Source organism: Pteronotus mesoamericanus, unplaced genomic scaffold (assembly GCF_021234165.1).
Source record: "Pteronotus mesoamericanus isolate MK-2021 breed Mesoamerican mustached bat unplaced genomic scaffold, CSHL_Meso_final contig_73, whole genome shotgun sequence".
NCBI classification, from domain to species: Eukaryota; Metazoa; Chordata; class Mammalia; order Chiroptera; family Mormoopidae; genus Pteronotus; species Pteronotus mesoamericanus.
The window spans coordinates 29,622,316-29,762,397 of record NW_026555245.1 but is presented as its reverse complement, the minus strand read 5'-3'; the positions used below and the strand labels follow the sequence as shown (position 1 = coordinate 29,762,397).

The following is a 140,082-nucleotide window of genomic DNA, read 5'->3' as shown; positions in this document are numbered from 1 at the left end:
AAGGCAGCCAATTAATGTTTCTCTCTCACACTGAGGTTTCTCTCCCTCTCTTTCTCTCTCCCTTTCCCTCTCTCTTTCCCTTTCTCTAAAAATAAAAAATAAAGAATCCAGGCACGTGCGGGTGCTAGGTAATATTCATCATGACTTTCATTTCTTTCACAAGATCGGGCTTCTCTAGGAAGGGGATCGGGAAGAAGCAAATGATTGTCATGGTTTTCTCTACCTTGATTGGTCACTGTCACCGTTCAGGTTCTGGCTGGAGCGAGAAGGAAGGGAACAGAGTAATGAGAGGATGGTAATAGAGATAACAGAGAGGAAAGGGGAGAGAGGAGAGGAGGGCTGAATAGGAAGAGGTGGTGACTGACGGGAGGTAACGAGAAAAGGACCAGAGGAAGCACCTGAAGCTGCCCAGCTCTTCTCCCCACGCTTGAATACCAGCTCAGGAAAGGACCCGCTTCATCCAGAGGCGTCACCCCAGCACAACTGTGTGTAGCTTTTCAGAATCTTGGGATATTTGATCTCTAACAAAAACCTCCATGTACACAGCATATATTTGCTAAACATAAACTTGTAAAGCATACAATAATTATTTTGTCTCTTTTGAGGAGCGGTGAAAATGAACCGGGTGACATTTATTTACATTTCTCTTTTTTTCATTTTTAATACAGCCAAGAAGAATATGCACATTTTCATTAACAGTACAGTTCTGTATAATTTAAACCATGAATTGGTGCTGATTAATTTTTGCAACAAAGGAGCATATTCAATGTACTGTATCTAGTGTTACATCAAAATTAATAAAATAAACATTTCTGAACCACTGTTCCTTTAGTTTTTAACATTTCATATTTATCCTATCACTGTAACAAGGGATGGAGAAGAAAATTCAACATGTCTTTCTTATTCTGACTTTTAGATTAGCCTTTAGTCATATGGCTTCCATCCATTCACCTAGCCACCCATCCATTTACCCACTATTCCTTCAACAAATACTGGATATGCAGTGCCAACCCTGCGTAGCTAACATATGCAAATTTCTAATAGCTTTTTTAAAAAAAGATTTTATTTATTTTTTAGAGAGAGAAGAATGGAGGGGAAAGAGAGGGAGAGAAACAGTGGTGGGAGAGAGAAACATTGATCAGCTGCCCCCTGCACATGCACCCCAGCGAGGGACCAGGCCCACCACCCAGGCACGTACCCTGACCAGGAATGGAACTGGCTACCCTTTGCCTTGCAGGGTGATGCCCAACCAGCTGAGCCACATCAGTCAGGCCTCTAATAGCTGCTGCTGCTGCTGCTTTTTTTTTCTTTTTTTCTTTTTTTTTAAGTGTGGAGCTTTTTATCAGGGAGGATGTCACAGAGGAAATCACTGATTACATTACCCCTTTTCAGAAGCAGAGAGAAACACACACTGTTACAAACAGCTCAGGCTGTCTTTTGTTATATTTCTCTCCTGATTAGGACACTGGTGTTAACATCTTGAGTTTATAATCAACTCAAAGTGTTATTGTCTGCAGCTATCCAAAATTTCCTATCTCCAGATCAAGTAAGGGCCTAAAGTTTCCAAATGTAGCTCACTGTTTTTGCAACAATTATTTTTTCCCAAAAGGCAACAGTATGTCTCTCTGTGCCTTTTGAGATTCCTGGAGTAACAGAAATAGAGAACTTTGATACTGTTTCACCTGATATCCACCTTGTACAACAGAGGAGACTAAAGCCCTCAGAAGCTGAAGTGGAAAGAAATTACCTCTAGAACGAGAGTCTTCTAATTATTCCTCCTATCTATTACCACTTTGAGCAAGTGGTTTTACTGTTGTAAAGTAAAATATCTTAGAATGATGACTATGATAAAATTCACCATATACTTGAAAACACTGTAAGTAAAAAAAGTTGAACATAAAAGGCATGTGGCCAGAATAAGCAAATCTATAGACAAAGATTAGTGGTTGCCAGGGGGTTGGGGAGAAAAGGAAACTGAAACTGCTAGTAAGTGCAGAATTTCTTTTTGGGAGGATGGAAATGTCCTAAAATTAGATAGTGGTGATGGTTGCACAACATGGTGAATATACTGCAAACTACTGAACTATGCACTTCAAAGTTGTGAATTTTATGTTATAGGAAGTATATCACAGTAAGAATGATATTCAAAATCACCATATAAATATTTATTTTAGAAAGCTATAAATGGGTTGTGTTTGACTCATCCAAGATACTTTTTCCAGTAATTGCCCCATATCTCACCCAGGTTTCTGTTTATCCTTTTACAAAGTTGGTTAAGGGGAAAAGAATGCTTTTTTGACATATTTTTAAATTTACAGTACTGCTTTATTGATTTTCCTTCTCCTTCTCCCCCATTAGTCATGAGAGAACTATTGCTGATGGCAGAGTGTGTCTGGGTGTCTGTAATATCCAGAATGCCATGATTTTCTTAAAATTAGTTTTACAAGTCTTTAGAACAGGATCATGCAGGAAATGAATATACTGTCCTCATAACTTACACATGTAACTTAATTTTTGAACATTTTTATAGGTCTTATATTCTACTAGGCAATAAAGTTTAGTTTATCTTGAGATGGAAAAGAACAAAAATAAGCCAACACTTCCATTAAAGGCCTTATGGTAACTTGCAATACTTTTTCCAAGCAATAAAGTATGAATTTACCTTTTGCTTCCATCCCTATCTGTATTTTTGCTTCCTAAAAGCAATCAATCCTATAGAAGAAAATGAAAAAAGATATACTACCCTAAAACTAATCAAAATAAAGCTGGAGTGGCTCTATTAATATCAGAGTAGATTTCTTTTTAATCATCACCTGATGATATGCTTTTTCCTTGATTTTAGAGAGAGAGGAAGAGAGTGAGAGAGAACCATGGATGGGTTGCCTTCTGCATGTGTCCCCGTGGGGATTGAAACCACAGTCTTTTGGTGTATGGAACAGCACTCCTACTAACTGAACCACCTGGCCAGGGCTAGCAGAGTAGATTTGAAAGTAGAGACTATTACCAAGGATAAAGAAGGTTATTATATAATCTATAGGGGCCAGTACCTCAAGAGGACCCAATAATCCTAAACACGTATGCATTTAGTAACTGTATAAAAATACATAAAACAAAACTAATCAAATTGTAAGGAGAAATAGATAACTCTATAATTATGGTCAGAAACATTAATACTCCTCTCTCAATAATGAACAGAACGAGCAGGCAGAAAATCAGTAAGGATATAGCAGTATGGGCACTGTTAATCAAATTAATTTTATAGAACACTCCGCCCAACAAGGGCAGAATATACATTTTCTGTATATTCAAATAAAGTGCACACAGTCCATTCATCTGGCCAGACTGTCTTCTGTGACAGAAAATGAGTCTTGATAAATTTAAAATGATTCAAGTCACACAAAATATGTTCTCTGACAGCAGTGGAATTGAATTAGAAATTAATAACAGAAACATCTTTGGAAAATCCCCAAGTGTTTGGACACTAAATTATAGACCTCTGTAATTCATAGGTTAAAGTAGAAGTCAAAGGGGAAATTAAAAAGTATGGTGAACTGAATAAAAATGAAAAAACAACATCAAAGTTTGTGGCATGCCATTAAAGTCATACTTAGGGGGAACTTTATAGCACTAGATGCCTATAATAGAAGAGAAGAAAGGTCTTAACCTCAGTTTCCACCTTAAGAAACTGGAAAAAAAGGGAAATAAAACTATTAAGTAGAAATCAATAAAATAGAAAACAGAAAAAACAATAGAGAAAATTAACGAAACCAAAAGATGGTTCTTTGAGAATATCAATAACGTTGGTAAATCTCCAACCAGACTAATCAGGAAAAAAAGAGAGAGGATACAAGTCAATAATATCAGGAATGAGAAGTTAGTTACATCAGGCGACATCACTATAGACTCTACAGCTACTAAAAGAACAACGAGGGAATATCGTAAACAGTGTGGGCCAATATACAAGTTAAATAAAAGGGACAGATTCCTTGAAGAGCACCAACTACATTCTCATATTGAAATCCCTTGGCTCAGGTAACTTCATTATTGAATTCTACAAATATTTAAAGAAGAAATAGTATCAATTCTACAAAACTCATCCATGAAAAGGCAGAGAAAAGACTATTTTCTAACCATTCTACAAGGCCAGTATCACTCTGATATGAAACCATACAAAATATTATAACCAAAGAAAACCACGGGCCAATATCCCTTATGAATGTAGATAGACAAATTCTAAACAAAATTTAACCAATTCAAAACTATCAATATTTACAAGAGGATAATATATCATGACCAAGGCACCGCTAAGAGAATGACAAGCCACTGACTGGGAGAAAATATTTACTACACGTATATTGATAAAGGATTTGTATCCAGATTTTATATATATATATATACATATATATGTATATATATACACACACACACATTCAAAATTAATATAAGACATTTTTAAATGGCAGAAGGTTTGAACAGATACTTTACCAAAGGAGATATATCAATGGCAGATAAATATATTAAAATATGTCAACACAGTCATTAGGGAACTATAAATTGTAGCCACATCTATTAGAATGGCTAAAATTAAAAAGAGTGACCCTACAAAGTATTGGTAAGAACATAAAGGAACTATGAGTCTCATATACTGATGAAGGAAATATAAAATCGTTCAACCACTTTGGAAAACAATTTAGTGGTTTCTTAAAAAATGATAAGCGTATACCTGCCATATGATCCAGCCATCCCACTCCTAGGAACTCACCCAAGAGGAAACAGTGCATATTTCCATTCAAAGACTGATACATGAATGTTCATAGCAGCTTTATTTGTAACAACCAAAACCATAAGCAACCAAATGCTCATTACCATGTGAATAGATAAAAAAATTATATCCCTATATCCTTTCAAAGAAGTACTATTCAGGAATAAAATCAAATGAGGTATTGCTACAACAACCTGGATCATTCTCAAAATAATTAATCTGAGTGAGAGAAACCTGACAAAAAGAATGCACGGTGTATATGTATTCCATTTATAGAAAATTCTAGAAAGTGCAAACTAGTGTATAGTGACAGAGAGGAAATCAGGTGTTTTCTGTGAATGGGAGAGGAGTACAGGGAAGGGCCGAGGAAGGGATTGCAAAGGGACACAAGAAAACTTTTGAGAGTGATGGATTTGCTCACTATGTTAATTGTAGTAACAGCGTCACAGATTTACATACATGCATACATATGGCCAAATCTATCAAACAGTATACTTTAAATACATGTTTACTATATGTTAATTTTATACTTCAATAAAGCTGTTTAAGGAAAAGGAAACAAAATAATTTCTACAAAAGAAAATGAAAGCTATATGTATGAAGGTATCTTTATTTCAGGTTGCTAAAAAATTGGAGCAAAATTATATTATTTAAATGCCAAATGAAAGAAGAATGCTTAATGAAATATTATTTTGCCGCTATTAAAATAATAATGCTATCACATAATGTTAATGTAAAATAGCAGAATATAAAATAATGTACTCACCATTTTAACAGCTATGGTGCAATAAGCAGACTAATAAGGAAGAACAAAAGGTAGGTTTATATCTCAATTCTACCACTTACTGCCTATATATCCCAAATTTCCTAAACTTAGGTTTCTCATTTATAAAATATGGATACCAATAATTTCCTGGAAATAGTATAAAAATTAAATGTGAAACTATAAAGAATATGTCTTGGACATAGTAGGCACTCAACAAAAATACCTTTTTAAAAGCTATAATCTGCATGCATAAGAGAGAGAAAGAGACAGAGAGAGAGAAATGCAAATTACTTGAAAGAGCGTGACAACTTCAAACAGTGCTTGTCCTCACTAGGAAACAGGGAAGGAGTAGCTGGTAGTGGGTGAGTTGGGTTTTAAGTTCCATGTTACAAGTGAGAACTTTCCCACATGTTAGAATATTTGTGTTGAACATGGAAATGTTCTCCAGTTTTTGGAGAACTCTCGGTGACTGAGGAAACCTTTTAAAGCTCCAGTACGCCTTGTTTTCAGTTGCGATCAGTGATACATCTAATGAACTGTGGCAGATATGACAAAGTTTATATCTATGACCTCATTATAAAGAGAGAAAAGTTAGGAGATAGTTTTTTCACAGCACAGAAAGGATTATTTTCTTTGCTAAAGGATTGTTTGCTGCTAAGAACATGGGGATATTTTCTAAGAATGGTTTCTCCAAGGAGCCATATTTTTATAATTTCCTTTTGCATTCAGTTTGTGAGGAACACACTTGCTGCATATACTGAGCATTCACCATGCCCCCAAGTGAGACTTCAATGAGGCTAAGAGGAGAGAAAGGCTAAGAGGAGAGAAAGGTTCAGGGTATATGGGCATGAGGAAGGATTTAGGCTAGAAGCCAGAGAACAGAAACGACCAGCAGAGACTGGCTCCCGGTAAATCACCTTCTTTCCTACAGGTTTCCTACTCGTTAGAATCCTGGGTTCCTTTTAGTGCCGAGCCACAAATAATAGGCTGCTTAGAGTTTCAGATTTGAAGCAAGAGTTGAACTTTTGCAAGTATGACTAAGACCAGCAGAGCTTTTTGAAAATCTTGGGCACGAGGTCAGGTACACAAGAGAAGGCAAGCCTTACTGGAAAGTTCTGCTTTGCTTTTGCATTTTATTGTCATGATTTTCACAGTTTGTCTCCTGCCACCTTGTTACTTAATCCCCACACCTCAGAGGGGAAAATGTGTAATATTTTAATATTTATGTTACAGATACTTAACATTATGTTTCTGCATAGGTGTTGCCAAGATAGTCAAGCCAACCTTTATTTATAGAAGGTAGAAAATATAAATCTGTCTAAAATCTTTCACGAAATGGTCTTAATATTTCCAGAGTTGATTTTGGTACCTACTCTTGGAGAGCTTTAGAAGGGCTGTCAATACAAGGTGTCATTGTTTTAGGTTTCCGATCCACGACTTGCTTTTCTCCCCAGCTTCCCTGTCTTCTGGCAACTGTTCCTCGCATTCTGTCCTACATTTGGCCTCGAGTCAGTTGTAAGCTTTGCAAGTTGATTTTCCATTCCCATCTGAATTTTAGCTTAGCTGTGGAACTGTTTTCCATGTGTTTTTAATCATTCGTTCATGTGTTATGAGCTTATAGGGACAATATGGTTCCCCCAGCTGCCTGCATTGTATAAGCAGAAACCGGCCAGGTGGCCAGTGGGGAAACGGATTTCAGACAAATGCCCCCTACACTCATTTCTGTTGGCGATACACCACCCCCGTCTTCTAACAGAAGGAAAACAATTTACAACCTGCATGAAGTTAATTAACACTCTTAGAGTCCTCTGGCATAACTTACCTTTACTAGGAGTGTAATTCTCCTTCAGGAGAGACTTGCTGGGAATGGTGGCTGGTGCGACAATGTTCAAAGGCCTTGTCTAAGACTGTGGCCAAGCTGGGAAATAAAGGTGCATTCTGAGTCTTCCCAGGTTCAATGGAAATTTGATTTTGAAATAGGGCCTATTCACAGCAAATTAAGGATCTGTTCTCCAGGATAAAGAGATACCTTTCAGAGAGTAAAATATACCCACAAACTGTGTCAGAAGTTTCTGTTCACATTTTTACTGGATTTGGTATGTTAAAACAAACATTCCCTAACCTTCTAAGTGTGGAGTGAGAGGCCAGGAATGGGAAATAAACAGAAAAACTTATTCAACAAAATCCTTTTTCTCAAAGTTGCTGACAATGCAGTCTCCAGCAAACACAGGCCTTGCCTCTGAGGAGCCTTTTCTTCTTGGCTAGGAAGGCACACGTGCACCCACAGTAGGCCAGCTCTGGGGGATCTCTGACTAAACAGCAGCACAGATAAGGAACTTTCTTCGTTGGCAGGCCAGATAAACCCGGTGTCATGGGTAAAACCCTCTATTACCCAGGGAGCTGGCTGGATGGCAGGTCTGCTTTTCTGGCTTAAGACTTCCGGATTCTCAGAGTTCTTTTGCCCATTCTGACCTTGTTTTCTTTCTCTATTTTATTTAGGATCAAATTCATGATAAATGAGTTAAATGTTGCAGCGAGTTCCAACAGCTACAAGAAGGTGTGGGTGATGATACTGGGGTGAAAGATTTGAAGGTGTTCTGGAGCAAAAAGCTAGACTCAGTGGGTTGCTATGTCAGTGGATGAGGTTTGGACAATTGTTTCCAAAATTTGACAACATGGAAGCACAGAACGGTGAAAACTTTTATGAAATCAAAAGGCATTTTTAAAAGTTTCAAAATAAGCAAACATTGTATCAATGCTGATGGAGACAGCCAGCGAGTGAAGGGGTTTGACAATAAAGGGGGAGACTGTTCTACAAAGTAGGCTGGACAGGACAGAATTCCAGGAGCAGAGTGAAAAGGAGAAATTAATTGGTACGTTTTGTTGGTCAAATAGGAGGGAACTGTCCCATCCGATGGCCTCTGTCTTTCTATGTGGAAGAAGGGCTGAAGTGGGACAACTGTAATAGAATACAATAAAAAAAGATTAAAAATAATAAAAAATAAAATCCTTGTACAGTAATTCAAAAAAAATTATGAAAGAGGCAGAGCAGTCAGTTTTGAGATAAAGAAATTTTAACATAATCCATATGGAAAATAAAGAGAGTTGACTAGAGCAATAAGAAAGATTTCTAGGCAGAACTAAAGGTTCAGTTAAGACTGGAGATCATTAATTTATGTAGAATCAATTTTTGTAATTTTGTCATCATCTGCCAGCATCCCCTATCCCAGGTGTGGCCCAGAAAAAGTGGACAGCTGGGCGTTTCCAGGGTTGAAATTTTACTAAATGGGTGCAGGAGAAGGAAAGGGGGGAGACAGAGTTAGAAAGATTACAAAAGTTTGAAATGAAGGACCATGAATGCAACCTGGATAGGAAGGAAGTGAGGTAGCGAACTTATATTTTTCATTCATTCATTCATTCATTCATTCATTCATTTTTAAACTAATATTATAGAGCATCTACTACATGAAAAGAACTGTTCTAGAGCCTGAAATGATGAATAAGAAAGACATGGTCCCTGTCCTGACCAGTGTGGCTCAGTTGGTTGGGTGTACTCCCACAAAGCAAAAGGTTGCCGGTTCGATTCCCAGTCATGGCACATGCCTGGGTTATGGGTTCTGTCCTCAGTGGGGGCACCTCCAAGAGGCAACCAATCAATGTTTCTCTCTCACATCAGTGTTTCTCTCCCTCTCTCCCTTCCTCTCTCTAAAAAATGAATAAAATCTTAAAAAAAAAAAAGATGTAGCCCCTACATTCATGAACTTTGCATCCAAACTGGAGACAGATGTTAAACAAATGTTCACACCAATAATGATTTAACAACAAATGCGGTAATGCTACTATAAGGATAGAGCAGAAAACAGATGCTTTGGGGACCATTGTGTGAGAACACTGGAACAACAGAATATTGTCTTGAGAGAGCGGACTGTGAAAGTCTCAGTTTAGAGGTAGAGTAGTTCCTGGTAAAAAACAGGGTCAAAATGTAATGGGAATGGAGAGGCCAGCTGAAGTGAGAGTCATCAAATTTCAGCCAGGGCACTGAATGTAACACATAATACTGATGACATGTTATCAATCAGACCCATCCATGTGGACACTGAAGTCATCCAGGGCGGTAGCTAGATTAGGGTCAAAAAGAAAAGCAATGAGCCGGATGAGGAAGATGGGGCAGGTGGTATTGTCCCCGGCAAGGTTTAGGGACATGAAATTAAGTACCTGAGATCATGTCACTTATAAACTGAAAGGCAGAGTCAGGAATTGGATAAAGTTTTTCTGGCTTCAAGTTCAGAGTTACTTCAGCTCACAGTACTCTCTCTCTCTCTCTCTGAGAGCAGCTTTCTGCAGAATGAAGCATGATCAAGGTAAGTGTTAAAGACGGGGAAGAGGGAACACGACAGGGGTTAAGCACCAGTGAGAGCATCCTGGACGGGGCGGCGGGGGGAGCAATGGGGGAGAGATGGGCAGTGGGATGGTGGGGCACAAGGTAAAGTCTTCTCAGCTGCCGTGGCCTACTTTTCAGATTTGGAGGAGCCCCCTTGCAATCTTGGTAAAGAGCTGATTAGTCACACATAGGTATAGCCCATGCATTGTGTGCATAACAGAGAGTGTTTTGGACAGAGAACAATAAGATGACTGAAACTGCAAACAGGATAACCAGATGCTAACAGGTAACTCAGACATCAGTGCCCAAAAATAGACATGGGAAAATTTTTTGGCATGCCATACCATTTGATATTTGTCCTTTTTTAATTGGCTATTCATTTTGTTCTCTTAGTGTGTAATTAGTTTGCTATCGTTGCCATAACAAAGTACCACAGACTGGGTGGCTTAAACCACAGAAATTCGCTTTCACTCAATCCTGGAGGATGGAAGTTCAAGATCAAGGTGTTGGTAAAGTAATTTCTTTCTGGGGGCTCTCTCAGCTTAGAGACAACCATCTTCTCCTTTTTCTTCTTATACCTTCACATGGTCTTTCTTCTGTGTGTCTTCGTCTTAATCTCCTTTTCTTATGAGGACACCATTTTTATTGGAATAGGCCCATCCTAATGACCTCATTTTAACTTAATTACTGCTTTCAATGCCCTGTCAAGTATGGTCGCATTCTGAGGTACTGGGGGTTAAGATTTCAACATGAATTTGGGAAGGCATAATTCAGCCCATAATAAGTGAAAATCTTGTAATATTGTACATAAAGAACTTGATAACAGTGATTGGCTCCATAACAGAAGAGGAAGCCTGGGAAGTCACAGGAAAACTTACCTTTCATTGGACAATTTTTTTTTGTATTATTTGAATTTTGTTACTACAGATATTTAATACCCAATCAAAGATAAAAGAAAATCTCTTGCACTTAAACATTTAGTGAATACAATGAACAGAAACACAGCGTCACAGTTCACTTTGGAATTTGGACCTGAACGTCCCTGATTAGTACAGGAATGGTGGCTGCCTAGCCTATGTAACTCCTTTTGAATAAACCAGCCTCTCCCCCAGTGGAAGGCAACCCCCCAGCCTGGACAAGGGCACTCTCACCATTTCATCCGCAGGTCCTGGCCCAGAGTTGGTACTCAAATACTTGCTGTAGGATTGGGCGCACCAGTAAATCCAAGGGGTGGAGCAGCTTTGGGAAACGAGCCCTTTCTGATGTGTTCTTTCCATAGTTAGTGGCAGGAAAGGCAGTTCAGGGCGGGGAGTTCTATGTTTTGAATACCTTGGTAAACTAAGTTATAACAAAAGTTTCAAGGGGAAACCACTTACTCTAGTTTGCTTTCTTCTTTGTCATTCGGAAAAGAAAAGAGTCTGCCTTCTTTTGGGCTCTTTTAAAATAATCTAAAGTCTCTTGACACCAATGCTACTTTGTACAGCTTCCGGCAGAAGTAACACCTGCCTGAGTGTGGTTGGTAGGGTAATAATATGGGTGTAATAATTTATAGTTTTAATTTGAACATTTCACCTAAAATGTCATATAGTATGCTTGAGTGCGATATTGTTATGTTACAGAATTACATGCTTATGATTTTGTAATAAAAGATTTTATTTAAAAAAAGGAACGTTATTTGTGCCACACCCTGTATTTTGAAAAGAGAGGTGGTTATGAGGCAATGGTATGCACCCCAAACAGATTTCTTTCACAACTCCATCAACCCAAATCCCCTTCCTATCTCTCAGTTTGACTCCAATGCCCACCTTCTTCCCTAATGCTGCCTCTAACCTTTTGTTGATTTAGGTCTGGGGTTTTCAGGAAAACACTTAGCCTCTCTGGTTGTCCTTAGAGAGCATGAGACTGCCCTTCAGCTCCCTTCTGAGAGCCTGTAAAAGGGCCCGACTAGGTAGTTCTGTACTGTCCTCTCATAGGCAGGCTGGGAGCTCAACCTGGTCCTGAAGACATCTAGTGCTTAGGAAAACTGGATCAGGTTGAAATCAGAGAGTTCAGATCATGCTGAGCATGAGGTGTAAATTTGAATGGATGGATGGATGGATGGATGATGAGATGGGTCCCTCTGGCTCTTTCGCAGGCATGAGGTTGTCCCGCAAAGAGGACTGAGCAGGCTTGGGCACAGGCTTACGTTCCGGCTTGCCTTCCTCTGCGGTGTCTGGTACTAAAGTATACCAGCAATTTGTGGAGCTCTCTCTTCACAACAGCTTCCTGCTGTGTCTGGAGGCCACCCCCCACCCCCACCCCACAGACCTACCTCCATTTGGCTTCTTCCAAACTGGGGGGCAGGGGAGGCGATTAGGTGCCTGTATCACTGAAGATGGTTGGAAGCGGAGTATTTTTGCTGAAAGCTGCAAAATGTTTATGCTCTTAAGAGTAAGCTATAATGTATCACATTCTTGGCTTTCAAGTTGATGAAAGGTGGTGAGAGGTGAACGTCACCTGCCTTGGCTGTGAGCGACAAGGGCTGAAGACAGACTTAGGCACCACAGTTCCCACCACAGAGGCTTGGCTTTGCTAGATCAACCGGTCAGGATATTTGCACATTTTCTCAACAGGAATGATAGAAGAGCAAAAGGAAATTCCCCTCAAGTCCTTTTAAAATGGCATTTATAAACACCAAAGTTAGGATCAGAAGAAGGGGAGTTTAGGACTAAAGAAAGTTAAAAGTGGATAACTGACATCCCCACAGCTAATACAATAAAGTTACAAAATGTATGGAACCATCAGACTATACAAGTTTTTTGAGGGCAAGGACTAAGTTTTTATCATTTTGTATCACCTTCTAGTACCTGACATGATGTCTGACCCACAAACCGAGTCTCCCACAAATTTTAATTCAACAGAATTGTTTTAATTGTATCCTGTGTTCAGAGCTGAGTGACCTGAGGCCCTGAGTGGAATCTCTGGGATAGTCTTCAGTTTGGGGAAGTGCTAGATACTGTGACTGATGGCAATGAAACGTCAGGCATTAAAGTAAAGTTTAAAAGGAATCAAAATGTGTCCTAGTTGGCTTCCATAGCACATTTACAATTAGGGAAGACGGGCCAGCTCTGAAAATTCTATTGCATTGGCTAGCTGAAGGGAATTAAGAAATTAGATAGCAGGCAACTAGACAAATACTTGAAAAGAAATGGCAAATACTAATGCTCCTTTAGCATGGATCAACTGTGCCTTAATTAACACTAGCACAGTTCCTATGGTATTTGGTACAAGTAAAATATATTTCTTCTGATAGAATTCTGAAAAAAATGATGGCCCATTTAAAAACAGTTCATCATTGTAGGTAAAGGGACATATCCGAGGCTGTATCTCACAGAATCAGGCATGACTATTTTAAAAAAATGTATCTAAGAAAGAGTCCAGTGGGATTAAGTCTTCTTAAAAGAAAACTTAATCACTAGTCAAAACTGGGGGTTAGGGGGAAGGATGATCCAGGATGAAGTGTGTTACTAAAAGCAAGGAATATGGTGATTAAACCAAAAGGGCAGAAATATAAGCAAGTATTGGATCAATTCCTAATGGAAATGCTGTTGAAATGGTGTGGAGGGTCGATTGGCTTCAGGTCTGGGGTTTCAGTTTTGTGGATATGTTCTTTCTCATGTTCTGGCCTGCTCTGCAATGTTTTTGAATGATAGTCACCTAACGGATTTTCCTTTATTTATCCGGGCCATCAATTACTGTAGAATAAGGAGGAGGATGTGGATTCTGTGAAGTAAAGAACTGACCAGCCAGCTTCATGCCTGAGGCTATCCAACCTGGTTCTTAGAATCCACGTTCTCAAGTCTAGCTCTTTGTTTAGACAAAGGACAAAAAAGTCAGTAGGGAGGCTTGTGAGAGACATTTCCTCTTCCCCAGTGAGGACCGAGGAGCTGTCAGTCTATTAGTATCTTGTTGAGAAATTTGTGAACAATTGAAAGAGTTTATCTGATGACTGACCAGGTGTGAATTTAACACCAAGTATTTGATTCTTAAAGCCCGGGGATTAACTTGGAAATTCTTGAATTTCCTTTTACTCTGCTTCCGTACAAAATCAACAATCCCAGCCACATGTCAGTGGGAAGGGAGTTATCTGCTGAACAAAGCTAACGTCTTTCTAGTTCTTCCTTTCCCTCCCATACAGTTTTGATATTCTTCTTCAGCAGCTTGCATGTGTGTGTGTGCGCGCGTGTGCCTTTAGAGCCTAAAGGACTGGATTTTTTCCCAAAAGTATGCCTTTAATTTTTATCTCGTATACTTCTCTCATAAAAACAGGTTTTGTCCATTTTTATCCCAGCACAAAGCAGATGCGCTACAAATGTTAGCTGACTCTGGTCCTTCTAACAATAGTGATGGGAAATCCGGGCAAAGAATGTGTTGTTTTTGCTAATACTGCCCTTCAAATCTCAGGCGATAAAAGAGTCAGCTAATGACCCCCTGGGTCCCGGGCTTTCACTGGGATCTTCTAAAATACACAAAACCAAAGTGAAGGCAGCATACCATTAACACTACATAATTCAAGCAAACAAATGTGTTTACCCTGCCTGACTGCTGACCACCTGCCTTCCCATCCCACAAGACGGGCATCTATATATGGGATCAGAGCTCCTTGTTCACAGTCCCGTGGGGAAAGAGCCTCTCCTCTGGGACTCAGCATCTGGGAATCTGAAAGAAGCTGGGCCCCGGCAACATGCCTGTCCTCTTAGTTCAGCTGCTGGTGCTCTTGCCTCTGGGGAAGGCTGTGGGGCACCCGGGCGGCTTCCAGGGACAGAGTTCTGTTTCCCTTGGGCTCCTGCAAAGGAATCGCAGAGAGCTTCCCACAGGCAACCCCGAGGAGGCTGAGGAGAAGCCAGACCTGTTTGTTGCAGTGCCACACCTGATAGGTGCCAGTCCTGCGGCAGAAGACCAGAGACACAGAGAGAAGATGCTGTTCAGGTTTGGCAGGTTCTGGAAGAAGCCTGAGAGAGAACTACACCCAACCCAGGACCCGGTCAGTGGGCACTTCCCACCTGGGTCCCAGGCCCTCACTCAGTCCAAGGATGGGATGCAGATAAAGACGTCTCCTCTTCAGGAAGAAGCCAAGAAATTCTGGCACCACTTCATGTTCAGAATGAGTCCATCTTCTCAGGGGGTCATCTTGCCTATCAAAAGCCATGAGGTGCATCAGGAGACCTGTAGGACAGTGCCTTTCAGCCAGGTATCTGATTGGGGTGGAGAGGGGATCAGGGTTAGCAGGAAGGGGTGGACAGCTGGGACACGTGGTGAGCAGGGGAAGAGGCTGCCAGGGGCCCACGTCTTGGCTCCCAGACTTGGTCTTTGGGCGTTGATCACAGGGTTTGACAATGCCTGATCATTCCTCCTAAATTTCCCTCTGAACTTCCCGTTATTCCTTGGTATTCTGGAAATGCTGCAGGAAGAGTACGATTGAACTGCCCATATTTGTAATCATTCATACTGATGGCACCAGCTTTGTTTTATGTGATTTTACTTATTTTTACAAGAAGGAGGGTAGTCTATCCAGAGAAATAGACTAATCCTCAGTTAGGACACTGGTAATTTAGGCCCATCACCAGAAATCTCTCTAGCTGTATCTTTATGTTCTATTAGGCTGTGGATGAGCAAGTCCACTCCATTTGTAGCTAAGATGGGATACATTGGACTCCCCCTAATTGTTCTTATGCCCATGTATGATGGTCTTAATCCCTATGTTTCACATGTAAATACTTCATAGGTCTATAAAATATGTTGAGGTTATCAGGTATAAGTTACCATATTTTTAGTATTACCATAGCAAAACTGATTTAACTTATTTTTTCATAAGGTTTTAAAAAATAATCTTGATGTAAAATCACATTTTCTTCCCTCAGTAACAACTATCTCCTGATTCATACTGTGTTGGTTGATTTGTGGTTTATCACGATTGAATCCACCCTATTAAGACAAAAGGGCATTCTACTCTCTACTTCCTCCAGTCAGGCCTGGCAACACCCATTCTCCAAATGTTAAATTAAAATTGAGAATTGCATCAGGTCCTTAAACCTAAAGATACTGAAACAAAAGCAATGCAGGGTAATGTAAAATTTTACAGTCCAATAACGCTACCCAATTAGGCAGGCAGTATTATAAGGTAATTGGATATGCAAGGCCGTTAAGTATTCTGCCTAAAAAGGCAAGGATATGTAGCAATAGCAAGTAAACTATCAAATACTAATGACTGCTTTGTTGGCCATGTGCAATTAGAAAATTGCTTCTAAGAATTGTGTAATCAAATTTCCTTTGAAACTTTTATTTTGAATTCTATTGCTAATTGAATTAAAAGTAAGATGTGTGGCTCTTGCATGTTTTGAAGGCCACATAAAGCTAGGGATATGGGATTATGGGAGAGGCAAAGGTAGTGTCAGATATGGTGTGTTGCAACTTTGCTCCAAGCAGCCTCAGAGGTTTAAATGTAATACAGGCCCCGCAAAATAGAGGAGAATTAAACTCACTGTATTCTGATCTAGTCTCTGAGAAACTGAAAAAACATATATTGAGAACCTATTATGCACAGTGCTCTGTGAGGAATAGAAAGGCGAGGCGCACTACATAAGAAGCCAGCCCTTCAATTTTTTTGACTGGTAACATCCCACTATACAGAATTTCTTAAAGTTTGGCATTTAAAAAATAAAAAATAGAGTAAAATATTTTCATATTAACTTAGGGATTTCTTAGAGGCTAATTTATTAATTTACTCAAAAAAGAACTATTTAGTTGAGGTGATATTTTGCCCTTACAGGTACCATTACTTGGAAATTGCAAAACATTCAAAATTGGAAAGGTTTTGAAATTTTAGTCTAAATTATCCTCAGACTTACAGCCTATAGCTTCCGCATCATGTGTGTTAATGAAATGAAACAAGATAACTTAATAGAGATATGTTTGCCTTTTAGACTATCACCCATGAAGACTGTGAGGAAGCAGTTGTACAGAACAACCTTTGCTTTGGGAAATGTGGGCCTGCTCGTGTTCCTGGAGTTGCACAGCACCCACACCTCTGCTTCCATTGCTCGCCCGCCAAGTTCACCACAGTGCACTTGCAGCTGAACTGCTCGGGCCTTGTCCCCGTGGCCAAGGTGGTGATGTTGGTAGAGGAGTGCCAGTGCAAGGGGAAGACGGAGCATCACGAGCATGGACACCTCCTCCAGGCAGGCTCCCAGGCAGAATTTCATGCCCATGATCCCTTTATCCCAGGATTTTCAACTTAAAAAGTTATCCCACTATTACCTTGACAAGCAAAACTGCAATAGCAAATTTGCTGATTATTCAGTATGGTAATGTTCAGTGGATACATAATACATTAAGGGAAAGGTGGTTTAAAAAGTAGTAAGATAGGATAATTTAGAGGAAATGGCGTTCATCTAGTTATCAGTACACATTTGGTATCCGGTTTTGACTCTGCTGCTTGCTGGCCATCGAATGCTAACAAATTGTGGAAGCTTCCTCCACCTCAAGCTGTTCATCTGTAAATGAAGGACTTGAACAAGACGATTGCTAAAGTCCTTTCCACTACTGATATTGCATGATTCATTGTCTCCAAGTTTTGGGAAAAGCCTTCCATCTGAAGGAGGACAAGAAATAAATGAGACCATAAAAATAGGTTTTTTTAAAATAACTTGCCAAAGCACCAGCAAATGTATATATTCATAAAAATGGTAAAAGGATTCCTTATATTCATAGCTGCCTTTGCATCTCAGGCAGTATTTTATTTGAGTTCTATCAGATGATTAAGCAGTTCCATAGATGTAAGTAGTAACTTGTTTGGTTGCCTCCTTATTGTTCATACTCCCCATATAAAGTTCTCTGGCTTTGAAGAGGAACATTGATGTTAGTTTTAGTGCTTTACAAAGTCATGAGAAGCAATCATTGGTAGCCAAACAAGTATCTATTTTATGGGAAAGGAAAAATAGGTCAATCCAGAGATGCTAATGAAAGTAACCAAAGAATTCCAGTAGATGTCAAATTAAATAGCAAATGAATGAAAACTGAAATAATTTACTAGTGAAATCCTTTATCCACATGCATTTTGGATTAGGTAGTAAGGGTTCTGTGTTTGGATGACTTTTTGTTGTTGTTGTTATTTGTTTTGCTACTGTATAAAAACTTTGAATTACAAATTTTTTTTTCTACAAATGCCACAATTGCAAGTCCTGAAAATATTCAGAATATTTTAATGTATTAAATTTTAACATTTGAAGCATTCTGGGAAATGTCATGACATTCAATTGTCTTATATTTTATTTTTATTTGTTTTGTCTGTTCATAGTTTAAACACACTATCTGGAGATTACCTAGCTAGAAATATTTTGGAAATGGCTTCAGAGTCTAATGACAATAGCCCAAGTGCATTTTCTGACCCTTCAAACACCTATCTGTGAAAGTCCTTTAATCACTCTTTTCTGTGATTGTATTTGTCCTTCTGTATTTATTTATATGCACATATTATGCAGAAATGGCTTTCTATAGCCATATTTTTTTCTATAATCATTCTTTAAAAATCTACCTTAGAAATTATTTTAATTATTTGGATCCCTTTGTTTTCAGTATACACATAAAACATGTTTCCTAATGATTGTTTTCTAAAAAAAAAAATCATTGCATATTTAAATTCTATTCTTTAATCACACTGTCCTGGTGATCTGAAGAAGTGAATGCATTTATATTTAGTGTATATTCCATAACACATCAATATAATAGAATATGTGCTACACAGATACACATGTGGCATTTACATCAGAATACATTATACCCTTCGGTGGTCAAAGACAACTTAATTGACCAAGATATTGTCATAAGGATAGAACTGTTAAGCATTAATGATATCCCAGCTGGTCAATATATTTTGGTGCCAAAAGCTATTGAGCAGCTGTCTAGTTTGCAATTGCCTAACCCTGATTATGTAAACCTATCTCTGCCAATTGGACTACCCTTCTCTGTCTTACACACTTGCAGATCCCTTTGATCTGTTGATGCAAACAGACTCTCAAGCCCCAAACAGTTATCAGTTTTATTTAAACTCTGGTCTGCCTTTCCCTCACATGTGAATTCAAGATGAGATAGCTGATAGTGGTATCAGAGCTTACATTCATAGAGTAATAGCAGTGAAAGCATGAAACTCATGAAATTGCCCATATTCAGCCATCTTACAAAAAAGACATTTTCCAATGGTTCCACATAATACCTGGGAACATAAGAAAACTAGAAGAGACAGACAAATATTGAACATCTATTAAATGCCAGACACCGTGTTGTTGTTCTGTAAAATTAATTAATTAATTAATTTTAGAGAGAGGGGGGAAGGGAGGAAGAAAGAGAGGGAGAGAAACATCAATGTGAGAAACATTGGTCCATTGCTTCTCATATGTGCACCGATCAAGGACCAAACCAGCAACCCGGGCTCATGCCCTGACTGGAAATCTAACTGGTCACGTTTTGCCCTATGGGTTGATGCCCAACCAACTGTGCTGGGTCATTTAAATAAATTATACAATTTATGTAATACATAAATACATAAATGATATGTTCTTCCCAAAATCTTATGAGTTGGGTAAATACCCTATTTGATAGGTGAGGAAAATATGCTTTAAACTTTTTAAAGCAACCGTGGCCTTGTGGCTCAGTTGGTTGCAACCCTATCCCATATACCGAAAAGGTTGCAAATTCAGTTCCTGGTCAGGGCACATACCTTGGTTGCGGGTTTGATTCCAAGTTGGCAACCAATCGATGTCTCTGTGTCTGTCTCTGTCTCTCTCGTTCTTTCTCCCTCTCTCTATGTTTTCTCTCTCTTTCTCCCTTCCTCTCTCTAAAATCAGTGGACATAGCCTCAGGTGAGGAATCAAAAGAAAGTTTAAGTAGCTTGCTTGAGGTCATTTGGAGTGTATTTTCTATCTATGTTAAACTATTTGCTTATTAATTGTCCATCAGTTTAGATTTAACTCTTCTAGGTCTTATGACTATAAGCCTCAAAGCTACTTTCTTATTATCTGTCTAGCTCTCATATTTGAAGGGCATTGATGTTATCTCCTGAAAGAGAAAGTATGCTTGGGTCTGGTCCTTAGCATGGTCCTGACTCAAGAGGTGGTCCCTGCAAGCCCTCTCATCCATCTCTCTCTCAGTTTTCTCTTGATTAAAATAAGGTTGCTAATGATCACTTCAAAATAATTGGGTGGCCATGTATGACTACCGTCATGTCAGAGAGGTTTAAATCTTGTAAAATTATAAGGGGTTAATTCACTCCATTCAGACTTCTAAAAAAATGTTTTAAGATATTTAAAAGACAGGAAAATGCAAAGAATAACATAATGCTCAAATTCTTACCACCAGAATATTTAATATTTTCTCCTCTTGTGTATCTTTTGCATTTTGTAAAAGAAAGAAACAGTTTCACATATAAGTAAAGTCCCCTACAATCACCATGCTGAGTTCCCATCCCCAGACCTCTCACTCCTCAACACCCCCAACCAAAAGATTCCTGTTTATAATCCCAATGTCCTTTTATCTTTTGGCAAAGGTGCATACACATCCATAAATAATATACAGTATGATTTTCTTGTTTATGTTCCTTTATTCAGCAGGTATTTATTTGTTCATCAGCTATGAGTATGATACAACTCTAGGGGCTAGAATATAGCAAGGAAACAACTCAGAAAAGATCCTGCTTTTAATGGCGGGGAGACAAGCAATTTGAAAACCAGTCAAGACTTCTGGCCAAGACGAAGGCGTAAATAGATACATTTGCCTCTTTCACAACGAAAAGGGCAGCAACAAATTTAAAAACAAAAAAACACCCCAGAAATGCCAGAAAATTGAACCGTATGGAGTCTGACAATCAAAGAGTTAAAGAAGAAACATTCATCCAAACTGGTAAGAGGGCAGAGACGGGCAGCGGGGCAGCAAGGACGCGTAGCAGGATGGTGGCTGGCAGACCGGGCGGTCCAGCATTCGTGTGAGGATAAGTGGGGAGGTACAACCGGGGACTGAGACAGACAGCACCGCACAGGGTTCCAATGTGGGAAAAGAAGGCCTCAAAACCTCTGGCTGTCAAAATCGGTGGGGTTTGCGGCAGCAGGAGAAACTCCCGGCCTCACAGGAGAGTTTGTTGGAGAGACCTATGCATGGGGTCCCAGAATGTACACAAACACACCCACCCTGGAATCAGCCCCAGATGGGCCCAATTTGTTTGTGGGTAGCGGGGGAAGTGACTGAAAGCAGGGTGAGAGCTGAGCAAGTGGTATCGTTCCTCTCTGACCCCTCCCCCACAGACAGCACCACAATTCAGTGATCTGGGTTGCTCCATCCTGAAGAATACCTTTGTAAGGCTCTACCCCTTACAAAGTAACAGGAACACCAAGACAAAGAAATATGGCCCAAATGAAAGAACAGATCAAGAATCCAGAAACGATTAAAACTAAGTGATGAAGAGATAGCCAACCTATCAAATGCACAGTTCAAAATGCTGGTAATCAGGATTCTCACAGAAATGGTGGAGTATGGTAGCAAAATAGAGGAAAAAGTGAAGGCTATGCAAAGTGAAATAAAGAAAAATATACAAGGAACCAACAGTGAAGGGAAAGAAACCGGGACTCAAATCAACGACTTGGAGCAGAAGGAAGAAATAAACATTCAACCAAAACAGAATGAAGAAACAAGAATTCAAAAAAATGAGGAGAGGCTTACAAACCTCTGGGACAACTTTAAATGTCCCAACATCCGAATCATAGGGGTGCCAGAAGGAGAAGAGGAGGATTAAGAAAGTGAAAACTTATTTTAAAAAAATAATGAAGGAGGACTTCCCCAATCTGGCCAAGGAAATAGACTTCCAGGAGATCCAGGAAGCTCAGAGAGTCCCAAAGAAGTTGGACCCAAGGAAGCACACACCAAGGCACATCATAATTAAGTTACCCAGGATTAAAGATAAGGAAAGAATCTTAAAACCAACAAGAGAAAAGGAGACAGTTACCTACAAAGGAGTTCCCGTAAGACTATCAGCTGATTTCTCCAAAGAAACCTTGTAGGCAAGAAGGGGCTCAAAAGAAGTACTCAAAGTGATGAAAGGCAAGGTCCTACAACCCAGATTACTCTATCCAGCAAAACTATAATTTAGAATGGAAGGGCAGATAAGGTGCTACTATGACAAGGAAAAATTAAAGGAGTTCATCATCATCAAGCCCTTATTATATGAAATGTTAAAGGGACTTATCCGAGAAAAAGAAGAAGATGAAAACTATCAACAGTAAAATGACAACAAACTCACAACCATCAACAACTGAACTTAAGACAAAAATAAAAACAAAGTAAGCAAACAACTAGAACAAGAACGGAATCACAGAAATGGAGAGCTCATGGACGGTTATGAGCTGGGTGGGAGAAGTGGGGAAAAGGTACAGGGAATAAGAAGCATAAATGGTAGGTACAAAATAGAAAGGGGGAGGTTAAGAATAGTGTAGGAAATACAGAAACCAAAGAACTTGTAGGTGTGACCCATGGACTAAGTCGAGGAGGAATGCTGGTAGGACGGAGGGTGCAGGGCAGAGGAGAATAAGGGGAGAAAAATAGATGGGACAACAGAAATAGCATAATCAATAAAATATACTATAAAAATAAATTCCAATGAGCAAATAACTGAAGAGGAAAAATATCAGATGGCTACAAATGCAATAAGTTTTTAATTACATGCATGATACTCTATTTGAATTTTCTGCAGTTATTTTTCTAACCACACAGAATTTGAGCTTGTTTTTATGTTTTTGGTTTTTTAATGCATTTTTAATCTCTATTCTACCGATTTGGCATTAAGTATTTCCTACAGAGAATGATTAAATTAGCTTTGAAATGTGTGTTGTTGTTTTTTTTTTTAACATAACATAGTCTCTTTAACCTCAATTCTTAATTAAGAATGTTCTGTATCATCTGAATTTTTACAGAGAATTTCTCCTGTACAAGACACTGTGCTGAGAACTCTGGGATAATCAAAAATAAGGACACATTCCCCACCATTCCAAAGCTTACATTGTAGTAGCTGAGATGATATGGAAGTTATAAATCAATAATGATAGTAATAATAGTCACAGCTACTAATTATTGAGCCCTTACTATGTGTTCAAGTGCTTTATATTTCTCATCTCATAAAAATAGACATTTTAAACCCATTTTTTTTTTGGACAAAGCGGGTGAGACTAGGAGAACCTCATTATTCTGTTGCCAAATATTTGATTTTGATGAGCCTGGTGGTTATGCTGGATACAAAGAATACTATTAAATGAATATATGATTATCTGAATGTAATTACTGATTTTAAGAATTTACAGTCCAAGAACAAGTAACTAAATATATTTGTCTCTATAAAGCTAGGATGATGATTCCCCAACCTGAGCCTCAAAAGTCACTTTCCCAGTGAAGCCTTCCTTAACCCCCAGAAAAGGTCAGATTCACCTATTACATGATTTCATGGTGCCATATCCCTTCACTTCACAGCACTCATCTCAGGTTATAATCATACCTTTATTTGGTTCATTATTGGTCAAACTGTAACCTGCGTAAGAGCAGGAATTATATTGGGTTTCTTTCACCATTGTAGCCAATGCCTAGGAAAGCGTCCAGCACATCGTAGGCATTCAAGAAGTACTTTTTTGTCTACATAAAAGAAACAATATCAACAGATGTCATATACTGAATGTATACATGTTTTAGGCACTGTGCTAAGAACTTTATATAGATCATTCCATTTAACCCTCGTGAAATCCTATGAGGTAAGGAATACTGTGTTATTTTATAGAGGAGGATGCTGAGGATCATATAAATTAAATAACCTACCCAAAGTATTACTCCTAGGGAGTAGCAGAAGCTGAATGACTCCAGAGTCAAATATCTTTACTCCTATGCTGCAGTGCCTTAAGATAGAAAAAATAAAATATATATAAATAAATGTATTTACATATACACCTATACGTGTGTGTGTGTGTGTGTGTGTGTGTAACTTCATACACATACATAGGTATTCATGTATAACCAGGGTTAATCACTTGGTTCCTTCACTAGTCAGTTCCTTCTGTGATTCCTACAGCCCATTATCCATGCCTGTCTTAAGGCACTTATGTCAGTGAGGATACTTTCAACTCAAGTACCGGCAAACACAACTCAGAATATATTATGTTATAAAGGGATTTTATTATTTCACTGACTGACAAGAAGTCTGGAAGGTAGTTAGATTACTTGATGGTCAAGTCAAAAATTCTACCATTTCATCCATGACTTGGGTTTCTTCCATCTTTCTTCTCTGTCCTGCTGTGTGTCCTCCACCTGCTAAAACTCCCCTCAGTCACAATATGGCTGCCGTAGTTCCAGGCATCACATTTCACCATTCACACATCAATGTCCTTGGAAGAAAGAATGGATTCTCTCCTACTTGTGTCTCTTCTAAAGAGCTGAATAAAGTCAGTTATATTAAGGGAAATTAAACAATGGAACAAAATCTTTGCCAGCAAGGAAAAAAGAGAACACAGGTATTGAGTAGGCAAGCAGAGTGTCTATCACTGCATTTGCCACATTTTAACTTATGTTATCATTACTTCTTTACCTATTTTACTTTTGTTGCTAGATTATAAACTCCTTAACAGCAAGTCTTGTATATTAAACATTTTTGTTATCCCTTTGCTTCTAATTTAATGTTTTATGTATAATATAGTGTATTATTTTAATATTATTAAATATTTTACATAGTATAAATATATAATATATTTGTATTTTAATATGTATGTGTTTGCAGATATACATAGACATGGAAATAATGCATAAGCAGTATAATTTTTATATTTTATAAGAAATAAATGTTCAATATATATAAACTAAATCAATGAATTTTGGGAGTGGTTCTTGGAAGGAAGGTAGTGTATATAGTGTGGAGAGTTTTGAATGGCAGCCAAGAGGTTTTAAGAATGTATTTGGGCCCTGGCCAGGTAGCTCAGTTGGATAGAGCATTGTCCCAATATGCTGAGGTTGCAGGTTCGATCCCTGGTCAGAGCACATGCAAGAGTCAATAAATAAGTGGAACAACAAATCGATGCTTCTCTCTCTCTCTCAAATCAATAATAAACAAAGAATGTGTTTGAAGGTTTTTGAACAGATTAGGATGCTATAGGTTTCTACTGGTTGCTTCAGAGGGGCTCATGAACCCCCTGAAATTTGCACAAATATTTGTGTATTTGGACATACTTCAGGGGAGAGGGTCCAGAATTTTCATGAACTTCTCACAGATTTCTATGAGTCAAACATAACAATATCAGTATGATAAATGAGACTGGAGAGAAAGCATGGATGCCAGTAGAACTGGAAGAAATCTTGGAAATCATGTGCACACACCTCTTCTGACTGGAACTCAGGAAAGTCAGGTTTCCATTTTAGGAACAAGGATGGATTTAAAATACTCATCAGTGAGTGAGTCTGCTTCACCGTGTGTAATCTAATGTTCACATTCAGGAGCTTGCAGTGGTGAAATGGGTGAGTAATAATACCCTCAGCAAAGGAATAGACTTTCCTGTAATACTAGTTTTCCAATGCCAGGTCCTACTTATCCACCCACATTTCTGGGAGGGAGCTCAAATTTCCATTTTATTGCCTGCCTCCCTCTTATTACGTTTTGTTCCTCCTCCTTTTCTCCAAAAGAAGCAATCACCAGTTACCCACCTGTGGGTGGGGACTTGGGTTAATATTTTTCAAAGAAATTATCACAACTTCCTCTTGCCTACCAGCTAAGGGAAACACCTATTTTTGTCCAATATCCAGAGAACAAGAGTTTCCAGTAAGCACTTTTTTTGTAAGTCATAATTCTGTCACTAAAAGGAAATCTGCATCCTGTCTAAACCTCAGACAAGAAATAAGTGAAAACATAAATGGATAGACAGATTCCACATCTTATACCAGCTCAACTAAGACACTAAAAGAATGTCCCTTTTCAGGGGCCCTGGGATCCACGGGGTTTTGCAGTGCCTTTGAACATAAGAAAAAAAATATCCTGGCGCTCTTCAGAACCCTGAGAACTCAGTGTGAACCCATAACTGAAGGGGCTCCCAAACATGAGACTATGCCCCCATTTTCCCTCTTGTCTGTAAAAGGAGATTATGAATCTAGGCAGAGCTCTAAGAAAAATTGCAAAGCAGGTGGAATTTCCTTTGGCCTCTACTTTTCCTCCTTTCTGCCTGTGATCTTTCCCTTGAGCTCCTTTTCCCTCTCTCACCTTCGTTTCAGGAAATTCAATTATCTACAGTTGCCCAGAGCTTCTATTCCCTGTCCACTCACCTATTTGGGTCATCAATGTATTCATTCAATTGACATCTATTTAGAACTTATTAAGTGTCAGGCACTATGCTGACCGGCTGGGGTTCCAAGGTGGTTGTGACAGTTTCCTGCCCTTGAGCAGACATAATTTGGCTGGCTGGAGAGTTTGGGTTTCATTGTACAGATGACTGCTTCTTAACCTAAAATGACCTATGAGCCCTTAAAATATAGAAATTCTGTTCCAAACGGTGGAGGTAGGGATGGGGACGGTAGGCAATAGTCAATATATTTTTAAAGCTTCACAGATGATTTTGCCACCAGGCCAGATAATGAGGAGATGGAAGTCACTGAAGAATTCTGGTCACAGGAATTCTGAACATTTGCTCAGATTTCTTCTAGGAGGAAAACATGGTGCTGTTCTCCCAATCCCTGTTGATCTTCCCGCTGTCCTCCACCAAAACTCCCTTCTAAATTCTTCAAATTTCACTTCCGCGTGATTTCTAAGTAACATTACTCTTGCCCAGCTAATAAAATTGCATCTTTCCCCCAGAGGAAATACATGTGTTTAATTGAGTTGATTTTTCTCCCCCAGAATAGTTGCTGTTTTTGTCACAAACCTATTGCACTTATTCCTCCATTAGCATTTAGTACTATAGTTCAATAACTCTCAAATATTAGTGGGCTTAAAACGTACTTGGGGATGCTCACAGCAATGCTTTCTTGATTCCACAACCCGGATTACTGATTTATTGGTATGCTTAGCTATTTGCATTTTTCTACTTTTTTCATCGTGAAGATTTTTAAAAGCACAAAAAGCTTGTAAAATAGTACCATGAATACTTCTATAGTTGTCACCTTAATTCAACAATTGTTGACATTTTGCCATATTTTCTTCATTTCTCAGTTTTATGAATGTGTGTATGTGTACCCACTACATATTTTTGTATTGTTGAACCATTTGAAAGTAAATTATGGATATGATGAGCCTTCTCCCTTAATACTTCAACATGCATCTCCTAAGAATGAGGATACTCTTCTACATAGTAAGGATAATGATATCACTATTACTGCTATGAAAATTAGCAATATTTCTAAAATATCATCTAGTCATTTGCATTTTAACAGGTATCTTCTCAATCTAGTTCTTTCTCTTAAGTTCAGGGGTGGAAGTTTCAGACATTAGGATGGACTAATGAATAGGATCTTTCAGGAGCAAGCAAGACTCATGGGACAACACAAATAAGTCTTCAGTTAGCTAAGCGTAGAATTTACAAATCAGGGCAGGCAGATCTTGCAGGATGTCCATTCCACAGAGTCTAAGGAAGACAGACTGGTCATGCAGCTCCTAGGATCTACTCCTACACACAGGTTTTAACTATAGGAAAGGTGAAATGTACTTTCTGCCCCAGGAAACTTCAAAGAAAATCCTTCTGTCTTCACTTTTACAGCAGAAAGTTGATTGGTGAGTCAACATTCTACAGAGTTAACTACAGACTTGGTTTAAAGGATATGATGTGGTGCTTTGGTTGAAATAATCAGTTGAATGCTTCCCTGCTGTGATTAAAGAGTTAAAATGGAGGCCTGGCGTCACGCTTCTGGGGAGCTGTAAGAAATGGGGATCATGGGAGTTGTAGTGTGACATTTCTGCCCACTCTTTAATATCGTCTCCATAAAACAGCATCAGCTGCTGCTGCACATGGTGTAATTTTAACATGCTCTTTTAATATTTACAGTGTGCCCATAAAAGACTTCATGATGATGTTTGGTAATTCCTGTGGCATTTGGTGCACGACAGCATAACCATGATCAAATTGCTTCCAAAAAGAGTCTCTCAGAATACTAATTTTCACAAATCTGGGCGTGGGGATGATTCCTGGGTGTAGGACTTTCGAAACCTAATAGAGACCCTATTTTATTGTCTGAATAGTTCAGTAAGGTCATATGTCCCCATTCTTTCCACAAGGCAAAAGTTGACTAGGAAAAGGGAGTGAATAAGGAGATCACTCAATAAAACAGGTATGAGCTTGGGAGTGATTTTTAGTTTTTGTAATGCAGTTCCAGTGACAGTTACTCTTTGACTGAGAGAGCAAAGGACAAAGATATTAACTGAAATTGTGTGTGTGTGTGTGTGTGTGTGTGTGTGTGTGTTATATGCATGTCTGTGAGTTTGGCTGCTATCCAAAGCAGCCACAGGTATTTATTAAACCCCAAATGTGGTCAGTGCATTCTAAGTGGTTGGTCAGCTTTTCACTATTGCTTCCACTGAATTCCTCAAATATGTGTTTTCTTGCCCCATGCCGTTCTGTATCATGATACTCTGAGCCTACATTGCCCATGGAATTTTCTCAGATAACTCTTTATTGTTGCACCCATGTGAACCAACCACATTTTTACCAGCTAAGGCTAAGGCTTCCTGCTGTGGCACTTCAGAGTGTCAAAAAAGAAAATGTCCAGTGACCTAGATTTTTCATCTATTAGACATAGATACCATGAGCCCAAAACAGGTCTGTTGAATCAGTATATTTGGAAACCTACAAAAGGTAATTCTCCAAAGTGTTTTAGAGCCATATGTTATAGCAGAAAATACTGTTTTTTATTATCTTTGACACCTGGCTTTTCCTTGAAGGGCTCAGATTATTTTATTCCCCAGTCAACATTATCTCCGTGGAGCCGTGTGAGCTTTTTCAGCTTCTTTATCTCCTTTCCTGGTGCTGAACACTCCCCTCTTTCCTCTTCCTTTCTGAGAGCTGAGCACCTCCTGTTATTTTTGTCTACATGGAGATGGAAGCCATTGAATTTTAAATCTCAGCTTCCCTCCTCACCCTTTCAAAATCTCCTACTTAGTCACCTGGCTCTTTTATTGCTTGTTTCTTCTCTCCCCTCCCCTCCCCTCCCCTTCCCTCCCCTTCCCCCTCCCTTTCCCCTCCCCTTCCCCCTCCCTTTCCCCTCCCCTTCCCCCTCCCCTTCCCCCTCCCCTTCCCCCTCCCCTTCCTCCTCCCCTTCCCCTCCCCTTCCCCCTCCCCTTCCCCTTCCCTTCCCTTTTCTCTTTCTTTCTTTCTCTCTTTCTTTCTCTTTCTTTCTTTCTTTCTTTCTTTCTTTCTTTCTTTCTTTCTTTCTTTCTTTCTTTCTTTCTTTCTTTCTTTCTTTCTTTCTTTCTTTCTTTCTTTCTTTCTTTCTTTCTTTCTTTCTTTCTTTCTTTCTTTCTTTCTTTCTTTCTTTCTTTCTTTTCTTTCTTTCCTTTCCTTTCCTTCCATCCTTTCTTCCTTCCTTTTTTATTGTTGTTTAATTAGAGTTGTTCCAATTTTTCCCCTGTTGCTCTCCCCTGTCCCACTCCCACCCTGCTCCCTCAGTCAATTCCCACCCTGTTGTCCATTACCATGCGTCCTTTATACATGTTCCTTGACTAGATTCTCCCCCCTCTTTCCCCTGTTTCCTCTCTCCCTCTCCTCTGATCACTATCAGTTTGTCTGTTATTTCCATTTTTCTGGTTCTATCTTGCTAGTTTGTTTGTTTTGTTCATTAGGTTCCACTTACAGGTGAGATCATACAGTATTTGTCTTTCATGATTGGCTTATTTCACTTAGCACAATACTCTCCAGTTCTATCTATACTGTCTTCGGGAGTAGGAACTCCTTCTTTTCTTCTGCTGTGTAGTATTCCATTGTGTATATGTACCACAGTTTTTGATCCACAGGACTGATGGGCACTCAGGCTGTATCCAGTACTTGGCTACTGTAAATAATGCTGCTATGAACATTGGGGTACATAGGTTCTTTTGAATGGGTGTTTCAGGATTCTTAGTGTATAATCTCAGCAGTGGGATTGCTGGATCAAAAGGCAGTTCCATCTTTAGTTTTTTGAGGAAATTCCATATCGTTTTCCAAAGTGGCTACACCAGTCTGCATTCCAGCCAACAGTGTACTAGGGTTCCTTTTACCCAACATTCTTGCCAGCACTTGTTAGTTGACTTGTTAATGATGGCTATTCTGACCTGTGTGAATGGGTATTTCATTGTGGCTTTAACTTGAATTTCTCTGATGGTTAAGGATGTTGAGCATTGTTTCATATGTCTATGTGCCCTCTGTATGTCCTCCTTGGAGAAGTGTCTGTTCAGATCCTTTACCCATTTTTTAATTGGATTGCTTGTCTTCCTGGTGTTGAGTTGTATGAATTCTTTATATATTTTGGAGATCAAACCCTTGTCTGAGATATTATTAGCAAATATGGTTTCCTACACAGTCGGTTCCTTTTTCATTTTGCTGATTTTTTTTTTAGCTGTGCAGAAGCCTTTTAATTTAATGCAGTCCTGTTTGTTTATTCTTTCCTTTGCATCCCTTGCCCTAGGAGAGATATTGACAAAGATATTGCTGCATGGGATATCTGACAAGTTCCTGCTTATGTTTTCCTCTAGGACTTTTATGGTGTCATGACTTATATTTAAGTCTTTTCTATATCTTGAGTTTATTTTGATGTCTTTCTTTCCTCTTCTTTATAGCAAAGATAACCTTCCTATTTGGACTCTTGAATCTACTAGTACTTTGCTCCTTACCTTAAGGTCCCAATTTTAATTTGTCTTCCCTTTCTCTGTTTTTATGGTCTTGTCTTGGCAAAAACCCAGGTATCCCACATTTCTTTTTGCTATTTTCATTACAATAAAATATTTCAATGAAAATCTCACTCATCAAAACAGTTTGCAAACATGAAAATTGTCCAATTTTTAATGCATTATTTACAGTGTACCAGGGCAGGACTTGTCCTGGTTTTAGGCCCATTTTACTTTTTTCTTGGAACTCTGTTAATTCCACTTACTTAAAATTGTTTTCTAAAATTGCTACTCACAAAAATAGTTTTTTAAAGTCCAGATACATATTTATTTTAAAAATTAAAGATCTTTTTATTGCTAAAAATCTTATGTACTTTTCACAAATGGATTGTTAGCCATTCAGGAATACAAATGTGAGTCCTGACAATTGTACTGATCTGCTCATGGGCAGTTTCTACAAGACATTTTGATATTATAACTGGAAATTTCTGTTTCATGGAAGAATTTTACTTCACATTTAGTAATACGTTTTAAATGTAAATATCATCACAGTATTTAAGTGGTGAGAAACCATTATGATAAATTTATACATGTATGATTTTTGAACTTTAATAGGTCAGTGAGTTCTGAATAGAACATAAAAGAATTATACTTTTCTCTCAAAGGGTCAAATATTGCTCTTTAAGTTATATGTCTTTGGTTATATAGTTTTTTTTGAAAGATATTTATGCCATAAAGTTGCTACAAAAATAGTTTTTAAAAACACTCTCTTATAATTTGATCCAAATTTCTCCAAAAGATGAGGGAGTAGGGTGACCTCCCCAAAGCATCACTTCCTCCCATTTTGGAAGAGTGAAGCTGCCGAGTCTCATGGCTGAGAATGGCAGCTACTTCACTGTGCCATTGACACAGAAAGGGAGACCTCTTTCCCGAAGAGCCTTGGCCGGGAATCCTGACTATGGGTGGCTTTCATTATCAGATGAGTTGTTAAAACTTAACAACCAGGCTACAGGTGTGTTCCCGGTAAAGAAACAAGATCCTTCTGTCAAGGAATACCAGGAACAAGCCTGTAGCCTGACAACATAAAATTTATTGCCTTGCAAACAGGGAAGCCTCTTTGAAGGCGAGCCACTAGCAAAGTAGGAGGAAAAGGCATCTTTTGTAATTTGGGGTCCCATTGAAGGATTTTGAAGATAATCTAAGGGAAGGAGAGATCAGGTTTGGATTAGCTGTTTGGGGGTGGGATTTAAGAAGAGGTAATTAACTAGGAATTGGGTGCTGTCATGAGGTGAAGGCTGAGAAATTGAGATTCCCTAGGAATACATGAAAATAGCAAGTGGTCTAGGCCATCATTGGTCAGTAATCAGCCAAAGAGAGGGACATTATGTTAATGTCTTATGTAACTACTGCATGACCTTGGCAGAAAACAGTGTTTCCTATTAACTTTGCAGCTGGCTCTATCTGTGCTCATTCTCCCAGCCCCAAATTAATGGCAGGGCTTCTTTTCTCTTTTTAATCCAAGCTGATTGTCATTCTTCCCACTCCAAACAGATTCTAACTCTTTAGGATCCTGGACTCTAAACTCACCTGATCATTTACCAGACTTCATTTTACCACTGGTACTTAACCAACTGTAAGAATCTCAGGCTCATTTTTATTTAAGTTAATAGAAATCTCTAGAGCCCTGACTGGCATGGCTCAGTTGGTTGAACGTCCTCCCACAAAGCAGAATGGTACCAGTTTGACTCCCAGTCAGGGCATGTGCCTGGATGGTGGGCCCAGTCCCCGAGCTGGGGCACTTGCGAGAGGCAACCGATCGATATTCTTTCACACATTAATGTTTCTTTCACTCTCCTCCTCTATCCCTTCCCCTCCCTCTAAAAATGAATTTTTTTAAATCTCTAGAGCAAATATCAAGCAACCTTAAAAAGCTGAGGTAAAGCCCTGTGGCTTCACTAACAGGTTCCAATTAGGATATTAATTACTTTTCCAAAGGCCCGCCACTGTGCTTTTTAATGGTGCCACTGCCCTCGCTCATAGTCTTTTCAGATTAGATTACCCTCCTCCAAAAACTTAATGGCTCCTCATTGAAAATAGCATTGTGTTTGAACCTCATCATGGTTTGTTTCTGTTTTACCTTCTCATTCCCCTCTCTACTTTTCCATATAATTTGCATTTGAACCACACTAGATGGACCTTTGTACTTTCCTGTCTCCAGGCCTTTGTTTACACTTTCCCTCATCCAGGAGGGATCCTTTGACCTTATCAGAATCCCATTATCACTTGCCTGACGTAGAACTTTTCTGCAAGAACTTTTCTGCAGAGAGCCGCTCCTGAATCACCCTGCTTCTTTGGACTCCCACAGCACTTTGTAACTCTGTTTATCATTGCTTTTGTTCTCTCTCCCAAGCACACAGTTTTGTTTTGTTTTTGAAAGAGTTATCCTTGATGTTTGAAAAAAAAGTTTATCTACTCTCTCTGTCCTAGGGCAGGTTCTTAAGCTGCCATTCATGACTTCATTGTGGTCCTCTGGAGATGTGTGAAGATGGAGCACTTTGTGAAACTTCATCTATAAATATGTATGTACAAATTTACATAATCGTGTGTGTATATACTCTGTTAAGAAGAGGGCCCACACTTTCCTCAGATGCTAAAAGAAGTGTAATCCAAAAGAGGTTAAAAACAACTATTAGAATATTAGACTATTGTGGAATGGGCACTCTGCCACTCAAACAGATGAGGGAGACGACTATAAGCAACCAAGATATCATGGATGTGCATCAAATGTGGGTGCTTAGGGCATGATACCCAGATGGGCAGGTGGAGAACACCATCCACCCAAAGCTGCCAAGGGCTATTAGCCAGTACTGATTAAACTCTGGACTGCACTTGCACTCACTTTTGGAAATTGCAGTAAAATCCAGTCCTTCCCAGTCATGGCACAAAAGCACAGGAGTTGGCTGAGTTTGTCCACATAAATGCCCTGCCTGTGCCTTTGTTGACAAGCCAAGTTGGCTGTGGTAGCCATGTACTTGTCTTTGTCTATTTTTTTCAGTTCTCAGATAAGTATTAGTTTGATTAATAATCATGCTTCCATCAGTCACAGGCACCATGAAGTAGACATTTGTAGAGGGGAAAAATAGTGCATGACATATATCTTCTCTCCTTCCTTATAGTAAATAGAAAAACTCCCCAAAAGATTACATGACACCCTTTCTCCCTAAGTATATGGGTTGCAGTACAAATAGTCATGTTTATCGTGAATGATAGAACTTGATGACTTGACCTTTAGTATAAAGAATAGATATAGATAGGTCCTTGATAATACTTCTTAACTTCCCATGCTAAAAAGGCTCATGATTTTCAGAATGTTTTTCCTGCTACTTCTCTCTTTCCATGCCTTTTGAAGAAAATTCTCTGTGGTATTGATTTGGCTGAAAAGAAACAAATTAACATATGGAAAAAAAGCATGAAAAATATGTGCACTTTCACTTGTTATGTGTGTTCATGTGCCTGCCCACTAATTCTTTTGGCATCTGTTGAGATTATTTGCCACAAAATTACTATGTACAACAAGGATATGTTAAGAGAGCAACATTTTGTAACTCAGTTACCTGACTATGGTAGGTAAAATTCAACATATTTCCTCTTCCCCTAAAGTGGCTAGTTGTTTGTATTATTTCTTTCTTTTCAAACAAACTAAGTTACAAACGTCCTACTACATAAAATGCATTATGAAAAGCCAAGATAGTTCTCTCAAAAGTAATTGTCACAGCCTTCCAACTAGCTATGCATGAATTGAGCAGTTTATTTCTTAATCTGAAAGGCAATAAAACTTGTATATAGACAAACCGATGCCAACCATTGAGTTCTTTTGGAGGTAGAGACGATATACTAGGTTAGTAATTCTACAACTTGAGTGTACATTAGAATCTCTTGGAAGCTTTGTTAAAACATAGATAGTTGGGATTCACCCCTCAGGTTTCTAATACAGTAGATCCAGGGTGGAGCTGGAGAATAAGAAACTTCTCACATGTTACCAGGTGATGTTTATGTTGGTAGGGTGGGACAACACTTTGATAACCACTGACTAGATCTCTAAGGTCCTAAAGTGTTTTTAATCAATTCAGAAACTAGGACATAACACATTGAACAATACTTAACAATACAACATAACATAAGGGCCCAAATTAAGCTACAATGTAATGTGTATTAAGTGCAGGGATGCGAATGAACTCTGGGGCTGGCAGGATTTCAGGTAACTCTCAAGTTTAGACAGAATTAAGATCATCCGAGCAGAAGATGGACGGCATTCTGGATGGGAAAATGAACCAAGTTAGTAGTTAGAGCTAAAACTGGAGAGGGAGGTAGGGACCACTTGGTGAAGGGCTTTCAATAATATCCTTTAAGGAGTTCAGATTTTTATGCAGCAGACAATATCTCTTCCATCCACACATTACCTCCTGTGGCATGCAGGCACAAAGATTTACCTCCAGATTATTGCAAACAGTTTAACCTTCCCTAAGTACTATTCAGTTGAGGTGAGGGAGGAGATAGGAGGTGTTAGTGTCACACTGGTGTTTGATAAGATATCGATTTAGACTGGGAGATTGGGTCCATTTATATTTTCCTTGGTTGCAGGATGGGAAAGATGGCAACTTCTTTGGATGTCTCCTGAAATTTCCAAGTAAAACTTGTTGGGGTGTGAGTTTAGGTTGCTGAGAATAGGAACAATCTGGCTGGCTGGGGCAACATTGGCTTTTGTCACACAGAGGGTCTGAAGCGGGCAAGACCATTAGCTAGAGTCCAGTGCTTTTCAATCGTTAAGGTGCACAGGTAGTAATGACCTGGAGACAGCGTTAAATGCTGATACTGATTCGGCAGGCCTAAGACGGCACTACTAACAAGTTCCCACAGGATGCCGAGGCTGCGGACTGCACTTTGATGTAAGATACCACAGGACATTCGGAACGAAAGAGGCCGGTTGAGCATCTTCCCTTAAAGAGGGTAAGTGCAATCCTTAAAGTAAGGCTCCTATCCTGTCTCGCGGGAGAGGGAGACGGTCAGGGTGTGGGGACAAAGAGAAGGTCGGCCCGGGCAGAGCTGGGAGGGCGGCATGGGAGGGGGTGGGCAGAGGCGCCCAGGTGCTTCAGGTACGAGTGTTCAGGTGATAAGAGGTCCGGCCGGCCTCGGGCCAGCTTAGGTCTGGGCGCGTCTCCTCCCGCCAGCGCCGCGACTTCTGGTCTTTCGGCCCTCGGCGGCTCCCATCGTGGCTGTAGGGCGCGAAGCGGGACGGCGCCGGCGGCAGCCGGTCACTCCGCGACCCGGCGGCTGCTCACCGTGCGGGTCTGGCGCTCGGGTTCCCGGAAGCGGAAAAGGAGCGCGGCACTGCCTTGGCGGCGGAGGTACTGGAGGAGGAGGAGGAGGAGGAGAGGGAGGAGGAGCCGAAGGAGTCGCTGGCGGCCGCGAGCGCGACGGCGGCGAGAAGGGAGCCAGCCGGCGCTGGTGAGTGTGTACAGGCGCGGGGACGACGCGGCCCCCCCCCCCCCCCCTTCCTTGGTCCCTGCCCGCAGCCCCTCAGCGCCCCGCCACCCTCACCTGGCCGCGCTCCCGCCCCGCGCCCTGCCCCCTCCCTGCACCTGCCTCCCACACCCACGCAGAGCCCCTTCTCGCCTCTGGGTGCCCTGCTCGCCTCTGGCCTGGCCTTCCTCAGAGCATCATCAGCCAGAGCTCCTGCGGCCCGCCAACTGCTCCTCCCATTAACTGGTGGTGAGTGGGTTTCTGCTCTCGTCGATGCGTTTTTCGTAGGGTTTCTTTCTTCTTCTTCTTTTTTTTAAATTTATTAAGCCTGTGCCCTGAGTTTCTCGCTTGTGAACTAGTGTTTATCCCTCTTGCACCTCGAATCCGAGACCTGCGCGCAGTGAAATCGGATTTATGCTACCACAGCCTTTCATTCATTTCCAGATCGCTGGTGTGAGGCCGCAGAGGAACAGCAGGAGGAGATAGTTTACTCCTTTATTGACCTCCTGCCTCCGTCCCTTAGATCCTAGAGTGGTTTTGAGAAACTGGCTTATAAATGGCAGCAGTTTGCACTTGTTACCATTCGCTATAACAGGTCGCTGAATTTAACTGGAGAGACCATTCAAAGTTGTGGTCTTTCTCAAGCTATATTTGGGTCACGTTTTATGATCCCGTGTGAGTCAGTGGACGATGTCTGTATCTCTAGGGCTGAGAGAACCTGACTAGTTATTACTTGAAAATATTGCAATATAGTAGTCTATAAAAGTACAACAGGGAAAAAAATCAAGGTCATTGTGGGTGGGTAATAAATCATAGTGTAAAGTTACAGTCTAAAGTAAAGAGGACTCAGGATAATTAAGCGTAAGTTAAAAACGGGTCATATGGGTCCTCAGTCTCGCGTGCTAATATGTGTACTTAACAAATTCACTACCTTCCTTGTGGTGGTGATGATGATGATGAAGAAAAGGTAGTATGTGCCATCCCTGGACTAAAATGCTTTTTATGTACTATATTATTAAATACTTCCAACTTTTTAGATTTGACTTATTTTAAAGATAATATCCGGGGGGGGGGGGTGCTTTATTTTGCTTAGTTATGTCTAAATGTCAAAAAGGTTTTTGAAGACAAAATGAGATGAGAAACCAACCAGAAAGAAGGCACCAAATGAGATTTGGTTTTGTGGATTTTTGTCCCATTGCTGTCACAGTCTAGCTGTGGGGTCATGGGTAGGTCAGTGACCCAAGCTGTTTTTCATCTATATAGCTACAGAGTCAGGCTGAATTCTTTGAGTAATCTTATTTGCTTTTCCATGCTTAGCTGGCATATATAATGTTTGTAAATAATTTGAGACTGTTTAACTTGTTAAAGGAGAATTTAAAACATTTACTTGAAGAAATATTAATAAAATTATATCAAAATATAAGTAAAAAATGTATCATTCCATATTTTTGGAATAGTGTTTGGCATAATATTGCACTATTCCAGAACTCCCCATTTTGGATGTAAAGCAATAGGATCATAATAGGTCCCTTCAAACTGTTGTGATTTCTGTTAAGCTTAACATGCTTTAGAAGCTGTAGTTGGAGTATGTGAAATAGACCAAAAGGTGATAATTGTGTTACATTCCCTATCTCTGGGTTGTTTTATTTAATAAAAGTAACTGGAGCATTTTAAAATGCATATGCATAACCATTAGCTTAACAGGTAGGTTATAAAACAAGATAACCTGTGAATCATAAAATTTTTACTTATTTGCCCACTGCCTCATTTCTTTAATTCATAGGGATTGATTCAGAACTTTTGACATGAGCATGGGGAAAATTGTGCCATGTATTAGTGAAGAAATGAATTGAAAAGTCTAATGTCTCCATGGAGCTTTTCTCTGGCATTGTAATTGAGTGAGAGTCAAAATCTTTCTCCTCTTAGAAGGCCACGTAGTGGTGGTGTCAGTACTACCAGGCATAATAGGGAAGCCAGAGGAAAAGCTATTTTAATTACTAGAAAGTTGTTCCATTAGCTCAGTTTTACTTTTATACTAAAGAATAAAAACTTTTTATTTAGTAAACTATTAGGGCTCAGATTCGACTTTTAAAATGCACTAAATATAAATGGCATTTTAACATTTAGTAGAATAAGCAGTGCATTAATACTGGTTAGGTTGAAAATGTTTGAACTTTTGAATCAGTAAAAAATACAGGTGAAAAACAAGCATGAAAAATCACCATTCTTATTGTCAGAATAGTGACTTTTTGGTTACTATTGAGTTAGTCTACTTTAAAAAGCCCATCTTCATAGACATGAAGTAGCTTTTTCATTGGTAAATTGAAAAAGCTACTGGTAAATTGAGTTAGTCTAGTTTAAAAAGCCCATTGGTAAATTGAGTTAGTCTAGTTTAAAAAGCCCATCTTCATAGACATGAAGTAGCACTGCTCACATTTTCACAAAATTTTCCTGGAGAACTCAACAATTGAATCAGAATTCCTTACTTCAATTATCCATTCTTCATTAGCTCCTAAAATCAGGTCATGATTTTCTCCCATGCTTCATTCCGTAACTCACCAGTTCTCTGTTTTTACCTGAAAGAGATTTAGTTGACAGGCTTTAGTTCAGTTCTGTTTTAGATTACCACTCTATTTTTGGGTTTCTGCTTGAAGAGACCTCACATCAACTTCCCTACATGCTTACAGTATGATAGTAGCTGAAAAGACGTACAATCTGTGATTTCTCATCTCTGACAAGTAGTTTTCAGACTTTAGTGTTAGAGAAGGTAGGTAACTGGGGTATGATTAAATTGTGTCACCACTTTAATAATGGGGGCCCAGAATCATTTTTTTATTCTGGACTTTGTAAGACTAGAGGCAGAACTCACCTTTGAGTTGCCCTTCCTCTCTCCTCTTGCACTTCCCTTTAAAGTTGTAATTTTTTGAGGTGTTTATCATTTGCCAGGCATTTTATTGTTTAAGCACAACAACCCAATGAATTAATATTTTTTATCAACATTTTACAGATGGTTAAGCTGAAGCTTGAAAAGAAACTGAAGAGGCTGTGTCATAATTTGAATGTGGCTCTCTTTTTGCTATCTGTGCAAAATTGATTTCCTACTCTATTGAAATAAACTGAATAGTGATGTGATAGTCAAAAAGTTAAATACCTCATTGGCTAATTATTAAGGATATTTTAGGTAGAATTATTAAACTTGACCAATTTTCAGGGTAGATAAAATCAGAAGTTAAATAGCTGTATAAGTATATATTTAAAGATACACAGTTGTAACTTTGTTCTTAGGACTTACTTTGAGGTGCAATTATAGGTTTATATTTTATATATTCAAATATATTTTAACCATTTTCTTTTGATCCTGTTGGGGAAAATGTTTTTCTTTTTTGTATGCTGTGTAAATTGTTGATTGCATTCTTTTAGACATGGCAATATTAAAAGTATTTAGTTAACATTTTATAGTTATGAAAGTTTGGGATATTCTTTGTTACCCTAAAATTTCCCAGATTTTTAAGGCTAACTTTGCTTTTATACTACATAGAGGAGATTTGGTTCCACAGTGGTTGTGATGTTGTTGAACTAGATGAACTGTTCATCTCATTTTGTATATTATTGCTGCAGTGTATCTGTAATAACTGTAAGCGTAAAGTAGAATTTCTTTCTTGTTTTTAAGCCAGTGAGTGACTGGGGTTTGACTCATGGATGGTTGACCTGTGCTATTACCTAATAATGTAACTGACAGAAACTGCTGTGCTGAAACATTGGAAAGCCACTGTAGAGTCATAGTCTTCACAGCATAATCGACCTTGGCCATGTTTCAGAATATTTTGATGTACCACATTTAATTCTGCGTGAGAATTTTTCTAGAAGAAGATGAATTCATTCCTTTCCCATTAGAGCAATGGCTCCTTTACTTGGTCATTCCATATTTTGTCTTTAAGAAACAAAGGTACAGCCAAGGAGACCACTTTAAATTAGCTTAGAAAGTTAGGGTAGAAATAAATTACGTTCGACAATCTGGACCGTAGAAAAATTGACCCTGAGAGATAATAGTTTAAAAAAAAAAATCTCTAAGGGGAATGGAAATGTAATGATAATTATTTTGATGTATTTTTTTACATCCTCAACATGTAATGTTTTTTCATTGCTATGGTAAGCAGTATATTTAACAAGCTCATAACGTGTCCATTATTTCTTGTTTTGGAGAATGGTACCACCCTTCACCTAGTTCCTAAGCCAAAACTTGGGAACCATCCTCGCATGTGCTCTTTGCTTCCAGTTCAACAATTCCTATACATTTTACTCATTAAATTCTTAATTTTCCTTTTCCAGTGTGCCTCCTATCTAAAATGTTCCATCCTCACTCCTTCCCCTCCCTATTACCCTTATAAGTTACCACTTTGGGGGTGCTCTCATGTCTCTTGTGGGAAACCACAGTAAGCCTCTCTAATTTCCTTTAGTCAGTCTTGGAGCCTTATGCATCCACCTCAGTCCAATCTTCAAAATGTTGCTCTTTTTTCCAGAATGGAAGTTTCATCATGGCATTTTATGTCCAGAATCCTTTAGCGTTTCCCACTGTGTTCTGGGTGAAATACAAACTCAGGGGCATGGTTTAACAGTGTTTTTCACTTTTAGATCATTTTCTGATTGTGAGTCAGGAAGTAATATCAATGTATTGCCTATAGTAAGGATAAATATTTCATTAAAACAGTTATATATTTCATACATGCAATATATACTTATATATTTCATATTTGTGTATACTAGTAACATTATTAAATATATTTTTTAGAGTTGATTGTGGTCAAAAGGATAGACATGCTTTATCTCATCCTTCCATATGCAATGACTCTTGTCATTTCAGCTTAATTGGATTTTTGGCCTGCTTTTATTTATAGCTTTGCTTATTTGCTCCTTGTTCAGATGTACCTCCATTCTTCATTTAGCTGATTCACAGATTTCACTCTCTCCAGAAATCTTTTCCTGATGGCAGTTTTACCATCGGAAATACATTTTGTGTTGCAATCTACTACACACATAAATTTTCACATAAGTGAAAAAAGTCCATGACACAATATCCTTCCTATATGAGATGCTTTCTTTCCCCCTTGCCCTCTATCTTACTTTGTTTTATGTGATATTGATCTTATGTGTTTACTAGTCTTTCTCCACTGAGAATAGGGCCCTTCTCTGGTATTATATCCAGCACCAAAGCACATATATAGAGTTAATAGATGTTGATTAGGTTAATGGAATATTGACTCTGTATACTATCTAGAACTCTTCCCAGTATTTACCATTTAAGCTTGAACTGTAGAAACTAACTTTTATGATTGTTTTTCTTAATGGTTTTATTATCGAAAGATAACCTTTTTCCTTACATTTTAAACTAAAACTTGCTTCTATTTTAAACTCTTCATTTTATGTTTATCAAATATGATTAGATAGTTCTAGCCTTACATTATGATAGACATTACATTGCATTTTGTCCCATCAGTGGTCTCAGAATTGATTGTCATTTTGTGATTTATAGTCTGGAAGTTTGATGAAGTCCAAATGCTAGACTCATAATGCTGATTTGTTTTTTTATGGAAACTGAGTGATTTCAAAAAAGAGAACTTTGCATGTATAATGGTAATGAAATGCACATTTTTTAGGAACGGTGTAGGATATGAAAGCACAGAACCGGGTGGAATTCAGTCATCTTATTTCTGAAGTTATAATTTCATAATTGACATTTTTATGGTTATATTATTTAGCTGCTTACAATTTTTATCTTTGTGAGAGATAATTATTTGTTAAACTGTTAATAGATTCTTATGGAAAACTGTTTTTGAAGAGAAATCTATTTGTTGGAATGCAATAAAAAAAGAATGAATCAAGATAAAACCTCTAAGTGCAAGTACCAGAAAAATTACAACACATCACAGTGAATTTGCAAGTGGTAAGTCTGTATTTAATTTTACCTGGCAAAAGTTTTTTAATTATGTGGCATAGAGTGTTAATTCCTATGTTAGATGTATTTAATAATTGTTCATTTGCAAAAAAAATTTACTTTGTTTATTTAAAATTTATAATGTTAAATTTTAACTAAACATTTTCTTAAATAAGGCTTTTTTTAATAGAGAAATATAATCTGTAAGAAATACAAGTTTCAGAAATATCCTTCTGGATTACAGATATTACATGGATTTATAGCTGATGCTTCTGCATTGCATTTTTAAAATATTAATTTTAAATTAAATTTAAAAATTAAAAATTTAATTTTAAATTAAATTTAAAAATTAAAAATTTAATTTTAAATTAAATTTAAAAATTAAAAATTTAATTTTAAATTTAAAATAAGGATAACATATAGCAATAAACAGAGACTTAAACATTTTGTTTGTAAGGTTGTAGTGCCTAATCAGACCATCTAGGCTATCTTTATTTTTCAGTTGGCTAAAAAGAATTTAGAACTACATGTTTACTAATAAACTTAGAATAGTACATTAATACGTACATAAAATGTGAAAGCCTTCTTTCTCATTGCTCTTTTCTTTCTCAGCCTAGTGCTCAGCCTAGGGATAACCACTGTTAACAGTTTTGTAGGTGTGTTCTCTTTCACACTTTTTTCCTATTTACATACAGAAACTCCAAATACTTTTCTTCTAACAGAAACAGAATCATGTCATACACATTTTTTAATAACTTGCTTTCCCCTCCAACATTTAATTATAAAAAATTTTTAACAGGAGAGTTGAAAGAATTATGAGTATGTAGTGTAACATCTAAGTACCCATCCCCTACATTTACAACTAATACTTTACTGAACCTCATCACATACTCATCCATCCCTCTGTCCTATCAGCCCACTTTATTTTATTTATTTAATTTTATTTTTTTGGATCCTGTTCAAAGTAAATTGCATACATCAGTACACTTCCTCCCTGCTTTCCCCAGTACTTTCAGCATGAATATTATTAACTAGAGTTCAATATTGGTTTACAGGGTTTTTTAAAATGTAAATTTACATACCATGAAATGTAACAATCTTAAGTGTATGTTGACAGAATTTTGACAGTTTATAACCCTTGTACCTCAAACTCATGCCAAGATAGAGATCTTTACTAGCACCACGGAAGTTCTCTTCTGCCCTTTCCTAGTTTATCTTTTTCTGCCTCCCCTTTCAGGAAACCACTGTTAAAGCCCCCACCCCCATTCCCCGGCAGATTTTGCCTATGTAACTTTTTTTCCCCTCAATACTATATGTGGGTAGCTATATGGAGATCTAGATCTACTTCTTCTTCCTATTTTTTTCTTTTAAAATTGCAGTGGCTTAGAAATAGTTTACACTATGGATATTGTAATTTATTTAATTGTTCCTCTTCTCTCCCTGTGCATGGACATTTAGATTTTGCTGTATTTTTGTGATTACGAAAGTGGTGTTTGCCCTGGCCAGCATGGCTCAACTGGTTGGAATATCATAACCAAAAGGCTGCGGGATCGATTCCCAATGAGAACATATACCTAAGTTGCGAGTTCAGTCCACCATCTGAGCATGTGCAATCCCTGGTCTGGGCTCATACAGGAGGTGACCAATCAATGCTTCTATCTTGCATCGTTTCTCTTTCTCCCTTCCTGTCTCTCCCTAAAAGCAATGAAAAAATGTCCTTGGGTGAGGGAAAACAAAGTGATGTATAGAACATCCTTGTGTATATATCTATCTGTGCACTCTAATGAGTATTTTTTAGGTATTACTAGAAATAAAACTGCTGGGTCAATAAATGATATTTTAATAGATACTGTCAAATGGCCCTCCAAATGATTGTATCAGTTTATATGCATACCAGCGTGTCCTTTTCTCTCTGTTCTCTCAACATTGGATATTATCTGTCTTTCCAAAATTTTGTCAATACAAAGGATGAAAAATAGATCTAGTTATTTCACATTTTCTTAATCACTAGCGATGGCCATTGGATTTTTTTCCTTCTGTGAATTGCCTAAGTATTTACTTTGTGTGCTTGTTATTAGTCATATGTTATTATTTTCCAGGGATGCTTTGTCTTTTAACTTTATTTTTGGTGTGTCTTGGGTTTCAGAACTTTTCCTTTTAAGTGGTCAAACTTGGCTTATGGGTCCCATTTGTGAAGGCCCGCCTCATTCCAAGATTATAAAACCACTTGCTATTTTCTTTTACTAGTTTTGCTTTTTATTTGGAATTTAGAGGAGAAAGAGAAATCATTGTGAACTGAGGTGCCAGGAAAATTTTTATATGGAGAGTGAGATTCAAATTGACCTTGAAATATGAATTGAATTTAGAGTAAGAAAAATGGTAAGAACATTTCAGAAAGGAGAAATGGGAGCTGGCACATATTTTTCATGTTCATGGAACAGTAGTAAGACCACGGGCTTAGGTGGAGAGTCAGATAAAACTGTAAGTTTAGAGATACATGTTGTACTAGCTTTCTTGTAAATTATTTTGGCTAACTTCTATCATTTTCTAAAATCTGCACTCTGATACTATAGTTTATGTCACTTTCTTTTTATAGTGACTTGAGTATTTCTCCTGAGGAAAATGTGAGGTGAAATTTAGCAGCCTGAAAGGGCAAAAAGGAAAGGTAATTTCCTACCAGAATAATTTGAACATTGTAAATATTTATGTAGTCTAGTTTATTAGAGTTGAATTATAATTTCTTTAAAAAAAAATCTTTGTGCTGTAGTAATTACATCGTTAATGAAGTTAGTCACAGCACTCAAGTATAGTTACCAGATATCAACCTTGAAAAATGTCGAAATACCAGTATGTCCACTAGTTACATCAAAGTTTGAGTTATGAGTTTGAGATTCCAAATTAATATGTTGGAATCTCTGCCTAAGGAAAGTGTTTTACAAATGCCTCCCTTAAGACGGAGTAACAGCATTGTGTTCCATTCAGATGTTGCTCAGGATGTGTAATAGTTTCTGTTCAGCCATAAGCCACGCCTGGTAGATACTAACTGAGCGGAGTGATCCTGCAGCTCAGGTTTCTGGTGGTAATCTGATTTGGAGCTCTTGGAAGACTACTGTTTTCTTCTCTGCAATCTAATTGTAAGGGTTATGTGGCACTAATTTTCACTAATCAGGTATTTTTAAAAAAAATATTCAACATCTTATTTGCTTACTGTTTTATTTTTCTATCCTTTGCTCACTTTTCCTTAATATACTTGTTCTTTTAGTTTGTTGTCTATATATGTTTATATCCAGGAAAAATAGATACATTTTAACCTTATTTTTCATTATCTAATATTTTCTGTTGTGAGGAATCTCATTTAGTGATAAGAAAAATTTATTCTCTGATAGTGGAGAATAAAAATAAAGTTCAAAATATGAATGAGTTATTGATAATTTTACAACTTGTTTTGCTGACTTGTTTGCTTTTCTGTTTCTAATATTAACAAATTTAGAAATAAGTAATGAAATTACTCTGTTCTGTATAATTATTATAATTTATAATCTGTTGTTTAGTCCTGAATGAAACTGAATCATTGAAAGAAAGTACATGAAGTTAATAATATTGAATATATTGAGAGACAGAGCCTTCTGTCATTTCTTTTAGCATTTGATGGTTGGCAAGACTATAAACTTAAACATTCTTTTTAATGTTTCTCTTTTTAGCTATGTAGATAGCTTATGATTTTTTTTTGAGGTCCTTTAGATTTTAAAATAATCCCTAGCAAGTTAAATAGCATACTTTATCCTCTGTGACTTTTCTTGCTTAAATGATACTGATAGGTATTTTAATTTTCTAATTAAAAGGTAATAAAGTTCAACTTTTACTTTTTATTTTTTAAAGACCTATATGCTATTCATATTTTAGACTTCAGAGGTAAAGACTAATTTAGACCATATCTGATTTAAGCAGTTGAGTGGTATTGCATTTGAGTTCCTGTCTTATTTTCTGCTGCTCCAACATTTGTAGGTTCTAGGGATGATAGCGTAGGGGTATTCTTTTAAAATTAAATAATCCTTAATCTTTTTTTTCTTGTTCTGGTAGACTTGTAGCTTTAAAGAACATTGTCAAGGCCTCTAATAGATGGTACCCTGAGGCTCTTCAGCTAATGATAAATTATTCTAAGAATGAAGTAGTTTGGGATATAAACTGAAAATCTGGCAGTCATCCTTAACTTTTTCTTCTGTGACGCCTAATATCAAATCAATTAATAAAAGCACTGGTTTGATTTTAACTATTTTTTTAGTTGACTCTTCTCCAAAACTAATTTTGGCTTTTGTCTTCTCTTAACACTAACTGATCTTTTCATCTTCCTCACAAGAGCTTCAGTAATTTATTTAAAGTATAAATCTTATGTTAAACCCCTGCTTCAATAGCTTTCCAATGCCTAGGAATGAAGTGCAAACATTCTAACCTGGCATCTTTATGTACTCCATGACATAGGCCCTTCTCACCATTCACTCTCCACTGAAAAATTTGTGATTTATGATGGTAATTTGTAATACCTCATACAATTTTTACTCTTGTATACCTCTTGCTTTTTCTTCTGTTTACAGTGTCCGTCACTTTGCTTGGATAACTTTTACTCATCTTTTAAGACTGAACTCAGGAAGCCTCTATAGGAAGTCTCGTCCTAGTTTAACTAGTACCAGTGTTTTGTGCCTCTGGCAACAACTTGTCCACATCTCTGGAACTTACCATATTATATTAAACCCATTTTATGACTCTTTTCCCCATAAGATTATTAGTTTCCTTAAGCAAAGACGAGGTCTTATTCATCATTGTATGTACAGTGCATACTAAGTGACTGCTATATAGTGGAGGCTCAATGAATATTTATTTGTTGAACTGAGCTCACCTCATTGCTGAAGTGCCTGGATTACAGGTTTCTAGATACTGCTCAGCTGTATCATACAATTGGGGAGCATTTTAAACATTTCGTTTGTTTATGAGCTTTATTCCATAAAGAATTATGATTCAATAGAACTGGAATAGGATCTGGAAATAGTATTCTTTCAAAGCTTCTCAATTGATTCTGGTTTGCTTACAGTTTTAGAAACATCGGCCTAGTTTATTATTGTATTATTTCATTGTATTTTATGTAAAGGTGCCCCTAGACCTTATATAATAATTTATTGTTTAAACTTATAAGTTACATCTACTGAAGTATGGATTTTTTAAAGTTACTTTTTTGGTACTATAGGTATAGAAGTATCTTAACTTTAAGTGGTTCATAGGTATAGAAGTACCTTAACTTTGAGTGGTTCAAAATTCTAATCCTGTTAGCATTTTGTTAACACTCAACTGAAAAAAGCCCCATTTAAACAGGAGTCTTCTTCAATTGATAATAATAAGATTCAGTGGACTTTATTCCATGAATTTAAATATTTTTGGCAATTTGTAATTACTTTTCACTTTTTATTATGACTTTTCAAAAATGATTTTACTATGGTTTAAAATAAACTAAATCACACAAATCTTAATTGTACAGCTTGGTAAATTTGTACATGTGTACATGTCCATAAAGCACTAACCAGGTCAAGAGATAGAACATTTCTAGCCCCACAAAGGTTCCCTTGTGTCTCTTTACAGTTAATAAACACCCTCCCACCACAAAATTAATTACTATTTTGACTTGGATGATCATTTAGTCTTATGATTTAAACTACTAAATATATATATATAATATATATGTATATGTATATATGTATATGTTTTGGTGGGTATGTGTACTCATTTCTTTTGGGTTTACACATGGAATTGCTGGGTTAAGGACAGACTTGTGTTTAACTTTAGAAAATAGTGCCAATTTATAAAGAAAATTTAAATTAAATTATTTGAAGTTTATGGTGAAATTTGAATATCCTGGAACTCCTCTTTGTTTTCTAAAGTGCTTTATTTTGTCAAAAATATACAAAGAAGGCCTGGCTGGTTTGGCTTAGTGGACTGAGTGCCGGCCTGTGAACTGAAAAGCCACTGGTTCAATTCCTGGTCAGGGCACATGCCTGGATTGCAGGCCAGGTCTTCAGCTGGGGGCCTGGGAGAGGCAGCCAGTCCATGTTTCTCTCATATATCGATGCTTCTCTCCCTCTCTTTCTACCTCCCTCTAGAAATATAAATAAAATCTTTAAAAAAATATACAAAGAAAATTCAACAAGTATCATTTTATAGTTGCCAGTAAGGTAGCTTTGTTTTAGTCAAATAATATTTTTAATATAAATAACTTTTTCTTTTTCCTCCCTCCTTAGGATCACCCTTCCTTGTGGGTTTGTAGGCAGTTGTTGGACTGCAAAATGGGTCTCCGGATTCACTTTGTTGTTGACCCACATGGTTGGTGCTGCATGGGTGTGATTGTCTTTGTCTGGTTATACAATATTGTTATAATTCCAAAAATTGTCCTCTTTCCTCACTATGAAGAAGGACATATTCCAGGCATATTAATAATAAGTAAGTTTCTAGGTCTTTATTTCTTCATATAATTAAAGATTTTTCCTCATTGTGAATATTTTTGGAATATAGCATTACTATGATCACCTTTCTTTTAATATTAGTGCTATTAATACTAAGTTATTTCTAAATTATTGAAGTTTTAAAACAATGGCCTTTATATCCTACTTGGCAGGTTTAGATAAATGTGATTATCTCCTTATCTAACTCTGCAAAATATATAAAGATCATTTTATTTTTAAAAAAACTAGTGGTGCTAATTTTAAAAAAAATTAGTGGTGCTAATTTGTGTGTGTATTTTTAATATTTCTGTTATGTACTTAATGCAAATGTAGGAGTTTTAAGAATGAAGATGGTATACATTAATAAGTGAGATTTTTATGATATAAATATTATTGATTATGATGTTCATTATACTACTTTGAAATACTACATAATATTTTCTGCTGTAGTTCATTGGTAATGGCTTGCTTATGATTAAGTTTGAAATGACATATTTTACATGTACATGGCATTTACAGTTTCCATGTACATTGTGTCTTACTGACTTTGCAAGAGCTGTGGGAAATATAATCTCTGATATACAAATGATAACACTGAACAATACCATACAGTCAGCCCTGGAGTTAGCACTTGAATTAAGTTTCCTGTTACAGGAGCAGTGCCTTCTTACTCCTTCCCCCTACAGAATGCGTATTTTTTATTTACTTAAAAGCTTGAATTATGATGAGTGAATCTATCTTCTCTTACTTTGTCTAGCTTTGCATTTTAAAACTTTAAAAAAGTTCCTAGATTCTTTATTTTCTAATTAAGTATCTTAAAATCTATTGAAAGGAACTATTTGACACCACTAACTCAAAATAATTTTGAAGATAGCCAGTTAGAGTTAATGAAAAAGTTTAATTGTAGAATATGTTTAAAAATCCGGCTTTAATTTTTTTCAAATAAAGCACATGTAGTAATTAAAAGGAAACCCATTCATTTATACCATTATTTATAGGGAATCTCTGTAAATAAAGAATCTGATTTATTACAAGTTTATCAGTTACTATGCAAAATAACATTTAAAAGTGGTAAGTTGAAGATAGTCATCTTGGCAGTATTATTTGATGAATGAAATAAATTTTTCCATGTTTTGAAAATTACAAGGGGGGACCCCTAAAAACCTGGAATTATTTTCTGGAGAGCGGGACTCTTGTAACACAGGCCTCCCTCTGCTAGGTTAGTGTTCTAGGAACTCATTTGTATCAGTGTATCAGCTGGCGTTGTTGTGAGAAGCTGTGTTGGGATTCAGTGAATTTTTTTGAAGACTCTTAATATATTTGCCCATTTCATGATGGGTGATTTATGGGTACATCTTCCCACACTGTGCTGAGTGGTCAGCAGTTTTTGACCAAAAATGGTGGGACCTCCATGCTCTACCCTCCCTATTTTCCCAATCTTGCCCCAGGTGACTCCCCCAACCCCGGATGAAAGAAGTCCTTAAAGGGAAACATTTTGCTGATGTGGAAGAGGTGAAACAAAAAACAGCAAAAGCACTAAAAGGCATCAGAGTAGTTGAGTTCAAAAACTTGAGCAGTAGAAAAAATGTCTCATTAGGTATATTGTAATGGAGAGTACTTTGAAGGTGACTGAAGTTTAAACATGTAAGAATAAATACACAATGACTCCTGCCTTCAAGTGAGAGGTGGAGAAAAGACAGTGGCCAAAGGGCACGCCAACACGTGAGAGAAGTGGCTGGCACCTGTGGAACTCATAGGACCTAAGATGGTGGAGGAGTAAGTGGAAGCTACACTAACCTCCTCCCAGTACCATTCTCGTATTCCAACTAAGTTGTAGATAAATCATCCTGAATAACCAACTGACAGGCAAGGACAGGCAGAAGAAACCACCTCACCACAATGTGACCGGTAGGGAGTATGGAGGAGGTGTGAGAATGCAAGCTAGGCTCCCGTGGGTGGCAGCTGAAGTCCTGGAGGGATATTTGAGCAGCAGAGGGGTTTCTCCTGAGAAGTATGGGGACTAAACCCCAAGCTCGGCTCTCAAGCCTTCAGCACCAGAGCTGGGAAAGGAACCCAGATAACATCCAGCTGTGAAAAGCTGTGGGGTTTCTGTCCCCCAGGGAGAGACAGCTGGAGATGCAGAGAGCCTCTTAAAGGGCAAATACACAAAATATTGTTTGTAGCCACTTACCCTGGGCTCTGGCAGAGGGAGGGCAGAGTGGACTAGAGATGCTAGAGGAGAATTGGGGGGTTGGTGGCTCTGAGGAGAGAACTGAAGGAACAGCTGCCAGGATTCCTGTGCTGAATCATTCCCCGTAGTGCAGAAGTCATCTTTCTCAGGCAGAACACTCCCAAGTAGCATCAACCTGAGGGGAACCAATCTCACCCTGTGGAGCGTAAGCCAGACTGCTGACTACAGCTTGAGGCTGCATCATTGATTAGTTTAACAACTAAGGGAGTTCTTTGGGGGCTCTGAGATTTCAGCTGGTCCCCTACCTCTCGCCCCACCTCAGGTCTGGGGCTGATAAAAACCAGCCTTGATGCACAGCCTGTTTCTTTCTGCACACAAAAAGGTCCAGCAGAGGGAGCCACATGCTATGGATCGCTGATACAAGGGCCAGTCACAAGTAGCATATGACAAAGGCCTACACCAGAGTCTTTGCAGATCTACCTAATACATAGAAAGAAATACAAAGAAGCAGCCAAAATGGGAAGACAAAGAAACAGATCCCAAGTGAAAGAACTAGAGGAATTCTCTAGAAGAAATAGATGAAATGGAGGCAAGCAGTTTATCATTTAGAGAGTTTAAAGATGATAAGGGTACTCAACAGCATAAAGAAAGACATAGAAACCAAAAAATAATACACAGGAAGGAATAAACACTAGATTAGATGAAGCAGAGGATCAAATCAGTGATTTGGAATGCAATGTAGGGAAAACATCTAGGCAGAGCAACAAAAAGACAAAATAATTTAAAAAAATGAGAAGAGCTTGAGAAGCATTTTGGACAACATGAAATGGAATAACATCTGCATCATGGAACTACCTGAAGGAGAAGAGAGTGAGCAAGGGATCGAGAACTTATTTGAAGAAATAATGACAGAAAACCTCCTGAATCTGATGAAGGAAAAAGACACAAGTCCAGGAAGCTCAGAGAGTCCCAGACAAGTTGGACCCAAAGATGCCCACACCCAGATACATCATATTTAAAGTGACAAGGCTTAAAGACAAGGTGAGAATCCTAAAAGTGGCAGAGAAAAGTAGGTAGTTATACACAAGGGAGCACCAATTAGACACTCATCTGATTTCTCAACACAAACATCAGACAAGAAGGGAGTGGTGTGAAATATTCAAGGTGATGGAAAGCAAGGACCTACAACTAAGGCTACTTTACCCAGCAAGGCTGTCACTTAAAATCGAAGGAGAAATAAGGAGCTTCCCAGACAAGAAGCAGCTAAAGGAGTTTGTTAACACTAAGCTAGTACTGCAACAAATGTTAAAGGGCTTACTTTAAGAAGCAGAAGGAAAAAAAGAGAAAGGAAAAAACCACAGGAAAATATAAAATGGCAGTAAATATGTATCTATCAATAGTTACCTTAAATGTAAATGGCTTAAATGCTCCAACCATAAGACAGGGTAGCTGAATGGATAAGAAGAGAAATCCCGTATGTGTGCTGCCTCCAAGATGCCCATCTCATGTCGAAAGACACAGACTAAAAGGGATGGAAAAAGATATTTCATGCAAATATCTTGAAAAAATAAAAGCTAGGGTGGCAGTACTTATATTTGACAAAATAGACTTTAAAAATAGGGCTATAGTAAGAGACAATGAAGGACATTACGTAAGGGAACAATCCAACAAGAGGATATAACCCTAGTAAACATTTACATACCCAGGATAGGAGCACCTAAATATGTGAAGAAAATCTTGATGGACATAAAGGGAGAAATGGACAGAAATAGAGTCATTGTTGGGGATTTTAACACCCCACTGACTTCAAGACACTATAGATCTTCCTGACAGGAAAGCTACAAGGAGCCAGCAGCCTTAAACAACACCCTGAATCACATGGATTCAATCGATAATCTTCAGAGCTTATCACCCAAAAGCAGCAGAATATACATACTTTTCAAATGCACATGGAACATTTTCTAACATAGACCACATGTTGGGATACAAAACAAGTCTTAATAAATTTAGGAAGTTTGAAATCATATCAAACATCTTCTCTAACCACAATGCTATGAAACTAGGAATCAATCACAAGAACTCTGAAAAACACACACAGACATGGAAGATAAATAACATGTTATTAAACAATGGGTTGACAACAAGATCAAGAAAGAAATCAAAAGATACCTTAAAAAGGAAAATGAGGACACAACAATCCAAAATCTGTGGGACACTGAGATAGCAATCCTAAGAGGGAAATTTATAGCATTGCAGTACTATCTCAAAAAATAAGAAAAAGCTGAAATGAATAATTTAACTTTACACTTAAAGTAACTTGAAAGAGAAAAACAAAGGAAGCCCACAGTGAGTAGAAGGAAGGAAATAATAATGATCAGAGCAGAAATAAATGAAATAGAATCTAAAACAATGATACAAAAGATCAGTAAATCCAAGAGCTGGTTCTTTGAAAAGATAAACAAGATTGACAAACCTTTAACCAGGCTCATCAAGAAAAAAGAGTAAGGACATAAATAAAATAAGAAATGGAAGAGGAGAAATAACAACTGACACCAAAGAAATACAAAAGATTGTAAGAAAATATGAACAACTGTATGCCAACAAACTGGACAACCTGTACAAAATGGATAAATTCCTTGAAACATACAATCTTCCAAAACTAAATCAGGAAGAATCAGAGAAACTGAATAGACAGATAACACATAGTAAAATTGAAGCAATAATCAAAAAACTCCCAAGAAACAAAAGCCTTGGACTAGATGGCTTCACAGGAGAATTTTACCAAACATTCTGAGAACTAACACCTCTCCTCCTCAAACTGTGTCATAAAATTCAAGAAGGAAGGCTGCCAACTCATTTTATGAGGCCAGCATTATCCTAATTCCAAAACCAGATAAAAACACTACGAAGAAAGAAAATTGTAGACCAATATCCCTGATGAACACAGTTGCTAAATTTCTCAAAAAAAATATGACCAAACCAAATACAGCAGTGCATCAAAAAGATCATACACCATGATAAAGTAGGTCAAAGTTGGTAAAACACTCACAAATCAATAAATGTGATTCACCTCATCAACAAAATGAAGGATCAGAAGCCAAATGATCATATCAAATAAATGCAGAAAAGCATTTGATAAAATCTAGCACCCATTTATGATAAAAACTCTCAGCAAAATGGGATTAGAAGGAACATACCTAAATGTCTGTGAATGGCAAACCCACTGCCAGCATCATACTCAACAGGCAAAGTCTACAGGTGATCTGGTTAGATTGGGATCAAGACAGGAATGTCTGCTTTTTTACCTCTCTTATTTAACATAGTACTGGAAGTCCTGGCCACAGCAATCAGAGAAGAAGAAATAAAAAGCTTTTAAATTAGAAAGCAAGAAGTAAAATTGTCTTTATTTGGCAATGACATGGTGCTGTGCATAGAGAACCCCAAAAACTCCACCAAGAAACTACTAGAACAGAAATTCAGCAGAGTAGCAGGATGCATAATTAATATCCAGAAATCAGTTGCATTTTTATATGCCAATAAGAAATGAATAGAAAGAGAAATTAAGAAAACAATCCCATTCACAATTGCTTCAAGAAGAATAAACTACCTAGGAATAAACCTAACCAAGGATGTGAAAGACCTGTACTCAGAAAATTATAAGACACTGAAGAATGAAGAAAATACAAATGTGTTAAGTGGAAGCACATATTATATTCATGGCTAGGAATAATTAGCATCATTAAAATGTCCACACTACCCAAAGCAATCTATAGATTCAGTGCAATTCCTATCAAGATTCCAAAGACATACTTCATAGGACTAGAACAAATATTTCAAAAATTTATGTGGAACCACAAAAGGTACCACATAGCAACAACAATCCTGAGAAGGAAACACAAAGTTGGAGGAATCACACTACCTAATATCAAACTATACTATAAGGCCATAGTAATCAAAACAGTATCGTCCTGGCATAAAAACAGACACATAGATCAATGGTGCAGAACAGAGAACCCAGAAATAAACCCATACCTTTATAGTCAATGTTCGACAGAGGTGGCAGGCACATACAATGGGCTAAAGATGGTTTATTAAATAGGTGGCATTGGTAAAATTGAACAGATACGTGCAGAAAAATGAAGCTCGATCACCTTCTTACACCACACACAAGCATAAATTCAAAATGGATAAAGACTTAAATGTTAGTCCTGAAACCATAAAAATCCTAGAAGAAGGTGTAAGTAGCAAAATTTTGGACTTTGCTCCTAGCAATGTCTTATCGGACACATCTCCCCGGGAAGGGAAACAAAAGAAAAAAATGAACAAATGAGACTACATCAAACTAAAACATTTTTGCACAGCAAAGGAAACCATCATCAATATAAAAAGACAATGCACAGAATGGGAGAACGTATTCGACGATATATCTTATAAGGGGTTAATATCCAAAAAATGTATAAAGAACTTTTGAAACTCAACAGTAAAAAATCAAACAGTACAATTAAAAAATGGGCAAAGGACCTGAATAGACACTTATCCAAAGAGGACATACCGATGACAAAAAGACTTGTGAAAAGGTACTCAATGTCACTTATCATCAGAGAAAATCAAAAGAATAGCTATCATCAATAAGTCAACAAACAAAAAGTGCTGGCAAGGACATGGAAAAAGGGGAACCCTTGTGCACTGTTGGTGGGAATGCCAACCGGTACAGCCACTGTGGGAAGCAGTATGGAGGTACCTCAAAGAATTAAAAATGGATCTGTCTTTTGAACCAGCAATTCCATTTATGGGAATATATTCAAAGGAACTCAAAACACTAATTCCAAAGAACATAGCCACCCATATTTTCATTGCAGTGTTATTTACAATTGCCAAGGTATGGAAGCAGCCCAAGTGTCCATCAACAGGAGTGGGTAAAACAACAATGGACACTTACGCAGTGGAATACTACTTGGCCATAAAAAAGAAAATTTTATCCTTTGCACAGTATGGATGGACCTGGAGAACATTATGCTAAGTGAAATAAGCCAACTAACAAGAAAATAAGAAATAACAAAGAAAATAGAGACTCATAGATAGAGAGCAGCATGACAGCTAGTGGGGGGCGGGGAATGGTGGTGAGGATAAGAGGTGGAGAGTTTGATCAAAAAGGAAAAAGGACCCATGGACATGGACAACAGTGTGGTGATTGCTGGGGGAAGGGGTGTGAGTCGATTAAATGGTAATGGAAAAAATGATACAATAATGATTATATCACAAAAACTAAATACACAATTTTTCATAAATAAATTACAGGTTTTCTGGGTCTCCCCTCGTATTTATGTGGATAGTATTAAAATATACATTTAAACTTTAAAATATGCTTGTTAGTAAAATGTTTTGAAGGGAAAATGACTAATTTTCTCCCTTTTCCTTTCCCTTTCCCTTTCCCTTTCCCTTTCCCTTTTCTTCTAGTATTCTATGGCATTGCAATATTTTGTCTGGTTGCCTTAATAAGGGCCTCAATAACTGATCCAGGAAGACTCCCTGAGAACCCTAAGATCCCACATGGAGGTATGGTACTCTTCAGATTTATCGGTTTTACTATGCCAGAATTATTATTTTTATTAATGTATTTATTGCCTTTAGTATATATTAATTATATATGCTAATACAACCTTCAAGATTTTTTTTTTTCTCAGATGTTTCCTTTCCACGCTTCTCTATTTAAAATCGCAAATCCCAGCTGATTCCTCATACCCCTACTCCCTGGCTCTCCTTTTCAGTTTGTGTATTTGTCTGTCTCTCCTCCCACTCTAGATCTGTATAACCTCTGTGAGGGTTTAGGTTTGTTGCTTTGTTTTCATTTGTTCAGTGCTGTATCCTTAGTGCCTGGAATAGTCTCTTATCTGTTGCATAGTAAATACTGGGTAAATATTTGTTGACCGGTATATAATTACTTGAGAAATTATATTTTTATTTACTAAAAGAATTTTTTGATGGTACCACTTACCTCATGATATAAATATAATATTGCTTATAGTAAATTATGCAGGATTATCATACCATTGCCTGTATTTCTCCAAGTTCTAACAATTCAGTGAATAAATTGAAACTTTTAGTCTAGTGTCAATTGAAGGTAATTTTTAATCACTTTATTACATAGTAGCCATTCACATCACAAAAACAAATTGAAAATGTATTGCTTGTTTTATTACATGCTGGACATAGTAAACTTTATTTACCTTTCTCACTGAGTTTTACTTTTTGATAATTTGTTCTGTAACGTTTGAGAACTCTCTGAACTTCCTTCTTTTAAGAAATTTATGTCTTTGTTTTACATTATAGAACTAGAATACTTTTTTAGTAATTCAGTAGTTTCCAAACTTGCTGCATGTTCACATCACCTGGATGGCTTTTAAAATTCTTTTTAATGTCCAGATCACATCCAATATTAATTAAATCAGAATTTGTGGGGGTGGGAGCCAGGTATCAGTATTTTTGAAAGATCCCAGATGATTCAACGTGTAGCAAACTTTGGGAACCAGTAATTCCTTCTGAAATTAGTTTAAGTGATGAGTTACTATAGAGCCTCCCTTGAATTCCTGATTGTTGTTTTTTGAGACCCATCATTTCCAGGCTTGCTTACTTGGCAGTGCAAGTTTTAATGATTAAATGGGAATGATATGACACAGATGTTACATAGCTGTAGAAATTTCTGAAAACTATGTTGAATATTTAGTTTTTCTTAACTTACAGAATCAGTATAACTGTGACTTAGTATTTAGTGTGTATGTCTATGTGTGTGTGTGCCTGTGCACACATGTGTTTGGGCAGAGAGGGTGCCACTCTGCAATTTGTGTAAAATCCCTCTTCTCAACTAGTTGAAACCAAAGGCTTAAAATATAGATCATGTATTGTCCACTTCAACTCTAAAACCCAGTATTCCCAGAAAATCAAAAAAGCTGGCTTTTCCTAGCCTAGGACCCATTTCTGATAAAATCTTTAGTTACAGTGATCAAACACTCAAATACTTACATGTGTCAGATATTGAAAATCTCATATCTTATCTAAGGGGAGCAGCTGCTCCTCAGCTTTAGTGAAATTGTCATGTAGGCCCAGTATTTTTAAGTCTTACAATTTTCATTATTGTGTTTTTTTATTGTTCAAATACATTTGTCTCCACCTTCCTGCCACCACTTCCCCCTACCTCCCTCCCTCCCTCCCTCTGTGTTCTCAGACTGTGGTGATGGGTCCTTTATACAATTTTGGCTTTCCCACTTCGGCTTTGTCCATGGGTCCTTTATACATTTTTTAAGTCAAAATAGGGAATCTCAATTTTCATGAGAAATTTCAATTTAAAAAAAAGTGGCAATTCAAAATTTTAAAACTTAGTTTTTAAGTGAATACCAAACACATTATATTTGTGGGCCTGAGTTTACATGGAACCATTGTGTTACCGTTAGCTTATAGGGTGTAGCATTGGAGGACACCATCTTGCTGACTATTTGAATGTCTGTATTGTATTTGGTTCCAGTTGACGTTTGGCCTGTTTTTCTTCACTGAGTTCAGAAGGCTTCCCTTTTGCCCATTTGAAAAAATATATCAATTTATCATATTCCAGTGTTTTCTAAGTCTCTTGGTATCTCATATCTTGTGATTCTCCAGTGTAATCAGGAGCATAGATTAACCATTATAGGTCATAGCAGGTTATTATAGAACTGATTTGAGGCCCAGATCCTTGTCTTCACCAGCTTTTACCATAGCTGTATAAACAGGTTAATAATTTTAGCTCTTTATTCACCTTTGATTTATTTGTGAGGAAAGGTAGAAGTCATCAAGAGTTTTTAGTGCTGTTACCTGATTATTTTGTAAATATAGTTTTAACTAGTAAATACAGAAATTTCACAGTGAAAAATAATATAGCATGATCAAAAAGTTGGGGCTATAGAGTAGTGACATTTATTCAGCACTGTTTTAAAGTTGAGCAGTTTGATATAATTTAATTGTTTAGAAAAAGAAAATGAAACCCTAGTAATTTTATGATTTTAACTAATTTTTGTATTTAATTACTCTACAATGTTTTATGATGCCTTTTTTAAAAACAGAATAAATATATGACTCACCATATATGAGGGAATTTGAATATAAGAGAATTTTCCATTTTCCCATGCAAAAGTCCCCAGAATTTGATTTTATAAACTTTTGGGCATGTAGAAGAAATAGTCAAATGAAATCATTAAATGTCTATAATTCAAATTATTCACACGTCTGAAAAATAGAAATATTACCTTTGTCACTTTCAAATTTTATGAAATGATTTTATTCAATCTCTTAAATATTTTAAACAGCTTTATTGATTATACTTCAGCTGCCATATAATTTACCCATTTAAATTGTATGTTTTAGTGGCTTTTAGTATATTCATAGAGTTGTACAACCATCACCACAGTCTGAGAACATTTTTATCATCAAGCTCTTTCTTAATTTTGACTTCAGTGTTTTTTTGTCATCACTAGAACTACTTTTTGACACACTGTTACACGCCAAATCTTTTTTAAGTTTTAAGAAAAATATCATGTTTTAAATTTGTTGCTTTCCCTTGAAATTTAACCCAAGCTGTAGGGATGCATGCACTATTAATGCTGGTGGTCATGTATTCACTCAGTTTTGCCTTTTATCTCTCTCTCATACTGTTTTTTAAAGGATCTGTGGGAGATTTACTGACATTTATTTCCTACATTGACAACCAGTTCTGTCAGACAACCTCTATTAAGAGCTAAACTTTGTATTGGTTTTGGTAGTTTCAAGTTATATTTTTCCCTAAAACATTACTTTGCGATTTTAAATGTGGTAATGAGAAAGGACCCCAAATATGCAAGTCTTTAAAGAGACTCAAATGGAATGTGATTCCTTCTTTTCTGAGGCATAAACAAAGAAACTTGATTTATAAGTTCACTCATGCATTTACAACATTAATAAGGATCCATGTTAAACAGTGTGATGCTATTATTTATATTAAACAGTCTCAATTATTTATGGAGTTTGCCTTTTATTCTTTGCTTAATTTCATGTTTTGATTTTTCTTCCTTTAAAAATAATTCTGTGAGTTTTTAATTTTTTATAGCTACCATAAATTAGCAATTGGATTTATTTACCATAAATTAGCAATTGGAAAAAAAAAGCATTTATTTTATAAAATAATTATTAGATAGTTAGTACAAAAGTCTTGTAGGTGGTTATCAGATAGTAGATTGTATCAGTCACCAGGGTCCTGTTTGGACATGAGTAAACCCTGAAGATAGAATTAAAGGGAGAAGACTAAGAAATAGTTTATAGATACGTGGAATAGGTTAAGATGGGTGGATTTTTTCCTTGCTATTCAAGCAAGAATATAGATGATACTTTAAATTTCTAAATTTTTACAGTAGTGATTTTTTACAACATAGAAGTATATGTGCGTGTGCTTATGTATGTGTATAGAAATGAGCTTTCATAATAAGTATTTCTCATTTTATGTACTTTATAGCATCTTAAATTTAGCCAGAGGAGTAGATCAAGCTCTTTTTAAAAGTAAATTTATGGTCCACACCGTAGAGCAGCAAACCCTATCTCAAAGGGCCAGATAATAAAATATTTTCAGCTTTATGGACCATACAGTCTCAACAGTTCTGCAGCTCTGCCATTCTAGGCAAAAGCAACCATAGACAGTATGTAAATGAATGTGCATATATCTGTGTTCAAATAAAACTTTATTTATGGACATTGAAATTTGATTTTCATGATGTTTCCATGCCATGAGTAATTATTATTATCAGTCATTTAAAATTGTCAGAACTATTCTTAGGTCATGGGTCACACAAAAATAGATGGTGGTTTGGATATTTGCCTGTGGACTGTAGTTTGCCAGCCTGAGAATTACAGACTTTTTCTGACCTTAGCCACCTGCTCTCTTCTTTTCTGGGAATATAACATGTTAAGTATGAAATAAAGAATTTTAGTCTCTATAACATTATACACTAAAATTGCTAATAATGAATACACCATATTTATGTTTGAGGGACTGGTTTAAAACTGTAAAGTTTTTATGTTGTCTTTTAATGAAAATTGGCTCACTGAGAAGAATCTCCTTTTTGACTGTATTTCTTGCAGTATGTGAATTCAGTTTTAACATTAGGATGTTTGAGGTTTTCTAGTTAAGTGGGAAAAAAGTGATGTGCTTATGACATTGTATTTTTCTACATATTTCACTTACAGTTAATAAATACTAGTTTAGCTCTGACTGGTGTGGTTCAGTGGATTGGGTGTTGTCCTGCAAAGCAAAATGTTGCCAGTTTGATTCCCAGTCAGGAAACATTCTTGGGGAGCAGGCTAGGTTCCCAACGTCAATGTTTCTCTCCCTCAATCCCTCCCTTCCCCTCTCTCTAAAAATAAATAATACTAATTTAACTATCTAAAATAAGCTTTAATAATATTGCTCTCTCACATGATATGTTTTCTCTAAAAGAAGAACTATAAGAAAGAAATGAAAGTATTTTAGGACTTACGGTCAAGATGGAGGTGTAGGTAAACATGCCTCACTTCTGTGTACAACTATAGCAAAAATATAACTAGACTATGAAACAAATATCACTCAGAGTTGTCAGAAAATCAAGTTGTGTGGAAGTCCAGCAAGCAAGGATCTAAAGAAGCCACATTCATCCAGACGTGTGAGAGGGGTGGAGGCATGGAGAGGCATGGAGATGGGAATGAGTGGTCCCGCATCCACGTGTGGTAGATAAAAAACAGGAGGGATTCCTTGGATCCCGGCCCCAGTCTAGACCACCCTGCCCAGGGTTCCAGTGCCAGGAAGATAAGCCCCTATAACTTCTGGCTGTAAAAACCGTTGGGGATTGGGGTGGTAGAAAAAACTGCAGGATTTTCAAGAGACTCTTCTTAAAGGGCCTGCAGCAGACAAAGGACTCATGCAGACCGTCCCCCGCCCCCGGGATTCAGCACCAGGGCAACAGCTGGAAGGGTACCAGTGACATATGGGGAGAAAGTGAAGTGTGAGTCCCAGGAGAGAGCTTCCCCTGAGGCAAAACTCCAGAGGCCAGGCAGCAGCATTGTCCCCTCTGCAAGCCCTCCCTGACACAGAGCAACAGAGTGGTGATCCGGGTTGCCCTGTTTTGGTGATTACCTATCCCTCCGCCCCATACAGTGTAACAGGTGCGTCTTTCTACAATATGCCATGCTACAGAGATAGGGAGTCAGAGCAGCTCTACCTAATACACAGAAACAAACACAGGGATGCTGCCAAATTGAGGAGACAAATATGGCCCAAATGAAAAGACAGAACAAAATTCCAAAAAAAGAACTAAATGAAATGGAGAAAAGCAACCTATCAGATGCACAGTTCCAAACACTGGTTATGAGGATGGTCCAGGAGCTCACTGGGTACTTCAGTGGCATAAAAAAGATCCAGGCAGAAATTAAGGCTGCATTAACTGAAATAAAGAAAATCTACAGGAAACCAACAGTGGAGAGAATGAAGCCAAGAATCAAATCAAAGATTTGGAATGGAAGGAAGGGAAAAGCATTCAATCAGAACAGCAGGAAGAAAAAAGAATTTAAAAAAATGAGGATAGGCTTAGGAACCTTTGGAACATCTTTAAATGTACCAACATCCAAATCATAGGGGTGCCAGAAGGAGAAGAGTAAGAGCAAGAAATTGAAAACTTATTTGAAAAAATAATGAAAGAAAATTTCTATAACTTGGTGAAAAAAATAGACATATATTCCAGGAGGCAGAGACCAAAAAAATTGGACCCAAAGAGGATCACACCAAGACACAACAGAATTAAAATGACGAAGTTTAAAGATAAAGACAGAATTTTAAAAGCAGCAAGAAAAGAACAAGCAATTACCTACAAAGGAATTCCCATAAGACTGTCAGCTGATTTTTCAAAAGGAACTTTGCAGGCTAGCAGGGACTGGCAAGAAGTATTCAAATTGACAAAAAGCAAGGACCTACAACCTAGATTACTCTATCCAGCAAAGCTATCACTTAGACTCACAGGGCAGATAAAGTGCTTCCCATACAAGGTAAAACTAAAGGACTTCTCATCACCAAACCATTATTATATGAAATGCTACAGGAAATAATATGAGCAAAGGAGGATCAAAATAATGAACATTAAAATGGCAATAAATTCAAAACTAATAATTGAATCTAAATAACAAATTTAAGCGAACAAGCTGAACAGGAACGGAATCATAGATATGGAGATCCTTTGGAGGGATATCAGTTGGGAGGGGAAGGGTGGACTGGGAGGAATTGTGCAGGGATTAAGAAGTACAAATTGGTAGGTGCAAAACAGACATGGGGGTGTTAAGAACAGTACGGGTAATGGAATAGCCAAAGAATTTATATACATGACTCATGGACATGAGCTAAGGGGGTGGAATTGCTGGAGGGAATGGGGTATTGGGTGGAAGGAGGGAAGGGGTAAAAGAATTAGGACAACTATATAATAGCATAATCAATAAAATATATTTTTAAAAAAGTAATAGAACAAGAAGATGTGATATGGGGGCGGGGGGCAAAGGGGAGTAAAGGGGAGTAAATGATAACAAAAATAAAAATAAATGAAAGTATTTAAAATGAGATTTTATATGTAAAAGTTAATTTCTCAACTTTCATATTATTAGAATAAACAACTTGATACAGGTATTATTTATACTTTATTGACTTCTTCAGAGACATCAATAGCAGAATATGATTCCAACACTATTATACAAAATTCTAATATATTAACTTTACTCCTAACCATTAAATTAAAATGATTGAGTTGAAATAATGTTTCATTTTAGAAAATTGAACACTACCTATTTTTTTCTTTTACTTATGTTTAGAATATTTTATTTAAAAAAATTAAGCTTTTTATACTTTAGCAAGCATTTAGTGACCTAGTACTATGTGTGAGTGCCATACTTTGCATATACTAATGTTTGCTCAATGTGGAGTGAGGTTAATTTTCCTACGCCCAAACTTTTAATGATGTTAGGATATAGTTTAAACATAAGTGGTGGAAAGTTTAAGAATTTTGTAAAATGAAATTTTAACAAATATTAAAAAGATACATTCTGTGTAATAAAGCAGTTGCCTTGGTAGATTGCTTTCCCATATAATTTTTACAGATCTGACTAGAATTATTTGCAATGAAAACATGACTTTTCTCTTTATTTCTGTAAAACTAATGTTTTCAGCACAAAACTTATTTGTATGCTTTTCCACTATGGGCTAGAGGAAATTGTTCTTAGTGGTAGGACAGAGTTTTGTAAAGAACTTTTTTTACTTCCATCAGTAGTAATTTTTTTTATAACTTTTAACTTCTGAAACTATCCTAATACCTCTTCAACCCATCTAAAATTCTTTTCCAAATATCTCCAATAAACATTTTCCAATAAACCCAATAATTAAAAAAAAAAAAGTTTGGGGTTAGGAATGCAATGTTTCCTTATTGAGGTTATTGGATTGATTTTGATTTTGAAACCAGGACTCAGCAGTATTCCTTTGTCAGAGCCTTTGATAACAAAATTTCTATAAATTAATTTGTTAAAGTTCAATTTTAATATAATAATTTGGTTTTACTTTAGGGTTTTATCATTAAATTCTAGTTAGAGCAATATGTCCAAAGCCCAAATACATTGCTTTCTATCCCTTAGTTTGACTATTAGTAGCATCTTATTTTTATAGTGTTTTAACAATTTAAACATAGAAAATCAGACATACCTAGAATAGAGCAGCAACATTTATGGGAAACTCATTTATACTGGAGACTAGAAGAAAAATTTCTTAGACATATATATTGAAGGCTTTCTACAAAATCTTCTAAACAGTTGTTGCTAAATTTCAACATTACTAATTTGCCTTCATTAAATGGATTTTAATTTCTTTCTCCAGAAAGAGAGTTCTGGGAATTATGTAACAAGTGTAACTTGATGAGACCAAAGCGTTCCCATCACTGCAGCCGCTGTGGCCACTGTGTTAGGAGAATGGATCATCACTGTCCATGGTAAGAAATGAATAATTTACTTTTAGAAAAAAACTAGTTAAAAATAAAACATGCCCTGGCCAGATGTCTCAGTTGGTTGGGGCAGCATCCCATACACTGAAAGGCTGCGGGTTGATTGCCTGTCAGAGCACATACCTAGGTTGTGGGTTCAATCCCCAGTTGGGCGTGTTTGGGAGGCAACTGATTAATATTTCTCTCTCACATTGATGTTTCTCCCACTCTCTCCCCTTCCTTCCTCTCTCTCTAAAAATCAGTAAACATATCTTTGGGTGAGGATTAAAAAATAAAATAAAATATAAATCCTAGTACCTAGCAGATTTAAACAACAGTTCTATTAAGGTGAGGTAGTTTAAAAGCATCTTTTAATAAGCATACCTTTTTGATATGGTTCTGTGAGCTCCCAAAGTCATTTTTTCAGAGAGGTTCTATCTTTTCTAACAAGGAGATATTTGAGAAGAAAGCTAAGAATTAACGTGCATCACAAATATGCAAAAGAACTAAGGTAATTATATTAAATGAGACAATGTATGTAAAGCATTTTGTACAGTGTCTAAGACTTAGAAAGTACTTGAATAGTAGCTCTTCCTGTTTATCACTGTAGTGAACCATATACATTTCATGGTTTGTATTTCCTTTCCCATTTATTTAACACATTTCAGGTATCTTGATACCTCATTTCTCCTGTAAGCCTTTTTCAGTATAATCTATTTTAGGTGTTAACATTACATACATATTGGGTATGTGTAAGTGGTAATTAGCTGATTTTGCTGAACTCCCAACATTTTTGGCCAATAGGGGGCTCTCTTGTAATAGTTAAAGAAAATCTTTAGTTCAGAAATAGAATTTTTCAAACAAATGCTATGAGAATTCTGCATTGTATCTCATATCAAAGCTGTCACAAAAATCTGAACAAGGTATTGTATTTCTAAAATGGGATCTCTGTATAAATATTTTAAATGATATAGTGTAGCACTTTATAAATATATCTATATACATCTATATTTATGTTTGTACATGTATACATGCATATAAAATTAACTTTATAATGGGCTTGTTAAATTTATAACTGCATTTATCTAAAGTTGATTCTAATGAAGAGTTTAGCTTCGCCTAATAATGCTAATCAATTTAGAGTTTCCCTTATTTTTTGATAACTTACTTTGATAGCACAAGTTATATTAGCAAGATTTCAGTGGAAATTTGGGTTTTACTGTAAACTGATTACTTAAATAGGGGGTAGTTTTCTGAGATTGGGAAAAAATAAAAGCATTTTAGATAAAAGCACTGTTACTATATATATTTCATCAATAGGATTGTACAGTGTATAACACATAATTGGTCTTTAAAAATGTGCCTTAAATTTAAACAGATTAATTCTCAAGTGTTTTCTACACCTCAGGGATCTGTTTACAGTTACAATAGTAATTAACAAGAGCTGGTAAACTAAGTGGCAGTCACACTGAAAAACTCAATTTTATACACTTTTTAGAGCAATGCTCTGATTAACTAAAAATATAATAAATGTTCATATACAGCTGGATAGTGATACTTCCTTTTAAAAGAATGCAATAGGTTAAGCTTAAAGCATAACCAATGAATTAGGAAAGTTTTGGTACTATAGAGCTTAGTGATATTATTTACTTGCTTTTAGGGAATAAAGATTAACTCAGTGACAAAATAAAGTTCCATTTAGCCTATGCTCTAAGATTGGGATGAGTTCCCTGTTTCTAAGCCTCTTGCTTACAATTTAGTCAGTTTCTCAGAATATTGGGGGGAAGAAGAGTAGAAGCAGAAAGAATTGGAGGATAGGAAAGGAGGGTAGAACTGGGGCCTAAATAGATTTAGGGATTTTCATGACTGAATTCCCTAATAGAGCACTGTTGAGATATTCAGAATGAAGGAAATTGTACAGTGTAAATTGGAAACAAGGAAATATTTTGTTATTTTCAGAAACTGCATTGTTGTAACTGCCTAACAGCTTTAGATTTGGAGATCAGTTCTCAGATCAGCCTAAGATTTTCTTTATTCTGGCTATGATCACTCTTTCTATGTGGTTTGTTACCAAAAGAATGCTAACATATATATTGGGTACCTTAGTGATTCTTAAAGCTCTCTGATTAAGAAGACTACCATGACCATAGCAGTTATTTTTCCAGTTTAGGGGATCAAAAAGGATAGGATGAGGATAAGTCATCTTTCAAGCAGTATCTGTTGAAGAGTATTTTTGAGCACATTCATAAACACACTTTCCTCATAGCCCTGCTTGTGAATAACAAAACAGGAACTTTTCTTGTTAGTAGAGCATGAGCTCTTAAGTCTAAGAAATTCCTCTGCAAGGTTTTCTGTTCAGTTCTATATCTGATTTAAAAAAATAATTTAAGTTAGATATTGAGCCTATTATAGAATTTTTTTTCCAAACAGTGGCAATGTAATACTATATCGAAATAAAAACATTTTTTCAGGGTAACTTAACAGTTTTGAACTGGGGTTTTCTACTGGAATTGTAAAATTTTTTGAAAATTTGGGTAGAGTAAATTTTGGAACATTAAAACATTCAACTTGCATTAGCTTTGAAAATTTTGGGATTATAGCATTAATCATTTTTCCTAATTATGATTCACTGTTGTATTGCTGGAAGTGTAACACTAAGAATTTGGAAATAGTTGTGGATATGTTTATTTTTAGCAGCCAATGATAGTTTTTAAAGTAAGAAAAATTGTGCATGCTTAACAGTTGTGCCAGAGTGGCAAGTTTGTTATTTTACTGTCATTCAGATTGCCCTCAAAGCTAGAAGAGCAATGTATGGAAGAGTGTTCTAGTTCTCTTGGCCATGAACTAATTGTACATACTCTGCAAGTGTCTTAACTTCCTACATCTCTGCTAGGTTTAACTCCTTTGTTCCTGTTTCCACATTAGTGGAACAAGGAGACCATCTGCTCTTCCTGCCTCACTGGGTGGTTGAGAGTTGAAGGGGGATCATCAACTTCCTTTGTAAAGTATCAATAGAGATCTTTTCTTATGCATTGTTTGCTTTTAGGTTTGAGTGACTTCAGCCTAAGTCCATGTACTTAAGCATATAAGAAGTTCTTTATGTTTATGTTTAGTTTACCAATTCTGAAATTAACATCTTATAAAAGTTTAAAATTTTGTTTTTTATTTTTTCTTTAGGATTAACAATTGTGTTGGTGAAGATAATCATTGGCTCTTTCTGCAGTTGTGTTTCTACACTGAACTTCTTACTTGCTACGCGTTGATGTTTTCTTTCTGCCACTATTACTACTTTCTTCCACTAAAAAAACGTAACTTGGTAAGAAATGTCTGTATCTACTATGTTAGAGGAGAAATGTCTATATCTACTATGCTATAGCATACAGTTATCAACATGTGTTTCCTTAAGTGCAGAAGATTGAAAACAAAAGCAACAAAAATAACTCCCCAAATTAACATATTTTAGAATATGGGATTGAGAAAGTAGACCCTAATGAGACATTCCGTTTTCACCATATTCATTTATGATTATTTATTAATGTTGAATAACTTTCTTTAAAAGGCAACATAATAGATCTTTTGATATGTATATTTTGATTTAAAATGTCTACAATAATGAAAAACAAAGTGAAAAATGTTAACATTTCTTTTCAGGAATAAAAATAGACTTAATACTTTGAAGTTTCTCAGAGGAACTTTAAATTAATGAGTAAAAGGACCTCCCTGCCCAACATTTAACAGTAACAATCAAAAAGTTGTTATATATACCATTTGAGGCAATGCAGTACTTTTACTATTTTGTAGAGGAACTATAACAGATGTTAGTAATACCTGCCCAAATAGGCGCAACTAGGAATTTTAAGTCCTTGAGTGTATATCAAAACTATGCTGTGAGCATGTCATTTTAATTCTCTAATGCTTGTAGCAACTACTTGAGGTGGGTACAATTTTTTCCCCATTTTTATAGATGAGGAAACAGGCTAACAGACTTTAAATAAGTAGGTACTGAAGGCACAAAACTAAGAAGTGATTATTCAGCTGGTTTTAGTTGAAGAGTTGGGATCTGAACTTGATCTTGTGTTTTCTGAATCTTACCTTGTGTTTTATGTGTAGAGCTGTTTTTATGAGCCTGATATTGTATGTTATTTGGACTTTGATTGTTTTTAAAATACTCTGTGTGTGTGTGTCAGTCAGAGAGAAACAGACAGCGAGAGACAGAGAAAGAATGCACAGGTGTGCAGATGTGCATGTGAGAAAACAAGGGGAGGAGAGAAGGAAAGAAGAAAGAAATCCTGGTGGAAAAGGGGAATTTTTCTTTCTTATTTATATTATTTAAATGTTTTATATTAAAAACAAGTTCAGTGATGCACATATAATTAAACTTTGGAATAAGGAAGAGAATGAGGGGTCTTTAAGTTCTATGTATTTATTATACACATGATCATTTTGTATAATTAAAGAGGATATTTGCTATTGTTTCTGGGCTGTGATTAGTGCTTATCAAATATAGTTAAAAATAGATACTAGTAACCGAAAAAAGTTCAATATGTAGACTTCCAAAGGTCAGTGTTCGACATTTTTACAGTTGGTATTTTGGGCATGCTAGTACTAAGTTTTAGGAATGTTTTATCTTATTTATAGAATAATTTCTTATGTAATTTATACTATGTTTAGATTATGTAAAATACTGTACATGTTCTCTCAAGAGTAACTTGTTTCAAATAATTGAGCCTAATAAGAAAAGCATTAAAATTGCCCAGGAAGATTAAGGTCATAATTTTTTAAACAGTGGGAGAGAAAAAATTAGTGATGTTAATGAAAAGCTAATGGAGGTTCTCTAGGAGGGAATACAATGGAGTGTCTTGGAGGAATTGGCAAACTAAGGGCCTTGGGTTAAATTAGACCCTCCACCTAATTTTTTTCTGTTTATTTTATTTATTTTTATTTCTATTTTTATTTATTTTTCCTTTTTCCACTCCCATCTTCCACTCTCAATCCTTCTCCACTTTGCCTTTGGCCATGGGTCCTTTATACATGTACCTTGATTTGATCCTTCTTCTTTTCCCCGTTATACCCCTCCCTCCTTCCCTTTCGTTACTGTTGGTTTGTTTTTCCTTTCAGTGTTGCTGGGTATATTTTTCTTGCTTGTCTGTTTTGTTGATTAGGTTCCACTTCTAGGTGAGATCATATGGTATTTGTCCTTCACCCCCTGGCTTATTTTTCTTAGCATAATGTTCTCCAGTTCCATCCATGCTGTTGCTTAGGGTAGTATCCCTTCCTTTCTGCTGCATAGTATGCCATTGTATAAATTGTACCATAGGTTTTTGATCCACTCATTTACTGATGGGCACTTAGGTTGCTTCCAGCACTTGGCTATTGTAAATTGTGTTGCTATGAACATTGGGGTTCTTTTGAATTGATGTTTTGGGACTCTTAGGGTATAATCCCAGCAATGGAATCACTGGGTCAAAAAGCAGTTCCATTTTTAGCTTTATAAGGAAATTCCAAACTGTTTTCCACAGTGGCTGCACCAGTCTGCATTCCCACCAACAGTCTACTAGGGTTCCCTTTTCTCCACAGCCTCACCATCACCTGTTGTTTTTTAATCTGTTTATGATGGCCATTCTGACCGGTGTGAAGTGGTATCTTGTTGTTTTAATTTGCATTTCTCTGATGGCTAGTGATGCTGAGCATCCTTTCATATGTCTCTGGGCCCTCTGTATCTCTTCCTTGGAGAAGTGTCTGCCCAGGTCCTTTGCCCATTTTTTAATTGGATTGTTTGTCTTCTTGGAGTGGAGTTGTGTGAGTCTTCGTATATTTTGGAGATCAAACCTCTGTCTCCTGTACCATTGGCAAATATATTTTCCCATATGGTTGGTTCCCTTTTCATTTTGCTGATGTTTTCTTTAGCCATGCAGAAGCTTCTTATTTTGATGAAGTCCCACTTGTTTATTCTTTCCTTTATGTCCCTTGCTTTAGGAGACATATCAGTGAGAATACTGCTGTGTGGGATATCTGAGAGTTTCCTGCCAATGTTCTTTTCTAGGACTTTTATGGTGTTGTGACTTAATGTTTAAGTCTTTTATCCATCTTGAGTTTATTTTTGTGTATGGTGTCAGCTGATGATCCAATTTCAATTTTTTGCTCTCCAACTCTCCCAACACCATTTGTTGAAGATGCTATTTTTACTCCAGTTTATGCTTCTGCCCTCTTTGTCAAATATTAGTTGCCCATAGAGACCTGGGCTTATTTCTAGGCTTTCTGTTCTGTTCCACTGATCTATGTGTCTGTTCTTGTGCCAGTACCAGATTGTTTTGATTACAGTGGCCTTGTAATATGGTTTGATGTCCACTATTGTGATCCCTCCTACTTTGTTTTTCTTTCTCAAAATTGCTGCGGCTATTCAGAGTCGTTTATGGTTTCATATAAATTTTTGAAATGTCTGTACAATGTCTGTGAAATACGTACTTTGTATTTCATTGGTATTTTAATAGGGATTGCATTGAATCTGTAAATTGCTTTGGGTATATGGACATTTTGATGATATTAATTCTTTCAATTCATGAACACAGTATATGCTTGATTTATTTGTGTCTTCCTTAATTTCTTTCTTCAGTGTTGTATAGTTTTCTGTGTACAGGTCTTTTACCTCCTTGGTTAATTTTATTCCTAGGTACTTTATTTTTCTTCTTGCTATATTGATTAAATTTATTTTAATAAATACAGAATTAAATAAATAATGAATAAATAACAACAACAAACAAAGCCCAGAATGAGTAGAAGGAAGGAAATAATCAAAATCAAAGAAGAACTGAATGATAGAGATGAAAAGAACAATTCAAAGGATCAACAAATCCAGAAGCTGGTTCTCTGAAAAGATAAACAAAATCAACAAGCCTTTTATTTCTAGGTACTTTATTTATTTATTCCTAGGTACTTTATTTTTCTTCTTGCTATATTGAATGGTATTTTTTTCCCCTGATTTCTTCTTCTACTTCATTGCTGGTGTACAAAAATGCCTTCAATTTCTGAATATTGACTTTGTATCCTGCTGTTTTACCAAATTCACGTATTAGGTTGAGTAGTTTTTTGGTGGAGTCTACAGGGTTTTCTGTGTACACTATCATGTCATCTGCAAACAATGATAGTTTTACTTCATCCTTTCCAATTTGGATGCCTTTTATTTCTTTTTCTTGTGTGCAGGCTGTGTCTAGGACTTCCAATACGATGTTGAATAGAAGTGGTGAAAGTGGACATCCTTGTCTTGTTCCCGATCTTAGTGGGAAAGCTTTTAGTTTTTGCCCATTGAGTATGATGTTGGCTGTAGGTTTTTCATATATAGCCTTTATTACGTTGAGGTATGCCCCCTTTATTCTCATTTTGCTGAATGTTTTTATCATAAATGGGTGCTGTACCTTATCGAATGCTTTTTCTACATCTATCGAGATGATCATGTTGTTTTTGTCTTTCCTTTTGTTTATATGATGTATTACATTTATTGATTTGCGTATATTGAACCATCCTTGCATTTCTGGGATGAATCCCACTTGATCATGGTGGATGATCTTTTTAATATATTGCTGGATGCGGTTTGCCAATATTTTGTTAAGGATTTTAGTGTCTGTATTCATCAGCAATATTGGCCTGTAGTTTTCTTTCTTTGTAGTGTCTTCATCTGGTTTTGGGATTAGGGTGATGCTGGCCTCATAAAAGGAGTTTGGGATTTTTTGGAATAGTCTGAGAAGGACAGGGGTTAGCTCTTCCTTAAATGTTTTGTAAAATTCTCCTGTGAAACCGTCTGGCCCTAGGCTTTTGTGTGCCTGGAGTTTCTTGATTACTGCTTCAATTTCCCCAGCTGTTACTGGTCTGTTCAGGCTTTCTACTTCTTCTTCCTTCAGTGTTGAAGACTGTATTTTTCTAGAAATTTGTCCATTTCATCGAGGTTTTCAAATTTCTTGGCATATAATTGTTCATAGTAGTTTCTTACAATCCTTTGTATTTCTGTGGTATCAGTTGTTATTTCTCCTCTTTCATTTCTGATATTATTTATTTGGTTCCTCTCCCTTTTTTACTTGATGAACCTGCTTAAAGGCTTGTTGATTTTGTTTATCTTTTCAGAGAACCAGCTTCTGGATTTGCTGATCCTTTGAATTGTTCTTTTTATCTCTCTATCATTCAGATCTGCTCTGATCTTGATTATTTCCTTCCTTCTACTCATTCTGGGCTTTGTTTGTTGTTGTTTCTCCAGTTCTTGAAGATGTAGGGTTAGGTCATTTATTTGAAATGTTTCTATCTGTTTTAGGTAGGCCTGTATTGCTATGAACTTCCCTCTCAGGACTGCCTTTACTGTGTCCCATAGGTTTTGGACTGTTGTGTGTTCACTTTCATTTGTTTCCAGAAACTTTTTGATTTCTTTCTTGATCTCATTATTGACCCATTCATTGTTTAATAGCATGCTATTCAGTCTCCATGAGTTTGAATATCTTTTAGTTTTTTTCCTTGAGGTTGGTTTCTAGTTTCAAACCCTCGTGGTCCAAGAAAATGCTTATTATGATTTCAATTCTTGAATTTGTTGAGGCTTGTTTTGTGTCCTGTCATGAGGTCTATCTTTGAAAAAGTTCCACGCGCATTTGAAAAGAATGTGTATTTTGCTTCTTTGGGATGAAAAGTTGTATGTATGTCAGTTAAGTCCATTTGATCTAATGCATCGTTCAGTTTCACAGTATCCTTGTTGCTGTTTTGTTTGGAAGATCTATCCATTTTTGACAGTGGGATGTTAAAATCCCCTACTATTAGTGTGTTTCTGTCTATATCTTTCTTGAAGTCCTCCAAGATTTTCCTCATATATTTGGGTGCTCCTATGGTGGGTGCATATATGTTTATAATGTTTATGTCTTCTTGGTGGAGTCTTCCTTTGAGTATTATGAAGTGTCTCTCTGGATCTCTTTTATGACCTTTGTTTTGAAATCTATTTTGTCTGATATAAGTATTGCTACCCCTGCTTTTTTTTTCCTGCCCATTTGCTTGGAATAATTTTTTCCATCCCTTTTCTTTCAATCTGTGTGGGTCCTTTGTTCTGAGGTGGGTCTCTTGTACACAGTGTGTGTGCAGGTCATGTTTTCTTATCCACTCAGCTACCCTATATCTTTTCATTGGAGGATTTAATCCATTTACATTTAAAGTTATTACTGATAGGTACTTACTCATTTCTTCCCTTTGTACCTGTGTTCCTCTCTTTCTCACTCTTCATCTTCTTAAAGCAGTCCCTTTAGCGTACTTGCAATGTCGGTTTGGTGGCGGTGTATTCTTTTAGCTTTCTTTTGTCTGGGAAACTCCTTATTTTGCCATCCATTTTAATTGAGAGCCTTGCTGGGTAGATCTTGGTTGCAGGCCTTTGCTCTTCATTACTTGGAATATTTTTTGCCATTCCCTTCTGGCTTGTAGTGTTTCTGTTGAGAAGTCAGCTGTTGGGGATTCCTCTTTTCTCTTCAATTGCAGGATGTTTCTTTGTCTTCCCATTATTTGTGAGACTTCCTTTTTGCTTCTTTTTCTTAAATTGATCTGTCTTGACTTTCTGACTTTGTAGTGTGAACTTCTATGGTAGGAGACCGCTGTTTTTTCTTTCTGGATCTCTCTCTCTTGATCCACCTATTTTTATTAATGAAATTTTACCAAAGCACAGCTACTGTAATTTGTTTATATATCATCTACAGTTGCTGTAGTGCTACAGTAGTGAGTTGAGTAATCATGACAGAGACATATGACCCGAAAAACCTAAAATATTAACTGTCTGGATCTTTATATTGAGTTTGCCAATCTGTGGCAGTGGAATGGCTTTGTATACAGACATACCTAGGTTCAAAGCCTGGCTTTTCTCATTATATTCATAACCTTTGACACATCATTTAATCTTCCTGATTCACAATGTCTTCTTCTGAAAAATGTGTATAATCATGAGATTTAATGCGATAACACGTGTAAAAGTACCTGGTGTATAACAGACATTCAGTTTATGTTGCATTTGATTTTAATTAAAGCTCTCAGAAGGAAGGAACAGTTTTTCTTTGGCCTTTTTTATGAAAATTTTACAGACTGTTTGACAGCATTAGTGGGAGGTTTATCACGTACTAAAGACATTTCAATACTCAGCAATACAATGGTAGTATTCAGCTGAAGGATTAGACATTTGAAATTACTAAATATAATTTCCTTTCCGAATGAAAGGTAGAGACTCTGGATAAATTACTACCAATTGACTTTTTAAGTGGAAAAACTGATTATAGGTGATAATATTTGAATATTTAGAAATATATACATTATATTTACTTACATTTGGGATGTTGACAGAATAATAGCAGCATAGTAAAAATGTATTAAGAGATTAAAATCTAGGAGGAACATATGAAAAAAAGTGTATGAGTTTTGAAAATTTAAACCAGATTTTCCTTACAGCAAACAATTATAGAAGCAATACAGGTGATTTTTAATTTTTTAAAAATCATAAAAATGTTATCCAATAGGGTTACTACATAAAAATCAACTAATTAGTTGGCTCATATTGGTTGCAAATAAACTCTGTAAATAATAAGCAGTAAATTGTAAATAGGCCTAGGGACCTGAAAGGGTTATTCTAGTAGTGCTGAGCAGGAATTACTCTCTTAGATTAAGTCTTAGAGTTTCCTATTATATTGAGTATGATGCTTTCATAATTACCTTCGTATGTAGAGATAATGAAATTTTTGAAACTGAAAGAGGTTATGTTATGACATTTCTAAGATCATATAGGAATCTAGTATGTTTTTACCTTGTTTATGATATATTCTCTGAATGAATGAAGTGATTTATGTATTATCAAGTTAGGTATGTGGAGAACTTTTGAAAAAGAAATTTTGTTTGACTAAAATTTACTTAAGTAGGCTAGAAACAAAAATTTGTTTTTAGGTTTACTGGCAGAGGCAGATCCTACTAAGGTTTACTTAGAGCAAAGCTAAATTCTAGGACCAGAATTATAACTAAGCCTGGAGAAAATACAGTATTTTATAATTCATATATCTCCAAATATTCGAAGGATCTGAAGCATACCAAATGTTCAATAGGAACTCAACATTCATTGAAATAAATTCTGGTCACTTCATTGATTTAGATGTTGACAGTTTGAGGCTATATTACTAGCCACATTCAGTCTTAGAATTCTATCTTTCTGGATTGGATGGATTGACTCTTGTATCATTATAAATACCTCTTTGTAGTAATGATTTTTTTCCTTGAAGTGTTTTTTTTCTGTTATTAGGGTTCTTTTAACAGAAAACTTTGTTAATATTTTCTCTTTTTACTTTCAGTCTTTGTCAGTTGCTATGTTTTCTCTTTGTGTCTTATAGACACCACCTATTTCATTTTTTTAAAAACCAGTGTGAGAATCTTTCTTCTGATTAGAATACTTAGTAGATGCTTATTTAGTGTAACTGATGCTCATTCTGTCATCCTACTATTTTTAATCTGATCCATCTAATCTTATTTTCCATTTTTCTCCTTTTTTTGTCTGTTTTGGAATTTTCAATTAAAAAAAAATCCAATTTATCTCTTATGTCTTTTAATTTTTTGCTCTTTTTTAAATGATTTTCCTGAGATGAAAACATTCTTCCTTGATTTTTTTGAAGTTTAATGAAATTTAGTACTTTGGTCATTGCTGAGAAAATAAATGCAGTGGCCATAGAACACCTCTTATCATCATCCTTTTTGGTATTGTGGGGTATAAAATAAATGTAGAACTAAAAGACGTGATAAGACATTATTGTTGTTTATATATTATGTGTTGTAATGCATATGTTATATGAAGTCAGTTTTCATTATTACTTCATAAATACCTAAACTTTCTTCCAGGAATATTTCTTTTCCTGCCTATTGATACATATCTACTAGATCAAGTTTTCCTATTTGGGTTCACTTGAGAATGTTTTTATTTCTCTTTAATTTTTGAAGAATTTATTTGCTTGGCTTATAATTATAGGGTAGAGTTATTAAGGATGTTATTCCATTGTTCCATGGTTTTCATCATTTCTGTTGGAAAATTAGTTGTTAGTCTTGTTACTTCATTGAAATAATGTATCTTTTCTTTGGCTGCTTTTAAGATTTAGTGAATTAGTTAATTTATTTTATTTTGGCTTTACTGAGTATAATTGACAGATAAAATATAAATATTTAAATTGTACATTATGGTGATTTGCTATACATAGACACTGTGAAAGGATTCCTTCATCTAGTTAATTAACACATCCATCACCTTACAAATTTATCTTTTTGTGTGTGTGTGTGTCAGTACATTTAAAATCTGCTCTCAGCAAATTTCAGTTAATACAATACAGTGTTATGAACTCTTGTCATCATGTTTTACATTAGATCTTCAGACTTTATTCATCTTATAGCTAAGATTGCACTACTCTTTTTACAACCTCTCCCTATTTCCCCTAACCCCAGCGCCTGGCAATCACTTTACTTTCTGTCCCTGTGAGTTTGAAATTAAAAAAATTTAAAAAAAATCAATTCCACATATAAGTGATGCCATGAGGTATATGTCTTTGGCCAGTTTCGATTAGTATGATGTCATCAAGGTACATCCATGTTGTTGCAAATGTTTTTATGGCTGAATAATATCCCATTGTGTGTATTTGTGTCACATCTTTCTTATATATTCATCTGTTGATAGATACCTAGGTTACTTCCATATTTTGGCTACACTTATCTCCTGTTATTTTTTTTTAGGTGATGGCCATTTTAATGGATATGAGGTGGTATCTTGTGACTTCGGTTTGCTGGTTATTACTGACATTGAGCGCCTTTTCATGTAACTGTTGGCCATCTGTATAACTTCTTTGGAAAAAATGACTATTCAGTTTCTTTGCTCATTTTTTAATAAAAAAAAAGTTTTTGCTGTTGTGTTGTAGTAGGTCTTTATATATTTTGGATATTGACCAATTATCAGACAAAATGGCTTGCAGGTACTCTTTTCCTCCCATTCCATAGGTTGTCTTTTTATTTTGCTGATGGTTTCCTTTACTCTGCAGAGGCTTTTGGTTTGATGTAATGTCTCATTTTCATTTCTGACTTTATTTGAATAATTAAATGTCCATTTTGTTTATCACTTCAAAAAACCCCCCAGCTTTTAGTTTCCTTGATTTTTTCCCCCTTACCTTTTTAGTTTCTATTTCATTTATTTCTGCTCTTTGTCATTTCCTTTCCTTTAACTTTTGGCTTGGTTCTCTTTTTCTTGTTACTCCCCATTTTTTAGATAGGCAGTAGGGAAAGTTATCTTGATTCAGTCAACAGTGTATATATAACAAATATTTGTCAATACAGCCGTTCTTTTGGTGATGACATTTATTGCCATGAGACAGTAATGGGAAAAACTGGTTTTAAGGTCAGATTTCTTCTCTAATACTGTATAGCAGATATTTCTAAGGTTAAATAATAGAATATTGTGCTTACTGTAGCAGTTCTTTTGATGATGACATTTATTGTATTTTTTTATAAAGATAGAAAATATCAGTAATTTCAGTATAAAAGTCACTATTAACATTTTAAAAAATAAATTTTTATACTGGAATATTCTTCAAACAGCCCTGCCCTGTAAATTTTTTTTCTGAGTCCTTGCAGGTATCTCTGTCACACTGAATGAACTTTTGTAAGGATTTATGATTATTGGATTTTATCTTTGTGAAAGGCTAGTTGCATGTTGCCTTTTCTCTTATAATGTAGTCCTTCAAGATTCTTAGCTGAAAAACTTGGGTGTTTACTGTAGGTTGTGCCTTGTTATTCTTTTTCCAGCTTTGTGATATTGTAGAAAGCTGTGAGCCTCCATTTTTACTCAACCTTTCATAAGTACTGCTTTTGAATTGCCATGTATCTTAAGGTAAACAGAAGTGCAGACTGTGGGAATCACCTTAATGCAGTTCTGCTCTCTGAGATCTTGGCTCCGTAAGTCCTAGCTAGTTTGGCTACTTTCCAGTGTCTTCAGTCAAGCAGTTTATTTATCAATTAATTAGATTTTTATCTGGCTTTTAGTAGTGTTTTGGTAGGGAGGGTTAGTTTCATATAATCTCTTCCTCATAGATGCCATTGGCAATGACATTTTGTTAAAAAATTTCTTCCCAAATGATTTTAACCAGTGCTGCCTAACTTCACAACTCTAGCATGCAACACTCAGTTAAAGTCTGTGTAAACAGTATCCTGTGGAATTGTACAGAATGATACTCCTGTAGCTGCAAGGTTTGAGAATTGTGCTGTAGCGAATGAGACTTGTGATGGACTTTATGGTTAGGTAGAGATAAACCAGATGGAGAGAGAAGGAAATTGTTGCTGGACAATAAAAGCCTTGAGATGGTAATTGGAAGGAATGGTTTTAAGGTCAGATCTCTTTCTGTAATACTATATAGTATATATTTATAAGGTTAAATAATAGAACATTGTGCTTACTGTAGCAGTTCTTTTCATGATGACATTTATTGTATTTTTTAGAAAACATCAGTAATTTCAGTATAAAAGTCACCATTAGCATTTAGAAAAATAAATTTTTATACTGAGATATTCTTCAAACAGTCCTGTCCTATACACTTTTTTTTCTGAGTCCTTGACAGTGTCTCTGTCATTTTTCTCTAAAACAACCAAAAAGCTATATGCAGCTCTTTGTTTAGTTTGTAAATATAGCATAGTGTCAGAAATCTTATTCTCCTTGTTACTCTTCATTACTTGGGATATGGCATAAAGATCTCCAAAGATCCTCATTATCTTTGGAGATTGTATTAATTACTACTGTGCATCATTCTTGTGGCAATAATAGTACAATTAAAGTATGCCATACACTGACTCTGTATTCTGTTAGCCAGGGTAAGTGAAAGTTTTAGTTTGCATTTTCTTTATACCCTTCCAGGTAGATAGATGGCAGCATAGTATCTTTTCTAGCCCATCTTCAACCTGAGTGCTTATTCTCTAGGTGGGAAAAGAAAGTGTTAACAACTCAAGTTTTTGTTTTGTTTTAAGATGAAAGCGTTTATTCATTAAACAAAAGAAAAAAATGAATTGCCCTTTAAACTTTGTTGTACTGTCACTTAACCTGCATTTAGTAGAAAACTGGTACGTTCTAGTTGGGCTAATGGGAAAGAGAAAGTTGAAAGAAAGCAGGCTGTTCACAGACTCCAGAAAATGAAGGGTTTGGGACCCTTGATTTTCTTCCATGTCCCTCTCCTTTTAGCTTTCTCTTTTCAGGGAACTTCCTTCTGTGCTGACTTGTTTTAATTGCTTTTCAGTTGCCCACTATTTTTTTAGAGTAACTTAATGCTTTTTATATTTCTTCATAATATTTACTTTTAAAATAGCCACCTATCATAGATTTTTAAGGATTTATATGTTTTTACTATGTGTAGTTTTGAGGAGATACTTAATATATCCTTTAGTGATGGAAGGAAGTAGTAAAAGGTATAGAAGATATGGAATTTATCATGAATCATTGCCAAAATATGAACTTATTTTTAAGCTGTAAATATTGATTTACATTCTGTCTTATACTAAAAGAGGCCTACATACCTAAGGAGAATTAGGATTACTATCTTCTTCATAAATAGAAACTTAAAAAAGTCTCAGAACTCTCAAGTAGGCACAAGACGAAATTCATTCATGTCTACAAAAATTTCAGAAACTTAAGGAATAGATGTTTATCTAAATGGGATAAATTAAATATTTTTAGTTAGAATCACAGAATCCAAGTTCAATAAAGATTATAAACTGAGACAATTGGCAAAGTTTTTCAGATGATATATATTTGACTATCATTTTTATATGTAATGCCATATAATGTTAAATTTTATTTAAAACCTCTCTTGAAACTAATGTCTTGCTTTAGTTATTGAGATGAAAATCATTTAAAAAATTATAAAACCCTGGCATTTGTGGAGTGATTCATTATTTTTAATGAATAAAAGAGATGGATATTAAATAAATTAATTTTCTTTGACCAAGGTCCATATTTGATTATTTTTCACATAGTTATTTTAAAAGTGTATAAGCAAGAGCCTGGTCTTTTGGCATATTTAAAAATTATAATAATGTATTTCATTTTCATATATGCTAGTTTGCTAAAACCAGTATTAGAAATTTATAGCTTTTTAATTAAATATGAAAGAAGATATCAACTATATTTAAAGAGTATACTTTCTAAAATTCATTATTTGTTGTTCCTGAATATTTCATTAGTCATATATTTCATAATTTTTACTTTGTACTATTATGGATTTGTAAGCCTTTGATGAGTGAAAAATGTTGACTCATTTAAAATATTCCTGAGAGGATAAATAGTAGGTTCCCATTTCAAAGAGGTCCACTAGGCTGAGGTGTGATTTATAATTTCTGTTATTCTCTAAGTCAGTGTTTCTTCAGTGGTACCAGGGTGCTATTCCACTTCTTGTAGCAATGTTCATTTAAAAAAAAACAAAAAAGAAAGAAAACATTAAAAATGCTCAAGCATCACAAAATCTACTCTTCAGAGCTCCTGATTGTCAAATTCATACTTTGCTGTTTTCATTTTTTATTGAAGCAACCATTTTAGTAGATTAACGAAAAGATTATCAAAATACATTTTATAAAGGCATTTGAGCATATTAAAAATGTTTTTAAAAATAGATACCTGCCAGCAGTCACATGTAGGCAATACTGTCTCTCTACCTGAGAAAATAAGAGGTTTTATTATTTTTTAAAAATAATTTGTGGCTCCTAGTGTAGAGATTATGCAACTAATCATTTATGCCATACCACTTTAGTTCTAAAGTTACATCTTTTCAATTGTTTTTAAATAAAATAGATTCAGATAATTTCTGATTGATTCTTTTACACCTATTTTTATGTGATCATTAGACACTAATACACTGCATTTAATAGAATGAGGAGTGACAGAAGGAGGGAAGGCAGAGAGAGGATTTGAGTAAAGGACAAGCTGCCAATATTCGGAAGGGGAAAATAAATAATGTTTAGCAGTCCAGCCAGCTTTTCAGCTATGAAGGTACCTTATTGTTATTCCAGTTAGCTCATATCTAATAGTGTTGCTATGGATTTGATGTCAAATATAACCATGCCACAGAATTATTTGCCTGATTTTTTGACTAACAAGGAATAGAAATAGCTAGAAAACCTCGTTGCAGATAGCTTGCATATTGGTAAATCTCTTTATAATTCATTTTAATATTTTATATACTCAATCTTAAATCATCCTGAATATTTCTGTTATTTATTGCTATTTATAGAATATTTTAGGCTTTACTCAATAACTTTTTGTTTTCCGATAGCTATATAAGGCCATTCATTCATTGTGGTCACTTTAGAATGGCTATAATTGCTGAAATGTGTGTAGCATTTTGGGTTTTTTTTTGACAAGGGTAGTCAAGAATAGCCAAGAATATTGTGGATTTAAGATAAATATGAAATTAAAATTATTTTTAATGCCAATATGAAGTTAATTTGGTGTTTTTGTTCATGTGTCCTGAAATGCTAGTGGAGATTGTCCCTTGGTAAAATTTTCCTTCCTTCCTTCCTCACCCTCCTTTCCTCCTTCCCTCCCTCCCTCCCTTTCTTCCTGGCTTAGAAGGAATAGTGTCAGATAATATAATTAGTTTATATTTGTAGGGGGAAAAACCCTGTTTAAAAATACCGTTATTCAAACAATAGTCAGTTTTTTGTATCAATATATTCCTATGCTTTTAGTGACAAATGGGACACAGAAACCTTGTAACAAATGTTGACCTTGCCATGCAGTATCAGGTCTGCTGAATATATGTCCTTGTTAAATTTATTTTATATAGTTAATTATTTATGAATATTACAGCATTTAGCATAAGAGATTTAGCAGTTTCTCTGTAATATTTAAGTCATTTTGAGTTAAAATGGTGTTACCCTGGTAGAAATTTTATTGTTTTACTCATCTTTTACTAAACAGTATAGCACTGTATTAAATGGTAACTGTAACAAGAAAATATACTATCTTGTTTTCTTATTGAATTGCTCTAACTTTTCTGGAGTTTTTGCTGATGAAATATGGAAAGGCAGACAAAATTAAAAACAAAAATTTTACCCTCACTCATGAACCTGGCAGTTAGGTGCCAGTAAAATTTGCTCCCCTAGAAAACTTCATTTATATCAGTATCAAAATTTAATGTCTAATTCTAAACACTCAGTGATAGCCATTAGTTAGGTATGAATAGTGATTTTTTAAAAATTTCATTCAGTTTTTACTAGGGTTTAAGAAGAATGAAAAAGTGTGTTTTACCTATAGGATGTTTTACATTTGTGCCCTTTTTTGTTTATGTGTGTTATAAATATCTTTTACTCTGTGGCTTATCTTTTCATCTCTTAATGGTGTTTTTTTGATGAAAAGACATTTTAAATTTTAATGTACTCCAACTTCTTATTCTCTTCCTTTTTGAGTTAGTACTTTTTGGTTCAATTTAAGAAATCTTTTTTGTCCCCATGTTATCAATATAATTCTTCTATATTATCTTTAAATATATTTTTCATATTTCCACCTGGTATTGATTTTTATGATTCTTACGAGATAGGAGTCAGGATTTAATTTTTTTCACAAATAGGTATCAAATTGATTTAGTACCATTTATTGAGAAGGTAATTCTTTCACTCTGCAATGCCATCTTTTCCATAAACCAAGATCCACATATATATGTGTATCTGTTTCTGGGTATTTTATAGTTCATGGGTGTATTTGTTTATTATTGTGGTTATACCACAGTATCATAACTGTAGTTTTATAAATATCTTGTTATCTAGTAGAGGAATGTTTCTAACTTTGTTTTTCATTGTCATTACACCACTAAGGAGCCTTTTTAAACATTTTCTCCCCATCCCTATATGAAGTTAAATACTAAGGAATAAGGTTTTCTCAGGTAGGATTGATTTGTGTATGGCCACAAATCATTGCAATAGCTAAGTTTTTTTTCTCTTTAAGAACCAACCTTCTCCCACGTGGGGGCGATACTACCCCATTGCAAAGGCAAGCAGTAGAACAAACTCTCCGACCCTCTGTGTGTGTGTTTATTTCTTTAGGAGTGGTATGCCATTCTTTGTGTGTGTTTGTTCCTATGAAATTTAGAAACAGCTTACTTAGCAATTTCTGCAAATCAAAACAATGTAAAAATAAAAAAAACTTTCACCAGCAGAATATATATACCAGTAGTGGGGAATTTTTATTGCGATTGCATTCTGTACGTCAGTTTGGATAGTTGACATCTTTATGTTACTGACTTTCCTGATCATAAGCATAGTACAGCTTTATGAAGAAGATTCTTTTGATAAGAAATTGGAAACATGGTTAGTCCTATAATAATGAATGTGTTGTTAGTGTTTTATGCAAAGAATATTACTATTTATAGATTTACCAGTGAGTTCTAGCTCTATCAAATGTAATAGTAAACAATTCCAATCTTATACAGACTCTTTAAAAGAATAAAAAAGAGAATTGTTCCAAATTCATTTTATATGTGTAGCATATATTTGATGCATAACCTATCAAGGATAATAAGAGAAAGAAAGAAAATTATAGGCTAGTCTAATTACGAACATAGATAAACAACTTGGACAAAATATTAGCAACCTGAATCTGGTTTTATGTAATCAGCATGATGAAGATAAATTTATTTTAGGAAGGAAAGGTTGTTTTTACATTAGAAAAGCAGTCAGTATATTTTACTACATTAACAGATTAGGAAAAAAAATCATATGTATGAAGGTTATGTATCAGCATATGAAGACAGGTAAGAGTCATCATCCATTCATGTTATATAAGTCTTAGCAAACTAGGCCTAGAAAACTACTTTGGTAAGATAGAAAGTTTTTTAAAAAAACCCACAAAACATAACACAGCGTCTGTAGCATGAGTAATGATGAAATGTTGATCTCTTTCTTCCAAGCTGGGAGACAAGCTCTTGATGTTAACTATGCCACCCACCTATCACGATTATTATTATACATAGTGCTAGGAGTTCTAGTCAGTGAAGTGAGGCAAGAGAAATTTAAAAAAAAATGTAACTTCTGAAAGAAATAAAATTCTCATTACTCTTAGATGATACAATTATGTAAATGATTTATCCATAGATGTTTTTGAAAGATGTTTAGGAAAGTTTAAGAAGTATAACTACAAAACAGTCCTTTAAAAATCCTATTTCTATATGCTAACGAACAATCCTTTATACAATAGAAATTAATAGCAAAATTATTTATAATAGAATCAAGAAACAGGAAGGTCCTGACATAATTCTAGGAGAAACATATAAAACTTCTAGGAGGAAATTGTGAAGCTTAATGTAGAGAATGTTATTTTTGTGTGCATGTCTGAGTGTGTGTTGTTGAAATCCTAATTTAAAAAATTTTATGGAAATGGAGATTATTTAGAATAACCAAGACATTCTTGAAAAAGAACAAGGTGGGATGACTTGGCCTACTAGGTTTGGAGGCTTATTACAAAACCATAGTCACTAAGACATGTGTCATTGGTATGGGGATAAACAAAGAAACCAAGAGAACAGAAGAAAGAGCACATATCAGACTCATGCATGTGTGGATACTTGACCTCTGATCACTGAGGAAAGAACAGCTTTTTAAATAGTCCACCCTGGAACAATTGAGTATCCATGCAGTGAAAATAAATTCAGACCCCTGTATTTCATTGCTCAGAAATGTAAACATCAGTTCAGGTGGATGAATGACCTGAACGTGAAGGGCAAAAGTATAAAGTTTTTAAAGGCTTTAGAAGATAATAGTGGAGAATGTCATTATTACCTCATGGTTGGGAAGGCTTTCTTGAACGGGAAATAAAAGCTCTAAAAGAGAAGATTGATAAAGTGGACTTTATTGAAATTAGCAAGTTGAGGTTATCAAAAGCCATAGAGACAATGAAAAGGTAGATTCATATTAGAGGAGATATTTGCGATATGCAATTGAAGTAATAGTAGTATCCAAAGTGTATGCCGAATGAATCAGTAACCTTTACCTTTAGGATAGGGGTGAGGGAGAGAATGTGATGGAGAAGGAATGCACAGAGGAAAGGTTCTATGTGGCTTCAAATGTTCTCATTCTTGAGAGGGTGGTGTCACTCTTCTCTAAACTGAACGTATGTTTTCTGCGTTTATCTGAATATAAACACCTTTCTTATCAAAAAAAGTGAGAAGAAATAACAACAAATACAGTTACTATGTTAGTTTGCTAGGGCCGCCATAACAAAATACCAGAGGTGGGGAGGCTTAAGCAACAGAAACTCATTTTCTCACAGTTCTGGAGGCTAGAAGTCAACATCAAGATGTCAGCAGGTTTTGGTTTCTCAAGAGGCCTCTCTCCTAGGCTTGCGGGTGGCCACCTGCTGCTGTGTCCTCACATAGTCTTCCCTCTGTGCATGAGCATTCCTGGTGTCTCTGTTTCTGAATTGCCCCTTCTTACAAGGACACCAGTCAGATCGGATTAGTGCTCACCTAAGGGCCTCATGTTAACTTAGTCACCTCTTTAAAGGCCATTATCTCCAATTATAATGACAGTCTGAGGGAGGTTTTCCGGAGACACAATTCAGCCACAACACTGTTTTTGTAGTAAACATCTTGAATAGCAAATTGGTTTTTGTGATTTTTGGATAAAATTTCCCAAGCCAGTTTTTGAATTAAAAAAATCCTGTGTCTAAAAACACTAAGCTATAAGTACAGGTGTGCTCTGGAGAACTGTGTTAAATGGCTCAAACTATAGTTATGTAGGTGTGAACTTGGAATAGAACTTTACTGAAAATGTGAGAGTGATAAAAAACAATTTCAATTTAAAGGTTTTTTTTTTAACAAATCCCCTTAAATATAAATGTATAACTAAGTGAATAAATGTAATATTATAAGTAGATATTTTAGTCTTCATCCCTAACATTTATAAACTCTAGTTGGCAAAAAAAAAAATTTTTTTTTTCAGTCTTATAACTGGGAGAAGAGAGGGTGCCTTTTATTTGGTCATCTTTTGTATTCGTATTACTGTAACACAATTTCTGTATTACTAAAATTTGCCCCACTACACACAATCATGCAGTAAAAACCACAGGGCTTATGGGAAAATAGAGGCACAACACTGAAAAAATTTTCAGTGACACTAAAAAAACAGCACCACAGTTTTATATATGTTAAATAGTTAAGAAATCCATAAAATCTATAATAAACATGGCACTTTACCTTAAGAGTCACCTGAAGTTTTCTTGTGGAACTGGGCCTTAGAAGGGTTGCAGTGCGAGTTACTGTGGAGTGATGGAAGGAGGGCCATCTGAAATTAGAGAGTAAGTTGTAAAACAAGATGGATGTGAGTGCGGCTAGAGTGCAGGAGCCGGTAAAAGGTTGGGGGTATGCCTGTGTTTGGTGTATTCCAATGTAGCTTGGTTTAGCTGGCTGCAGTTTTTTGTGTTCACCTAAGGTTTTTCACAGATAAAAATCACACATAAACAAATACAAAATGCTTGCTATGCTCAAATTATTGCTTAATTGGAACAAATTTGTGTTTCCAAACAGAACTTAGTATATGTAATTTTTTTTTTTTTAATCATTTGTAGCTCCATCTTTTCATCTTTACATGTGTTACAAGGATTCTGCATTAGGCTCTTTTTACTGTGCTTTTGAAATGCCTGCCTAATTATTTGACTGCTACTTACCACTTTAAGTGTCTTAGTAAGTTTTAAGTTTTTCCAGGCTAATGAACTGAATGATTTGGATGAGGAATCAGATTTTTTGCTTGAGCCTGGTGGATGATCACTGTGATGCACAGAAAGAACATCAGTTCTTTTGTTTCAAGCAAGTGCATCATGTTCAGTGACTCCCTGCTTTGGATATTGCTACCAGGATACCTTTAAGCCATAACCTGAATCAAAAATATAGACATGTGTAGGTGGTTATGTTTTGGGGATCCTTCCCATTTATTTCTTATTTTTATCCACTGTAGCCACTTTATACCGAAGTTTAGCAAAGCAGGTTTCTGAGAGAAGTCTGTTCTTTCATTCTTTCTCACTCCTCTGGCATGTCTGGTTAGTAACAGTGATGGTAAATGAAATGTTTCCCCTTGCTTTCCTGTCCTTTCACAACAGTGTTTTGGGTTAACTTTTAAGACCCTCATGTTTATGCCCTGAACCATGCTCAGCATTTCCATTTCTCCTTCCCATCTAGGCATGTCTTTATGTTTCTGCAGTTCTCTGTGCATGAGTACTTGTTATAGCATATATCACATTGTGTTTTGCAAAGCTGGACTCTAAATGTATGCCTCTTGAGGAGACAGACCATATTTTTATCATGTTTGCATTTCTACTCCTTAGGATAGTACTTGACGTGGTGGGTGAGTAAGTGAGTAGGTGAATGAATGAAGTGAGCTTGAAGAGAGTTGTCCAAATGATCCTATCATTTACTTTTCCTCCTCATTTTGACTAAGTTAATAATCTCTAGGTATCTTGATCATTTGAACTTTTTAAGGGTTTTAGCAGTGCAGTAATAAAATTTACTTTTATGGAACCAGGAATTTATATCATCTGTTTTGATTTTTGGAGGTTTTTTGCTATAAATAGCAAACATGGCTAATTTGCAACTTTTGGGTTGAGGTTTTTGACACAGTAGAGTAGTAAAATCCTATTTTTCAGCTTGCTGGTATGAATTAAGTTATTTTTGAAATTTAAAGCTATGTATTGATTAAACGAAATAATCCCAATTATTTCGGGGGGGAGAGTATTTCTTTTAAGATAACAAGGAAAAATGTTAAGGCTCAGTTCTTGATTGTTATTGTAACTATATAAGTAACTTTTTGAATGTTTTTAAGACTTTCTTCTTTAATTCTTATAGGAGGACCTCTTTGTTTTTAGACATGAATTGGCCATAATGAGACTAGCTGCCTTTATGGGGATTACTATGTTAGTTGGAATAACGGGACTCTTTTATACTCAACTAATTGGCATTATCACAGTAAGTATATTTTTAATGTAAAGTATTATATTTATGAACATATTCCCTAACTATGAACTTAATTCTAAGAAATTACAGAAAGTTTAGAAATTAGAGGAGAAAATTATCCATAGTAATTTATTCTCATTTTCATATGCCTGTGTAATTTTTAAGGTAGTTATGATCAGTGTACAGAGTGTATATACAGCTTTTCATTCTGCCTTTATAAATTAACATAAAGTAGTTTTATATAGCTGTAGACTTCATAGTTAATCTTTTCCTGTTGATTATGATCTAATGTGCAATTATTGTTTTCTATATTTACAAATAAAATTACTTTGAACATCTCTTTTTCTTCTTTAAGCTATCATATAAGGTAAATTCTAAAAAAGTAGAGTTGCTGATAGAACCATTTTATTTGTAATTAAATCTTTTTTTGAATGTACATTAGCAGCTAAATGGGATTTAGCACATACAACAGGAAGGATCTAAAAGTAAGAAAAATATTGAGCAGTGATTTAAAAGTTTGATAATACACATCATTGCAGAAGATGTAGAGTAAACAGATTTTATTATATATTATTGGTGGGGGTGTAAACTGGTGTATCCTTTTTGAAGGGTGAATTTTCAGTGTCTCTCACAATTAAAAATGCACAGTCCTTTCACTACAGATTTATTTTATAGAGACTATTTGTTTACTTGTATGTAAATGAACATGTAAGTTAAAGATGTTCATTATTAATTATGTTTAATGTGTGTATTATATATGAAAACCTAAGTGATTGTAAGAATATATTCAGTGAAAGAAATGCATAGTAAGAAAAATGCATCAAAATTTACTGTAAGGCAATGGCAATTAAGAAAGTGTGCTACTGGTATAAGGATATAAGGGTCTAAAAGTATAGACATAAACTTATGAACAATTATTTTCAACAAGGGTACCAAGGCTATTCAGTGGGGGAAGGAAAAGTCTTTTCAAGAAATGCTGCTAGACAACTAGATATCCACATGCAAAAGAATGAAATTAGACCCTTCACACCATGTACATATATTAACTAAAAGTTACTCATAGGACTAAATGTAAGATCTAAAATTATAATTATTATAAAACTCTTAGAAGAAAACATGAGATAAATCTTGGGTAAGGCAGTAATACCTTAAATATGATACCAGAAGTGCAAATGACTAAAGGAAAAAAAATGGGTAAATTGGACTTAATCAAAACGATAAACTTCTGTGATTCAAAGGACACTATCAAGAAAGTGCGCCCTGGCTGGTGTGACCCGGTGCATTGAGTGCCAGCCTGCGAACCAAAGAGTCCCTCGTTCAATTCCCAGTTAGGGCACATGCCTGGGTTGCAGGTCAGGTCCCCAGTAGGGGGCACATGAAAGGCAATCACACATTGATGATTCTCCCTCCTTCCTCTCTCTCTACAAATAAATAAATAAAGTCTTAAAAAAATAATAAAGTGAGAAGACAGCTCACAGAATCTGATAAGGGACTTGTATTTAGAATATGTAATTCACAATTACTTCGTAGTCTGTTCATAAACCATGTCAAAATTGCCAGATTATGCTTGCATGTTTTGAATTTACTAAAATCATTGGTAAATATTTATATCCCCTGGAATAGGATTTCTCAGGTATCCCCAATTTCTTTTGAATAAAGACTGGAAATGACATTTGGGAACTTTGCTGTTAAGAATAGAAGTTCCTTGTGAGGGCTGTCATGGGTTTATAGCTGAGGGTAACGATTTCCTTTTCACCTAGCAGCCTTAGTAGCTTCAGAGAGTGGGGTTTGGCAGCAAAGGCTTCAAGATCTTTTAAGAGTTCCTATTCCAAACTTTTAGCATTCACTTTTGAGTTGGATATAAATTTATCATATTTGTTGGTTTTTAAAGGATTTACAGTATTTCCCCTTATCTGAGGTTTTGCTTTCTGTGATTTTAGTTACCCGTGGTCAGCCATGGTCTGAAAATACTGTATCAAATAGAAAATTTTAGAAATAAACAATTCTTAGGTTTTAAATTCTGAGTATCATGAAATCTTGCACCTTCCACCCCATCCCACATGGGACACAAATCTCCTTTGTCCGGCACACCCACCCTGTGTACACCGCCCAGCCGTCCATCATTTAGTAACCTTTTTTAAATAGTTATCAGATGGACTGTCATGGGATCTTAAGGTTCAGATAAACCTTATTTTACTTAGTAATGGTCCCAAAATGCAAGAGTGGTGATGCTGGCAATTTAGGTATGCTGAAAAGTAGCTGTAAAGTGTCCCTTATCAGTGTATGAGAAAAAACAGTGTGTATAGGGTTCAAAACTATCCAAAGTTTTAGCCATCCATTGGTGGTCTTGGACCATATACCATGCAGATAATGGAGGACTACTGTGTCTTCAAGTTCTGTTCTGATGATTCCACGCTACTAGTATGTTAATATTAATTTTCAAATTGCATGACTTTCTTCTTTGCTATACTATAGTGCATTTCATTGTCTTAAAGTAGGGAGATTTTTTCTAATATTGTGCTATTTCTGAAACTGAGTGGATACCACATTTGTGAAATAATGCTCTCTCTCTCAAAATTTCATCTCTTTCTGTATACATAGAGTACCCTTTCAGAATACTCTGTAGTAGAGAGTTCTGATGTCTGTAGAAATTACACGTTTGTGAAACATTAAAAAAAGAATGCAAATATTAAGAGAGAGAAAGACAAAGACTACATTATATTTGTTAGTCCAGTCTGTGGTCACTGTACTTCCTCTTGAATCCAGTTTCTCTGAAAAATTACGATAAATTTCAGTTACATTTACATGGGCTTTCATAGTGAACTTCAAGCATCACTCTTAAAAAAAATTTTTTTAAGGGTTTTCAGAATACATTTTTCCCCATGCTGATTAAAAGTTCTTTAAGGCTTAGTTATTTAAAGTTGCTAAGCATTTAATATTTAATTTTAAATCTAATAAATTATTAGCACTTATATAAAATAGTATTTAGTATTTTAATTAAAGTAAAAAAGATAGACTTTGCTTACTTTATAAAACATGTTTACTGTTTTCATTTTATGAAAAAAATTAAGACTACAGGGAATTTCAAACTTGGGCATGTTTTTGTCATAATCTGAATCTATTTATCTCTCTTTACAATGTGAAAGAAGTGATGTATTTGTCAGGTAGCATAAGAAAGAAAGGGGTGAAGGAACCACAGTGAATTTAATCTTTCCAATGAAGTTTTCCTCCTTCTCATAGTCCTGTATCCAAAGAACAAGAGACATTTTGGGAGGACACTGGTAGGAATATATCATTTCATTATATAAACTATGTAATTACATAGTTTGAGTACAGGCCTATTAGACAACATACAAGCAACAGATGATTTTTTTTTTAATTTTTAGGTTTAGATTGAAGTTTTGAGAAGACAATGTATTGATATTCAGCAGTTTTTTCCCATTATTTGTTCCTACTTGGAATAAATAAATCATTTCTCCTCTGTGTAAGAGGAAAAGTACCTTGTTCTTATTGATAGTAAAAGATAACAGGATAATCAGTAATGATAATCTGATGTCATTTTAGACCTAGCAAAAACAGATTATCTGACTCAGATAAAATAATTAGAAATAACTTAAATTTAAGAATAGTGGATTCCTAATCTCATTTCCAAGGTTAAAAGTCAACACAACCAGATGTTTCTGAGGACTAAACTAATCTTAAACCCATTTTTAAAGGATTACGTTTGATTATTTTTAGATTTAATTTTAAACAGGATTTAAATGTATGTATATTTTTACTAAAATTAATATTGAAGTTAAAGTGTTTTCAAAGCAATCAGCTTTAAAGCATTTTTTCTTTAGGGAACAGATTATTCTAATTATTCCTTATTAGACTGTTTAGCATTTTTTCCTGTTTCTAAATGAAATGGATAGTGATGTTGTTATTAATGTAATTGATGTCAGAATTTCTTAGTGAGTAGTTCACACACAGCCAAGAATACTGTCCATTCTGACAACCACCAATACTCATAGTGCTGGGTGATTGTGTCAGTCATGTTTTCAGTCACTGAGCTTGGAGAGAGTTAATCAAGAAGTGCTGTAACAGCTGGTACAGCGCCTTCTGGTGAGGTTCTGACAGTGAGCTATTGTGTGCTGTGACACTGCTCTGACAGCTTATCTGAATTGTGTATACAAGCATTTTTGTGTTCTGGGCACCATGGAGTTTATGTAATAGCTTAAGCTTTTGATGGTGTCTCTGGAGCTCAGTGTTTTTCGCAGTTGTGGTGAGGTTCATGGTAGGGTGGAGAAGATATATTTACTTGCAGTTTTGTAAAAGGCTTTACATTCTCAAAGCAAAAATTGAGCTTTTGCATTTGGTCTCACAGGTAATGTTGTTGGACTCTGCTTGAATTACTCAAGGTAGCTTAAAGAAAGATTTTCAAATTAAGAGGGGAAAATGCTCCCCCCCCCAATAGTGGCTCATGGTTACCTAAATAAATACAGAAAGAATGAGAAATGCAGGAGTAACTTAATTTTAACTTGGTTATGTTATGCAATGAAAAGTATCTTATGTTCAAAATGTTAAGTTAGTTTAAATGAGACTATCTATTAAATACCATTCTCATTATGAGACAGTTAGTGGATTTACCTGCCTTTTAAAAATACCCATAAATGTAGTGCTGAGATTATTAATCCTTATAATTAAATTTTGCCAAGTATCCTACTGAATCAGTTGTGGTGAATTAGCAGCATTCAACTCCAAACCAGCATTGCAAATATGGAAAACAATTTGAATCTATTTGTATAATAGTACAGGGGAATAGTGTACTTTAATTTTCTTAAAGCATTACTGATTACTTGAGTGATTAAATAGAAGCTAAACATTTACAAGGTTTTTGGTTTTTTTGTTTTTTTTTGTTTTTGTTTTTTTTACATTCAGTTTTCCCCTCATCAATTTTTAATCTGAGTTTAAAACATTATAGGATTGGGGAAAATAGTGACTCATTTATAGTTAACTTGTAGATCTTTTTCTGCAATTATTCATACACTTTTCTCTGCTACATTTCATCAGTATGTTAGTTACTGCCCATTTCCCAGCCAAAAGGCCCATTCGCTCGCTCATCTTCTACTGATAACCAAAAATCTTACTGAAAGTATAATCTTGTATAAAAAATGTAAGGGTAGTTAACCTTGAGTATTGATTGCAAGCATATTTTTTTAGCTGTTTCCAATATTAAGTGTAAGGCTTATTTATACAATATATTACTGTGTATAATCATCCTCTTTGGCATCCTCTATCTTCCTATATAATTATTGCTTGTATACTCATTTGCTTTCACTAGACTGTAAGTTCCTTGATGCTAAAGACTGTGTCGTAATAAGTACTTAGTAAATTTTTGATAGATGGATAAATGAGTAAATGAATCTTGGTTTATGTCCTTAGTACTTTGTTTTTCAACTAGATTATAAGCCCCTTCTGGATATTGAATTTTATTTGTGTAATCTCCCAGAGTCCTGGTCATTTTAACTTTTATTATAAAAACCACATTTTTATTTAAACATAATTTTTTTAAAGTTATGTCCTTATACAATTGAGATATTTTACTCCAGGTCTTTCAGAAAGTATTCAGTAGGCAATATGAATAAGAATGAGGACTGCCATTTATTGAGGAGTTATTAAGGGCCCTAACTTATATTAACTCATTTAATCTCTCCGCAAAAAAAAAGAAAAAGTTTGAGGTAAGTATTAAAATTTAAAAATTGAAAATACAGAGTTTTAGTAATTTTCCTAAGGTTTTATAGCCCAAAAGTGGCTTGATGTATGGGAATTATTTTGGAAAGAGATTTTCAGTGACTATGTAATGTAAAATCTCCTGCTCCTGCCCTCTCACTTTGTTTCCATGATTGATTAAATCCTCATGTGAATTTCAGATACCTAATAAAAGATATAGCTGATCCTCTGTTGGAGATGGATGCTTAAAGAACCATTTATTTCAATTGAAGACTATAGTGAGTTCTGACTTCATAGGAGGGGAGAGAGCTGGTATTAAGAGGAAATTTTTTCTCTTTGAACTGTAGATATAAATCAAAGAATCATGCTATTTCTGTCTATGTTCAAGTAGTTTAGTACTACAAACATGTATTGAGTATTTGCTTTGAACAATGTATGCTGCTAGGTGCTATGGAAGATGCAAAGTTAAATGAGCTTGCTGACCATGTGTTGATCTAAGGTGCTAAGAAGTCAAGAAAAGGTCTGTCTGAGAATTAGTAGAAATTGGTAATAAATAAAACAGGTATATAATCTCTAGTGAGAAGATTTTTTGAATAGTTTTTTTAACTCCAGATTAAATTAACAGTCAATGAATTAGGTATGTGGAACAGAGTTAAAAAGCATTGACAAGATTTATAATAAATAATAAAGAGTCCAGGCAATCATTGAGGTTAGACTAAGTTGTCTTCAAGGAGTTTTTCTGAGAGAATGTTCTTACTTTCATCAGGTCTTCAGTTTGGCAGGTCTTAGAAACTCCATTTTGAAAATGTTTCCAAGCTTTGCGCAGTGGCAGTATCGTAGCTAAAGAGGTTTATTCAAGGTGAGATTATTGCTCATTGAAAATGTTTCCAGAGTTAATTAGACCGAGAAGCAATAACTCTTACTTCCAGACTTTAAAATGATAGTCATGGAAACCAGTTTGACAGTTTTGAGTCCCTTATGCCTGATTGTCAGGTGTGTCAAAGGACTCTTTACATTCTTTCTCCCCTGTAAAAACATATATGGCAAAGTGTTGGTTGATGAGAATGAACTCAAAGCAGGAAAAGTTGGTTGGATGGAGTGTATCATCAAAGTATCTATTCCAAGAGGACTAAATTCTCAGGTCTGTTACCCCGGAAACGTTTGGTGATAAATTCTTCCTCTTGCTTCTCAACCCTCCCAATGTTTCTAGTAGGCAGTGACTACCTCCCTCTTCTTTTCTGCTAAGAACTCTTTTTTTCCCTATTTTAGATACAGTTTTAATTAGTTTGGATACAGCTTTATTTTTAAATCAATCATACTTTCTTAGGCTGAATCTGAAAGGTCATTTCTTAGGGTAAGTTCAGCCATCAGCAGAAGTATAAAGTATTGGTTGATAAAATAGGTAATGCTTGTATTTCTGTAAGTTTTGCTTTTTCTAGTTTATTCTTTTTTTAGAAAATAAACTTTCAGTTTTAAAATGGGAAAGCATTCTCACATATCTCTTAGTTATGTAGACTGGAGAAAGTCTTAGCTACTTTGATCATTAGACTGTAATCAAGACAAATATTACTTTGGAAATAAGATATTCTGATGGTAGACAACATAAAATAAAAACTTGGTTTGTATTATTCCTTGAAGAATGAATATGTCTGGATAGCTGACTTTTATATAAAATTAAGAATTAATAAATTATACTCTTTAAAGATAGCAATTATCTTATTTGTCATTTTCTAATGGTCACTAAAGGTATTGAATCATATATGTTGAATAGAATTATGTGCACCAAATTCTATTTTAATTATTTTTAGTTTGTTTTTTTCTAAAATCTTCCACATTTTCATGCTTTATGACACACAAAGTATATTAAGCCTAATTTGGCACTTGAAAGTAACTTACAGTTTTAATGTTCCAGCCAGTAGTAACTTCTCCCCCTTCTAGTTTGCTATTTCTATTGTGCTTATGAATGTGATAACATAGTAATTTGTGTTGCTCTGAGTATGTTGTGTAAATGTCAGTCCAAAAACCTCATGACATGTTTGGTTGATCAATTATAAATGTTATAATTTTGTCTTATAGCAGTATTCAAGATAGCTGAGTTTTAGAGAGATTAGCATTTGCTATTACGAGAGAAAAAAATAGCCTTTATGTTTCCCATCACAAATTGTGTTCATAAAGTCATGGTTAATGTCATACCCTCTGATAGAATAACCATCTAATTATGATGACTTAATCCGTAGTAGTCTACTTTTTTCTTGAACCAGATTCTAGAAGGATGTCAAAAGCACTGAAAAGAAAAGTTTTTCTCATGTGAATTCTTTCAAGTTGATTCTTTTATTGCCACAAATAAGTTCCTCAAAGTTATAATCAAGTTGTACATTTCTGCATAATAAAAATTTCCTGTAATATTAGCTAGTTGTAGTAGGCTGACCTTGTAATTGCTTTTTTAATCCTGAAATAATTTCCAGTGTTTAAGTATTATTTGCAGCTGCAGTTTTATGCCTTTTATATATACCTTTCCAAATAGGACTTGACTCCTTTATTTTTGTGTATTTTTGCACAAGCTATCTCAGTTGTTTTGGAGCAGCCTGTCACTCATCAGTTCTAAGACACCATTAAAATTACTTCAGTCACTTTTTATACAGGTGAAACCAGAAGCTCAACTTTCCTCTAAGTCCCTAAGCAATGTAGTCATGTATTTGCAGACTGTGTTTTCACAAAAGAAAACACTATTTTAAATGAATTATGCAACAGAACCAAGAAAGGTTAATTTTAAATAAATTGTCATCAGTTACTACAAATTTCAAAGCATAATAGAAAAATTAATTAATATAGAATATATTGCGAATCTATGGTCTTGTCCCAAATTCCTAGGAAATAAAATTCTGGTTTTTTCTACTTATACATCTAATAAAAAGATTTATTTTTTCATCTGTGGGCTAACGTTAGTTATTCAGCTGTTCACATGTAAGAAATTAATGTTATAGCTATTCATGTAACTTCTATAGAGTCTTTTAAAGTGAAGGTGCTTTTTTTTTTAGTTTCATTAGAGGAAAGTTTTATAACCAGAGAAGTTCTTGGGATTGGAGTTGAAATCACAAATATTTGCATGAATAGTACTGCATAATAATAGTCCAGTCCACCTGCCATATATGAGTAAGCTAGTAAATAAAGGGTAAGAAGAAAAAAACTTCTCTAACTTTCTGGTATATTTAAAAGAAGATAGGCTCTGGCTTGGTTGCTCAGTTGGTTAGAGTGTCATCCTGATGCACCAAGGTTTCAGGTTCAATCCCCACTAGGGGCAAGTAGTTGTTCCTCTCTCCCTCTCTCTCTCTCTCTCTCTCTGTCTCTCTCTCTCTTCCCCCCCGTACTCCTCTCCCCCCATTCTCTCTGAAATCAATAAACATATCCTTGGATGAGGATTTAAAAATAAATAAATAAATAAACAGATATTTTCTTTTATACTACTTGAAAATGTATTTAAAGTGAAATATACAAGGTCTGCCTGGAAAATGTCCAGCCATTTAACAGCCATTTGTTAATATAACAAAAACGGTTTGTACAACATTGAGGTAACCTGGTAGCCAAGGACAGTGGACTGGAATGTGTTTGCATGAACAATGACGACTTCACTGTCCTAGTCAGTGGGGGCGGTAGACGCCATTGAGTGAGCATGTGTACTGTGTGGCTGTTGCATTCAAAATGACTGAGTGAGTAGAGCAATGAATCTGCATTCAATTTTGCACTAAGCTTGAACATTCCTCTGCAGAAACTATTCAGATGATTCAGAAGGCCACAGCTGTGGGCAGCTGGCGATTGGCAGCTTCATCATGACAATGGGCCCCCCTCCCCCGCGCCATGCATTACATCTTATGCAGGGTGTTTTGGTGAAACATCAAATCGCCCAGGTGACTCAGCCCCACTGCAGCCCACATTTGGTGCTTTAGTTTCCCAAAACTAAAATCACCTTTGAAAGGGAAGAGATTTCAGACTGTCGATGAAATTCAGGAAAATACTGCAGGGCAGCTGATGGCAATTGGGAGAACTTTGTGAGGTCCCAAGGTGCTTACTTTGAAGAGGACTGAGGTGTCATTGTCCTATGTCTATGTACAATGTTTCTTGTATCTTCTTCAGTAAATGTCTCTACTTTTCATATAACATGACTGGATACCTTCTGGATAGACCTCGTTTATCTAAGCTGAGATTATGCTGTTTGTTTTGATTTTTCAGATATTATTTATCAGTTTATCAATCTAATGATAGATGTTCTGTTAACATGAATTAAACCAGTATGTCTAGAAACTACCTTTTTTTGGTTGAATAATTTTTCTTATGTATTTATTAGAGCCTTATAGAAAAACACATAAGAAATTGTATTATTATGAAGAGACTGATTTTTCTGTTGAAGTAAAGGAAACAGTTTTTTTGTGTGGTTTATTTTTTACCAAAGAACACTAAAAAGTTCACTTGACTTTTCAGAGTAGTAGGTGTTGTAGCAGGCAAATGCATAGGTTGCCTTGTTGAATTGCAATTGTTTATGGAAGTCCAGAACCAGTAGCACTCTTTGGCTCTTGGAAGTTTTTTGTTCAATAGTGTCTTTCATTTGTATTTTTTGGTATTTTTTTTTTAATGCACATTCACTGACAGTTGAATTAAAAATACCGTATTTTGCCATGTATAATGTGCACTTTGTTGCCCAAATTTTTGAGGGGAAAAAGGATACACATTATACATGGGTAGTACTGATTCCCTATCTATATAAGTGTTTTTATTTTATTTATGCTTGTGCATTAAAAGTAGGACTAGAAAGCAATAATGATATCTGTGTGCAAAATAATACCCTGGAATACAATAATTGGTTTTGTTTCTGGATATAAATAAATAAAAAATTGAATTAAAAAATTAAAATGAAAGCTTTTTTTTCCTGAAAGTTTGGACCGAAAATGTGGGTGTGCATTATACATGGAAGCACGTTATACATGGCGAAATATGGTAAATACTGTATATATTTTAAAAGAATTGTCAAAGAAGCAAGTATAATGGAAAGTTACATTAATGAAGTAAGACTGCCAGAATTTTAGTGAGGTTTTATAGTGGAATAATATTGGGGGGGGTACAATGTAATGTTGATTTTGTTCAGCAATGTCTGTAGATAATTTAGAAATCTTAGTACCCATAAGCTGTTTAAATCTTCAATATAGTCTCTGTATATGATATTAAAACATTGTAAAATTACTATAAAGTAAAGCTTTGATAACTTTATGAGTATTTTTTTTAATTTTTAATAGGATACAACGTCCATTGAAAAGATGTCAAACTGTTGTGAAGAAATGTAAGTATAAAAGTGAAGTCTGTAGTGTTCTTATTAAAAATGGGAAAAAAAGAGCCACATTTGAAAACTAATGTGTGTATGTAGTGGAAAGATAGTGTAGTGATGGCTTTTCTTAGTGCCTTGTATAAGGCCTGAGCTAGACAGTCATAACCCCATCTTACTGTAGGGGACTTCTGGGCATGCTAGTTTTCATACAAAAGTACTGATCATTCTTGTTTTTTGTCTAACTAAAGTAACTTAAATTATTTGTCCTGAAAGTATATCAAAAGAGATTTGCTACTGTGTTGTTGATACATATTCTATTAAGCCTGAGATTTTCCTCCACTTTAAAAGTTGCTCTAGGTTGATTGACGACACAGATACAATATCTGCTATCCAGAGTTAAAACTCAGCTGCATGCCATAATGAAAGAAAAGCTGTGTTTGTGATGCTGGGACACAATTCATCAGAGTCCAGTAATGGATCCCCAGCCAACCTGTATTGTTTTAGTTGACTGAAATGCACCATGGGAGTGCTGTCTTTCACTAATAATGCTGTCTTCTGTAGATCGAGGCCCCGAAAGCCATGGCAGCAGACCTTCTCAGAAGTTTTTGGCACTCGTTGGAAGATCCTGTGGTTTATTCCTTTCAGGCAGAGGCAACCACTGCGAGTTCCCTACCACTTTGCCAATCACGTCTAAACAGATGGATGGTGGGCACAGATGGGTCCTCCATGCTGGAAATGCGTTACAGGTTTTCTGATAATAGAACGATGACAGTCTTCAAGTCAATTAAAATCCACCCACCAATCTTAGGCATCATAATGTGCCCCAGGCTTTATTTTAATAGTGATCTTGATCTTGTTGTGGGATTAATACAAGATCTATATTTAAGTTTTAAAGCATGTTTACTTTCAAATTAGCTTTCCACAGAGATTTCTAAAAATGCTTTTGTTATTAAACTCAAAAGGCAGTGATTGGATTGAAATAATTGTACATAATTTTTTTTAGTACTGACAATATTATAGATTTTAATTTATGGGAATTTTCAGATGTTTATTTAAATTTTTCACTCTTAAACAGTACTAACCAAATCTGACTTTAATTCTTCAGGTTTTACAGAAGGTTTTACACCTTATATTATATGTAAAGTTTCTTTTTCAAATATAGCTTAAAATATATTAGTACTTTCTCTTATACATGCTGCAAGATTTTTTTAAATGCAACATAGGATTGGACAACAAAAAGGCCATGTTTTCTTAGAAGTAGCTTTCTAATGTTTTCTCTTTTTCTCTTCATCAAAAACAGAGCACCACTAAAATAAAGTACCAACTATCTACCTTATTTTAAAGGAAAAATTAATTTTTATGTTAACTTTCCTGTTTCTTCTCCCTGTACTGTTGTAATTATTGATTGTTGTTAATATATTTGCTTCGAGTAGAAAATTTTTACTAAGTGGATATGTATTCCTATTTTACCCTAAGATTTTGATGAGCAAAAATGAAAGAGAGTATGCAATAATTCCACAGATACCTTTTCTAGTGCAGTTATGCCAGAATGTGTGGTTTTAAAATGCTGGCATAACCAGATGATATGTACTGCACAGTATAAAGAGGAATGTTCTTCTTTTGAAAAAATATATATACTTTTTACTTTTACTTAACACTACCTACTAGTAGATCTAAAATTACACATTGAAGGTTGTTTATACATATTAAGTATTGGCCAACTAGTCCTGAAATTCTATCTATAGGAAATTACTGTAAAAATAAGTAAATAACTTTTGTATACCTATAATCACCCAAATTGAAATTAAATTTTAATTGACCAATTATAATTTGGATTGAAAGGCCTTTTTGTAGCTAATGTTAGGAAATGACCTTAAATTAAGAAAACATAATGATCTACATTTATTATCAGCCTTATACAAATTTAAACTGCAAAGAGTGATGGTCTCTTGGAAAGCATAGAACATTTCTGTGAAAAGACCTTTAGCATGCTTTGAAAAAAATTCATCTTTAACATTTTTGCCATTAGAATATTGTAAAATCCATGTATCTTTTAAAAAAATTGTGTACTCAGTCTTTCCCTTGAAAAGAAGGTTGAAGGGGTCACTGTACTTGCAGCATATCAATAGTTTTCATTAACTTAATTTTGATAGTAGGGGAATCATACCTGAGAAATCAAGAAACAGTTACCATTATCAGCCAGTTAACTATACTGTGGTCACTCCTTTTCAGAAATTGTAAATATCTTCTAAAATAATAGAATAAGCTGTTCTCAGAGATATAAATACCATGTCTTACGTGTTCTGATTATAATGTTTTATTATTTAAAAGCTTAGAAGTGGCAGACTAAAATATGTATTGGTGCTGATAAGATGCATAGAAATTTAATATGAGAAATGTATTTATAGAGCTTAATGAACCACATTAGTATGTTCATGCATTGGAAATGGATTGGGTTTTGTGCAAACTAACATGTTGACCAAATTTGGCCTGGTGACAACTGTTATAAGGAAGTAATGTATAGATAATACAGATAGCAGTCCAATATCCTACCTAGCTGTATACATTCCTTTCATATGAGGACCTTGAGGAAACAGGAAAGGGAAGTGAAGATCCCTTAAAGAGCTTTATAGACACAATCATACTTCATGTAGTAGCAGGAGCTAACTTGAAAGGTACCTGGAATGTGCTCAGAGCCAACATCTGCCTCAGTAATGAGAACCAGAGGTGTCCCTTTCCCACTTTAAGGGGTTTTTGTTTTCCTTAGATTTACTATTTCTAGAGCATGTTTTCATCCCTCTTTTCTCTAAAGCCCTCGCTGGTCTGATCCCTCTGTGCCTGATCCCTCTGGTACTGCAATGCAAACTAGTATACTAGGCAAGGCATATATTTATTTTGTTTGAAAGGCAGAAGTGGTACATATCAATATATCAATATATTTATATAAGAATCTATATTAAGGGATATATATATATATACACACACACACACATATGTGTATATGTGTATATGTGTGTGTGTGTGTGTGTGTGTGTGTGTGTATATCTCGCTAATTTTGGGAGAGATATATATAGATCTCTCCCAAAATGAACATGCCTGACTGGGTTTTGTTAATCCTTGTTAGACGAGAAAAACCAGTGGATAATTTCCTAGGGAGTGCATAAACTCTAGTGTACTCTCTGCGCCCTCTTTTGGCTAATTGATGTAATTATACTGGGTCTAGAGATTGACTGCCCCACAAGTAAATTGTATAGCCAAATTCAGAACCTGTCAGAGGTGCAAACTTAGGGGGAGTGTATGTACAAAACTGTTATATTTTATGAAAATTAATGGTTTCTGTTTATGATGTCACATCTAATTCATACAAATGATGACTACTTTTATTTATGTATATTATATTTTTTACTGTCATTTACAAATTTGTATCAGATCAGGATAAACAAATGTAAGCCATTTCATGAATTTTTTTAAATTTTTATTTATTTTATTGTATTTTTTTTCATTACCATTTATACTTACTACACCCTCTTCCACCTCCCCCCTAACTCCCCCCCCACCTCCCCGCAAATACCACACTGTTGTCTGTGCCCATGAGTTCTTATTTTGGCAAATTAAGTCCTTAGAATTAGAAAACACATTACTATAAAATTACTAATTCACTAGAAAACACAGAAATCTATCATAGTTACATTGGCAAGCAAGTATATAATGTGTTTTACTGAATATCTAAAAAATACATTTTTTTAAATCTCAGTTTTGGAAAGATTTTTTTTTTTTTTTGCTGATTCTATTGCACTAAAATAGTAAGAGATTAATGGTTCTTTTTTATACTTTTTCATCTTTAACTTTCCTACTCAGAGTCATAGCTGCTGCTTTAGTAGCCAATTTATTATGTATTCTGTATAAGCATGAAAATAACTAATAATGTGCTGAGTATTAGAAAATATATTGATAAAGTAGTTTCTTATAAATACTTTATTCCATTTTAATAAGCAAAATATATTTTAAAGGATGTTTATATCAGCAAAATCATTAATTGGGCTTCTGGAAATGAGTCTTATCTAGATATTATAAGTTACACCTCTTGGCCAATTATATTTGTTGTTGTTCTTTTCCTTAAACAAAAATCTTAATGGGCTCAAGATTGTAAGCAAAAGTTGACTGACTTCACAATACCTTAAACAGTAGGCATTCAGCTAATGTGCTTTTGGTACTTTGTAATCAAGACTTAGAGTTTAAAAATATTAAGTGAACTGATGTTCCATTTTAAGAATAATACTATTTTGATTAAGGGTTGTATTAAAAATATTTGTGCTTAATGTAAGAGATAGCTTTATTTAGATTTTTAATGTATTAATCTCTAACAGAAGAAAGCATAGTTTCAATAGTAATAGAAGTAAAGAACATAAGCTACATAAAATTCAGTATAAAAATGGAGTTAAAACTTCTGTGAGAATGAACATCAGTAAATTTTTGCTAATATTTAGAGGTATTTTTCCCCTAAGGATGGTAGCTAACTATAAGTATTCTTCATTAGGCTTTTTCAAGTCATTTCCATACAAGCAGTTGGTTGAAAATATGTTTTACCCAAAAGAGATTAATAATTCTGAATGCTAATCATGAAGACTTAAGTTAGGACAACACTTCTAGTCAGGACGTGTGAAGTAATTTAGATTATGGCCACACAATGTTTTATGTGTTAGGTCGTGGGGCAGCTCAAATGTATTGCTATAAGATTACAATGTGTCCAGCCCTGGTTTACAGTGGCATTAATACTAACAAAGCTGCTAGCCTCTCCCGAAATTTTTGCTTCATGGAGAAATAGATCACCTAGCTCAAGTTTACTATACTATTGCTGCTTCATTAAATAAGTTTTATACATGACCTCTAATATATAGAGATATATATAGAATTTATTTGATAGAATTTATACTTACATTGAATAATTTATTAATAGATACAAGTAGGAGTTTTTTTACCCAGGTCCACCACTGTGGCTTTCAAAAATGTAAGTATTAGCAAGGGGTAGTTAGTAAGTCATGCACATTTAGTATATTCTACTTTCTAATATTGTTAACCTATAATAAACAAATGAATTAATTTATTATTTAATGTTCACACTTGTTACTTCATATTCTAAGAATCATCCTCTGAATTTATATATAACAAATTTCATTATGTTCTGAATTTAGCCATTCTCAATTGAGTTCTGGAATATTCTACAGTAGAATGTGAGGAAGAAAGAACCAGCTTGCTTAAAGTATTTTGAACCAATGTTGTTATTCTGTGTATTATTTAACACTTTTCCTGCCTTCAGGGTGATGATGATTTAACTTCAGGAAAGTGACTGTTTCTTCAGACATCTCCTTTCATTATCATTGTGCAGTTTTTAACAACAAAATTTACCATATTTTTGTCTGTTTTTTAGATGTTGTAATAGTGAGTGCTAGTGCTAATTTTCAAAAAGGAAAACAATGGTATTTAAAATTCTCAAGTTATTGGTATTTCTGGTGTTTTTCACTATCATTTTTTTACTATTATGTCCTCTTCCCCTAGTCCACCATAGAGGACATAAGAGTACAAATAAGGAGTGAGTAGCCAAAACTGCAGAAAGGAATTCGGGGAACTTAATAAGATGGCGAGAAGGCTGGACAGAGGATAACCAGCATCTCAGCGACAGGGTGGACTGGGTAGTTTCTGCGATGTCCCAAAACCCCTCTGCTACAATCATTAGCCTTATCTCTTGCTGATAACATTTTACTGTAAGAGTTACTAATGCAGGTGAGCATTTAGTTTGAGTTATCTAAGGAATTTATATTGCTGATCTCTTCAGCTGGTCAGATGCCTTTGAGAACCTATTTTAAATGTTAGATATTATAATTATATAGTGTATGGTGACATGAATTGTTAAGAAAGGTGCAGCTATTTAGTGCTGAGGAGGAATGAAGAGATTGCCCAAAGAGTTTGATTAAAAAATCTTGGACCTTTTTCACAAGTCTTCCATTGCAAAGAAATGATACTAAGTATTATAGTGAATATTGTCACCAGAGTTGAAATCAATAATTTGTATATAAGGGGTGATTTTCACTTTAAAATTTGTGCTGTTGTGGAGTTCTTGATACCTTGAAGGTCTCCATACCAATTAGTATCGTGAATACCTGTAACATGTAATGTAGTGCTTGCCACAGTTGTTCAGCACTCTGATCTTTTTGGTATTGATAGTTTTATATATAAACAATAATGTGGGAAAAATGGCAACAAAACAGGCATGTTTCTTTTTGTGGCTTTGCTTGCCTTTCTGACTAAATACAGGGTTTAATTGCATTGATTGTTAACTACAGGGAGAGGTTGTCTGCATATTGCAAGCTCTGTGTTCTTGCCAGTGTTCATTGGGTGATATTTTAACCTCCTGGTGCCTGAAGTTAGTGTTTTACAACCTCAACAACTAAAACACCCTGGTGCTACTCATTTAGCATTGAGTGACTTTTTTATTTCCTGTACCAAAGAATTAATTTTGTTTTTGGTTGACTGAGAGTTTTCATCTCACATCCTTATGTTTATAAGGTAGAATTTAATGTTACTAAGAACAATTTTGATTACTGGATCTTAGTTTTTACACACTGCTGCCTCAATTTAATTGGTTTTAAATGTCTCCCATTTGACCTTTTTTTTTTTGAGTTAGGCAGATTAGTATGGTTTCTCATTTTGTATTTTAATATAGATTGGCTACTTTAAAAAGTAGTTTAATGAGTTGAAGTTGCAGAAGATGATCTTTCCACAAGATATTTTGGTTATGCTTTATTTCTGCAGGAATATATGAGAAATAATAAAAAGTATACTTTTATTTCTATAAATGAATTATATAGCTTATTGGGCCCTTTTAATGAATGCTGAAACAAAATGCTGAAATGAAAAGGTAAGGGCCCTTTCTGATTACAAGTGAAGAATTCTGCATCTGTGTGTGCATGTGTAATCCTTAATGCCATTAAAGAATGACATTGTCATTTGTCTGTTTTCAAAGATAAAATTAAAGAACACTTTAAAAATACACATTATATATAAACATTTCCCAAGAGGAAATGCAGATGTACTTGATTTAAACAAAACTGTAATAGAAAATTGAATTTTACCAAAAAAGATCTCTATGTTGTTATTTACTTTACATAAAAAGTTGAGTATTTTAAAAACTCCGCTTAGTGATTCATTTTACAAACAAATGGGAGAAAAAACCCTTTAGAGGTACTTGTAATTAATTGTCCAAATGTAAATGCTATGTATACTATTCTGGTTTTCTATGTTTTCCCATAAACTTTAAAAACATTTGTTGTGTGTCCTTAAAACTGTGGCTGAAATGGTTTAAAATTCTGGCAGGAAGGTAACAGTGTATATATATTGGAAAAGTAGTCTCATTTCAGAATGTTCTGGGTAGTTTTCACTCCAAAAATTCTCATTGAATGTAGGTACAATATATGGTTTTGCAGTGAATTTTGAATGGAAAAAAGGAATCGAGTCTGAAACTTACATTAAACATGATTTAGGATCATTTAAATGATATGTAGAAATACAGATATAAATGTTGTTAAGAGGTAAACGCTAAATTTGAAAGCAAAATGGAAGAAAGAACAGTATGTATCTCTGTCAACAATGTATTCCCTAGATTTTGCTGCCACAATATCAGTAATGAGTTATTCAGCATGTTTATATATTATTTAAAATAATGTGGTTGAATGCAATTATTTGTTCAAGTTATTGGATTGTGGAGAGTTCTCAACTATCCTCCGTCTACCAGAGCTGAATAATGACAAGAAATTTCTGCTTTAGCATAGGTAGAATAAAGCAACGAAATGATAGAAGAATTTCCACCACAGAGGTACTTGAACAAGTGAGCTGCAGAGTTTAAAGAGGAAAAGGATGGGCTTTGGGAGGAGTGAGCACAGGTTAATGTGCTTGTATGAACTTTATGTCCCTGGAATTAGTCTTTTTAAAAAAACTGACTAGCAATGAATAGGCAAAATCTGTGGCCTTTTGAGATTCCTAAAATTTTGTATCAACCTCAAATTGTGTCTAATATTATACATCCCTAAAACAAAGGACTTTTATTTTAGTAGTGGTATGTTCCAAGTGCCATATAAAGATCTTGTTTTTAAATTAGGCAGTTGTTTCATTTAGTGCATATGTTTACATCTGACTGCTGTTTTGCTTCATTGCCTGTTTTTCCTTGCCTTTCCCCCTAAGAGCATATAAAGAAAATCTTCACTAACATTTCTAGTGCTAATGGTAATATGGAAAATAGTAGTTGAGAAATAAGAGACTAGATTGAGAAGAGGGAGGGAAAAAAGTACAAGTGTGAGTCATGTATCTGAGATAATACTTGTTTAACTGTTCTACACTGGTTCTTAAAATGAAAAACAAACTATGTATCTACCTTAAGAATAATGTTTTTTTAATTTATTTTAGTGATTTAGTTTTATTCATGTAATATTATTTCTATTTTTCTTTGAAGATTGTTTTTCATTTAAATTGTGGAATTTTTACTTCTCGAAATGTATTATGTAATGTATTTTTAGAAATATTATTTTTAAATAAATATTTTTTAAAAACAAAGGACTGTCTTTTTCCCCATTTTTAAAATCAAACCAGATTCTAGATTTTAGCACTATCAGTGTAATAGGCCAATTTTAAAAAAAGTTTTATGCAATTTGGATGATTATTCAAAATTATAGCCTTAAAATATCATTCTACCATGATCTCAAAATTCATTAGGTATTCAAGAAAAATTAGGTATATATGCTCGGGTTAAAATCGACGAATACAATATTCTGAATAAGGCATATTTGTCTTAGACATGACCCAAATGGCTAGATTTAGTCATACAATTTATCATTTATTGTTTCAGATACTTTTATGGAAATATTTTGTTTTTGAGGAGTAATTTACATAAAATAAAGTGCATAGAGTTTAACTCTATGTCTAGGTATTATTTTAGATGTAGAAATACGAATTACTTAAAGCCTTTGCTGTAATGAAGTTATATTCTGACTCTGGATACCTTTTATACTGACAAATTTCCAAAGTTGGAACTAATTGCTTTAGTTGTACATAGGAGTTGTCCCAAAGAAGTGTGTATTAGTATCAATTTGTCAAAAATATCATCTGAAAAGACAAATCATTATGTCTTAGAAACAATGAAGGAGTAAAAACTACCCTGAGAGTGAAAGATAGGGGCTTGACTTTATTTAAAAATTTTTTTTCTTAAGTCTTTATTGCCAGAAAAGTTAATTAATACTCTGGATTAAGGCATAAATTGAATGACTCGGTAGAGTTGCATATAAAAGTATAAACTTTGTTGCACTGGTAAATAAAAGCAAATTGTTGCATTTCTGACAAAATTTCAATGATTATTCAACTTTAAGCTTGCTCCTTTTCCAGTTTCCTTTGCTCTGTTTCTAAGTAGCGTTTACAATAATTAGGATTTCTTAGTGATGATAAATTACAGTTCTCGATCTCTTTCATCTCAGGACTCCTTTATACTCATAAAAATTATTTAAGGCCCCAAAGAATGTTTGCTTTTGTAGGTTTTCATTATCAATATTGACTTTATTAGAAATTAAAACAGATGTATTTTAAATGCTTACTCATTAATTGAGCATAATAATAAACATCACATGTTAACAGTGTGTTTTTATTTAGAGACCCATGATTTTATGTTGTTTGCAAATGTAGAATACCAGCCTTCATAAAAGAACGTTGGATTCTCGTACTGCTTCTGCATTCAATCCATTGTGGTGTTATTCTGGTTGAACTCTCTAGAGAAATCCAGTCTCATGCAAATACTGCACAGAACCTCCTTAATGATGGCCTTATGTCCCAATAAACCTATCATATGTTGAAAATATTATAAATGAAAATGCACCTAATTCACAGAAACTACTGGATATCATAGTTTAGCCTGGCTAGTTTCTTCTACTGAATGTGTCTCATTTTTGCACCATTGTAAAGACACAAAATCTTAAGTTGGAGGTCATCTGTAGTTGGGGGAAAAAAAAGGAATGTATATATTTTATCCTCACCCAAGGGCATGCTTATTGATTTTAGAAAGGGGGAGGGAGGGAGAGAAACATCAATGTGAAAGAAAAACATAGATAAGTTGCCTCTTGTACACACCCCAACCAGCCACCAAACCTGCAGCCTAGGCATGTGCCCTGACGGGGACTCAAACCTGTGACCTTTCAGTTTATGGGATGATGCTTCAACCAACTGAGCCACACTAGCCAGGGCAAAAAGGAATATTTTAGTATTCTTTCAAGTGACTGCACTTCTGTGATACAACACAAAAACTCATCACGTGCTCTCAAAGTTTGGTTGCAGTTTTGGACCAGAAACAATACGAAGAAACTCTTCATACTCTGTGACATTAAAATCTATTGGTGGTTTTTTCACTTTGGAAACTTCTCTTAACCCATACATGATTTAGTGACATCCTTCAATGGTCATTTGGGAATATTGGAGTAATGCAGATCTTCCAAATGTTGACACATTTCATTTTATAAAGTTAAATTAGGTTAAATTAAATATTAAAAATTAGTATTACCACTTCTTGCCAGAAAAGTAAGTACTGGGAAGCTATTAAACTCATAACGACGTACTACATTTTTCAAAATTCTAATTTTTCACTTGAAGGCTTGAATATTAGCAGAGGTAACCACATACTGTCAGTGGTTTTCCTTGAAGTGACATGTTCACTCATTTTTGAGAAAATATTTGCCACATACCCACATGTGGGAAACCATAGTTTGTCAGTTATTTTTCTGAGTAAAAATGGGGTTCCATGAAAAACATGGCTAGTTCAGCTTGCAACTCAAACCGTCACACCCGTGCTTATCCTCGAGTGAACAATCCTACTTTGTAATGCAGGTGAAATGCCTGGTGTACTGCCCATGTTGCCAAACAATATTGAAAGTATAGTCAAAATGCAAGATTTAATGAAGTTAATCGTTTTTACTGATTTATCAAGGGTATTGTTAAATACATGATTTGCATTTGTATATTCCTGCTTTTGAAGTACTTAAAATATAGCACCCTTAAACATTCACATCTATTAAGCTTTGTTATAAAGAGACAAAAACTAAAAATACAAGATAATATTTTAATACTGAAAAAATCATATGAGAAGCTGCCAGATACTGTAGATGAACAAATGCATACAAATGCTGCTCTAGGCTGGCCAGTTACCATATGAGCTGCAGTTATATTAGCATGCAAGGGCAATTGGAGGGAAAATTGGACCCTGTGGACATCCAGCTGAGCAAACAGGACTGAGGAAGGATAGAGGATGTGTTAGTATGAAAAAAATACATCTAAGCTTACTAAAAAAATATTTATACCAGTCACAGCACATTCTTTGTCCTCTGGCTTGCCTAGTATTTTTCAAATGAGCCCTCTTCTCCAAACAAAAGAGCACCTCTGTTTGAAGATAAAGCCCCCAAATACCAATGTGTTTTGCACATAAAAAAAGCCAGAATAATTCAGGAAATATAGAACTTGGAATACACATATCCAAACATTCAGATGCTACTGTACATATGCAGTTGTGTGTCAGTAGTAGTAGTTTACTTCTGGCATGATGTGGATGATTATCCTTAATACAGAAATTCACTATTCTGCACACACACGTGTATTTTTGAATTCCTAACAATTCTTAACATGGTTCTTTTTAAAAATTTTTGTTTTGTTGTCACTATTACAGATGTCCCCCATTTTTCCCCTTTACCCCCCTCTACCCAGTAACCCCCCCACCTTCACCACATTGTTGTCTGTGTCCATGGGCTGTGCATATGCGCATATGTTCTTTGGCTAACTGCTTCCGGTCCCCCCCACCGCCCTCTCCTCTGAGATCTGTCAGTGTGTTCATATGTCCATGCCTGTGGTTTTATTTTGTTCTTCAGTTTATTTTGGTCATTACATTCTACATGTGAGAGATCGTATGGTGTTTGTCTTTCTCTGACTGGTTTACTTCTCGTAGCATGATGTAATTGTTCCCCAGCTCTAACTTGTGATGATTTTTGACAAAAAACTAATAATTGAGGATCTGCTATGATGTGGAGGTTTTATAGTTCAACTATGGGATGAGTGATCCTTGACGAATAACTGATGACCATCAAATTAACGAAATTTATTCTATAAATTGTATAAGTTGTGTAGCTCTAAGCCAAATACCCTCATTCCATTGAACAGGTTCGTATTTTAATTACACTTAGAAGTTACAGATATCAAAGTTTTCTGGGTGGTCTACACTTGTTATGTTGACTTGATGACATTTAGAGAGTTCTTGAATGTTTGAAAGCATTTCAGATATTTTCAACATGGAAAAGGACCCAAAATCTGGATGATGATAATGTATCTAAAGTGCTCTTAAGTTCTGCTATTCATTTTCCATGTTCATTTTTTGTTTTTGAAAATAATTTTAATAATTTCAGTGATCACCGTGTAGGTCAACTCTAAGTGGGTCTTCAGTGATCCTCACCTCATGGTATTCATACCCTTGTAGCATCTTCTCTTTCTCCCTCACTGGAGTTAATGCTATTCTGAATTTGGAATTTATCCTCACATACGTGTTTTTGTACTTTTATGTGTGTAAACATGAAAAATACTTTTGATCAATATTTGAAATTTTATATAAACCTCCTTGCAGTAGCCCCTGCTTTTTTTCCCCCTCCAAAGCACTTAACCATCTTGAATAAAATGTGAAAAATCCCCACTTTCACTGTCCTTCCCAAAGATAGCTGCTGGCAATAATTTGGTGTCTATCTATTCCTCTCCTATATATGACATGCATAATTGTTTGGTTTTCTAGGGAAACTACTAACTTTTCTGTGATTTGCATTTTTAACTTAATAAATCTGGGTGATCAAGACATAATAGCCTACCCCATTCTTTTATAACTTTTTGTAGATGTCATCGTATCAATAGCCTAGGATTTATTTAACCATGCCTCTATGACAAACATCAAACAGATTTATTATTATTTTTTTTTTGCTATTAGTAACAATGCTATAGTAAACACTCTTACACAGAAATCTTTGTGGCCACTTGCTAGTATTTTTGTAGGTAGATTCCTAGAAGTGAAATTGGCATATCAGAGGATCTGTACATTTTTAATTTTGATAGGAAGTGCCAAACTGTCCTCCAAAATACTTTAATTTGCACACAGTCTCACTTGATACTATTAATTTTAAAACTTTGTGTCAGTACAATAGAAGTGAGCATCTGTTCACTTTTTTCCCTCCTCTAAATTCGTTGTTTATGTTGTTTGGGTCGTTCACTTCTCTTTGTTCAATGTTACTAATTCTGTATTTTCTGGATATTGTTTTCTCAATATGTTTCTAAATTTTAGCTCAGGTTTCTTATTTTTCTTTAAGGTGATTTTTCCAGTAACTACTGCTGTGTAACAACCCCAAACTTAGTGACATACAACAACCAAGCCTTTTCTTTTATGGTCACCGATTTTATGAGGCAGGAATTCAGAAAGGGCACAACAGCTGTTGTCTATTCCATGCTGCCTGAGGCCTCAGCTAGAGATACTAGAAGACTGTGAAGAAGTGGATTACGAGAGACTGCCATCAGCCAAAGCCTCATTTACTCACATGTCTGATGGTTGATGCTGGCTGTCAGCTGGGGCCTCATCTGGGGTTTTCATCAAGAACACCTACATGTGTCTTTCCATGTGTCTGTCTGGGCTTCCAGGAAAAAGTGGCCCAAGAAAACCAGGAAGAATCTCTATCACCTTCCATGGCCTGACCTCAGAAACCACAAGCCTGCTGCAGTTGCAAGCCAGCCCCGATTCCCTGAAAGAGCATGGAGACCACTTCTTGAGGATAATGTCAAGGGCACCTTCACAAGAAGAGCAGGTAGCAAGGGAGATATTGTTGAGGACATCTATGGAAAAAAAAAATCGCCACAACCATTATGTTTTATAGAAGAATTAAGTTACCTTAAAATTTAATTATTTTCTTTAAGGGATTCCAATCAAGATGGAGGCGCAGGCAAACACGCTTGGCCACCTCATGCAACCACAGAAAGAATTACAAGTAGACCTCAAAAGAAATAATACCCCAAACCATCAGAAAATTGAGCTGTACGGAAGTCTGACAACCAAAGATTTAAAGAAACCACGTTCATGCAGATGGGTAGGAGGGACAGAGATGGGTGGAAAGGCACGGAGATGCGGTTTGGCACAGAGAGGTGGCCACAGTGGGATGGGCTGCTCCACATTCACGTGTGGTGGATAAAAATTGGGGTGGATGCCTTGGTAACAAGTGATCCCCGCCCTATTCTAGACTGTACAGCCCAGGTTCTAGTGCCTGGAAGATAAATCCCCATAACCTCTGGCTGTAAAAATCCAGTGGGACTGGTGGTGGTGAAAGGATGTAACAGATATTCAGGACTCTCCACGTAAATGGCCCGCAGGGACTTAGAATGTATGCAAACCCACCCCCTCTGGGATTCAGCACCAGGGAAACAGCTGGAAGGGTACCAGCTGCACAGGGCGAGTGCCAGGAAACCTCCAGGAGGCAGGCAATGGCATTGCCCCCTTTCCAAGCTATCTCCCCACACAGAGCCACAAAGTGGTAAAGTGTATTGCCCATCCCTGGTGATGACCTAAGGATCTACCACATGTAATTTACAGGTGCTTTTTCTACAATAGGCCATGCTACTAAGACATGGAGTCAAAACAGCTCTACCTAATACACAGAAACAAATACAGGGAGGCTGCCAAATTGAGGTGACAAAGAAATATGGCCCAAATGAAAGAACAGAACAAATCCCAGAAAAAGAACTAAACCAAATGGAGATAACCAACCCATCAGAGGCAGAGTTCAAAACACTGGTGATTAGGATGCTCAAAGAACTAATTGAGTAGTGCAACAAAATAAAAATACCCAGGAAGAAATGAAGGTTACATTAAGTGAAGTAAAGGAAAATCTACAGGGAACTAACAATGGAGGGAATGAAGCCGAGATTCAGATCAACAATTTGGAACATAAGAAAGAAAGCAAGCATTCAACCAGAACAACAAGAAGAAAAAAGACGGGGATACTGTAAGGTGCCTCTGGGACACCTCCAAAGGTACCAGCATCTGAATCATAGGGGTGCCAGAAGGAGAAGAGGAAGAACGAGAAATTGACAACTTATTTGAAAAAATAATGAAAAAATACTTCCCCAATTTGGTGAAGGAAATAGACATACAAGTCTGGGAAGCACAGAGAGTCCGAAACAAGTTGGACCCAAAGAGGACCACACCAGGACATGTTATAATTAAGATGCCAAAGGTTAAAGATAAAGACAGAATCTTAAAAGCAGCAAGAGAAAAAAGTAGAGAGTTACCTACAATGGAGTTCCCATTAAGACTGTCAGCTGATTTCTCAAAAGAAACTTTGCAGGCTGGAAGGGACTAGCAAGAGTATTTAAACTGATGAAAAGCAAGGACCTACAACCTAGATCACTCTGTCCCACAAAGCTATCATTTAGGATGGAAGGGCAGATAAAGTGCTTCCCAGACAAGGTATAGCTAAAGAATTTCATCACATTCCTTTAAGATCAAAACAATGAACATTAAAATGGCAACAAATTCACAACTATCCACAACTGAATCTAAAAAAACAAACTAAGTGAACATCCAAAACAGAAACAGAATCATAGATATAGAGATCATTTGGAGGGTTTTCAGCTGGGAAGGGGAAAAGGAAGAATGGGGGAAAAGGTGCAGAGATCAAGAAGCATAACTGGTAGGTACAAAATAGACAGGGGGATTTGAAAAATAGTATAGGAAATAGAGAAGCCAAAGAACTTATATGCACGACCCATAGACATGAACTAAGGGTGGAGGATTGCTGGAGGGAATGGGGGTATTGGGCAGAGGGGAGCAAATGGTGGACATTGGGACAACTGTAATAGCATGATTAATAAAAAATATTTTTAAAAAATTTAATTACTTTCTTTAGGACTTCTGGTTTTATCTTGTTTTTTAAATTTTTTCAATTACATTTGTCTCTGCCTTCCCCCACCACCTTCCCCTGCCCCCTCCCCGCCCTCAATCCTTCCCCTTTGGTTTTGTCCATGAGACCTTGCTACACGTTCCCCAACCCTCCCATTCCCTTCCTTTTCCCCCATCCCCCCCTCCCTCCTTCCCTCTTGTCTCTGTTGATTTCTTTTCCTTTCAGTGTTGCTGGTCTTATTTTCCTTGCATCTTTGTATTGTTGGTTAGGTTCCACTTATTGTTTTAAAAAGGTCTTAACTAAATCAAGATTGTGCATTTTCTCTTTTCAAAAATTTTTGATAGTTATTTTTTGTTGGTTGATGAATCCATTTGGAATTTATCTTTATAAACCCCAATGTAACCTTAATTTTACCAAACTCCAAAGTTTTGTATATTTATGAAAAATTTTATTTTTGTAATAAGTGCATAGTGGGAACTAAATTATTTTTAGATGTACAAAATATTGCTAACACATTTTTTGCATAGTTCACTTTTTTACACCTGATTTATAATGTCACACTATGTTCTTGAAAGTATATAATATATATGTAATTCTAATAGTTGGTAAAAATTTCAGAAGCATTCACCTATATTTTTGTAATTGCACCCTTCACGTAAGAAATGGTGTTTTTAAATACCTTCACTCATTTGAAATATTTTTGTGTTTTTATCCCCTGTTCCACTTATATTTATGCATATATTTTAAAAGTTTATAGTCAGATTATTATTTTATAGCTTCCATTTAAAAATCAGCTTTATTGAGGGAGGGAAGGAGGGAGGGGGAAAGGGAAAGTGGTGGGGGGGGTAGGCAGAGACAAATGTATTTGAAAAAATAAAAAAATAATAAAAAAGCAGTATCAGAACAAAACAAAAAAAAATCAGCTTTATTGAAGTATAGTTTACATACAACAAAACGTACCCACTTTAAGTGTATATTTTAATTAGTTCTTAAAATATATACACCTCTCTATCTACCAAAACAAGCTATAGAATATTCAGTCACCCCAAAAAGTTGCCTGGGGCAGTTTACTCCCTACTCTAGGAAACACTATCAGCTTTCTCTCATTATAGATTAGCATTCGCCTTTTCCAGAACTCTATTTAAATGTAATTATACAGTATGTCCTCTTTTTCCAACAGGCTTCTGCTCAGCATGTTTCTGAGATTCACTCACGTTGTATCAGTTTGTTTCTTTTTGTTGCTGAGTGGTATTCTGTGGTATGACTTGTTCTGCTTTTTATCTACCCTACTTCCTGAAATTTATTAAGGATTTGAATTATTTCTTTAAATTTAGTAGATTTCGTTAATGAAGCTAACTGAGCCTGGGCTTTGCTGGAAGATTTTTAATTATTAATTAATTGTTATAGTTCTATTCAGGTTTTATATTTCTTCTTAAGTATTGGGAATTTGTGTCTTTCTCGGAATTTGTGTCATTCAATTCATGCAACTTGTTAGCGTAAAGTTGTTTATAGCAGCTGTCCCCAACATTTTTGGCACCAGAGACCGGTTTTGTGGAAGACGGAGGGGGCCTCGAAATCAAGTTCGCTCCCTGGATGAGGCGGTGAGACGGGAGGCGGGGCTGAGCTCCACTTGCCGAGGAGGCCCAGGGCCGGGGAACTCAGGTGAGCCTCGCTTGCAGCCCTGTTTAGTCAGCAGGCCCAAGGGGCTGGGGACCCCTGGTGTATAATATTTCCTTAGAAGCCTTTTAATTTTTATAGTGTCAGTAGTGGTGGCCCCTCTTTCATTCCATATTATGGTAATCTGCCTTCCTGTTTAGTTTTATTGGTCTCCTTAGAGGTGTGTCAACTTTGTGATCATTTTAAAACACATGTTTTGTTTTCATTGATTTTTCTCTATTTTTGTTCTCTATTTCCATGACTTGTACCAACATATCTTATTTCCTCTATTTCTTTTCTTCTGCGTGTTTTGAGTTGTTCACTTATATTTTTCTAGATTCTTGAGGTGAAAGCTTAAATTACTAATTTGAAACCTTGACTGTTTTCCAACATAGATTTTCAAAGCAGTAAGTTTCTCTCACTGCTGCTTTAGCCATATCCCATAAGTTCGATATGCTGTGTTTTTGTTTTTATTCAATTCAAAATATTTTAATTTTCCTTGAGATTTATTTTTTGAACACAGATTATTTAGAAGTATGTTGTCTAATTTGTAAGGATATAGAAATTTCCCAAATCTGTTTCTACTGCTGATTTCTAATTTAATTCCATTGTGGTTAAAAAGCACACTTTGTATGATGTCCAACCTTTTACTTTACAGAGATTTATTTGTGGCCTAGCACATCATATTTCTTGAAGAATGTTCCAAGTGTATTTGAAAAGAATGTGTATTCTGCTGGTTTTGGGTACAGTGTTCTATAAATATGTCAGTTATGGCAAGTTGGTTGATGTGTTTGCTCAAGTCTTCTATATCCTCAGTAATTTTCTGCCTAGTTCTTCTATCAATTATTGAGATTAGGGTATTGAAATCTCCAGATATTGTTGAATTGTATATATCTCCTTTTAACCATTTCAGTTTTTGTTTCATTCATTTTACACCTCCATTTTTAGATTAGTATGGATTTATAATTGGTATCTCTTTCTGATTATATGCCACAATGTTTGGTCTAGATTTTATACACACACACACAATTTTATATATATGCACATATATAAAATTATATATATAAATGTTTTATGTGTAATAAACCATTTTCTTTGTTATTTTATATATAATTATATATGTGTTATATATAATAATGTAATGTAATATAAAGTAATGTGAAGGAGGAAAGGAAATAGACCTGTATTAAAAACAAAGTCTCTGTATTTTACTGGAATAAATTAGCATTAACTCATAAGAGACTGTGTTGGGGTACAATGGGTCACTGGGGAATAACCACTAAGAATATAATTCCATAAAATATAGTTTAAAATCAGTAGTGGAATTAAAATGGTGCACTAAAAATAAATATTTAAGACAAAAGAAAGAAGTAGGGAAGGACTAGAGGAGAAAAAGAATGAGACATAGAAAACAAATGGTAAAGAAAGGTACATGCAAATTAACCATATCAATATCATTTTAAATGGAATAACAACTCCAATCAAAAGGTACAGATTGTAAGCCAGTTTACAAAAGCAAGATCCAACAGTCTACAAGAGACAAAATTATGTTCAGAACATCAATAGATTGAAAATAAAGGATTACAAAAGATATACCATGCAAGAAGTAATCATAAGAGAGCTAGAATATAGCTATAATGCTATCGGACAAAATAGATTTTATGTCAAGAAATATACTAGAAGGATATTTTATAAAAGAGGTGTACTGAAGGGTCATAATTCAATAATATCAATAATCTCTACTGCTTCATGAAGGATTTTCTTAAGTGAGACTGACTTTTTCCCTATACATTTAACAATGATGAATAATACAGTGATTACTAGTATAGTTCGATGTTCTATGTTGATTTGACCACAGTTTTGGAACTTCCGATTTAGAAAATTCACACTTAATGTAATCATTATTACGGTTGTCTTTGAATCTATTGTCTATTTATTATTTCTTCTATCTGTTCTTTGTTCTGTTTCCTGCATTTTGGGGGGGAAGCATTAATTTAGTAAATCCTTACTATTCTACTTTATCTCCTCTATTGGTTTAACTGTACTTCTTTTAGTTTCTTAATGGTTTTTCTCAGAATTACAAGATTCCAATTCCATTTATCCCTCTACTTTTAAATATTATTATTCCACTTCATGTATAATATAAAAATCATACAACATTTTGCTTTCATTTTCCTCTTCTTGCCTTTTGGATATTGCTGTTATGTATTTTACTGGTACATAGTATAAACCTCACACTATGTTGTTATTCTTTTTATTAATCTTCACCAAGGACATGCTCATTGATTTTAGAGAGAGAGGAAGGGGAGGAGAGAAAGGGAGATAGAGAGAGAGAGACATCGATGTGAGAGAGAAACATGGATCAGTTGCCTCCTGTATGAGCCCCAACCTGGGATTAAAACCGCAGCCTAGGTATGTGCCCTGACTGGGAATTGAACCCACAACCTTTTAGTGTATGGGACAATGCTCCAACCAACTGAGCCACTTAGCCAGGGTTCATTGTTATTACATTTATTAGTAAATGATCTTTTAAAGGAATTTAAAAGTAGGAAAAATATTTATTTTCATTTTTTAAAGTTAAATTTATTGGGGGTGACATTGGTTAATAAAATTATATAGGTTTCAGGTGTAAAATTTTATAATATATAACCTGTATATTATATGTGTGTTCACTGCCCCAAAGTGAGTCTTCTTCTATCACCATTATCACCCCTACACCCTCTTCTACTGCTCTACTCCTCTCTTTTCCTCTGATAATCCCCATACTGTTATCTGGATCTATGAGTCTTTTTGTTTGTTTGTTTGTTTTGCTTAATCCTTTCACCTCTTTCATTCAGCCCCACAACAACCCTCCCCTCTGACAGCTGTTAATTTGTAGTACACTTATACAGTAGAATACTACTCAGCCATAAAAATGAAGAAAATCTCACCCTTGTGACCGCATGGATGGACCTGGAGAACATTTTGCTGAGAGAAATAAGCCAGTCAGAGACAGGCAAATACCATATGATCTCATTCATGTGAAAGCTAATGAACAAAGTAAACTAACAGACAATATGGAAAAATATTTTTAAAATTTGCCCATTTGTATGTCATTTCTGGTACTTTTCATTCCTTTTGTAGATCTTGGTTTCCATATATATATCTTTTGCCTTTTGTCTGAGAATTTCCTTGTGATTCAAGTCTGCTGGTAATGAAATCACTCAGGTTTTGTTTGTCTGGAAAAGTTTTATTTCATCTTCATATTTGAAGGATATTTTTATTGAATATAGAATCCTTAGTCGGTGGGGGTTCCCCCTGCCAGAGTTCAGGCTTTTTTATTCCATTGTTACCTGGCATGCATATTTTCTGGTGAGAAGTCTGTTATCATTATTTTTCCTGTATGCTCAGTTTGTCATTTTTATGTTTGTTAAAATGGCCCTTTTGTGTGTGGTTTTTGGCAGTTTAACTATATAATGTATCTTGGTATAGTTTTCTTTGTTTACTCTGCTTGGGTTTATTGAACACGTTAAACTAGGGGTTTATTCTTTTCATCAAATTTTAAAGACATTGGCTGTTATGTTTTTACATATTTGGTCCACCTCATTACTTTTAAACATATGCTGTACTGTCTGATATTGTTCCACAGGTTATTGACACTCTGTTGATTTTTTTAGTTTTTTTTTTCTCTGTCTCTGTTCTCTTGAAGGAATAGTTTCTAGCTGACGTTTCAGGTTCACTGTCTTTTCTTATACAGTGTTTCTGCTGTTATTAATAGTAATCTGTTAATCCCATACAGGGAGCTTTTCATTTTAGATGCTATAGTTTTCATTTCTAGAAGTTATATTTAATTCTTTTATCATTAATTTCTCTTATGTATATTTTCTTTTAAGTACTTATTCATGATTGTGGCAACTGTGTTTTAAGCCTTGTGTCTGCTAATTCCATAATTTCTGTCATTTTTACATCTATTTTTATTGACTTTCTTCATCTTATGAGGTTGCTTCTTTCTAGATCTAGTTATGTTTGGTTGGATGCTGGACTTCTTGAATTTGACATTTTTGAGCAATGCATGTTTTTGTGTTTAGGAGTGTTAGATTTTGTTGACAGGCAGTTATATTATTTGTAAATAAGCTTGATCCTTATAATGCTTGTTTTTAACCTTTTTAAAAAGGCTAATTTGATGATAGTATTAACACATGAGTTTTCTACTTCAACATCCCCAATCCTGTGTGAGCTCTGAAAATTTGTTCAGCTCACAATTTTCCAGTCATTTTTTTTGCTCAGCCTTGCAGAGTCTCACCCTACACAGGTGTGGCTCAGTATTCAGCAACGTCTCAGAAATCCCCAACAAAGATTTCTAGAGTTTATGTTCTGTGTGATACTTTTCCTTGTGGTACTCTGACCTGCGAATTCAAGCCTTCTCTGCCTTCCCAATTTCCAATCTCTTGTCTCCTTGATTCAGCAAGGCAACCGTGCTTTCCTTGTGATTGTTCGCGTTGGATTACAATCCATAACATAACTACAAGCAGAAATCTCAGGGGATTTTTGAGGACTTACCTCATCTGTTTTCCCTTTTTTAAGGGTCATAGTCCTATACTGCCTGTTAGCCAGTGTCTGAGAACTGTTGTTTCATACATTTTTGTCCACTTTTTTTTAGTTGTTATGGGGACCTGCATTACTTTTTAAACATTTAAAATCTTCATCATTAAGGCCATGAATATATTCACCATTTATTATTTTGGGTGTATGTGTGTGTTTGTGGTAAAAATATTTAACACAAGAGCTACCCTTTTCTGTCAAGGCTTTTTCCATTTCCCCTTCTTCCCAGGGCTTTGTGAGTGTGGGCTGCAGATTTCAGACAGTACCGCAGTTTGCCCTCTGATTTCTAAGCCAGGCTTTTTTTTTTTTTCTTTTTAATTCATTGCCTGCTTGGTTGCAAGAAGATGCTGATGAGGACAACTGCAGGGAAAATTGTTTTCATAGAGCAATTCCTAGTGGGTGGAGTGGACTCATGGTGGAACCATGTGGAACCCTTTACTCAGTCTGTTTCTGTTTTATGAAATAAAGGCAGAGTTGGTTGTGAAGTGAAGTCTCTAGAACACATCGATGCAAAAAAATGGAAAATTTTTTCTAAAAAATTGTACTCTTGCTAACTGCCATTTCCATGACTGAGTGGTTGTTTCCTTAATGACATTTTGCCTTTTCTTTCGTCCCCACCTCTACCCCAAACCCAGCTAGAGCTGGGACCCTAGAGCGGCCTTCTATTCAGGGATTCTAGTGGGAAATAAGGACAGACAGAAGGACACAGGCAGGTCCTTTTGCTGTCGTTTGTTCATGCTTCTCTAAAACCAGCTGCCTGGTTTCCTTCATGTGGTCATTCCACTTGCTGGCTCTCTGAGGGTCTCTTTGGAGGACCCTGGTAAAGATGAAGGATCCTTTTCTCTGTAGAGCCCTTGATTGGAGGGGTAAGACTTCAGCTTGGTTTCTTTCCTTTTTTTTTAATGTCAGTGGAAGACAGTCCCAGCAGCCTCTTGTAGTCGGAATGCTTTTGCAAGGTAGATGGGGCTCCTCATTGAGATACAGATGAAATTAAAAAAGTCCAGCTACCTCTAGATGGTGCCCACCCAAGTGTGGAAACTTTTTGTAGCCTTGCCATGAAAACAGTAGAAATGTGAGCACTCCTCAGTCACTCTTCAACTACACGATCTCTTTGCCATGCATTTCTCTAAGCCCAAGGAACACATTAGATACTCAACTGGCCTGGCGCCTCATCAGATACCTTCTGAGGAAGGATGATCATTACTCTCTTGGTTAATGAAAAATGGAGTGTTGGGAACCCCCAAACTTAGCTAGAATTTCTCTTAAGATCTCCCTCCCTTAGCGTTAGGGAGAAAAAGCACAAGTTTTCCTCCCCCGGGGGAAGGGAAAGTTATTATGGCTTCTTTTTCTGAATATTTACCCAGAGGCCACACGTTGCCAGTTCTTCCTTTGTATTAGCTGGGGACCTAGGGCTAAGGGTTTGGAAGACTTAAACAGCACTTCTCAGTAAACCTAGAACATTTTGTGCCATTAACTTTTTGCATTTGCTACAATTCTAGGAAGATGGGGAGGAGGGAATAATGTTTTACAATGACAACAATATTAACCATGAACTTATGCTACTAATAACTGACATTTACCGAGTACTTGCTTTGTGCATGCATGGTACTGGGAGCTTTACAGACATTATTCTCTCTAATACTCAGAACAAGCCTATGAAATTGTCCCCATGTTCCCCATTTTCCAGGTGAGAATATTAAGGTTACTCAGCTACTAAATAGCAGAGCCAAAATTCAGACCTAGAGTCTACATTTTAAACTACTAGTGCTATATTTTCCCGGATTTACATTGGGCTCAGTCTTCTTGATTCTATTTATTTTCCGTCATTGGGCGTATCTTCATGGGCCTTGGTTGGAGAAGCTGCAGGGGAAGCAGTGGTGCTGTTAGCAGCCATTCTCAGGCAGAGGTCCTGTTTTCCCCTGGGGAGTCTTTAATTTTAGGGTGCTGTGATTCAGACATAAATAATAAATATGATCTAGTAGAGGTGAATAAAACACTGATTAATTTACTGCCAACTTTCCTCTAGGTCCTAGTTTCTTTGGTTCTTTTAGGGAGTAACTACCTCTTTGGGAATTAATTTCCTCGTGGGGATTTGAATTAATTCCCTTAGGCCACAGAACTGTAATCTGGACAAGTTCATTTAGCAAATGGCACCCAGATTTTCTCGCCCTGGTTTGCCAAAGACACTGTGAAGCTTTGTTTGAACACAGGCAACAGTACTGGACGGCAGATGTTTGCAAATACCATTTGTTTAATTGCTCAGGCACTTTGTAATACATTTTTCTCCTAAACTGTGGGAAAAACATCCTCTATCAGCTTTAAAACAGAGCACAACTTTGGAGGGCCTTTCTGTCTGTCTTTTTTCTTTGTGCAGTGGTCCAGACAGATCAAGTGAACAAAAAAGACGAAAAGGGAGAAGCTGTTGGCAGTTAGCCTCAACTTTGCCTCTTGGTAGCACCAGCAATGTAGTAATAATGAGTGCCCTTTCCCATACTGCTCCTCAGCCCCTCAAAACAAAAACAAAAACAGAAACAGAAAACCCTACCAGCAGAAAAGCACTTACAACTATTAAGCTAAAAATACAGTCAAGGAGATGGAGGATCACGTGGCAGCAGCCCTCCCTAGCAGCACATCTTATAACATCTGCAGTTGCCCGTGTCTGAATTCTGGGAACTTCACAGGGACCTGGCATTGCCTTATGTCTGGCACAAGCACTCATGGGAGGTTACGCGGACGCAATGAGAGTGCCCAGCATGGCTTCTCATGCTGCGCACAGTACCTTGTCTTCCCATGTTGCAGAGTCCCCGATAGTTGCACCTTAGAGGACATGGTATGTGATAGCTGGCCTAGGTTTCCGTTGTGTTGCCAGTCCGGGGTGAGGCCCATGATAGGAAATGAGGCTGTAAAGAGCCACCTTCAATGCTGTCTTGTAGTCCCAGACTCTTTCTGCTCCAGACTCAGCATGCCACATGTGAGACGCACCCTTAACAATTTTCCAGTGATGTCTCCAAACCTACACACTCCTGGGGAGTTTGATTCAGTAGGTCCTGATAGGAGCTTGGGAATCTCCATCCCTGTGTCGATCTGTAGGCCACGCGGGTGTGCAGCTGGGGCTGATAGCTACTCCTCAGTACTTTCTAAAGTGGGACACGAAGGGTGTTCTGTGCATCTAACAGTTACAAGAAAGGTCTCTAGACAAAGATTTCAGTCCTGGTTCTGCCACTTATTAACTGTGTGATCTTAGACACATTACCTGTCTGTACACTATTTTCATAAAGTCTCATGTAGGGATGGACGATCATGATATCTACCTCACGGCAGTGTGAGGATTAGATGAAATAGCACATGTAAAACACTTAGAAAGTAGCAGGCTCTCAATAAAATGTTATAAGTCTAAACTTATTTAAAAGAAATAAAAAATGATCATATTGTATCGGGGCTTGTTTTGTTCAATCCTGTAGGAAAACAGGAAATTGCCTTGCTTTACATCTACATCATAAAATCTAGGCATAGAAACATCCTGTGGCACTACCCTTCAGTGCAAGCTCTGTCCTTTAATCCTTGCTGTAATGTATATCTCTCTTAAAAACTTTCTCCTGGAACCCAGTTTTGATAAAAAGCAAATTTTATTTTTCAAAAATCTCTAAAGGGATTACTTTTGGCTTCTGTGGGAATCAGCATGTTAACCAGCAAGGGCACCAATGTCTGTGACAAACATACCCGTTCTAGGCATGTACCCTTGTATTTTTTAAGTTCAATTAGCTTAAAAAATATTTGGTAAGTTTGTAGCAGGTGTGAGGCACTTTGGGGAAAAGTAGGAAATAAGAGAGAGAAATCTGACATTTATTCAGCAGCTACTTTTACTAAGTACTGAAATAAAAATTTTATAATCATCTTTTTAAATTTCTGGGATTGATACAGTTAGCTGTATTTTACAAATAAGAAACTGAGACACCTAGAGTTCATTGTCTTAGTATTTTATAAAATCTAAGGCTCTGCTCTTTCCACTTGCCATTCCACCTCAGAAGGTACAAAGGCAAATGTGGAATGAGATCTGACCTCTTTATACAGCACATTATGGTTTGTAATTACATGTATATCTACATTCTACTTGTCAACGTAGATTCCAGAGCTGCTTTCTGTCCTGTAGTCTGTGCTACTTTTACAGAGCTTATAAATAACTTGTGTTTGTGGGTGCCTTGATGCTAACTAAAGAGGCACTTTTGTCTTATTGCATGGGATTATCATCACAACAATATTATGAAGGAATTTATAACAATCATCTGGGCAATATTTAGTAAGCACTTATCATGTGCCAGACAGTTCACTAAGAGGTTTTCCTGTTGTCTCACTTAATCCTTAAAATAGCTGGTGGTCCTATTCACACCCATATTTTACAGATAAGACTGCTGTCACCTACATTGCAATGCTAGGGTCAAAACTTGCCTCCGCCTTTCTCCAGAGCCCAAAGTCTTAACCACTGTTATCCTTATCTGCACATTATAAATGAGGAAGCCCAGGCTCAAAAAAGGTGTGGACTTGCCCTTGGTATCACAGATAAACTGAGAATCAAGCCCCCATCTACTCATGACATATTTCTGATCAGTCTAGTAAAGACCAGTCTAGAAAACAAGTATATAAGCAACTATACTGAAAGGCAGAATAGGAAAGGCAATTTAAATGGAAGTGAACTGGGCCTAATAGGATGAATAAGATTTCTAGAAACAGAAATAACCAGTAAGGATATTTCAGATGAATGCAAGAGGATGAGTAAAAGTAGAAGACACAGAGAGTTCAGAAAGCAACAGATGCACTCATGTAAATTCACCATGGTATGAGATGAACATAGAGTGCTTTGGGAGGCTGAGCTAGAAAGTTACATGTGCTTGAATGCAAGTATGAAGAGCTTGCTCCTACATTGTTGGAGAATGGGGAGCCATTGAGTGTTTCTGAGCAAGGAGTGTGTCATGATCAAAGCCACCCTTTGAGAAAGATCATTGTGGCAAGGAACAGGGAGACTAGGAAGAGGCCATTGCAGTGGTTCTTAGGATAGAAGGAGGATCAGAACCAATGTCAAAAGTGTGGAAGAGAATTCGAAAGACCATTACAACATACAGTTGGCAGAACCTCACAACTGTCTATATGGTGGGGACCACAGAGAGCGAGGTATCAAATACGGTTCTGAGTTTGAGCCCAGGTCCCTCAAAGAATTGTGTTGCCATAAATGAAAATAGGGAATTAAGAAAGAAGAGTTAATTTAGGAGGAGCGATAATGATCTCGGTTTGGAATCTGCAACTTTGAGGTGCAGGCAGGTTATTAAAGCTGAGATACATCAAGTTGAACGAGAAGTGATGCAATTGAATACATAGTTTGAGGAGGCATTCGAATGAAGGTGACAGTGGATTGGGCCATCAAGGGAGCAGGCACAAAAGAATCGAAACCAGAACCGTTGGAAATTCCTACCTTTCGAGGGCAGTCAGGTGATGAGGAGCCCTTAAAGGAGGTCAGTAAGTAAGTAAATAGAAAGGTAGAGGGAGACCCAAGAAAGTACAATGCGATAAAAAACAAAAAAGAGAGTTTCTAGAAAAAAAAGACTGGCTAACATTTAGAAAATGGGACAATTGAGGAGGTTGAAATTTGAGAAAAGATCTTAAGAGCAAGCTTGGTTCCAGAGTGGTGGTGAGCAGAGAGGGGGGTTGGTGGTGAATGAGCCTGACCAGGTAGAATGAACTGGCTGCTAACTTTCTCAAGTCTGTCAGGAAAAGTCAAGAGACGAGGTCAATTTGATCCTATTTTTCAGTGTTAAATGGAATGATACATGCAAGTCAAAGGGTATAGAAGTCATTTTAATATATGAAACTGCATTTTCAGGAGATTTGAAGAAATTTTTTAAAAAGTGTTAGGAATCAGCATGAGGGAGATGTGTAAGGCAGTTATTCTAAAGAGGGTGCAAGAAAAATTCAATACCACGGGATGGAAATCAGCTTGCAATTTAAGATCACAGCTTTGGCTTTTATACAACATTCCACTAATAATTAGAGGAGAGAAAACTTCAGCCTCTGGGAGAAAAAATACTCAAGTTATTTTCAACCCAGACGCTAAGTTTCTGGAAACAGCTAACAATGCACCTGGTTGCACATGGTCCTAATCTTGTAGGTAAACAAGACAGCTTCCACACAGGGACACAATATTGAATATTTTCTTATTGAATGCTTCATTTCAAAGCATTCAGCTCATCCCTTCCAACAGATCACAACCAAAGGGTTTCCCTTAATATTTTTTTGCAAGCTGCTGTCTTTGTAAGACCTTACAGTGATGGTAGACTAAAGCAGGCCCTTTCAAAAACACTCAGAGCAATATTGGAGTATTTGGAGAAAATACACAAACTTACAGGCCATAAGCAGTAGGGAGGTGGTATCTCTATCATATGCTGATGGAGTGAAAGCAGGTTAAGCAAAGAAGGGACTCTGATTCCAGATGACCCATACTGTCCTTTGAACTCAAATGACACACACTCGCACACACATGCATGTGCAAGAGCTGAAGTGGTACACAGAATGAGTCAATCCACAGTTCTCTCATTGAGGCCCCAAGACCTCTCTCTCCTGGGAGATATGGAAGTCTAAGTTTCTTATGATTTTGACAGGGTTGTCTCTCTGTATGTAGCCAAGAAGAAACCAACAAAGCATTCACTGCCTACTTGCCAATCTTCCAACTTCAGGCCCTTACAAGGTGAGCAGTCCCTGTTTGCCCTATTCCTAAATGTTCCTTTTAGTTACAAAATTGTAGAATGTGAAACAGTCACTTCATTAATTTTTAATGTTATTTGTAGCCAAACTACATTATAGAAGAGCCAAAAAATAAAGGAAAAAAACCATAACTGCATTCTAAGGGAGACCACAATCTTTTTTTTCCCCAACTAAATGAATTTTTACTCCCAGTAAGATAAATTTTAGACTGAAATGTCTATATTTTGGGGTATTCAAATTACTTGGTATTTCAAATTAATTTTTTTGTCATATTTTTTTCATTTTCTTCTTCATTTCTTACTATATCCAAGAAAATCCTCTTGGAATTTTTTTTTTACTCCTATGAGAGACCACACTCTTTATTTTTATGTATTTCCATCCAGTTTTTTTTTTCTGTACATATTTATTATATAGTTGTGCTCATGGTCTGATATAATTTTGTATTTTTTCCCACTGAATTTTATATTGGAAACACCCATTGACACTTCATGCCTAATTCAAGCTCTGACAGAGACTTCCTACCTTGTCAAGTAAAGCTGCTAGCAGGCTGGTATTTACCAGTTCCTCCCTCTTGAGGGAGATACATTTGTTGGTTAGAACTGTTTACATTTCTTCTAGTTCCTTAAAGACAAAGAGACTGCATCACCATCCAGAAGGCCCACCTGCCTCTCTTTCAGTAATGTGACAGTTCTTTCATCTAAAATCTGAAGGGAAGTATGTCCTTAACTTTCCATGCCATCTATTGCCTGCTCCCTAGACTCAGGAACTGGAATTATTACTCTAGCATTAGCCTAGAATCATGCTATGGGTTGCATGGCTTGTACTGAAGATGAAAAGTGAGGTGCAGATTTTCATTTATTAGCAGCAGTGTTGGATTAACAGGAGCCTCCAGTGTATTTTACATCACTAGGAAAATGTAGAGATTGTTTAGCAATGTCTGCCTCAGGTACAGGGGAAGGAAGTTATAGCACACATGCCTAATATTGTCATCCCTTAAGCAAACTATATATTTAAAGCCTACTGTGTGCCATGTACTCTGCATACATGATGCAATCATTCCTCATAGTGATACTAGGAAACAGTATCACTATGGACTGTTATGGAGGAGGGCAAAAATGGCGCTCGCCCAAACTAAAAAATCAGGATAGTAACATTACCCTAAAGGGTTAAACTGTGAAATCAACACAAAATGAAACACAGAGAAGGGATTTCAGATTTTATGCTGAAAAAAAAGACATACCAATGGCCAAAGGGTATATAAAAAGGTGCTCAGCATCGCTTACCAGGGAACTGCAAATCAGTACCAGAGTGAGATATCACCTCACACCTGTTAGGACGGCTATTATTGAAAACAAAACAAAACAAAACTAAACTAAACTAAAGATGTATGTCGGGGAGAATGTGCAGAAATTATATTTCTTGTACATTTGGTGGAAGGGTAAAATGGTGCAGCCACTATGGAAAGACAGTGTGTGAATTGCTCCCCCAGCTTTAAAAATAGGGCTATTATAAAATCCAGCAATCTCATTCCTGGGTTTGTACCTGAAAAAATTTAAATCAGACCCTCAAAGAGAGATCTGCCCTCCTACGTTTATTACAACATTATTCACAATAGCTAATATATGGACACAGCTCAAATGTTCAGACCAATGGATGAAGAAAATGTGAATATATAGAATATTATGCAGCCTTAAAAAAGAAAATACTATAATTTTTCCCAGCATGGATGGAAATGGAACAGCTCACAGACTGACACAAACTCACAGACCACCCTTTGAGTGGCCTTGTCTTAAAGGATCCTCGTCAGCCAGGAGGACAGACTGAGCAGAGATACAGCCATGAGATTTCAGGAGTAGAGGGTGGTCTCCCCACTCCCTCCCTCCTCCCCCCTCCCTGCCCCCCTCCCTCCCTCCCTCCCTCCCTCCCTCCCTTCCTTCCTTTCTTCCTTCCTTTTTTCCTTCCTTCTCATCAGTTAGTATCTCTCCGTCCTGCCTCTGCCTTTCTTGTTTTAAATATGTTGGTGTGACTTTTTAAAAACAGGTTTCCATTCACCCTGATATCTTCATTTATTTCTTTTATAATTGGATATTTTTGTATATTTTATTGATTATGCTATTACAATTGTCCCATTTTTTTTCCACTTTATCCCCCTCCTCCCTGCACCCCGCCTCCCACCAGCATCCCCACCCCCACCCTTAGTTCATGTCCATGGGTCATACATATAAGTTCTTCGGCTTCTCCATTTCCTACACTATTCTTAACCTCCTCCTGTCTATTTTGTACTTACCATTTATGCTTCTTATGCCCTGTACCGTTTCCCCAATTCTCCCTGCCCCCGCTGATAACCTTCCATGTGATCTCCATTTCTGTGATTCTGTTCCTGTTCTAATTTTGTGCTTAGTTTGTTTTTGTTTTTTAGGTTCAGTTGATAGTTGTGAGTTTGTTGTCATTTTACTCTTCATAGTTTTTGATCTTCTTTTTCTTGGCTAAGTCTCTTTAACATTTCATATAATAAGGGCTTGGTGATGATCAACTCCTTTAGCTTTACCTTATCTGGGAAGCACTTTATCTGCCCTTCCATTCTAAATGATACCTTTGCTGGATAGAGTAATCTAGGTTGTAGGTCCTTGCATTTCATGCCTCTGAATACTTCTTTCCAGCCCCTTCTTGCCTGCGAGGTTTTTTTGGAGAAATCAGCTGAATAGTCTTATGGGAACTCCTTTGTAGGTAATTGTCTCCTTTTCCCTTGCTGCTTTTCAGATTCTCTCCTTGTCTTTAATCTTGGGTAATGTAATTATGATGTGCCTTGGTGTACACTTCCTTGGGTCCAAGTTCTCTGGGACTCTCTGAGCCTCCTGGACTTCCTGGAAGTGTATTTCCTTTGCCAGATTAGGGAAGTTTTCCTTCATTATTTTTTCAAACAGATTTTCAATTTCTTGCTCTTCCTCTTTTCCTACTGGCACCCCTATGATTTGGATGTTGAAATGTTTAAAGCTGTCTTGCAGGTTTGTAAGCCTCTCCTCATTTTTTTGAATTCCTATTTCTTCATTCTGCTTCAGTTGAATGTTTATTTTTTCCTTCTGTTCCAAATCTTTGATTTGAGTCCTGGTTTCTTTCCCTTCACTCTTGGTTTCCTGCATATTTTTCTTTATTTCACTTTGCATAGACTTCACTCTTTTCTCCATGTTGCGACCATACTCAACTATTTCTGTGAGCATCCTAATTACCAGTGTTTTGAACTCTGCATCTGATAGGTTGGCTGTCTCTTCATCACTTAGTTATTTTTTTGGAGTTTTGATCTCTTCTTTCATTTGGGACATATATCTTTGTCTCATGCACCTATTATGTAGTAAGGGGCAGAGCCTTAGGTATTGGTAGATGGGGGCAGCACCCAGGTCGCTGCGTTGTGGTGCTGTATGTGAGGGAGTGGTCAGAGAGGGAACAATGCCGTTCGCTTGGCTCTTGGCTGGCTTTTAGTCACTTCCCCTGCCATCCACAAGCACATTGGGCCCTTCTAGTACCAATTCCCAGGTGGGTGAGTTTGTGTACTTTCTAGGGCCCCAAGGGTCTCTCCAACAAACTCTCTTGTGAGGCAGAGTTTCTTCCACTTCGCAACCCCCACAGGAATTTACAGACAGAGGTTTTGAGGCTTTCTTTTCCTGCACTGGAGCCCTGGGTTGTGCGATCTGTCTCATTCCCCTGTTGTTTCTCCCAGTTTATTCGCATGTAAATGTTGGACCAGCCAATCCACCAGGGGCTGCCTCGCCCTCCCAGTCCTCCAGCCACAGCCTTGCTGCGGGTCTTCTCTGCCCGTGCTGCCCATCTCTGCCCCTCCTACCCGTCTGGATGACTGTTTCTTCTTTAACTCCTTGGTTGTTGGATTTCCATACAGTTTGATTTTCTGGCAGTTCTGGTTATTTTTTGTCTTTAAGTTTATTGTTGTCCTTCTTTTGGTTGTGTGATGAGGCAAAGTGTATCTACTTATGCCTCCATCTTGGCCAGAACTAAGTCTCTTCTCATTTTTCTTAAATGTCTCTGGATATGTTTTTATAAGTTAACTTAAATTCTTTTTGGGAATGGGGTAATTATGAATAGATACATTAAAAATAAATGAAGTAGAAAGTGAACAAAGGGAGACATTTTTGCCTTATGAATTGGCTGTAATTTAATCACAACTGCTATCCCTCACATATAGGGCATGTCTCATGACTGCCCAGCACTGAATTAAAATTTAGCACTGACCTCAGAAAGCATAGGCTAGAAGGAAGATAGGCAATCAAACAGATACATTACAGATAAAATATGGTTAATGGCATGAATGTGTTCTCAACAATGTATTATTTCATGAATGTTTCAATAAGCTAGTCCAGGAATACAGTCATGTGAAAACACATAGAGTAGAGCAGTAGACTTGTTTAGGAAATAGAGAAGTGTTTCAATAAGCGATGGCATTTAAGTAGGCTTTGTTTTTTCTTAAAATAATAATTTTCTGTTCTAACAAAGTAATACAGGTATATAGTTTAGTATGCAAATCAGCTGATCCTTGCTCTCTCCTCCCTGGAGTCCCACCTTTAGAGCCAATGATTTCCAGAACTTTTTAGTTTTAGTTTTGCTACAAGTCTGTTTCTAAATACTATGCTTACGATGCCACTTATTTTTTCAAAGATAAGTATTGTGTATTGGCTCATGTCCATGGAAATGTGGACTTGGCTTTCTTGTTGCCTCACTTCTACTGCCCATCTCTTTGATTGGATGTTGGTTTTGTTGCTGTTTGTCATAGTGAATGTTTTATTCAAAGGTCTCTTGAGCTTGGCAGATTGTTCCTGTGGCTGGAGGCTTTGCTATGGGCTAATCATGCTGATATCTTGATATGTTACTGGGAAGTTCACAAATGTCAGTATTTTTATGTCTTTTGAGTTGGTCAATTTCCCAAAGAGGAATCCTGTAGTTTCTTCCTTAGTATGTATAAATCTGGTTGCCAGCTTTCTTAGAGTTGGGCAGGCAACTGGGAGTTTCTCACCTTCTAGTGTGTAGACTTCCCTTTAGTCTCTGTTCTCAGAACGGTGCCATGCCATGAGCTATGCCTCCTCTTTCTGACTCCAGATTTCCTCAGGCTTAGACTCTTCGTGATCAAACCTCCAGGCTCGTGGGCAAAGAAGGGTATTCACCTGGCTGTGTGGAGAAAGTGAGAAAATCCAGGGGTGAATGGTTTCTTGTACATTCAAGCAATCCTGTTTTTAGCTCCTCCCACCCACCCAGGCATGTAGCCCCTGGTTCCTGAGTCTTCTGGGTTCTGCAATAAGACTCACCTTGTTGCTTGGCTCCCCAGTACCTTCCACCACAATCCAGTTGATCACTATGTGTCTTCTTTTTATATCCCAAAGTTTTGTTGAAATACTTTATGACCTGTCCCCTTTTTTTCTATTTGCCCTTGTAGGTTTATGCATCTTTATAAAGAAAACTCTTCATATCCTATTGTTGGGTTTTCACGAGAAAGCAAGGGAAAATGCATCTTCAGTTGACTTTTTTAACATGGAGTTGTAAGTTGTACTCGAAAGGGTAATTTATGGGTAAAGTCCTGAGGGAATGAAAAAGACATTTTAGGCCAAGGAAATAGCAACTCCAAAAACGTACATTTCTTAAAGGGTCTTGCGTCATGTTTGGGAAATGAGGATTACGGTTTGGCTGGAGTATAGGGTAGAATGGACAGGGAGAACTAAGGGAAGTAGAGAAGGTCCCTGTGATAGATTGGTTGCAAAAATGACCCAAATTATTTCCCTCCCTTTCACATGCCTTGCAATGTGACTTTGCAGCTTCCTCCATCAAGAGGCAAAATCTGTTCTTTAACCCCTGGAATCAGGGCTGGTCCTGAGATGTACTGGCTAAGCCACAAGGGCCTTGCATTTTCCACTTGCTGTTTTGGAACCTGTCCAGGAGTCATGAGAACAAGCTCAGCTCGCCTTCTGAAGGATGAGTGACATGTGACCCAGTCTTCCCTATTGTTCCAGGTGGTAGCCAGTCAGTCCCCAGAAGCAACCACCTAGTTGACCTACAACTGACCACACACATAAGGGAGCTTAGTTGAGACCAGATAAAATACCGCTTCCTCAGACAAATGCAAATCCCTCTCCATGCCAGGCTGGATGTCGGGACCACAGTGTGGACCAGACACAGGTGGGTCAATGGCAAGGAAGGGAATAGGATGGATAGTGCTGTAGGAATTAGCTACCTCAAATCAGGAGCTACAGGCTGTAGGACCATGCGTACATTCTTTATGTGAATTTTCTCCTTCGTAGTCTCTCTTTTATCCAATACCAACCAGAAAATTAGTTGAGAATGTCAGAGCTATTCTGGCTGTGTTCTCCAGGGTAGCTCAGTGCAAAGGAACTACATGCAAGCCATGTATGTCATTTTACATTTTCTAGCAGTCACATTTTTAAAAGTAAAAAGAAGCAGATAGAATCAATATGTTTCATTTAACTCAGTATATCCAAAATTTCAGGCTATCATAACAATTCAACAACTCAAAATTAATTTAAAAATTGAATCACTTTACATTCCTTTTTTTGTACACACCCTTCTTCAGATTACAGTGTTTCTATTAAATTTTCAGCACACCTCATTTCAGCCCAGCCGTTTTCAACTCCTCAGTAGCCGCCCCGGACTAGCGGCTGCGCTTGTGGAGCGTGTGCTCCACTGGGTTTGCCTCAGAGACCAGACTGTTAAGCAATGTGGCCAGTCTTTCATCACCTGTACCTTCCTGCTGGGCACCCCACTGCATCTACTCCTGACGGGGGCCTCCTGGACTCTTGCTCTGATTCTGTTTTCAAGGAGGCTGCATCGTCTCTCCTGTCAATGGTTGATTGGCCGTGGGGAGACCTTAGCCTCCCTCAGGTTCCAGCTCCCAGCAGGCCTCCTCTCCTTACGGTGAAACATGACCGCGGGCCGGGCCAGGTCTGCAGGCACACCTCAGAGCAGCCCCCTGTTTGCAGCTCTCATGAATTGCTCTTTCTTTTCCAGGGTGCACAAAAGCCATTTCCCTGACTCCTCTTACTTCCACCGCAGCATTAGAACGACCTGCGGAGGGAGCTAGACAAGGCTTCCTTTGTTTCCCGGCTTGGAGTTGTACAATGTACCTGCTTTCGATAAAAGTCTTTACCCTGAAAAGCCACATTTTTTTGTCCCCTTTTTTCCTTTCCCATTTTTACCGAGCCAACAATCAAACCTTCACTTTCAACATTTAACCTTATAAAATATGAGCAGGTTTCGACTTTGGCAGCGGATTTGAGAGTTTCCCAGCTCCTGCCTGGGGTTTGGCTTTCTGAGAGGAAGACTAAGAACTGGGCATCAGTTCTGAAGGCTCCAGAAATGCCTTTAGATGATGCCCCTTGATAATTTGGTGACTGTATGTCATCCTCTTTTTCTTCGTAAAATCTTTCCCAAACTGCAGGAGGAGGTGGCCGTTAAGGAACTGGGTAGCTGCGTAGTTCAAAGAGAATCAGGAAGCCTGGGCATAAGTGGAGGGGCGTCATTGCCATCCCCGAGGATGGCAGCTGCCCAAGTCAGTGCGTCCGCGAATCGAGCCAACCCCTCACCTCACTGCCCCCACCTTAGGTGACCTGCTCCCAAGAGGACGGGCATAACGGGGGCCTGCAGGTCACCAGTCACTTTGTTCCCTTATTTTAAACCAAGAAACCTTGCATTTGCAGCACAACAGGACAGTAGGAAATGCTATCAAAAGATTTTTCTTAGGTTCACCTTAAAAAAAATATGCTGAAAACAAAGCAGCTCTGTGGAGGACACAGACAAGATGGCTTTTCAGAGGCTTAAGACAGAGTTCTTGGACATATGATCCTTTTAATGTGGGCAACTGCAACTTTTACCTTGGGGAAGAGCCTTGTTATTATTGAAACCAGTTTTCCTCTGAAGGGAATGATGTTTGTTCCTCCTTTCCTTTTGTCTCTCCCCTTTTGACTCACTCTAGACTGAGTCCTCCCCAGGAGTTTGTCTTAAAGAAATTGCAGTTTGATTCAGTGAATACGTATTGAGCATCCATGACTAAGTGCTGGAGATGCAGCGAGACCCAGGAAACACCCTACCTTCACCAGCTCTCAAGGCAAATGTATTTCTACTCTTTAATAATCATTACCTCCTGAACCTCTAGACCAGGGGTTGGCAAACTAAGGCCTGCAGTACAAGTTTGGCCATTGACCTGTTTATTTGTCTTTTAAGTTTTCTTTTAAACAGTTATGGTAAAATACATATAACATAAAACCATTTTACCCATTTCTAAGTGTACAATTTAATAGGGTAAAGTACACGATCTGGCATAAATAATGCTCCTTTTTTATTACAAAATCTTCTATTACAAAATCAGAAGCATGTAATTCTGTAACATAACAATATCACACTCAAGCACACCATATGACATTTTAGGTGAAATGGTCAAATTAAAACTATAAATTATTACACCCATATTATTACCCCATCACCCATATTCAAGCAGGCCTTACTTCGCCAGACCCTGCTCCAATTTCCGGAGCTCTTTTTTTCACCTTGCAAAACTCAAACCATATACCCATTAAACAACAACTCTTCATTCCTCCCTTCTCCTAGTTCCTGGTTACCACCATTCTACTTTTTTGTTTCTGTGAATTTTACTACCCTCAGTACCTTGAGTAAGTGGAATAATACAGCATTTGTCTTTTTGTGACTGCTTATTTCACTTAGCATAATGTCCTCAAAGTTTCAACCATGTTGTAGCATGTGTCAGAATTTCCTTCCTTTTTAAGGTTGAATAATGTTCCATTGTATACACATACCACATTTTGTTTATCCATTCATCCGTCAGTGGACACTTGGGTTGCTTCCACTTTTTTATTGTGAATAGTGCTGCTCTAAATATGTGTGTACAAATATCTCTTTAAGACAGTGTTTTCCATTCTTTTGTGTTATCTACCCAGAAGTGGGAATGCTGGATTATATTGTATGTTAATTCTATGTTTAATTTTTTGAGGAACCTCCATACTGTTTCCTGTTTGGTACAGTGGCTGTACCATTTTACAACCCCACCAGCAGTACATAAGGGTTCCACTTTCTCTACATCCTTGCCAATGCTTGTTATTTTTTATATTTTTGATAGTAGCCATCCTAATTTGTTTGTGAGGTGGTATCTCACTGTGGTTTTGATTTACATTTTCCTAATGTTGGTCTTTTCATGTGCTTGGCCATTTGTATGTCTTTTTTGTAGGAATGTGTATTCAAATCCTTTGCTCATTTTTAATCACGTTGTGCCAATGACCTGCTTGTGGAAATGAAGTTTTATTGGAACGCCCCCTGGCCCGTTCATTTACATATTGTTTATGTCTGTTTTCCACTTCCACATTGTAACAGCAAAGGCCATATATATATATTTAAAAATTTGTTTTTCCAAAATACAATGTGATCATGCCCTTCCTTTGCTTAAAAAGCTGTGTCTTTTCCTTGTCTTCTGAAGGCCCCACAGTGGGCTTGCCCACATTCATCACTCCTCGCAGCCCTGGAGTCAGACACTTCAAACTGAACACAATTCTCTTCATGCACGTTAGTGTATTTAATATCTATTCATATCAAATTAATACATGTTTATAGTTTATACAGTGAAAAGGCCTTACTGTACAAGGTTTATTTTGAAAACCAGTAACCTCTGCCTGTGCTTTTTCCCCAAGTGGCCATTTTAACTCTGTTGGCTGTTTATTTTGTGTTTGTCTCTATATTTTAAAATAACTAAATGTCCTATTTTGCTTTTTTTAAAAAAACATTCTTTCCTGTCTTCTTCCTTCTTGACTCACAAACCAACATTTTCCATATCCTCTCACTGTAGTTAGAAGTTTAATGCAGGCTTGAATATAATTAGGTGAATATTTTTCCACCACTGAACTATATTATGTATTATGACTACATTTTCTTTCTTGAACAACTTCTCATTTTCTCTGGAGTTAATAATTGCCATGATTTTTTAGTTGTTTACTTTTCTATATACTAGTTAATGTGTCAGTCCTAAGCTCATTGCCAACAGTTAAAATTTGCTCTTGATATAGTTACATATATCAGTTGGCCTATCTTTTTAAAAAAATTATATCTTATTGATTATGCTTTTACAGTTGTCCTGATTTTCTCCTTTTGCCCCCCTCCACCCAGCACCCCCACTCCCTCAGGCAATTCTCCCCACCATTGTTCATGTCCATGGGTCATTCATATAAGTTCTTTGGCCACTCCATTTCCTATACTGTACTTTACATCCCCATGGTTATTCTGTAACTACCTATTTGTACTTCTTAATCCCCTCACCTCTTCCCTTACTTCCCCAAATGCCTCTCCCATCTGCCAACCAACAAAACGCTCTCTGTATCTATGATTCTGTCTCTGTTCTTGTTTGTTTAGTTTGTTTTTTAGATTCAAATATTGATAGATTTGTATTTTTTTTGCCACTTTATTGTTCATAGTGTTCATATTATTTTTCTGAAATACAACCCTTTAACATTTCGTATCATAGTGATTTGGTGCTGATGAACTCCTTTAGTTTTTTTTCTTGAATGGGCAGCTCTTTTTCTGCCCTTCAATTCTAAATGCTATCTTTTCTGGGTAGAGCAACCTCAGGTGTAGGTCCCTACTTTTCATGACTTTGACTATTTCTTGCCAATTTCTTCTAGCCTGCTAAGTTTCTTTTGAGAAATCAGCGGACACTCTTATGGGAACTCCCCAGTAGGTAACTAACTTCTTTTCTCTTGCTGCTTTTAAGATCCTCTCTTTATCCTTTGGCATTTTAATTATGTTGTGTCTTAGAGTGGGCCTCTTTGCATCCATCATAATTGGGATTCTCTATGCTTCCTGGAGTTGCATGTCTGTTTCCTTTACCAAATTAAGGAAGTTTTCTTTCATTATTTTTTCAAATAGATTTCCAATTTCTTTTTCTATCTCTTTTCCTTCTGGCACCCTATGGTGTGAATGTTGGGCCTCTTGAAGTTGTTCCAGAGTCTGCTTATACTTTCATTTTTTTGGATTCTTTTTTTTCCCCTGGTTGTTTTTTGCTTCCTTATGTTCCATATCATTGATTTGAATCTTTGCTCCATCCACTCTACTGTAGTTTCCCTGCAA

At 36.1% G+C, this 140,082-nt stretch overlaps 2 protein-coding genes across 2 annotated transcripts; both read left to right on the top strand.

Annotated features, from left to right (window-relative positions):
- The first annotated feature begins 14,632 nt into the window (after positions 1-14,632).
- Positions 14,633-17,186, top strand: CER1 (cerberus 1, DAN family BMP antagonist). Its single transcript, XM_054583286.1, has 2 exons — positions 14,633-15,139; positions 16,872-17,186. The coding sequence occupies exons 1-2, from the start codon at positions 14,633-14,635 to the stop codon at positions 17,184-17,186; spliced, it is 822 nt and encodes a 273-aa protein (XP_054439261.1).
- A 19,048-nt stretch (positions 17,187-36,234) lies between these two features.
- ZDHHC21 (zinc finger DHHC-type palmitoyltransferase 21) lies at positions 36,235-100,810 on the top strand. The gene is made up of 9 exons (XM_054583285.1): positions 36,235-36,298; positions 42,124-42,254; positions 48,530-48,728; positions 56,379-56,477; positions 64,849-64,960; positions 68,129-68,267; positions 88,831-88,950; positions 99,936-99,979; positions 100,526-100,810. The coding sequence occupies exons 3-9, from the start codon at positions 48,575-48,577 to the stop codon at positions 100,656-100,658; spliced, it is 801 nt and encodes a 266-aa protein (XP_054439260.1). The 5' UTR covers positions 36,235-36,298; positions 42,124-42,254; positions 48,530-48,574; the 3' UTR covers positions 100,659-100,810.
- The last annotated feature ends 39,272 nt before the right edge of the window (positions 100,811-140,082 follow it).

Bases quoted from the DNA above. Each gene is read 5' to 3' on its own strand.
- CER1 (XM_054583286.1), top strand. From the start codon at position 14,633: ATGCCTGTCCTCTTAGTTCAGCTGCTGGTGCTCTTGCCTCTGGGGAAG. The intron at 15,140-16,871 runs GTATCTGATTGG...TTTGCCTTTTAG, and splicing joins GGACAGTGCCTTTCAGCCAG to ACTATCACCCATGAAGACTG.
- ZDHHC21 (XM_054583285.1), top strand. From the start codon at position 48,575: ATGGGTCTCCGGATTCACTTTGTTGTTGACCCACATGGTTGGTGCTGC. The intron at 48,729-56,378 runs GTAAGTTTCTAG...CTTTTCTTCTAG, and splicing joins TCCAGGCATATTAATAATAA to TATTCTATGGCATTGCAATA. The intron at 99,980-100,525 runs GTAAGTATAAAA...TGTCTTCTGTAG, and splicing joins TCAAACTGTTGTGAAGAAAT to ATCGAGGCCCCGAAAGCCAT.